Raw genomic sequence first — 116,784 nt, 5'->3', positions numbered from 1 at the left:
TCATCCTTCATTGTTTGGGTGATGCGACGAAAAGATCTATATCTCTTCGTCACACTGTGCAACAAGAAGATAGAGATCTCTTCATCGCACCAAGAGAAAGAGAAGATTGGAGACAACGCTGGAAGATGAAGTTGAAAGTAGGGATGAAATTGCTATTTTTGAAAGTTATGGGAGGCGACTGAATTTGAAAAATTATGAAAGCTCTATATTTTGAGGTGAAAATGTTACTTTTTAAAGTTTAAAAACTTTAAATAAAGGTAAAATTTCATTTCTAAAACCTGGAGGGGGGAAGTGATAAATTTTTTAACTTTTTTATATAAATAGTAAAATAATTATTTTATCTCTTCTTTTAATGGAAAAAATTAACAAAAGTTTGACTATAAGTGAGAATTTAGATTTTTCATCTCTTGTGGGTATGAATTTGAGATTAGACTAAAATTTGGGTGGGAAATATTTCTTTTCCCTAAAAAAAGGGTCAATCATGCGCTATTGCTATCCTCTTAAAAGAGCATTTTAAAATATTGAAGGGAGGGAATAGGAAAAGTGTATTTTTATCAAATTAAAAAGATTAGTGAGGTTACTATAAGTATTTCACCTTTTTAAAATTATTTTCACTTAATATTAATTTTTTATTTTATTTGTTTAAATTACATTTTTACCCTTCCACAATTAAAGTTGATTAAAGTAATTAAAAAATGGATAAATAAACTTTTCAAAATGAAAGAACGAAAGAGTTAGGCCTTATCATAAAATACATGACAAAAAAACAATATTATAAAAACCTAAATATACATATCAAATTATATATATATATATATATATATATATATATATATATATATATATATATATTAATTATTAAGCATTATTATGAATATTTATTTTAAGAATATAAATAAATATATATTTATATGTGTTATCATGTAATTAGTAATATTTTATTTTTAATTTAAAATCATATAATAATATATATCAAATATGTATCTATTTGTGTATTCAAAATAAATATATGTAGTTTAATAATATATTATTTTATTTTAAACCAAAATCACTTACCTATATAATGATGAAAAGTAACATTATATGTATATATTTTTATATATAATTTAGATATATAATAATGTGTCATAATATAAATAAATATTATTTTATTTATAATTTAAAATTATCTAATTATATGATAATATATTATTTATATATTTAAATTATATATAAAAAATTAAATATATGATTTTATTGAGTGACGTGTTATCTTAATGTTTAATTTCATCCTATTTTTAGTTACACGTAATTTTATCTATAAATAAAAACATAACACGGTCTGTGCAGACATGCCCCTCAATTACTGATGTTAAAGCTCATTTAGGTTGCCACCGACACTAGGGGTAATTTTGGAATTTCATGTTTTAGAGAAGGCAAACGGTGGTACTGCCGTTAAGCCTGTTATGATCATGGCTTGTCCATTTTACCCATCGGACGCACCGTATTCTATGTGCTGGAGTAGTTGTACATTAACAAACTCTCGTAATGAAAATTTTTGGTTGTCGTCACGTGAATCATGATCAACTACACTAGTTTCAAAATTCAAAAACTTAAACCAGGGGCACAGTTTCTGAAAAGGATAAGGGACAAATTTGGAAATCGACTTCGACTGACATTATATAGTATATACTTCTGGATTCCTCGTCGGTGTCAGATAGACCGTCGATCTGAACGACGTGTAGTGATTGGTGAAGATCAAAACCCGCACGTGATAAATAGAAACTGAAAGTAATAATAAAAAGGAAGAGAATAACACGTGGCAACGCGGAGGTCCACGGTCAAGTAAGGACATACAGGCTGGCCAGGACCCACCTTTCGCCGGCGGTGCATGTCGTGCCTCCAGGTATTTTTGCGCAATCCCCGCAACTCTGCCACCTCATGACTCTTTTTACGCTTTCTGGGACCCCATTAATATAATAAGAAATAATAATCCTTCGCATTGAGAGGTCAAAATCAAATTAACAAAAAAATCAAATGTGAACACAAATATCACCAAAAAGTCCACTGGATACGTCCCACAACAAACCATTTGAAAAGGAAGCCGAGTGGAGTAGCTTAGGAATTTTTTTAAGGGAGAAGGACTATTTCTCACCTGATGCATTTTTAAAATATCATCTATGATAGATAAAAATTTATTTTTTTCACTCATGAGTCATTAATATGGATAATATCTATTTGTATAAAGATTAACAAAATCTTAAAATTTATAATATAAAGTTACAAAAATATTTAAGACCTTACCCCATTAGATATGCCTAAACGACATTGGTCTAAAAACTACCAAGTGAACGGCTTCATTGATTATTTGTACAATGATTAGGGATCGTGTTTGGGTGAGCTCAATGACGATGCCACAATTACTAGTGTTTATTAATGTGAATCCGTTGGTCTTGCTTTTTAATTCTATGTTCATTAGTTGGGTTTTTTATTATGAGCCACTGATAAATGGAAAACGTGCCCATGTTTACTATTCTCTTAAGACTTTGTTGAATGTCCAAGTTCAATCGTAGTGCACACACGGTTTACTTCTTCACCAAACCTATATAAAAAACGGAGACATTTTTTAAGTGTGTTTATTTATTTGTTTGGATCCCAACTTAACCAGCTAAGACTGGCAACCTTAATTTGAGGCAAATAGCATCTCTGTGTATTCATTCTCTCATCCATTAAATTTAAAACATTATATTTACATCCAAAAAAATTTATTTTTTTTTTTTTTATGATTGTTCTTTCAGGTTATTCACTCTATTGTATTGACAACCCTTTATCAGTTCTTTCTCTTTCTCTAATGATTTTTCGATACAGAGAAATATTTAAAATTTTAAAATTAATAAAAAAAATTGAAAATACGTTAAATCTTATGTCGGAATAAGTTTTTTGGCCTAGATTTAAATACTAGTACACCACGAAAGTCAATTAAATTGGACAGACTAATTAATGAGGTCAAATTATAAAACATTGACAAATTGATGTTTGTTATGCGCTGGGATTGCTCAAATATTGTTGTACTTGGAGATGCGAATTTTGACAAGCTCCATTTGGCTCCAAGTTGAAAAATAATATATTCGATCAGCACTTGAATGGTGGAAATGATAAATAATTATTAAAACTTAAGATATACGACATAGTTTGGCCTCAAAATTTGTTATTCATGTGTGTTTTCAGTTGTGAGACTTCTCCGCAAAAAAAATGCAGGAGAACATAAAAAAAAAAAAAAATTAGTTGTTTGAGTAGTATACAATAACTAGACATTATTTATACACAAAATTTGAACAATCCAATGAATGAATTTTCATAGAAATCTAGATTCTATGTACATGAATTTCCATATATTTGTTAATATTTGGTTTACACAATTGTCTCTTCTTTTGGTACTGTATATACCATATATACAGAAGGAAAGAGATGATGTATTTGTATATTATATCATTACTTTTATCAAAATTTTCATAGAATAGGTTAATAATATAACAATAAATGATATAAGCTTATGATTTATAAGTTGAATCACTTTAAACATTCTAATATATTTATCATTGCGTGCATAAGATCAAATATATAATTTTACGCACGTTTTGTTAATATAATTTTTACTGTCAGTATTTTAATGCAAGAAGTGCCCTCAAAATGCTCTTTTCAATTTTCAATAATCACTTATCTTTTTTCAATCTTTAATGAAACACTTTTCCCATGGCTCATCGTGAAATAAACTCAAAAAAAATTCTAAATAATAGGGTTATTTAAGTAAATGATAATGTTCTTTTTTAAGAACATCTCATCTTCATTATTAGTAACTAACTTATTGTATCGATTAAGTTATACTTAATAGTGTTTAGTAAAAATATATGATTGAATGATATCATTGGAGGTCTAACCAATTTCATCAACGTCTTGATCCAATGAATGGACAATGTTGCCCCAACAACACCAGCAAGGTTCCAAGTTCCCACCCAACGACCAACTACTACACGGCTGCAAGGTTCCAAAGTTGCTGCCTCTCGTCTCCACTTGCAAAGACACTATTGCCTGGACAACACTATTAGAAACCTAGGTCTTCACCCAGTGGCTAGTTGCTACGAGGTTTGCAAGATCCTAACGCTACTACCTTCCATCTCTGCCAACAGGAACACAATTCTACCCCAACAACACTATCCAGGACTCAAGTTCCCACACAGTGGCCAGCCATTACAAGGTGGGTCTAGAATTGCTTGGCCAACCCCATTTGGTTCTCGGCTTGCTTTTTTCCACATTCAATAAGCTTGCCAACCTTTATTGCCTTGAGCTCCAACTTGCCAACTCCCTCCTCCACAATCTATATTCTCTTTCAAAGAAAGCTCGAGTTGCAGAGCCTTGATTTTCGGCTTATAGCTCTACTCTCTTGTCGCAAACCTCTCCTTGGTCACCTCCAGTTCTTTCCTAAGCAGTTTGCATTCTAGCTTCCGCTTATCGTCGTTCATGATGACAAGATAAGCCTTGTTGTATAAAAGTAACAGCATGCTCAAAAGTTGGAAGCAACCAAAAACAAAACATGTTATTTGATCAACAACACTTGGGAGAAAATCTGAAGAAATTAAAGATTGAAGGAAAAGTGAACTACCTGGGCATTGCACTCAATAAATTTCTCTCTCTCTCTTCCACAAAATCTTCTTTTTGGCAGCTTCTTCAAATCGTTCATTTGCCGCCCCACTCAGAAACAGAGCATCTGCAATGCTTGATGCTACAATCTTCCCTATGTTCTTAGATACCTCTCGGGCCTCTCCCCTCTCTTTTCTTAACAATGTTAATCAACACAGTAAAACGCCAACTTCACACAATCAAAGTCCACAATTAAACTCTTAATCTCACACACCTCCACAATTAACTCGTTGCACCACAATGTACAACACAACAATCTTACAATCAGAACACCTTCACTCAATGCAAATTCCCAAACTCAATTACAAAGAGTGCAAACCCACACACTCCCAATTCCACAAACAAAGCAACTAGTTTACGAACACTTCCAAATTCACAACACGCAAACAATTCACTACTCAATACTATCCATTTCACACAACACACAACAATCGATTCAAACTCCAACTATATTCCCAATTCAAAGCATCAATCGATTCAATCAATAAAATACTTTGAATTTCAGTTATTTTCTAATTCTAATTTACTTCTATACACCAAATGCAATCGCTAATTCAATGGAAATTAGCCAACCATAGCTTAATTTATAAGTCTCCAATCTTCCTTAATTAATCGATTTGACCAATATTCTATGAAAATAATTAATTCAATATACCTAGGACGAGGAATTGCTTATTGGTAGGTTGTAATTTCTCCTTCAATTGAGAAATTTGGTTGCAATTGAAAAAATCCCCAACTGGAAACCATAGGATTTGATTGATGAACAGTATTGAATCTACTTTAAAATCCTAACAAAATTTGACTCAAATTGAATGTTTTAGTGCCTATTTTTACTTGGTCACTTAATTTGTGAGAGCTTTGAGAGAGATTGAAGTGGGTTTGAGATTTGAGAGAGATGTGTGTTTAGGGTATATTCATAAATGTTGCTGCATGAAACGGCTTTCTTTATGTGGTTCAATAACGCATCATCATTCAAAAATCCTAAAATTTTTCATCTAATTTCAAATTGTGTTGCATTACTAAAATTTTAATGTCCCGACATTGAGTTTTTAGACACAATTTTATTTTTAAGGTTCATAATGATATTGCAAGTTTTTGTTACATCAAAATGTTACTATCATAAGATTAACTTTTTGTAATTTTTTGACATTTTCGGGTCTCAACTAAAGTCATGACATTAACTTTTTGGCACAACCTAAATCAAGCAATGTTTGCATTGCCATTGTACATAAAGTGAAACGAAAACAAGAATAGAAAAATAAACAAACATAAAAGAAAGTCATGGGTTCATGTCTTGTATTTTTGGTGGGTTGGTTAGGTGCCGAAAAATCTTGTAGATAGGTTGAGTGTGAGATGTTTTTGTCTAAACTTATCGGTAGTCGATCACATGTTGAACTCTTATTTAAATTGATTTTTGCCTTTTTTTTTTTTTGCCTGGGATGCCAACTAGTTTAACTAGCGGCGAAGTCCATAATTGCCCTATTAGCTTAGCTTGGAGCTAACAAACACGGAGGCTACCACCACGGGTACCCTACTAATACTAACGACTTTAGTGAATTAGACTACCCTGCCTGCCCCGCCCTGGAACATAGAAATAGTAAAATAGGGGTGCAGAGAGACAGACTGCTATAGGAACTTTCTCTTCTGCTGAGTTGGCACATTCAATTGCTCTTACATCAGAAGTCCTACACGTGGAGAATGGTCAACACTCAGCACTTTGATGGAGTAGAACACAACTGTAAATTGTGGGGAAAGACAGAAGCAAAGTAGGAATTGAGTTCAAGTAATTTCGAGGTCTAGCACCCCACTTGTCAGCCTCTTTGTCACTTTTCCTATTCTGATGCCAGCCTCGCTTTCCTTTTCTGATTTCCATTTGCGGTTATTGCTACCTGCATTCTCTAATAAATCTGTGAACAATGTTGAGTTGAGAATTGGATTAATAAAAGCATTTTGCAATGCTAAGATTCTTCTCCATTTTCTTTGGGAAATTAAATTAAATACCTAAAATGTAAATATGTCCAATTTTATCAATATTAAGCGAAAATGCCCTTTCAATGTGAAAAGACCAAACTATCCCTTTAGTAAAAATGAAATGAAATTTGGAAATTTCTCCAAATCCACGCAAACCCAAATGCAACCCACGGAAGTCACACAAACCTAGCACCTGTTGACTTGCCGCGGTAATTTTTGATAGATTTCGCTCATTTTTAGCCCACCAAAATGGTCCAAAAGGTTATTTAATCAATCCTTATCATATTTTATACATTTTAGTACGAAGATTTAAGTAATCGGATGTGATTTTTGAGTGTTTTGGGGCTAGAGTTTTTAATTGAAAGATTTGATGAAATGGTTTGATTCAGTGTTATTTTGGATTAATTTTTTAGGTTTTTGTCTTAAAATAGGTATAAAGTTGATTTATGATGAAATCAAATTAAAAAAATAAAGTTTGGACAGTGAAATTCACCTTGTGTAATCAGCAGGTGTCACCATGCGAAATCACTATTCACCTGGTGAATTTGCATAATGAAGCTGTGGAGATGGTGAGGTGTTTCAAAATTTTCAAAGTTTTCCCACCATGCAAATTCATAAAGTGGGGGGCAAACTGTTGTTTTTAAAAGTTTCCCACCACAGAATTTTGCATGGTGGAGATTGGGGGCAGAGTGATATATTCTATTTTTGGGTCAATTTTTTTTTTAATTTTAGGGTTTTTGAACACATATATTTCAAAATTGAAATCCATTTTAGAATTTTTGAATATATAGATTTCAAATTTTATGTCCATTTTTCTAAATAATACACTTATCTTGAAAATTGTCCTCGTTTTTATTATGTAAGTGATATAATTATAATTTTTTTCTTATCATAAATTAATTTTTTTCAATTTGAATTTAGAAATATGAATTTTCTTCCTTTTGAATGAACCCACAATTTCAAATATTAAGTGAAACTGAAAATTTAAATAGTGTGAAAAACGTATGAAGGTTAGAGTTTATATAAAAGTAGTAAGACAGTATTTTTGATAGTTTAAAAAAATGGGGCATTTTCAGTTCAGTCTTTGAAATAATCATATTTTTGTTGAAGTCCTTGATATGGCGCATTTTCCTTTAAACATATGTATTTAGGGAAATTAATTTAATTTTCCATTTCTTTTTGCCTATTTGTGTGGTGTTTGGGAAGTTGCTTGCTAGAACAATCAGTTTGCTATCACAGGCTTGCAATCCCTATGGCATAACTCCTAAGAAACTTTTCAACATCTGATGGTGTGAGGAGTTCCTTCATAAACTAATTCCTGAAACAAAATTGATATTCCACACTATAATTCATATGGGAAACTACTAAAACCTTCAACTAGTTGTACCATTCCTTGGCCACAGCCAAAAGCAATAATCGCAAGTTCTTTAACCATATGGCCGACACAATATAAATTTCCAATCATCAATCATCTGAGTCCATTAATATAGGATATGGACTAACATGGAGGGCATGATTACCAAGTGAATTCTGAGCTGCTAAACCCTGCAAAAGTTTTAGCAGAATTATAGGAGATATAACCTCCCAAGGATATATCAATTCATTCAGTTGGGCATATTACTGATTTTCAGCAGCATTACCCCTCCAAAATGACACAATTACATCACAGAATGACATGCAAACCACCTCTTATAAACAAACTGGATTCACAACCCAAACACCCCAGAGAGAAGTTAGATGAAAACCCTATCAATTCATTAGCTTATGTTGCAGACCTTTAGAATAGAAAATTCAGACTTGTAGAACAGAGAATTCCAGCAGAAGAATGCCTCTAGATAGATTTCCAGAGTACTCAAGATAGCAGATCTCTCACAAGAAAAGAGTCAAAATAAGATCCACAACTTTCAAAATGTAAATTCAACAAACCAATTGTAATTCAATACTTAATGTCTGATTATAGAAATTAAATCAACCAATGCAAGAACAATCCAATGGATCAAAACAACAGAACAACAACAAATAAAAGGACATAGCAACATAACACTAAAGCAATTAAGTTACAAAGAACTCCTAGGAATTTAATCAACTCTGGAAAGTCTTCTTCACCTCGTCTCTTCTCTTCATACTTGTATTTATAGGTAGCCTTTCTATTCCACTTTCCTCATGGCTGCCTAATTTCTTGCTCAATCTTCTGCACACGTTGGCCTCTTTCCCACTAACCCATTTCCTTCCAAATGACCAGGGACACTTCCAGCCACTTGTTGCACTTTCTCCACTGCCAGCATTTCATCTGAATTTTCCAGAATATCCTCATCAGCCTTGCATCTCATGATACTTCCAGCTGGATCATCTTGTGGGCTGCCCTTCTGGATTTTTGTTTTGGGCCTGCGAAAATAAACTCTGGAAATGAGGCTTCCATCAGCTTAACACTTCAATTCATATTCCTTGATGTCCTCAAGCGAAAGCCATTAATGACAATTTGTTTCTATACATAATTGGACTTAAAACCTTGTCATCAATGCAATCTTTTATGCGCTAAGTTATAAAAATATTCATAGCAGATTGTGTGTCTGGAAACCCAAAAAATGAAACAAATTAAATTGCTGGGCTTTGTTCTTAAGCTGAAGATAGTGAAAACAATGTAAGTAACAGAATTAGAGAATTGTTACCTTCTGATCAACTGGTAACAAGATAACAAGTGAATGCATTTCAATATCTGATATATTCTCAGATGTTATCTACCAGAAACCATATTATAAAAATCAATTGCCTACATTGTATCATCTCATACGCTTTCTTTTACAGGTAAAACACTGATTTAGAACATGCCATCTGACACATTGTTTATATCTTCTATTCGGAAGAATCTCATAGATTCACCCAGCCCATTTGTTAATTTAGGCAATCAGAACCAAGTAAAGCAATCAAGCATGGCCATAAGAATATCACAGGTTTTCATCACCTTATTCAACACAAATATAAATACCCCCGACCTTATTAATACAGAACAGAGTGTCCAGTGTCTGTCCCATTTACAAAGACAATTAAGAGATTTGGCTCAAAGCTAAAGATTTTGACATGGTATAAAGTAAAGATGCCTGAACACATTTGACAAAACATATCAAATTAAGCATCTGTTATACATAAAATGCTAGTGGATAAGACACTCGGGAATTCACTGTTGGATCTTTTTTAAATGATACTGGATTTTATAAGATAGCCCATCAAGTTCAAACAAAAGTGTTCACAGAAGAAAAAAGGCAAACTAACCCAATTACAAGTAACACTTTATATATATTCTCTTACCAACATATATAAACAAGTTGACGTATTCTCATGTGATTGGAAGAATTAATTATATATTTTATCTATAGTTTATAATCACTTAATCATATAATGATACATCATTTTATTTGTATATATTAGTAAAAAAGTGTTTGTACACAAAGTATTACTCATCTGAATAAGCTCACAAATTACAATCAAAGATTTAAGTTTAGATACAAAAATTTTGCATCAGAAAGTCACCCTAACATGGGCAATATTAGTGGCCTTTTATAGGGATTTGCCCAATGTTCATCACATTTTTTTCCCTACAAATTGGATTATTCCTACAAGAGCAAAGGCATAATTAAGGGTTCATGTAATGTCAAACACCATAGACACTACTGTTCCTTCACAATTCAACCAAATAATATTCCATCATATTTTAACAAAAAGGAAATTTCTTGGCTTGGTTGCTTTGAATAACCATGAAAGCTACAATTTTGAAAATTCTAAATATGATGGAACACACAACCCAATCAGACAAATGAGATGAAATGAAGTCACTTGTAGATATCCCTACAGCGCCTTCACCCCAATTGCTTTCAAACAACGTTAGGTGAGCAATTATGGCACGATGCGAAAGAAAGTCCAAAAATGTCATTGACCATATCTTTTGCCTGTAATTTAGGCAGAAGAACTATTTCCCACCCAATTTTTAATGTCAACACAACATACCCTAAGTTTTAAAAACTAATAATTTTATCATACTTAAAGTTTTTTAATTTTAAAAAGTCACATTTTCTCTACACCAAACCTAAGATATTTTTTTCACCTCTCTGACCACCATTTTCTACACCAATGACTTTTCTTCTCCACCTTAAACTATTGTTGGCTCTGTCTCTTTAACTCTCCAGTCGAATCCACTCCTCGACATCACAAGATTTCATCAAACCCAGATGAATCATCATCTAGACGATTCGTCTAGATGCATCAACAGCGCCAGACAATTCATCTAGAGCTATCGACTCATCCAGATTTAACAAAATCTAATACAATTGATGAGTGGTTCCAAAATGGTGGTCGGAGGGGTAAAGAATAAAACTCTAGGTTTTGGGTAGGAGAAGAATATGACTTTTCAAAATTAAAAAACTTTAAGTAAGGTTAAAGTAGTTAGTTTTTTAAATTTTGAAGTGAAAATATAATAAATTTTATATATTTTTTAATATTATTAATAAAATAACCATTTTATCCAAACCTCAACTAAAAAATTTTAATTACAATTGATTTATGAGTAAGATTTGGAGTTTTTTAAATTCTGTAAGTTTAATTTAGAAAACACATTCAAACTTGAGTGGGAAATACTCCTTTGGCCTGCAATTTATCAGCAAACAACAAGTACCGCTTCAGTGAATAGTTTTTTGCAGTTGCCAAGATATGCCTCCATAGCTTTTCTAATAATTGAGCAAGAAAACAAACTAACCATATATTATTTTTTTTTTCTTTTAAAAATAAATGAAAACAATAAAATATACCTCATCAGACATAAACGGCGCCATAACAGGCACATAAGCAGCCCAAATGGCGGAAGCGGTGGCCGGACACGCTCGCCTCTCAAAACAGTTAGCTCAAAAACTGCTTTGGCTTAATCAGGAAGTGATTTGAATGCCCTTTGAGAAGCAGATTTCACTAAGACTCGTCCAAGAAGACCTGAAATTCAACAAACGCGGCCTCAAATTCAAATTTCACGTACATCAATAACACACGAACTTATTTATTATAAGGATTTGAGGGGAGTTTGGCTCAATTCATAACTTGATTCTAATAAATTCGAAATAATCATGATTCAAGCTTGAATTCAAAATTATTATGATTAGAGTTGGGGCAAAAAATTAACTTTGAATTTTTTTTTAAATTTATACTCTCCAACAATAAATTAAAGGAAATATAAAAAACTAAAAAAAAAAACTTATTTATAAGTAACCCTCATTATTATGATGTCAAATCTGTATGTATATGTATTTATATACAAAAAAATATATATATATAATATTGTTCTTAACAATTACCCTGATTAAAAATGACAATGGGTCTATCAAGCAGTATTGAGTTGATTTTGATGCAGTTTAATAAGTCCATGTGTTAATGAGTTAGTCAGATTGAGACTCACCACTTGATGAGTCTTCATATCATATTGATCGTATAAAAACTCATAACTTGGGGTATGACTCAAAACTCTAAGGGAAAACTCTCATAAACCCTTAGCGAGATGACCTATGTGTTTTTTTGGATGATTTATTAAATTATAATTTTTTAATTTTTATTAATATTTAATTAAAATTTTAATATATCTCATGGCTCGCTAAACTTGTAAACCAGATACAACCCTTTTTCCTTGTACCGAGCCAACATGTGCTTGGGCTAAAAATTTAGGGGTTGAGTTGAGGCAAGTCATAAGTCGACTTGACTTCTTTAACACTTCTAACTCTACCTCATTATTTTTAAATTAATGATTAATAAATTTAAAATTAATAAATCTTACAATATTATATCAAGCGTAAGTTTAACGTTTGAGTTTGACTCATTCTAAACTTATCAGATTTAAAATTTATTTTTCTAAATTAAACCGAATTCAAATAAAAGCTTGTACGCAATTAAGTTTGAATTTGTTATCGATAAATTCTAGGGATATTATTAAAATAATTTACTTTTGGCCCTAAAACAATAATTAACAATTCTAACATTACACCAATATAATCAACAACTCTAAATAAAAAGATTTTTGTTCACATCCGTATCCTTCCAAATCTTAAACTAAACCTAACCCCCATCTACCTTATGCTTTATTGGCAATATCTCAACATCATTACCCAATTTTAAATTCGGTAAACAGATTATCTTTATTGTATTGATTTATGAACAATTATTTTAGTAATTAGAGGGTTTAAACTTTAAATGGGGCAAGATATGTTATCAGCTTTTTTTAGCCAAAGGACTTATTCCCACCTAACTTTTGATGCGTTGTTGAAGTTATATTCATAGAGTTTAAAAAAATTTAAAATTTCACTCATCGGCCAACCATTGTTAAAATTTTATATTAGAAGTTGAGATAAATTTGTCGTTTTATTAATAATATTAAAAAAATATAAAATTTATTATATTTATCCATTAAGTTTTAAAAACTAACAATTTTATATTTGTTTAAAAGTCATAATTCTCTCCTCCAAACCTAAGGTTTTTTTTCCTTTATTTCTCTCGTCATCATCTCCAATGTCGACAATCTCTTCTCTTCATCCTAAAACGTTGACCGGCGTACGATAAGACACTAAGATCTTCTCTCTTTAGATCTCTTTGTCGAAGAAGAAAAGATCTAAAGTAAATCGCTTCATCTCCAATGAAGAGATCTAGAGAAGGGAGACGCATGTCAATGTTTTAGAGCAGAGAAAGGAGGTTATCGACTCCAAAGATGATGGTCAGAAGGGAGAAAAAAAACCGTAGGTTTAGAGGGGGAGGGGGGAGGAAATATGAGTTTTCAAAGTTTAAAAACATTAGCTAAAAATGAAATTATTAGTTTTTAAAACTTAAAATAGAAAATGTAATAAATTTTATATTTTTTTAATATAATTAATAAAATAGTAATTTTATCCTTACGTATAACAGAAAATTTTAACCTCAATTGGTTCATAGGTGACATTTTGAGTTTTTTAAATCTCGTGGATGTTGGATGGGAAATAGTCGAATTAGAAAAAAAAAAACATAAATTGTTGAATTTCAAATCGATAGCTTGAACAAAAAGAAAATTACGACAATTCCATGCATTTGCATCTTAGGCAACCAAAAACACTTATATTTTCTTAATAGTAAACAAATTGGCAAATTAATCACTAAAAACTTCACAAATTTCATACAAACCACCAATTAACCTACAACTTTTTTTTTGTTAAATTTTGTTCCAAAAACGTTAAAATTTTTCTTTCAAAATGTATTTGTTAACAAATTAACACATCATAAAATGATATACCAAACATTCAATTTTGCTTCAATCTTTAGAATCAACATTTTTAGATCGGGTGTTCCTTTGACATGAACTATAATTTTTAGATCATATTTTTAAGTTAAAAATCAAAATTAAAAAATATGAACCAAAACTGAAACCCGTGAACAAAGTAATTAATTTTCATCCATTTCAATTGGGTTTCTCAGTTTTTTTTATTAATTTTATCACCCCTAATATAAATATAAAAACAAGAACTTTAGTTATTTGTATATTACGTATCATGTAGGACCCCTTATATTAATATGCATCAGTCTCCTGCCACCTATATTGGGTGGTTGGAGATATTAGAGAATTGACAAGTCCCTCGCGGGAATGTTAACTAACTTACTCGAAGACTTTGTCAAGAATATGAAGGTTTGGAATTTCCTTCACGAAACAAAACCAACCCCACTCAAGCAACCATGAAAAGCTGGTGAAAACATTAAAGAAAGGAGGTCACTTTCGTTACGTTGGGGAATTGGCATGATGGCAAATCAACCAACACCATTTACTTTTTCTTATTGGGAGCAATTTTTATTGCCATGTCAAATCAGGCCCATCATCAGCTGACTTTTGTATCGATAGTCCATTAATTTAATGAAAAAATTATGTTTATTTATTTTTAATATATAAATATATTTTTTATTAAATAATTTTAAATTAAAAATAAAATAATATAAATAATTATATATTAAAAATATATAATATTATTTTTAAATTAATATTTTTAAAATCAAATTAGATATTAATATAAAAAAAAGAAATTTGATTCAATCGGTGGTTATTAGTTGATTGATGGACAAATCGATTAATTTGATAGTATATATAATTCAAGTTCTTATAATGAATATTTGAAGAAAAAACAATTTTTATGTTGACTAGCCAGCCCCCCATTTTATATTTGATCCTATGAAGCAATTTGAACGAATTAATCATGTGCAGAACGATTTAATTATAAAAAATGATTTTTAAATAAATCAGAATTGAACCTAACTAGTAATTGATATATAAAAAAATTTATTTCTATTATCTATATATTGGTTTCTATTTTCCATACAAAGCCATGGTTGTCAATATCATCATTTATGAAAGCATCCTAGCTGCCGCCTAAACAATAATAATTACAATTCGATGAATATATGGAAATAGGCGAAGGGTGGCTAATTTAACCGAGTGGCAGCTCAAAGTTCAAAATTACACGAAGAGCAGTGAGCTGGGATGACTGGTAAGTTGTGGACCCCAGCCAATATGCGTTTAAAAAAGCTTCTCTTGCCACATCCTTCTCGTGCTCTGCAAAAACAAAAAAAACAAAGCATTAACCAGTGAAGCTGACGACGAAACTAATTTCACAAGCCAAGACTAGATACACTCATCCTCCTCCTTTTGGCTGTCTCTGTTACTCTCATCTGTCCTTGAGGATTTTTCATTCTCTGTGAAATGGCGGATCAGTACACGTGGGGACTCATCTTCGGGTCGGCGCTGGGCCTGATCGCCTTTTATAACTTGGGGCTCTTCGCTTTATACCATTTTGTTATGAAAAATAGGAGAGACGCGTTGGATACCAGTAATCATTGCATAAAGAGCACCTCTACCGTTAACGAAGAATGCCGATCCGATCATTTTACCGATGTTGACGTCATCATAGTCGGTGCCGGCGTTGCTGGCGGCGCCCTGGCTAGTACTCTTGGCAAGGTTATTTATCATTCTTTATCTAACCTATCTTCCTCCATTTTCTCATCAATCAAATGGTGGATTTTTCTCTTTTCGTTTTTTTTTTTTTCGGAACTTCAGAATTTTCTGGCGGATCATGAAAAAACCATGCGCGCTTAAATTGTTTTAAACTCTAAAAACTTTATCTAACTCGGAATAGAACAAATTTTTTTTATTTATAATTGAATTATAATTTTAATTCATGAAGCTTATCGAGTATGTAATCATCATCATGTCATAGAAAACATACAAAACTGACATGGCCCTAAGATGATGGTTTATTTTATTTAGATTTCATGACGGATTATGTCATATATAGTAAATATTACATGCGTGACATCCTACTCGTTTATCACATCTTAGAGTGACATATATATATATATATATATATATACACACACGCACACACGTGTGTGTGTATATATGTATGTATGTATGTAAAATTTATGTATGTATATATATGCATGTATGTTTATGTATGTATCGACAACCTTTGCGGTTTTACTTTTTTTTTTTTTTTCTCTTTCCAAGTAGTTCATTTTAAACATGTCTAACATAGACGTAAGCTTAAAATTTTTATGATTTTACATCTTATGCTTTTTTTCTAAATCACAAACAATGCTCGCGTAGGACTTAAGCTTGTGACATTTTCTGAGTGTAAGATCTCTCTCTTTTTTAAAACCTTTAATCTTAGACATTTTGGTCATCGGTGATAATGAAGAGAATCTGCTGTCTATCGCTGAAAACAGTTAGGATTTCTTGTGATACACAACCTTCTATGTTCATGGGATTTTTTTATTTGCTTGCTTTTTCGTTGTTTATGAGATGAGGCCTAACTTCCTCGTATCCTTTTGTATCACCCTTTTAATTGTAATGAAGTGCTAACGCATATGGACTCAACAACCACAATATTCCCTCACTTCTCTAAAATGGGGGTATGGGCAAAATTGACCTGTTTTATGTTCAGCAGTGACTTCTTTCTTTGATGCAAGTCATTGTATGCGTGATGATTAAATTTTGTTTATATTGTGAATTGATGCACACTTATTTAAAGCAGCAATACCACTGCTAACAACTGTTCTATCACCTTGATTACATCATATTCATTTGTTAAGGGCACACTTAATTATCATGCATGACCACTTGTATCACATCTTATGGTCAATTGTTTAGGGATTAAATTGTCTTCATGCTTTCTGATGGATCCAATACATAATATTATCTAATAGCTAGTCATTTGTCCAGTAATTTCGATTGATTATGGAAGATCTGCTGTATTTGTGTATTATCATGTTTTATAGTCTTTTTTTTTTTAAAAAAAAAAACGCAGGATGGACGAAGAGTGCATGTGATTGAAAGAGATTTTTCGGAACCTGACCGAATTGTTGGTGAATTGCTACAACCAGGGGGCTACCTCAAATTAATTGAATTAGGACTTCAAGGCGAGTGACATTGAAACTTTTCCTTAATGCGGGAAAAGTATTTCTGATACTAGTTTGTGTTTAACAGCAGTAATTGACATTACAGAAATGATATATTTTATCATTTTACTTAACCTTCAAATATAGTACAAATTGCTTGTTAATGAACTATGCATATTTTCTGGCACAGATTGTTTGGAGGAAATTGATGCTCAACGAATTTTTGGTTATGCTATTTTCAAGGATGGAAGAAATACTCAAATATCATATCCATTAGAAAAGTTTCACTCAGATGTTGCAGGTAGAAGCTTTCACAATGGACGTTTCATACAGAGGTTGAGGGAGAAAGCTGCATCCTTTCCAAAGTATGTTCTATCTTTGATTTAGATGTTCATTGAATGTTGGTTCATTAGGTTATCTATATCCACAATTTGTTGCTGTTCTGAGAATGACCACTGTTCTCTGACAGTTTAATTACATCTGAAAATGCTTTGCATGTTTCTCAGGAAATAATTGTATTAACTGTCTGCCCAACTGGACAGCTCATTTAGTGCTGCACTTTAGTTTGAAACCATTGCCACTCTCGCACTCACACTCACAAATAGCAGATCTTTTATCATGACAGTACTAACCATACAGTGATAGATCTTTAGTGAATGCAGCCATTCCATGTGTATTCTCTGATTGCATAAACACTTAAGAAAATGGATAACTGATGTAACAATTTGTTAAGTGGGTGATCATGTCAAAGTATGTCTTATACCTCTTTTACATGTATTTTCATTGAGATTTATACTTTTTTAACAGTGTGCGAATGGAGCAAGGAACAGTAACTTCACTGGTTGAAGAAAAAGGGACTGTTAAAGGCGTGCGGTACAAGACTAAAGATAGCCAAGAATTGACAGCTTATGCTCCTCTAACAATTGTCTGCGATGGCTGCTTTTCGAACTTGCGTCGCTCCCTTTGCAACCCTAAGGTGAGATTGCCTTTGATCACTCCCTTAACTGTCACTAACAATGAACTAAATAATTACTATATATATTCCTTCTTGTTTGCAATACTGAAAACTCTCATCTATCTCTTTTTGAGAAAACCAAATAATGTCTAGAATCTTTTATTAAAAAAAATTTCAGATCGATGTGCCATCATGTTTTGTCGGTTTGGTCCTAGAAGATTGCAAACTTCCATATGCAAACCATGGGCATGTTATATTGGCGGACCCTTCCCCCATTTTGTTCTATCCTATCAGTAGCAACGAAGTTCGTTGTCTGGTTGATATACCTGGGCAGAAGGTTCCTTCCATTTCAAGTGGTGAAATGGCAAACTATTTGAAAACGGTGGTGGCTCCTCAGGTATAATATTTTGTTACATTTTTTTATTCACTTCTTGTGGATCTTTATTTTCCACAGCATGTTTTCTTCACCTTTCACTTAAACTTTGTATTTCACATCTGTTATATGATTAATGGGCCTTGAGTAACTGTGTTGTCTGTTGCAGGTTCCCCCTGAGATCTACAAATCCTTTGTGGCAGCTGTGGACAAAGGAAACATCAAGACAATGCCAAATAGGAGCATGCCAGCTGCCCCCCACCCTACTCCCGGGGCCCTTTTGATGGGGGATGCATTCAACATGCGCCATCCCTTAACAGGGGGAGGAATGACTGTTGCTCTGTCTGATATTGTTGTCCTGTGTGATCTTCTCAAGCCTTTACGTGATCTGAATGATGGATCAGCACTTTGCAATTACCTTGAATCCTTTTACACCTTGCGTAAGGTATGTTGTCTTTCTGTTATTCCAGTTTTCTTATATGCTTTTCCATCTTATACTAGCATTCTCGCTGGTTATCAAACTGAGGAAAATTATTCTGATGAAATTTCTGTTATCTTTGATAATTATTAAATACAGGTAGGCAAACTTCTCTGTTCATTCTTTGGCACAACCATAACATTCTGTGTGAAATTTAAACTTAGGTATCTGTTATGTTTGAATTTACAGCCAGTTGCATCAACTATCAATACATTGGCTGGTGCCTTGTACAAGGTGTTTTGTGCTTCCCCTGATGAAGCAAGGAAGGAAATGCGTGAGGCTTGCTTTAACTATCTAAGTCTTGGAGGTATATACTCATCAGGACCAGTCTCTCTGCTCTCCGGTCTAAATCCTCGTCCACTGAGCTTGGTTTTTCATTTTTTCGCGGTTGCAATTTATGCTGTTGGTCGCTTGTTACTGCCATTTCCTTCCCCACATCGCATTTGGATCGGAGCCAGAATAATTTCAGTGTGTAGTTTTAGTCTTCCTTTTTTTTATTAAAATTTATTGTCGCCTTTTTTTTGGTAATTTATTTCTGATTATTTCAAATTCTAAATATCTCTTTCCAGGGTGCATCTGGAATTATCTTTCCTATTATAAGAGCAGAAGGTGTAAGGCAAATGTTCTTCCCTGCCACTGTTCCTGCATATTACAGAAGCTCCTCTGGTCCACAAAAAATGAAAACACACTTCGACAATTAACTTGTGCTGGAAATACAAGAGATATACCGTAATTTGCCTGACTTTTTTCTTTTCCAAGTTGAGGGGGTTGGGGCGGGGGTTGTGTAAAATTCTGCCATCTTTAGGTTGTTGGTATAACCTTTAGATGAAAATTAAATTACATACATGTTAAAAATTGCGAAATCGATCTCTGCATCTTAGTTCAATATTTACTTGTCCGTTGGTTGTATGCTAGTTTGTACCTAGTCTTATTTATTTGCCGCTGTAATTTTTGGGTCGGTTTTACTTTTACTGCCAAGCCTAAAGGCACTGGTGAGTAAAGTTTAATTTAAATAAATATTTCCGTATACAGCAAAGTTTGCTTTATATTTGGTGTTAGACATTATCCAATCTAATTTGAGTGAGACTTTTTTTTCAATATATTAGATAAATTAAAATCTTATAAACATGATAAAGGTTTATAGTGACATTTTTCTTTGAAAATTTTAATACTTTATTAATTTTGTTATTATTAGGGACAACAAACCCATTTAATTCTTAAACTATCTTCCTCTTTATTAATGACTGATGAAGCTTTGGCCAACCAGTCTGCTTTCAAGTTCATTAATCAGCTTCAGCTAACATTAATCAGTAATCACCCTAATCAATGGAACGTCGAAAAGACTTTACGTCCTAAGATGAAAATTTTAACAGAGCTTTCAATTTTTAGAAACTGATTATAGAAGTGCAAATCAACAATTTTACTGCAGTAAAATGGAACTAATCTTTGCCTAGGAATATATGCAGATAAACTGAAACATCATTTCAATCATACAAATTTCCACTTCAATCTGCAAGACATCTTTTTTCTTTTTTAAGAATAGTTTGCGACAAACAATCATGATAAGGGAAGGAACTTCACACACACTACCTTCCTCAAATCTACAAGACCAAATGAAAACATTTTGTTGTCTTTCTGATTCTACCAAGTTGTTTTCTTCTGCTAAAAGTTCGAAGTGCAAACAGTAAGGAGCTGAGAACCTATACAACTGTTTCTTTCTTTTTCTATATCTTTTCTCTTTTCTAAACGAGTTAAAATGTGCAGTCAACTTCAAACTTTTGGATTCTCTGTTAGCAGGACCTTAAGCCCCTCCATACTTCCAATTTATCAGAGCTCTGATTTCAACCGCCCTGCTCAAAACAAAGACTTTCAAGATATGAGAATGGTAACAAAAAATTAAACATCAACTTTGTTAGTTACTTGCCCCATTACCATGTGGGCCCAAGCCATCAGCAGCTGAACCAGAATCGAACCCCATTTGGAAAAGACTCTGGAGCTCAGGGTCTAACATAGTCTGTATGTATAAAAGAATATACTGTGTTAATATTCTGATACATAGGAGGAAATTGTGAATTTGAAATATGAGCCAACTTTGATATAAAAATTAAAAACCCATTTATTTACCTGATGTAAGGGAGGAAATTGAGGATTAGCAGTAGGGATACTTGGCATGGTTCCTTGGAAAATTCCATGTGAGTTAGGTTGAGAGGAGTTCATTCCAGAACTAAATCCGAGACTAGCTGCTCCCCTGCTATGTGAATGGAGAATCTATACAGAAGATAACTTAGAATTCATCTAGTAACTAAACAATTCAAAGATTATTAACAGAAATCAGATCAATTTCACATTTTGAGCAAAATTAGGACCTTTTTACTTACATCTTTGGATAGAATCCTTTCTATATCAATGTTTAATTCAGGGTTGACAGTGGCAAGTTTCATTGACAGAAACTGTAACAGAAAAGCAAGTATAAACTTTGTCAATTACTTAGGACAAGCAAAACTTGAACAATTACAGCAGGAACACTCAGTTAATACAATGAAGCAATAAATGCATGAAAATATCATTTTTTAGTCCCGGAGTTTCATCTACTTTGCTATCATAGTAAAGTAGCGTCCCTAAAGACGAGCTCATGTTAATTCCACCCATTTAGCAAGAGCACCATGAACAGGTTACTGTTGTCAGCAAGTCAGAGTCCCATAAGGATCTGACATGGAAAGATAAACATCAAAGAGATCCAACAACAATTTAGAAACTATAAATGGCCGATGTGGCAACTATTTCTTCTAAATATATTCCTTATCTTTGGTGTGAAGAGATATGATTTATTCAACTCAAAATCTTAAGCCAACAGTTCAAGCACAATCACAAGCATTCCAAGAAACAATGAACACAGTTTATTCTGATTTAATTAATAGAAGAAATATTGACTAAATAAACATACCTCAACCTGCTGTTGCAGTGACTGCACATAATTAATAATTTCATCAAGCATGACTGCCTTGCCAGTGATCTAAAACAAGACAGAAGAATAGAAAATCCAATTGGTTGATGAAATAAAAATTAGGGAAATGACTGTTGAAGTTGATTAACAATCATGGCTTTATACCTTATTGCATCCAGGAACAAGTTCTTGAAGCAATCTCATCCGCTCACTAATCTTTTCCCTTCTCACCTGCAAGCATGTCAATTGGTTCAGCCTAGAGATAAACCAAAACGTTTGATTAAATCTGAGTTTGTTAATACTAGAATTTACCCTCTCTGCAAGGCTGTGACTATTAGTAGCCTGGCCCCTTTTGGCTCTCACATGAATGTATTCTTTCGGAGCCTCTACACTATTAGAACTGTCTTTAGCTTGTTTAGCAGCTTGTTTATCACGTGAATTTGCACCTGTGTTTTGTTCAATTTTTGGTTTCTTCTCATCTTGTTCTTTCACAATACCATAACTCTCTCCAGAGGGATCCTTTAGACACTTTTCATTGGCATTCTACAAAGAATACCAAAGCAGTTAAAGGATTACAAAATAAAATCATCAGAATCCAAATCTTCAACTTTTACTGATAAGACAATTAGGTAAGCCAGGGTACCTTATTGGGATTGGAAGGAGAACTTGACTCAGATGCTCGTTTTCTTGTCTTTCCATCGGTTGAAGGTCTTATGGCTACCTCTTCTAAGATTTGACAGTCCTGAAAAGATTGTGCCACATTTGTCGAAGTTCTTTCATTGCCATTCTCCTTATTTGGAGTATAATTTGCTGGACACCCAGTATTAGCAATACGTGCAGTCTCATGTAAGCCAAAGGAATTAGCCATTTCTGAGAAGTTGCCACTTCCAATGCTCGGAATCTTTGGCACAACCTCAACAAAACTTGGATCAGATGGGTACTGAGCTAAGTTGGAAGTGCTACTAAGTCCCTGGTTTTCCAATCCAACAGGGTAAGGAGAAGTAGCAAATTCACAATGAGAAACCAGTGAAGAAACTCCAAAGTTTTCACCCTGACTCAATGAAACATATGGATCCCAACCAGAACCAAAGAAATGGTCTGCTCCACTTGAAGACTTATACATGGACACTGAGTTCATTGACATTCCCGAAACCTTCAGAGGCAATGAGTTTGTATTCATCCCTGAAGGTAGACAATTCATGACACTCCCATTTCTATTATGAAATCCCGAATCATCATTATCACCACCATCCATATTTTCGCCTCAAAACTTATTCCCAAAGGAAGAGAATTATCTATTACTGAAACAAAACCCCTACTAAAAGCTCTCCCAGAAGAGGACTGAAATTTAGATATCAAACAGAAGCAAGCAGCTGATATATGAAACTAAAGGCAAAGTGGGGTTTGGCCAAAATTAGATGGTGATATCTTGCACGACTAGACAAGCAACAAATAACCTTGGCAGCTTTATAGGACTGATAGGATGTTAAAGTTAAAGAAACCCCTTATAGCAGCTTCCGACAGACACAATGTAAAAGAGAAATCAAATCTGTCAGGCATAATATCTAGCGAGTACCAGCTTACTTCATCTTTCAAAAACTCTAGATCAAGTCCACTCTGATATGAATGTTAAAAAGGAAATGCTTCACACAGACAAGAAAGTGAACCTTTCAGAGCATAAAGTAGACATAGACAAACTATAGCTTAACTGATTAACAGCTCACTAGGCTAACCAAAAAAGCAGATTCCCTTTTTCTCTTTTGCATATATGACAGATAATTTTTCACATTCTCCACTTAGTTAAACACCCAATGTATTTGATTGATAAATGTAGGCTTCGAATCTCTTCAGCTGAAACTCAATTGAGGAGGATTAACTCTAGATTTGAGCAATTGATATCAAAATGAAGGAAGTGATTTGAGCAGTCTAATGAGGAAAAAGGAAAGGATAGTTTTTCAAGTTTTGAATCAAGTCCCAACAACTTCCAAGAACCATAAAAAAGAGTTCGAGAAACCCTTTGAGGTATTCTCACATAGGTACCTAAAAAAGGCTAAAAAGTGTTAAATTCTACTTAAATAATGCAAATACTGAAATGGAAAGAGTTTCATTTCACAGGCCCTGAAGTGGGTGGTTCGACAGAACCTCAAATAGTGTCAATTTTTTGCTTAAATTAGACAGAAAAACGAAATTCAGTAATGGAGAACTCGGAAAACAACAAAGACAGCATCAAATTCCAAATTTTACAGATCACATGAAAACATTAAGAGCTCAAAGAGAAAGCACATAAAACAAACTCAAATGAGAGTAAGAGTGAGAAAGAGAGTCTTTGCTTACCTGCCCAAGCTAAGAGATGACATGTATGATTTTAAAAGACAAAACTAACTACTACCAACTGCCCTTGTTTGTTAAATTATTACAGAACCTAATCTCTTTTCTTATATTACTTTACTCCTAGTAATTTTTTGATTATCATATACATCTCTCTCTCTCTTTTTATCCTTTTTTTTAATAGTTTAACTTACAAGAACTTGGAGAGGTTCTTCTCTTGAACCCCAAGCTTGCTTGCTCCTTTAACATAACACTTTATTTATTAATTTTTTTTACTGACACATTTGCCAACTATTCTAACAGACCTCTCTTTGCTGTTACACACTCATTTTTCTCAGTGACAATGAACCCACCCTTCATTTCTTTTGAGAATAATATTCATTATGCTGTACCTAAGCTCCATCACTCTCTATGAGCACCCACTACTCATCTCTTTTGCCCTACCAAATCTCCCATCTACACTCAATCTGTGGGTTATATTTGTCCCCACCAAACAAAGATGCCCCATGTTATGTTCAATGCTTTCTTTTCTTCATTTTGACAAGTGTAGTTGTACAACTCATCAAAGCTACTGTAATTGTGAAGCATAGTACATTTTCATCATTTGTTTAACCAGCGTTTCTCTTTTTTAATTACTTAATCCCTGCAGCAATCTTTTTCTTTTTTACTTTGGCTTATGAGGAACACAACGAATAATGGAATCTAACATCAATTTACCTTCTTGTCCTGGTACAGTTTCCAGCTGTCATGGTCAAACCATATTATGTAGTCAGCTTCAAGTTTAGTTTTAGTCGAGATATTAGCTACATAGATTAATCTAATCATTGCGGAATTAACGCCTAATTGGCTCCTTCACTCACCATCTACAATTTTGTCTTTGTCTTATACGGATAGAGATAGCCACGGCCAGACAGGAGTCACCTTAATTCTCATCCCCACGGAAAAATGCCCCCACAATTTCCTCACTTATCTTTGCTAAAATATACATATATATATATATAATAGATATCAAAATATATTTGTAATAATTTAAAATTTAAAAAATAATCCATATACAAAAGAGTAGATAAATAAAAAAAAAAGTGAATCAAAAATATATTTATTCTCATTTTTACTGTATATTATCGTTTTTATCAAAAAAATATTTTCTCCTTAAAAAATAGATAGACTAAAAACCCAATTCCATGAGTTGAATTGTCATATCTATAACCTATTTTTTATCCTGATCAAAAACATTACATACAATTTAGAGGTTGCATTGCACCTAACTTATTAATCTTGCCAAAAGAAGTAGGGATTGAAGAATGAAGATGTCCCTATTGCATGAATTTTGATTTTTCAGTTCAAGTTAATGTAACATAGCAGGAATCTTCTATCCAAATAACACGACATTGGAAATTAAAAGCAAAAACATGTGCCCCAATACTTGAAAACGTCAAACGGATGAAAAGAACCAAACTTGTTAGAGCTTGATTAAACCATGATTAAATCAATAATTCAAAGATTAGTGAGGGATGCATCTGAAAAAAATTATAATTAATTTTAATAAACCTATCACGCGTGAGGCATTCTTTCCTAATTAGCAATGATGAAATGAAAGGAATCTTCATTCATTAAGATTATGTTAACTGCATTTATACTTTTGAAGCAACTTTTGCTTCTCTGCTTTACCACAAACTTCAAATCAATCAGTTGGTGTAAAAATTTTAGAAATTTAATGCTTCTTCTAAAGCAGAAAGGTAGCTGTTGAGAAAGCTCACCTCAAGCCAATGATGCTTCAAACTTATCCAACCCAGGACGCCTCAGACTATACAATCATTCCAAGCCATTGATGTTTCCACATAAACAAGTTTCAGCATTGCATTTCTCTGTGTGAAAATGCTTCAAACACCTACACCATATATATATATATATTCTCATAATTGTCACGCAACCCAACTCAACTTTATTTACATAATTTTGTCTGTATGTAAAAGTAAAACCACTGGGATTAACCTGAGCATGAAGATCCTGCTAAAGACATTGATAGGAGTTAGGTTAGCTTTCTGCTGTTGTTTTGCCTCCTCAATGTGTTAACAGAATTAAACAAACTCAACCGCAAGTAACGGGTTTCACAAATTTAGGGACTAAGGTCATTTGATCATTGATAATATACTCTAGAAAGGAAGTAATTATTTGAACTGCTTCATGGTATATGTTTTTTTATGTGCATTCTGTAATATGCTCCACCTAGAATCACGTAGAGATATTGCCATGTCTCCCGCCAGGACTTGAGGTGCTGTTCATTTTGTTAAAACAGGACAGCTCTCAGAAGTCAAAATAACCGTACAAGTTGGAAATCAATCTTGCATGATTTACAACTCACCAGTGAAGTGCCTGTAGAGTGAACTCAAAGGGGTATCTACTGGGCCAATGTTATTAATTAGCTGGCTCAAAGTGCTGAATGGGCCAAAATCGGAGGATAGAGTTTATACTTTCCAGGATGGGCAACATGATCGACTTGACAAAATTCGGGGAGATGAAGATACTACGCCCAGTGCAATTATGCTGTAAAAACACGGAAAAAAATCACAACAACAGCTCTCACTTCAGATTTTGCACAATGGACTCTCTAAAATGAACACATTTTAGGTATATGACTAAAGGAGAAACAATTGAAGAACTCATATGAAATCCGTATTTTCAGATTGGCAATAGCTAGACAGCCGCGTGCATCTTCACCTATCAAAAGAGGCCCAACAAGAACTCGGTTTAGGGCTTAGGGCTAATAAAAAACAAGTTAGACAGACGGCCCATTTTGTAAATCTAACTGCACGAAGGCCCAATTCTAAAGGGCACGGAGCAAATGTTAAGAGGGTATTCGTGTCATATTGAGGTTAAAGGAAGGGCAGTTCTGTGAAGATAAAAATTGGAGAAGTGTTATGTGACTGCAGATTGCAGTAGACTGGATGCTGCGAATCTAGTGTCAGATTCTGAGTCCTTACACCAGGCCGCGGTAGTTTTCAGCATAAATACAAAGGGTCAAAGCAAAAGACAAAAGACAATGTTACAGCCATACACGGCGGTTACGGCGAAGCAGTGACACAGACGGCGTACTGCGCCCAGGCAAAACAAACAAGCGATTAGGTTTCCGGAGGGAGCCAAAAGATTCACACATAGATTTTGGACGTTGACAGCTCTTAATTAATTTATTGACACAGCCTCCCCCCTCTCTCTGTCGAGTCACAATTGGTTAATCTCAACAAAAACTGTACGGTAGACCTATATTTCAAATCAAACTATTTTCATAACTTCAAAAGAAGTTGAGGCAGGCAAATCTCCTTATCTTGATTTGCCCAACTTAGTAGCCTCATCCTCATGAACGGATTCACACAGAGTGTATTGTCAACTTCACGCAGTTCATGCGTTGAATTTCTGGATCATATCAGGATCCTCACTAAGGACAGGAGACTCACGATTCAAAGCCTCGTTTAAATTCACAGCAAGAAGCAATGAGATGTTACCCTACACTACTTACAAGTAATTTGTTGTGTCATTACGTTTGGCAAGCAGAGTGATAGGTTACGTTACACAAATAATATTTTAATTTTAATTTAAAATTATTTAATTATATAATTTATACATAATTTTATTAATTATCAAAAACAAAAGTAGTTAATATTTTCTCATCTAAGATTTGATTTTAAAATACCGTTTTATTCTTTAATATAAATAACATTTCTTTCGTCTAAAATCAAAATTCATTTAAAAAAATTAATGATATAAAAGTAAAATAATAAATTTATCATGTATTAATTTTAAAAAAAATGAAAACTATTAAATTGTAATTATTATTTTTAAAACTATTAAAGATAAATTAATATTTTTAAAAATTATAGTTTACTATGTTAAAAACACTTTTATTTTTAAGAAAGGAAGAAGGAGGGGCAAGTGTAAAAGGTAAGGAAAATAAAATTTTCTTATATAATTTAGATATTTAAAATATTATTCTTAATTTCTCTTAATTTGAGATTAAATGATAATTTTAAAAAATAATTTTAATATTTTAATATTATTATTTTATTAATAAAATTTAATATTGGATGAAAAAAATATTATTTATACTTAGGTTCGGTTTAAATAAAAAAGAATTATTAATATTAGGACAGGATGAAAAAGTACTATCAGGTGAAACCAATAGTGGGAAAAGCAATTCACTGAGAGAACAAACAAAATAAAAATTCAAACGGCAAACGAGATCCAAGTGAGAGTAATAAATGAACCCTAATAGCAGAAACATACAAGCCAACGACGTACACGGTTCATCAACTATTAATTATATATTTACTGCATTCATGCAGTTATTATTTCTGTTTCGTGAGATACAAAATGAGTCTGTATATTTATAGCACTACGTACAAATATATATATATATATTAACTCTTTATGATCACCACCCATCTGTTTTACGTGTTTTCTGCGCTAGTTTGCTTGTAACAGTACGAGCTCGGCCTGGCATCTGAAGACGGTTCATCAATGGCTTCCAACTACTCTCTTACACACTTTCAATCTGATTAAGAAGTTACCTGATAATGTCATATTCATATATATATATATATGCATGCCCACATGAACCAATATTGAATTAACCAAAGGTCCAAATCAAAGCCAGGCAAATCTGGAGGTCTCCTAGGAAGAAACAAGACTCCTACACTCAGAACAGCAGAAAATACATATTTTTTCCTGTCTTTAGTGATAAAATGCTGGATACAAATACAACACCTGAATGTATTTCATTATTCTAGCAAGCTTATCTTCACGTGCTATCAATTTCAGATGAGAATGAAATTGTCCTCACTCTTATAGGACCATAATGGATTAATTTTAATTCTCTGCACTAAGATTCAGTTTTGTTTTTAATGATCGACCCAGTGAACGATATTCAACTACTGATTAGTGAATGACCCCGTCTTTAATTATGGGCTTTAGAAGAAATGAAGTACCTTTTGGCAGGACAGCTTCCCCAAACACAACAATATTTTCCTTAATGCAACATTGTTTACTCACATATTCTTGGTCTTGGCCATAATGAGTGCATTGGAACATTATATATATATATATGTTAAGCTCAGAAACCTAGATTAATAAAAAGGTAATTCACAATATTACATGTATAAATAAATCTTATTAATTTATTCATATAATTTAATGTAATAATATGTTATTTGAGTTTTTTTGAAATAAGAAAAAAAATAAAAATCACTTCACTCAATCACATAATATAATTTCATATTATATAGATAAATCAATAAAATTTGTTTGCACAAATTAATTTTATTGGAACTAGATATCCCAATATCATAGCCGACTTAACTCGATGAATTTACGGAAGCTTTTGAAGTTTTTTTTGGTAATCCAAGCTGTCAACAAGAAGCAATGCAATCATAATTGTTGACTAAAACCAGAGAGGTTTGAAGAATTAAGATGATTGTTGTTACTTTATTGTTTAAAGATGAGAAGTATCTATTTCCTTTGCAATCTTTTTCCACAAGAGCTACAATCTTTTTGACCATCAATCCATCTGCTGTGACACCTTTTCCTCGTCATGTTATGGTTGTGGTTGATATTATGTTCCCCTTTAGATATGATCTTTCGTTTTCTTTGTCTAATCAAGGTTGATTTTTTGCCTTCATATTTCAACCTTTTTCATGAAAAGCATGGGCTCTCCGTGATCACGATCTGTATGGCATCTCAACTAAAGACAAACTACAAAACATCAATTCTAAAGCTTGTTTGACATGAATCATTCATGTCGTACCACATTATTTCTATTAATAGCTTATTATCGTTCCAATTCAAACAGTACCATCCACTTCTTCTATTTTTACACCAACGTAATTTACAACAAAATTTTGAGTTAAACCATTTATTTAAGACAAATTTAATCGTATTAAACAAGTGAAATTTTAATTCTAATAATTCATCTTATAACAATTATATAAAAAAAATTAAAAATTTAATTTTAAAATATCAATAAAAGAGGTTTAAATTCTTATTCTTTATACTTGAAATCCTTTGCGTGACTCAAATTCAGTTCATGTGTTAAGCATGAACGACATAAAAGTAAGGGTCAGAGATTTACAGACCCGTAGTCATAGAATAAATATATAGACATGGGCAAAGATTGATCCTTCAGATCATATAGATGATGAAGCATTAAATGCGGTCTGTTCTATATTCAAGTACAATAATATAGAAAATCCAAAAGTTTGACTTGGGGCAAGTGATGAAAATCTACAAAGAAGAACAATATTGTGGTAAAGCCTTTGGCTTTTGTGTATAAAGACTGGTTTTGATGGGTTAATATGTGATTTTGCTGTCACATTGGACTTATTAGCAGGATAAAAGATGATGAATCCAACTGGAATTGCATAATAGATCACTTTCCAGGATTTCCGGCATATAATCCTCGCGGTCCTGTCGTCTGTATAATCAAGTCCAAAGATTGCGATCGAGCTTGCATACATGCATGTAACCATGCTAAGTTTACACACTAGATAAGGTTGAATTCGAATTAAATTGAATTTTACTTGAGTAAACTAGAGTCGAGCTCAAACTTGAGCGAAACTTTGAGTTAGGCTTGTGTTGTGGCTTAAAAAAAATAACTAAAATGATAATGTTTTGATACATATATATCAAAATGATATTATTTTAATTGATTCATATAAAAAAATTTTAAGTTTACGAGTTTAATAAAACATATTTAACTCTCAGACTCAAACTCAAACTCAAGTTCAAATTTACTTTAATCGAATTCGTTTTAAACTAATTCAAATTGAATTTACTTTTAAACTTAAAAAAAAATTCAATTCGAATCTAACCCAATATCAAGAATTATCTCAGTTATGCTATTGATGATTTATATAAATATTTTTCTCGTTCAGCGCCCACACCAGGACATGGAATCACTTTTTAGATGCAATATCCCTGTGGGTTTACATCAAGTTGAATTAGAAAAGGATAAAGAAATTTTTAACCATAACTACTTTAATGAAAAATTAACCATTAAATATTCAAGGATCTGAACAGCACCTTTTAAAAAATGATGAAGTCGAATATATGATAAGCTGTAAGGACAGATGAGATAAGAAAGTGGGATTTGTTATGATGGTGTAATGCAGATTGAGAATGAGATATGATCAAAGTAATTGGCTTTTGCATTATTGGTAGACATTGAGCTGATTTTATACTTGGTTGCTACAAAAGCAGAAAAGCAGAATCAATAATACAAAGGCCACTTCTATTTTGTCAACATCATTACACAGAATTTAATCATTATGACTTCACTAATGGCTTCCCTCCATTTTGCCAAATCTTTCAATTTCATGCATGAGCCAAAATGTTAAGTCTGACAAAAGTTTCTTACACTTGCTTACAGACAAAAGGGTCCCCATCTTTGTCTTTCATTAAGCCCCAATTACCTCCACTGATACCTAAAAAAGTAATGAATAGGCCATAATTGAAATCTTAGGCAGTGGTGATTTATACTTTTCTCCTAACATCACCAACTCCTTCCATTGTTCATGCAAAACTTTGGATCTTCCCTGGATATAATAAACAAAGGGTTCAGTTCAGGTATCGTTCCAGGCAGCGAAAACTGGCAAGTGAGCAACGGAGATTGCAGCAGGCCTTAACTGGGCTGCTGATGGAAACCATGTATTAATACCGTTTGTTGGACTGATGAACTTTGATGCTACTGGTGGTCGGGCGAAAAGCATAGATGGACCAGCTTTATCAGGGCTACCCTCTCTTGAACTGCTTAAACTAGTCACCAATGAGGATGGATTTGAAAAGTGACTTCCTCCTACCTTAACTGATTCATCCACCATTGCCTGGCTAGAGTTCACTGAATCAATGCCTATCAAATCTTGAAGAGCTACTGAGATGGAGGAAGTATTTGGTTGTTGCAGTGGGGTCTGATACAAGGCCTTTTTCCAATCTGATCCATTTCCATTGTCATTTTGTAGTTGAGTAGTTCCCCCATTGTTCTGTGTTGATGTATTGTATTCCGTGGCTTCTTGGCTTGATTTGGTCTCCTTGTTTCGCCTAGCAAACTCGCCGGCAAGTAGAGTATTGCTGGACATGATTCTTTCCACATCATATCTTGTTATGTCGAAGTTGGTCACAGCATTTACCCCACGGAACTTGATTGCTGCAATGTCATAAGCCTCAGCTGCTTCCTCTTGAGTGCCTACAATCAAGTTTAATATTAATTCATCATCACATAATCTCGATTACTACGGCTTAGAAAGCATGTCATAAAAGATTTAGCTTATAATTAGGCAGACGAAACTTTGTTGTTTCTATTTTATCATTGCCTCAGGGGCAACAGCTTTAAAAAAGTACAGACCCTCAAAGTAAGTCATCATCAGCCTTAAAAAAGCACCACTGTTCTTTAGTGAAAATATGAGAAACAAGCCCTTCAAAAGTTCTTTTTGAGTAACAAGAACCCGGAAGAATTTGAACAAATTACAATTACGAGGAGTCTGGGAAGTTCATATTTCTTAGAAATTTAAACAATTTAATAACTTACTAAATGTCCCAAGATAAAGGTCCTTGTTTCCCGCAACTCTACCAATGCGAGCTTGCCATCTTCCATGCTGGTGATGCCTATAGAAAGAAAGACATTTTATAGCAGAACCGAAAAAATGGAATATACCAAAAATTATGTGAAAATAACAACCTTGTCACTCCTCTATACATTGAAGCCCCTCTTGAAAAACCGCTGCTTTTCCTGTAAATCAAATGAAGAGACAAATATAACCTCTAAAAGTTGGAGTAGTCAGCACATTGTAAAGTTAAAATATATATTATTTACCTTCTTAGATGCGCAACATATTCCTGACGGCTCATGTTCTTCATCCCTTCCAGTTCTTCCCCGTAGTTCTCTAACTGGATGAAAAGCAATAAATTTGCATTTTGAGCAACCAATATTACTGGGTGATTATTAAACTATCAAAGGCTTGAACTTTATACCGAAAAATTGATATGAGTTGAAGGCCCCCAGTACTTGAGAGCTGCAAGATCATAAGCCCTCGCAGCTTTCTCTTCCATATCATAACCCCCTGAAATCCATGTGTCGACTTAATTTAGTGGCCAAATAAGGTCCTCTATAAAATATTGTAAGTAATCCTGTTTGAGAAATCTTACCCAGATAAACTGAAGAATCAATCATTTGATTGAAATGGCATCCGCAAGAAGCATGTACAAGACAAGGAAAAAAATCAATGCCCAGTTAGATCATGAAGATAAAGGGCCCAAAAATTGCAGTCAAAAGAAGGAATAATTCCAAACATGCTATTAAGTGTGTTTTGTTTTGCTTCACTGACCTTGCCTCCCTTTCCTGGTCTGCCCTTCTTTCTTGCAACTGTTATCCCACAAATGAGCTTCGTATCTACCTGTCCACCTGTGTCTGGTAGAGGCAACTTGAGAAGGTTATTTGAACATTCAATGGAAAACAGAAAACATTTCAATCAACATAATTCAAAGGGAAAAAAATCATCTTAACAGCTAAGCAAATTCCAAAGCTGAAATTGTATTAGTTTACAAAAACAGTAGAACTAACCTTGTCACGCCTCTATACTGAGATGTTCTCTGTCCAAATGTGTCAATGGACTTCCTATGTATGGGCTGCTTTAGACCCACTTTTCCAGGTCCTCGCTTCTTTGTTTCCATGGCCACACAGTCGGCAGCGGCAGGTGAGATCTGCCTTGCAGCTGTGACACAACTAGACTGAGAACCAGGACTCATGGATAAGCTGAGAGCCTGTAAGTCACCACAACCAATTGCACCAACAGAAACAGAAGCTCCATCATCATCAACCATGGCACTACTTATCTGCTGCTCCAGTGAACTGTTAGTGTAGTGCCTGGATACCCAGTTTTTTAATGCATCATCGCCCATTTCAGGGATCTGGGATTCACAGCCAGCAAGGTGGGAATTCTTGGTCTCTTCATCCAATGGTGCCTGATACATACCATGACACGGCAGTCCCAAGTAATACGGGTGGTTTTGAACAGGAAAGTGTTGGGCTTGCTGCCGTAACTGTTCTTGAAGAAGGTCAAAAGAATGCTGCCGGTTGGTTTCTGAGGCTGCATTCTGGTGGTAGTAGATGCTATCTAAGCTGAGAGCCATTGTCTCTCTTTCTTGGCTTCCATACTGATGACTTTCCATTGTCGCACCACCTAAGAAGTCTTCAAGTTTCGGTGATGAGCTTGGCACGATACCTTTACGCACAAAAAAATAAAAACATAAGAATTAAACGAAATAAAGGCTCTGAAGCAAGTAACAGAAACCGAGACTGAAGCAAACCTTCTGCTTGTGATCTACCAAGAGCCTCCATGATACAAAGAGAGCCATCCGACTTGAGTGGCATCATGGTCAATGGAGAATGGAAAACACCATTTTCTCCGACACCATAACAGATACCAGTGGGATTAAGGCTTGAAGAAGACAAATAAAAGCTTGTAGGAACAACATTAGAAACAGGTGTAGGAGGGAGAGTTTGATGGTGGTACTGACGATGAGGTTCAATATTAACCTCCATTTTCATGTGGGGTGAAAGAGAGAAGCCCAACCAGTTATTATTGCTGTTGCCGTTGTTATCATCATTCAAAGACTTCATCGTCCGTCTACTTTTCTTACCAACAGAGTTTTCTCAGAAGTATCTCTTAGTGCAACGCGACTCAATCATTGGCAACCAAATAAACTAATCATATACCAAAATATCTTGCCTCCCTTCATAAAATTTTGCTATTTTTGTTGCCCTTTAACAGGAGAAGTCATTGCCAAGAAAATTTTCTATTGACAAACGTAAAAACTCTACAATCTATGAAAATCCCCACCAAACCAAAGTCTCTGACTGAGAATCAGGAGAGAACAAAACGAGTCTCTTTAAACTAAAAAAAGAGAATGAATTCCAGGCGAGCAATGCTGGGTTGCACCCCTGCATTCCCATGGGGATCTGTGTTTCCAAAAATGACCACGTCTTTTGCTTTTTCTACCTTCTCTCCACCTGTGTCTCTTTATCAACCCTCTTTAAAACCCAAAAAAAAACAGATCTCTTTGATTTTTCAAATGAACCCACCTATCTCCTTTAAAACATTCATTAACCACCAAAGCCCAGGAACTTGTGAGCCGGTAAATCTAATGGATGGTGTAGAGCCAATACGGTTGGTTAGCTTTATTTATATTTTATTAAATTTGTCGACACTGCACAGTGGCTTAGATAGATTTGACGGGCAGGACGTCTGTCCATCCAGTCATTTCATACAGTGCAGCTTCTGTGCCCACTCTGCATTTAACCATTTTAGTCTTTCTAAAGCAAGTATTTTTTTCTTTTTCAAACTAATTAATTACCGCTCCAATCCAATTTGCTTCACAGCTTTCAATTCAAAAACTGTAATACGACAAGAAACCTTTAAATTTCTACTGTGATAACAGAATGGCCACGGCCTGTTGCCGTCGTTGATCTAGAATTCTAGATAAATAGAGGTGCCTCCTGTGGAGTCATCTGATGTGACCTCTACTGTGCTGTGGCTTTATTCATCTATGAAATTAATATACACTGCTAATATTTGTTTTCCACCAGCCCCAGCTGCATAAAAAATCTATAGGGTGAAACAATCTAGAAAAACAGCCAAATATGCTCTTCACATCACAGTATCCCATTTAAGGAAATAGAGGTTAATATTGCTGAACGACCGAATGACTGGGGCATCAGAAATCTCTCTTTTATATTAAAAAATAGGGTCAAAAGACTATGTTCCCACCCAAAATATATTTAAAATTTTAAAAATTTAAATACTTAAATATAAAGTAAAGATAAATTTATTATTTAATAAAAAATTTAACACATTTTTTTAAATATTAAAAATTAATTTATTGAACGAAAACGAAATATTTTTGTCTCTTTCATCAGATGAAGAAGAATGATCTTATAGTCAACGACTCATTGTCCAAACAATTTTTATCTAGATGTGTTGTTGTTCAAATGATTCATCTAAACAACAATTAAGGGTAGAGAATGAACCAACCAGAGTCAACGATAGTTTATAGTGAAAAGAGGATGTTGTCAGCTTCAGAGGTAAAAAAAAAAAACCTAGCTTTTGAGAGAGAAAAATGTGATTTTTTAAACTTGAAAAAGTTACTGGAAGGAGTGAACTTATGAATTTTTAAAATCTGAGAAAGAAATTTAATAAATTATATATTTTTTATAATATTATTAAAATAATAATTTTATTTATAACTCTAATTAAAATTTTTAGTTTATAAATGTGTGTTTTGAGTTTTTAAGAATGGGAAGATTGGCACTTTTGGATTTCAATATTCCTTGGGTGGGAACAACTCTTTTTGGCCTAAAAAATGTAATATGTAGTCTAAATGGATACAATAAAGATTAAATGGAAATGGGGAAAAGCACAGGAAATCCAGTAGCTTTATTGTAAGGGGATGGTTGTAGTAGTCAACACCTGCTTCCAGACAAAAAGTGGCAAGTGGGTCTGGGTTAAGCTTTAAATATTCCAGGAATATTGATGGACAAAGGGCCCTCAAAAAACAAGCTTTTAAGGAAATTGTATTATATTGCCTGTCTTGCATTACTCTTCTCTTTGCATACAACATGGGTCAATTATTTAACGAGTCGGTTTAATTACAGGTGAGTAGGTCTTATGATAAGCGATTAATTACACAAGTTAGCTGGAGTGCAGGCAAATAATTATAAATTGTAGTTGCATGGAGATTGTGCATGAAGATGATTATTAGTCATGGAGACAGAAATTCAAATGAGAATGATTTCGTTGAAAACACGAGTGAACAAGTTTGAAAGGGAGAAGCAATCATTGTGTGTGCATAGAGGCATTGCTCAAAATGCAACTTTACGCCGATGGGCAGCAACGTTGGCTGTTGGTTTTGTTGTGATATTAAGGGTGGGGGAGTTGCTCCAAGACTGGGAGTTGAGGAGTGGAACTATGCGCAACATTGTATAAGGGATTAATTAAGTCGTTTATATACGAACTAATCAAAAGTTTGAGTTGTTATCTTGATGAGTTCAGGACGGGATAAAATTAAAGCGATCATAAGCCTATGTGGGTGTGCTCAATGTGTCGCACGGATAGTTCTACGATATATTAAACCTTTGAACTCATGTTAAAGTGGCATGAAAAACCAATTAAGATATTAAACATACATGAAAGTGTGTTATTTTTGACTATCCAAATTGTCAAGAAGTCTCACGTGCTAAGAGTGTTTGCAAATGTCATTGTGAAGCACATTTGTCTCGTTAAAACAAGGAACGGAAAAATATTCCATAAGGGTAGGTAAAGTGAGACATTGTTTCATAAACGCAAGATAAAGTATGTTAAATTGTGTTTATGCATGTGAAAGGTGGAAGCATGAATCTTCTAGAGTATTGTAAAGAATCAAAACGATAAGATAGTTGCATTTAAAGTATAAGCATTATTTTAATTAAGTATAGTATAACAAATCAGACTATTTAATATATTTTTTCGTCTTATTTTATTTAGTTTTTTATCGTTAAAAAAGTTTAAAAGAGAGTTGACAAATCTAAAAATAATAACTTTTAAATTATAAAAATGTATTTCATTAAAATGATATGATAAGATATGAGATTTTTGTTCGAGTGTCGACATTCAATATTATTAGCTTTGGTGGTGGTGGTGCAAATGTGGGTGTGTGCTAATAACGGTGGAGGATTCCAATAAGGATTCTTAATTGTAGTCATTTTCTGAATATTAACCAAATGAGCATTCTCCAGCCAATACATATTTGCTACGGAGTCCTTATCCCTCAGTCAAAACTTCTCTTGTTCCCGTGAGCTGCCTTCCCTACCATGTGTTTAAACAAATTTAGGCCCGAGGGTTAAAATGCAAGAGTTCCCAAATACTATTTCTTTCACTTCTAATATCTTCAACATGTTTACGTCCGCTATGTTATACCTCTCTTTCCATCGCCTATAACTCAAGTTCTTTGTCCTTTCTTTCTTCTTCCTCTTCTCATGACTAGTAATAAACATGTGGATCACATCCTTTCTCCCTCGATTCTCCTTCATCTCCTCACATGATCGATCTAACTTCACAAAGTCTTCAACATCTGATTTCTTCACATATCTTCGCTCATGGCAACGAGTGGTGGTGGTCGGTATTTTTGTTTGTGTTTTGAAAAACAAAGAAAACAAAACCAAATGTTTATAGGTAATTGAGTTTTAAGGGAATTTGGTTGTCCAACGGAAAAATTGATTGTAGTAGTATCGGATAAAAATTTTCTTATGTAGGTTAATATTAATTATATTTTTAATTTAATAAAATCAAGTAAGTGAATAGTATAATATCAATTTACAGATAAATTTAAATAATTAATAAAGAGAAGTTTAATACATTTAAAAGTTATGATTTGAATAGACAAAATTAGTATAAATTTTGAGGTTCATTAGACTTTAATGAAGGATCAATTAATTTATCATATATTAATTAGGTTTTCATTCCAAAACTTAATGTAGTATAACTATAATATATTTTACTCCATTGAAAGACACATCAAAAGATAATCGTAATAGATAATCTCGATAATTTTACAAATTTAAATTATAAAATGATCCAAATATTTATATAACTCTAAAAAATTTAATTCAATATTTTATAATTTATACATAGATCTGGTGAATTTAGAATTCAATGAATTTATTAAGTTTACATACAATAAAATCTAACAGTGTCGAGCTTTCTTGGGCAACCAAGATGGAAAAGGGAAAGGAAAGAAAATGAAATAGAGTATTTATATAATTTCAATATAAATAAAACCATACAATTAGCATTTACCTCAAATAGTCATTGGGACTTTATTAATTTAGGGTAAATGGTCAGTAGTTCCGTCTCCATTAGCGTATAAAGAAAGCAATAAAATTGTGCATAATTATTTTAAATATATAAACGAGTATATATTTGATAAGTATCATTAAGTGATTAAATAATTTAAAATTAAAAATAAAATAATACTTAATATATATATATATATAAATTGAAAATGCATAACATTTCAAAAAAGAAAGTGACACTTGGGGCAAAGTAAATTTGGTAAGAAACGTGGACCTCACAATTCATATGGACAAAGAGTGAAAGAAAGAACACATACTGCTTGGGACAGAAAGACAGTGGGAAAACGGTGGCATGCCCAACTTTACTCCTTTATGTTTTTTCAAAAGCAGTAGTGGAATTTTAAACTCTTCATGATGAAAAATTAAATTTGTAAGTATATTCATTACTTTTCTTTTTCAAATCACCCTCCACAAAATTTCAAGAAAGCTAAGTCATAAAGCTGTTCAAGAGAAATTCAAATATGGAACATGGGTTATGGGTGGTCTTTAAAATAAAGTGACTATAGTATAAGATAATTCAAGGCTGAAAGCTGAATCGCGAAGAAAATTTACTGGCAGAGTTGCCATCGCAAATGGCCACGTTTAAACAACAAAGAATTCTCCCCGCGAAAGAAAAAATAATATTATGTATATATATTTTAGATATACAAATATATATAATTATATATGTCTTTATATAATTAAGTATAATTTTATTTTTAATTTAAAATTATCTATTCATATGATGATACATATAAATATATATATATATATATATATATATATATATATATATATATATTTATATATCTAAAATAAATATACATAATTTTATTAAAAAATGATTATTGTGTTATCTTAAACGGGAAGATGAAAGATGAAAGAAAATTTAGATGGCTTATGGAGGGATCAAATGTTACACTCGAGGTTTGATCTTAAAACACATTTTTTTTTTTAATTTTCCAAATATATAAAATATACATTCTCATATAAAATTTAATTTTATTAAAAACACTAACGATAAAATAGTAAAATATTTGTTTCATCATCCAAATTTTTGAACAAAAAAATAATAATTTTTTTATAGATTTCATCTTAAAGTTAATTTAAGTATTTACGTTTTTACTAGAATCTCACCTCTCATGGTCATCTCAAAATCTATAATAACTTCTTATTCTTTTATTTAGTAAGAAACACTTTATGATCTTTTCTAATATTGCAATGCCCTGAATAATGTCAACCGTAATTGTTGCATTGTCTATATTGTTAGTCAACATAACATCATTTGTGACCATTGTTGTGATAACATGTTACATTTGATGAGTTGTTTCATAAAGTATAATATTACATCCTTTTCATAGGTGAAGGCAATATTATTGTGATAAAATAAATCGATTACATATGATTTGAACAATAAGCTAAAGAGATAACAACAATGGTCAATCGAGGAGTGAAGGTCATTGGTCGAGATGGTGAAATGATGGATTAGATGAAACTATATATGACAAAATTGTAAGAGATAACAGTAAAAGAAAAAAATATTGATTTAAATTTATATATAAAAATATATTTTTAAAATTTAAAATGATATAATAATATAATAATTTCACATTTTAATAATAAGAAACAGGAAAATGCAGATGAGCCTTGCTTATAGGAGCCAACATGTAGTTTCGAGAAGAGAGCAAACTACCAACCAAAAAACATATATTAGGTAGAGACTGCCTCCAGCTTGCGCTGGCAGAAACGCAAAACAGAAGATTAGATCAGTACTTGATTTGATTGGATTTAGATTTGACATAAATGGTAGTACGAGTATATTTCATTTTTTAATTATATATTTTTATGTACACTTGGACAATTACCCTCCAAAACTAATTTACTGCTTATTTTTTATTTTTTTATTTTTTTCCTTACTTAGGTTTATAAATGAAGGCCCAGCCCAAAGAAAGAGAAATATATATAAGGGAATGGAGATTCACGTGAGAACGCCGAGTCCAGGGAAAGATCACAAACATAAGGCAATGGCACAAGTCACTTGTTATTTATTTTTTTCTTTTCTCTTTGATATCAAATTTATGATGTATTTGATATGAATTTCATATATTTTTACCTTTTTTAAAATAAAATAAACTCATATTCACTCTAAAATTAAATAATTTATTATGTTAAAGATAAATTTAATCAATATGATCACTATAAACAATTTGGTATGGATATTTATTCCATATTAAAAGCCAAAATCCTTCAAATTTATAAAAAAATATTTTTATAATTTGAATTGAAATTTTATTTTTTCACAAAATTCTTAAATATTTGAAAACAAATTATTAGAAATTATAAAATAAATATATTAAAATGATAAAAATAAAAAATTAATATTACCAATTAATTTTTGAATCAATTTGTGCCTGTATAACTAGATACAAATTTTAAAAATTAATTTCCATATATCTCAATTTATTTTTAATTTATATCCATATCAGTTTGATGTATGCCCAAACCGACACGCTTGTTTACCAAGTCTGCGTATAAGAGGGGCCGACCCCAAGAAAGTCGATTATAGAGAGTGGCCAGCTCAGACGTGAAGGACACTAACACCAGCTGCTATGTGGGCTGGGGCTAAGGCTGCACTGATCTGTTAAATCCGGCAAATTCCTCTTCATTTCGTGTTGTCCCTTCATGCATTGCTTCGGTCACGAAAGAGAGAGAGAGAGAGAGACCTAGGACTCCATCTCCAATTAGGCTCCCTTCCATGGATAAGCCAAGATAGACTTCACATTTTGTAACTCCAACGTCACCATTTTGACTTGGTTATCCATATCTTCTTATTCTCTCTCTCTCTCTCTCTGTCTATCACTCGTCAAAATTGAAGTCCCATTTTGTCATGTCACAGTCACCTTTGATTCTCTTCGTTGTTTTCTCTTCGAGGGCTTCAAAATAGAAGGGTCGACAGCTTGCGAATGAGTAGCTGTGATGCATGCATCATCCACATTTACAGTGGGAAATGCGAGGCTAACCCATCCCCATCTATATTTAAAAAAAAAAAATCATCCTAAAGGGAACCTATGTGGGCATTAAAAGAGACCACCATCGACTAAACAACCAACATCCCACCAACTTATGTTGATTAATGGGCTAATTCCAAAATGAGTGAGAGCGACACTAAATAAAATCAGGGTAATTAAGTAAATTAATCTCGTTTGAAAATGGTCTTAATAAACACACTAATGGAAAATATAAATATAACCATAAAAATTGGGTTGGACAATTATACCTGATATATAAGTTTTTTTATAAAATTGAATTATATAAAAAAATTCTGATAAAAAATATACAATTTAATTTTGCCAGACATGAATCTACTGAAATATGAAAATTTAATTAATTTTACCGAAATATTATTAATTAAATAATAATTTTATGATTAAAATTAATTACTTTTATTAATTTGAGTAATATGAAAAATAGTATATAATTTTTTAGAAGGCCAAACGACTATTTCCCACCCAAGGTTTGACGTTTTCTCAAATACCCACCCGTTAACTATGAAAACACCAAAAGCCCACCCATCAGTGGTTAACTTTGACAGTTTCCGTCAGAAAAAAGGGTAATATGGTAAATCTGGCTCTCCATTTTAAAATCAATATAAGCGTTTTTAAAAAAAAAAATTCCTGCAACATTTAATGCTGCACGGGACGCGTGCACACGCAACGCACGGATAGCTGACGCGTGGCGTTGTCATCTGAAAAGCAGAACGATTTTTCGACGATTTTTGGCGATTCAGGGTTTGCAAATCTTTGGTGGTTGACGTGGCAGTACGAAAAGAAGACACCTGGCGAAAAAGCAAATAATCGGGCGCACAAAATTTGAATCAGCCGCCGAATACTGTGCGCTCGAAGGACGTGCCGCAGTCTGTATTAAATGCAGAATGATTATATTGAAATCAACGGTGGCAATTTTTGGGGCACAAATCGACGACTAGGGATTAGTCTAGGGAAAGTGAGCGAATGAACATGCGACACGTGAGGGGTCTTTGTGTCATTTCACACCAATTTGAAAAATGATTTTTCTCTTTCACCAACGAACGAGCGACACTTGTCCAGCCGACGTCAGATTTCAAATTTGAACAAAACCTTTGGCCTTCATTCTTTCGTTCAACATTCCATTCGCGTTAAGTCTTTCGTTTACCTTGTTTCATTGTGCTCCAGTGTGATCAACGGTGAACCTTTAACGGCGACGACAAAGACGACCACGACAAGACATCGTTCGACGTTACCAAGGGTGGACGAAGTAGTTTAGTACCAAAGAAGACGAGAAAGTACAACCTGTTTGCTGTTTTCGGCTACTGTGATCACCAACAGTTCCGACGACAAGTGTAGTGGCTTTTCGTGGTGAGTTAAACTGCAACGACGACGAAGTCTGCTCCAACTGAGGCCTTCAGAAAATATTTCCTGCCGTCCAGGTTTATTCTTTCGGATACCTTGTTTATCCTTGTTGTCGAGTACTGTAATAGTCTGTGTAATGTTAGGGTTAGCCTTATATGTATATTTTGGGTACTATTATAGTCTGTGTTATATTAGGGTTAGCATTATATGTATATTTTAGGGCAAGGCAAAAAAAAAAAATTAACGTGGGGGTTTTGCATGTCCACTGTTGACGTAAGTTTCTGTGTATGACTTCTATTTTCGTGAGTTTTCAGTTCTATGTGAGTATTAGGAAGTTGAAGTTTGAAACAGGTTTTGGTTTTTCAGGGTATTGGGGTGCTGTAATGGTCTTTGTAATGTTAGGGTTATGCATTATACGTATATTTGAGTGGAAAAAAAAATTAACGTAGGGGTTTTGCATGTGTACTGTTAACATATTATTTAGGGTTGGGTTATATTTTGGTGAGCATTCAGTTATGTGTATGAGTATTAACTGCTTTTGTTGGGCTTGTGTATGAGCACTTTCGGTGGCGTTGAGTTCTGTGTATGGGTTATATGTTCAGTTTCTGTGTGTGAGTTAGGGGATGATCAGTTTCTATGAGGGAGTTAGGGCATGATCAGTTTCTGTTTTAAGTATTATGTATCAGTTTCTGTTTCATAATGATTAAACAATAAGGTAGGATACTTTCTGTCAAGTGCACACCCATTTGCATGCTGTTTTGAGTGATTCTGCATGAGTGATAGTCTTCTGTTTCTTTGCATACATGCTGATCAACAACAATGTTGCATACTGCCTTGTTTATGTGCATGAGGAGTGTTGTTGTTGTGTCATTGGGTAAGTTGCATCATTGTTACATACGCTGGGAAACCCGAGAGTGCAGTGCTACTGGCGCGAAAGAGAAGGTTGCAAAAAACCTTAATTCTCTCTGGTCTAACAAGGCTGTGTAACAGTGTTGCAAGTTGCAACAATGATTAAACAATAAGGTAGGATACTTTCTGTCAAGTGCACACCCATTTGCATGCTGTTTTGAGTGATTCTGCATGAGTGATAGTCTTCTGTTTCTTTGCATACATGCTGATCAACAACAATGTTGCATACTGCCTTGTTTCTGTGCATGAGGAGTGTTGTTGTTGTGTCATTGGGTAAGTTGCATCATTATTACATACGCTGGGATACTGTGTTTTTCTGTGCCTTCAGTCTCAAATTAATTGTTATTCTTTTAACTAATTCTGTGTTTTGTTAGGATGAGTTCTACAAAGTTGTTCACTATTAAATTTGAAGCTTGTGGCATACCATCTGAAATAAGAAATATTGATCCAGAAGAGTATAGCTTAATTGTGTTCATCAAGGATGTTAAGCAATGTATTGCAAATGAAAATGAGGAGGTGCAACTTTATCCAGGTGAGCAGATAAAAGTTGAAGCAAGATCAGCTAATGGAGAGGGTAATTACATCATTGCCAGTGATGAGGACATGATGTTTGTCTTTGAAGAGTATAGAAAAGTAGGTCAGCAAATTATTCAGATGTATGTTGAATTTATTCCAGTACAGAGCAGATCTCCTCGGCCTCTACTACCTTCACACAGTCAACCCAACACCGAACCAACAGAACGTAACTCACCCAACACCCAACCAACAGAGCCTAACTCACCCAACACCCAACCAATAGAAAGTTCTGATGAGGGAGAAGAATTTACCCAGCATGATGATGACTTTCATTGGAGTGATGCATCACATGAAGATGAGACTATTAGTCATGCCGAAGTTGAAATCAGGTCTGAATCTGTTGAGGATGATGATGAGACACGAGGACTTAATTATAAATCTGACAATAGTGATGGGGAAAGTGATGAGGGAGAAGATGATGGTGCTACCAGATTAGCTAGACATATGAAGGGAAAGGCTTTTAAGAAAGGTGCAGATGGGAAGATTTATTTTGAGGTTGGACATGTTTTTGACAGTGTTGAACATTTCAGGGGTGTGCTGAAAGATTACACGGTTGATCGTGGGTTTGCTACAAAAAAGATATACAATGAGAAGAGAAGAATAAAGGTTGTGTGTAGATCAGAAGGCTGCCCATTCCATCTCTATGCAGCTCTGATGGTAGATGGTCAATCCTACCAAATACGTCAGTACGAGCATATGCACACATGCCTCAGGGTTAATGATAACCCAGCTGCGAGTGCATCATGGGTAGCTGAGAAATTTGGTAGGTTTATAAGGTCACAAGAAGGCAGTAGCATTAAGCCTCTAGCTTCTCAGTTGGAGCAGGAGCATTTTTTAAAGATAAATCATAGAAAATTGTATAGGGCTAAGAAAATTGCCACTGGTTTGACAGCAAAGGAGCATGCAGAGTCGTATAACTGGCTGTTTAAATATTGTCATATTGTGTTGATGACCAATGCAGGATCAAAAGCTGCCCTAAAGGTAATTAGGGATGAAATTCCCTCGACACCGCGTTTTCATCGCTTTTTTCTAAGTTTTGCTGCACAGAAAAAAGGCTTTTTAGAGGGTTGTCGTCGTTTTATAGAGGTTGATGGATGCCATCTGAAGGGGCATTTTGGGGGAGTCCTGCTGTCTGCTGTAGCGATTGATGCAAACAGTGGGATATTCCCATTGGCAATCTGTGTTTGTGAAGTAGAAAACAATGATAGTTGGGGTTACTTTCTGGGGATGTTGAAAGAATTCATGGGTGATGTCTTGCCTATCACTTTCATGAGTGATAGGCAAAAGGGAATAATACATGCCTTGCAAACTCAGTGGCCTAATGCAAAGAGTAGATTTTGTGCAAGACATGTATATGCGAATTTCAGGAAAACTTTCCCTGGGGTACATCTTCGAAATCTGTTTTGGGCTATTTCTAGAGCATCAAATAAAGTGGATTTTCATGAGGCATTAAATAAAATGAAGGCAGTGGATGAAACTGCTTACAAGTGGGTAATTGACAATGAGCCAGATCAATGGTCTAGATTTGGCTTTGACACTGAAGCCAAATCTGACCATATCACAAATAATATGTCTGAAACATTTAATAGTTGGCTTGGAGAAGGTCGGGAGCTGCCTATTCTCAGTTTGTTGGAGTTGTATCGAAGAAGAATAATGAAGAGACTTTATAGTAGGCTGAAGGCAGGGACTGAATGGGTCACTCCATTGCCCCCACTTGTTGTTAAAAAATTGAACAAAAGTATTGAGACAGCTCGAAATGTCTCTATTTCATATGCTGGACTGCAAGAGTTCGAGGTGATTGATATGAATGGTATTCCAAGCAGAACATACACCTTGAATTTGGACAAAAGAATCTGTGATTGTGGGATGTGGCAGCTGTCTGGGATTCCCTGCCAACATGCAATCTGCTCAATATTGCACATGAACTTCCCTACCATTGATAAGTTTGTAGATGACAGGTTGCAAATTTCAGCATATATGAGAACATATGCTGAAATTATTCATCCTATTCCAGACAAGAGAACCTGGCCAGAGGAATGTGAAGATAAGCTGCAGCCACCTGTTAGGCATGGCAAAGCTGGCAGGCCCAGAAAGGCTAGGAGGAAAGACCCCACTGAAGAGAGAAAGAGAAAACCTGTGTCTACACTTAGGTGTAGTCACTGCCATGAATTGGGGCACAACAAAAGGTCCTGCCAATACAATCCAAACAATGCAGGAAGACCCAGAAAAAAGGTATTGCTTCTGTTTATATGTTAGCATTCTGTTTGCTACTGTTTTTTCTGTTTTATTAAACCTACTCATTTTTTTTTCCCCTTATATCAGAGAAGAACAATCCCAACCATGGAAAGCCAGTCAGCTAAAAGTCAGTTTGGTTCATCTTCTTCCTCACAGCATCCAGAGTCACAGATACAATGAAACTGGGGATTTTCCTTATGTAAATTTTTTGGATAATTGCTCAATTGCTCAGTTATAAATTTTTTGGATAATTTTTTGGTTCATCTTCTTCCTCACAGCATGTAAATTTTTTCTATAGCTCAGTGAAATGTTCTCTGCATGTAAATTCTTTGGATAGCTCAGTGAAATGTTCACTGTAAGTATTCTGTGTATTCTGTGTTAATTTATAAATTAGTGCATATGAGGAGTATTCTGTGTGTGTGTTGACAGTGTTGAGAGTGTTAATTTATGAATTAGTGCTTATGAGAAGTGTTCTATGTGTTGACAGTGTTGATATGAGGAGTGTGTTGACAGTGTTGATATGAGGAGTATTCTGGGTTGACAGTGTTGATTTATGAATCAAAATGGTCTGTTATTGCATGCATTCCAGTACACAGCTATTTGCATTTCCAGGTTTCCAAGCAGGCCAGTATTAAGCAATGTATTACACAACTCTTTGAAGTATATTTATGAATCAAAATGGTTTGCATTTTCAGGTTTCCAAGCAGGCCAGTATTAAACAATGTATTACACAACTCTTTGCATTTCATCACTTTCATAATCAAAGGCAGTTCCAACCGAAAATCTGTAATTCAAACTGAAATGATGCATTGTTTTCAGGCCATGGAGGTTGCTGGTTAAATTATGGAATATGAAAAATTGGTTAATTAATTGAGAGGGCATTTTGGTCTTTTTATTTAAGGGTTTTTAGGTCATTTTAGTGAAAAGGGTAATTACGTCATTTGGCATGCAGGACATTTTTGTCATTTCAATTGAAAAGGGTAAAACAGTCATTTACCCTTTTTTCTGACGGAAACTGTCAAAGTTAACCACTGATGGGTGGGCTTTTGGTGTTTTCATAGTTAACGGGTGGGTATTTGAGAAAACGTCAAACCTTGGGTGGGAAATAGTCGTTTGGCCTTTTTAGAATTTAATGAATGAAATTAAACAGCGGGTGGGTGAGAATAAGTCTTATGGCCTATTTTTTCCGAGGTGTGGTCAAGTCATGGATGAAATGATGATTAGAAAGAAATTCAAAGTTTTTCTATTTTTTTAATGTTTTTTTTTTAATTTAAGTTAGAAATTGTTGAATTTTGATGATCTGACCTTGATGTTGGCTAGTTGGTGCTACCTAAGTGTAGGTGAACTGTGATGAAAATCAAATTTCTGTCGTCTCTGGGGGTTAACGCAAGATCACTTGGAAGCATTTTATTTGATTTTTATAAATTATATAATTATATATATATATATAATTTAATGTAATATTATCTAATTAAATAATTTTAAAATTAAAAAATAAATAATTATACCACTAATCACAACTTTTCATCCCACATTATACAAATTATTTAATTACATTATTTTATTTTATTTTTCTTGCATGCCAATGTCAGTTGTTATAAAAGCCAAAGGTGGTTTGTTTTTGACTTGGTGAGGCAAGCCAATGAATTCAATACAAATTCAAGTGATGGGTCATACCTTTGACTAATGGTAATGACGCAGCTACCCACTACTGGACTGCTCTGCTCTGCTTTTCTCTGCCACCGTCTTCAAAGTTTACTTCAACATGACTCATTCCAAACCTAGAAGTAAATATGGAATTTGAAGTTAGCTGCATTGACTGCAGAATTCTGATATTTGATTATTTTTCAAATAGTCAAATTTTCTTACTGAAGAGAAGATTGAGTCCATGTATCCTAATCAGAATGGTTGATTTTCTTTTGTATTCTATAGGCGTAGCGTAGCAAATTCAGAGCGATGGGACAACTGAGGCTGAGGCTTAGGCTGAAAAGAAGGCTACAAATTGCAATGGCCAATCCCAGTTAGATGCGACGGCTACTGGTTGTAGCGCAATGACTGACCCTAGCTGGCCCCTTTAACAACCAGCCACCCAGAACTTGCGGTCACAACTTGTGTGCATGTCAAATCAATCTGCGGCTTACCAGCAAAATGCAAATTATTTACATTAATACTTTTTGCGCCTTATTAAAGTAATTAATTATATTATATTTTTAATTTACTGATTTAAAAAAGAAAATTAAATTAAATATCCATGTGACATCCACACAATTTTCCCGAAAATTTCGCTCAAAGGCGGTGGAATGTGAAAATTTTTCTCACGAGCATCCATCCTCGAGAATTTTTCTTTTCTTTTTTTTAAATTAAAATTTCGTTTCCCAAATACCATTTGAACCCAAAAAAAAAAAAAAAAGGAATTTATATCTACCCTAATATCAAGTCATTAACCAATTCATTTAAAATAAATAAAAATCTATTTATAAAAATCAAATATTTAAAATAGAAAACCTTAATTAAAAATACTTAAAATTTTCATCCAACTAGTAAAATTTCTATATTAAAATGATTAAAATATCAAATAATTATCAATTTCTTGCATCTTGTGAAAAACCTCGTGAGAGAACGAATTTACCACCAAAATATACAGGCATGTCGGTCCATTCACATCATGTAAGTATTTTTGCTTTGTATTGATAAATATGAGTATTTTTGTTTTGTATGAATATATTTTGGGTATTTAATTTAATTTCTCATTTAGAAAAAAAAAAAAAAAAAAGGAAATTTTGAAAAAAAAATCAAAAACCCAAATCCATCAACTGCTGCGCCAATCAAACCTCCCTCTCCAAACAGTACCGCTAGCAATAACTCTATACCAACTGCAAAACATCTAACACAACCGTATTTTTATTGTTTGGATATGGGTTTGGGTTTTGATGGCCCATATTTGAGTTGTAGGTCTTTTGCTAGATTGCGGATTTGATGGTGCAGATTTGGGCAATAGAAATGTAATAGATTTATATATTATGTTTAAAAAAAACTTTATATTACTACTATTATTATTATTTATTATTAAGTAATATATTTTGCAAATTAATATACTTCAAATAATTTTTGATAAATTAACTTTTAGAAACAAAAACAAATGAATTTAAAAATATATATATTAGATGCTGCAGAGCTGTGCATAACTGACTAAGAAGAGCAGTGCTCAGATAAGTTCCACGGTTTTACATAATTTTCCATTACTCAGAAGCTAAATGCCATAGGAAGACAATATACACAGAAGAATATCAAATTTTCTATAAGATTAGTATCTACCCAGTATTTTTCTTACTCACCTGTTTACAATTATAGCCCACAAGAACATAACATATGCATGAGAAACAGTGAAAACCTGTGTATTGTGAGGGACCATGGCTATGGTACAAGCACACATGAAATGGCTATTATTTTCACCACCTTCGTACCAATGATGTTAGCAACTGCAACAACAAAAGCAATTCTGAGCTGTTAGAAAATTATCGTCTTCCATGTATTGGGAAATTTCGGTCCCAAGCCATAAGTAAAAACAATGAATAATTAAAAATTTTGACATATAAATATGGCACCTGTGGCAAAATTAAGGAAAAGAAACAAGGATGATTTGGAGTTGAAGAAAAAGGTTGACACAAGATTTTTTTTTTCCCAAAGAGAAGAATTGGGCCGGTGAATCATTAAGTAGTCAATACGAGAGATACAAAGTGTTAATCTCCCAAGTTAATTGTAATACCTGACGCAGTTAAATGAAAAAATACATTCTAAAATCAAAACCAAAGCAGGAAACTGCATTCTAGATCCAGATACCTTTCAGGCAAGTTAAAACTACAAGAAACTCCACGATAGACTATCATGATGATGGTGATAACGTAGTATATCACAAGAAGGAAACATTGGAACTTCATGTTTTGTTATGCAAGCTAATCACTACATTTTTAAAATAGATTGGGCAGTTAAGTGGGAAAAGTTCTATACCTCAAATAATTCAAATGGGTTGCCGTGACGGTACACATCATTTTTCTTGCTGTTATCACTGGGAAGAAAGCTGAACAACAGCGCTTTCCATCCAATAAGTAGAACAGCAGTACTCCCCATTGCCACTAAGATGAAGGTATATGGTGGAGTATGGCCTGATGTTACTGCCCTTATAATTAATCCCAACTGCCAAGAAAGTAGAACGAAGAACAGATTTTCATCAAGTATGTGTGCTTCATGATGTTTCAAACACAGATGTAAAGAAAAATGCAAACTATGAAAGTCCTGTGATTCATTATTTGCTGTGAAACAGCATTTTCACCCTACAAAACTCAACTAGAATTTGAACGGTTTTAACATTATGAATCATGAGACAAGAATGGATCAAATCAATACTGAAACCTCTTGGTAGGTAAGGTGCAACCTAGAATTGAATATTGAAACAAAGACTTGTTAGAGATAGTTTTTATAATGTGCAGCATGAACACTGGCAATAGAAATGTTTTAAGACAATGAAAGGCTGCATCTTTTGAAATTCTGGAAGAAAAGTAGAACTTAAAAAACACATGCACACACAATGCTAGGACAAGATACAAAATTTAAAGCTTCAAATGTCTCTTACAGTAACCAGAAGTATACTATTAGGTTAAGTACCAAAGGAATTTTTTAAAAAGATGCAAGCCATATTATTTTTTCAGAATTCAAAAAGATTAGCGCATCTCTATAAACAGTAAGAGGACCCATTGTGCAATTTACACGTCTAAGGGAGCATCTATTATACAGATTATATCCTTTAAGACACTCATACTTTTGGAGGATTCTTGAGAATTCAGAGCATCTCAAGATCTGAGGTATCTTCAAAACTCAAAAATAGGATAAAACAGATTAAAAGGGCCTATGTTCTGTGATGATTTGCCATTTTGAAATTTTAAGAATGATTAAATGTTCTTTCCCATCTGAAGATGGAAGAGAATAGACTCCACTGAAGTTCATTTGATATGGATAATGGCCCCATAATTTTCCCCTATGCAATGCCTCAACCACTGAGTAACATTATAATCATCCAACAACTTTCGCAATTGAGACAAAACTCCACAGGATGAACCAGTTGGTAGAATAAAATCTTCACTCCCTTTGAGCATGAAGAGGCAACTTCCTAGAATTCTTATTTCCTTTCAATTTGTATGTAGCTCAAATCAAGTACCAACATGAGTCTATGCTATGAGTTTTGATTATGTCATATTACCAGATGAAGGATCCTCAGAAGTTAATGGAATAAGTGAACAAATTTTCATACAATGCAGATGGCTGCTCAACTGCTCCTTTTGCAATTACACCATTTAATATTATAAGTTTTAACATGGAATCCTATTTGAAACAAAATTTGGAACTTCATATATGATAGCGCATAAAATGGGGAGAAGCATATTCTGATTAGGGCTGGATTCGAGCCGAGCCGAGCTCGGCTCGCAGCCAGCTCGAGCTCGGCTCGCTTTATTTAGGGGCGGCTCGAGCTCGACTCGAGCTGAATTCGGCTCGGCTCTAGTTCGGCTCGTTTTTCATATCAAAACGACATCATTTTGTGTATATATATGGATCAAAACGACGTCGTTTTGTATAAAAAAAATTTTAAAAAAATTTGCCCTGCCAAGCCGAGTCAGCTCGACCTCGATCGAGCCGAGCCGAGCCCGAGCTCGAGCTGGCTCGGCTCGAATCCAGCCCTAATTCTGATACAGCCAAAGGGAAAAAAAATCTAAACTATTATACAATTATCAACATTTGTAAGAATGATTTCTTTTGAAAAACAAAAATTACCTGAGCAGACTATATTCAATACTGGCAGTCAAGATGACCGAAAAAGGCCAAAAGAGAGACCGACAATTAATTAAATAAAATTCAAACTTACTGGAATCCCCAAAGCCCAGGACTTAACAGCAGCTGAAACAGCCTTAGACAGACCATTCATTCCACGACCGTCCTCTGAGTAACCCCCAAGAAAGTAGGCACTCAAGAACCAGCCTATAAATTCACAGTCACATTCATGGGGAAAAAAAAAAGCAATATATAAACCATTAAAATGCACGTAGATATGTGCATATTCCTGCTATAACCTAAGGCAGAATGAAGATAACAAACTTACCGGCAATAAAAGGATCAGCTGTACGCAGTGTTTCAATGTCAAAAACTGAGAACCCATGGTCAAATCTTCCAATGGCAGAAAAGAGCAGCAAAGCCAGGACATCCCCACCAGCAAGCAGTGCCACACGACTGCAATACAATAACAAGATTGAATTTTATTTATTCCTTATTAAGAACGTGAATAGCCGTTAAAATTAAAAAAAAAGGTGAATTATTATACCCCCATTTGTTTATACGCGAAGAGATATCGGGTTTCTCGAATTGGATAACGCCTTCTAAAGGAAGATTCTCTTGAGTGACAAAAACTGTTTCTTGGTTGTTAAAAGGAGAAGAAGTTGAAGTAGGTTGTTCGGCGGCACTAGAATCAACACTTCCCTCGGCTTTTGCAAGGGCGAGACTGAGAGGTCTAGAATTTGAAGCGTTTTTTCTAGTTCCAGTTCCAACGATGAATTTGGATTTTGATGTAGAGAAGGGAGGTGAATTGGGGCTTGTTAGTTTAAGATAAAAGGAGAATTGTCGGGTTGATAGAGGAGGTTGGCTTAGGAGCATCATATCTCCCTGTTTGTTTGCGTTGAGTTTAGAACACCAGTCCAACTGCTGCTTTTTACCATATCAACTCGTGACCTGTAGACCATTAGAAGTAGAATAAAACTGATTTGTATGGTCATGATGGAGATGGAGCTGGACCATCCATACGTGCAAAGGATGGCTAACAACTAACAAAAAGCCAGTCTTTGTGTAGTCTATAACTTCACGACTAAATACTTCTGAGAAAGGAAATGGGTGATCCACCATTGAGGTTTCAATGAGTGACTGACATTTCACCACCCAAGGCCTGACCTTTCTTTTACCACTCAAAGATTTAGCTTTATTTAATGGAAGATAAATGCTTAAGATAAAAAGTATACGTCATTATTTTGAATACACAAATAAAACACTTAATATATGTCATTATATAATTAAAATATTTTAAGTTAAAATACATCTATTTATATATTCAAAATAAAAATACATACTATTACTCAAATATTAATGTTTAGAGAATTAGAGCAAAAAAATAATCCGATTGTTCCCTAAAGCATCATTAGAAGAGAGACCACTACTCTTTGTCGTTTCCCATGATGGTATAACCTACATAACCATTAGAAAAGTTCTTCCCAAACATTTACGATACCAAATTGTGCAATTAAAATTAATTTGTTCCTCTCAACTGGCATCAGAAACGACAGAACCATACATGTGGCTGTTAAAGTCTTACATCTAAATCCATACTAATTCATTAAAAGAGCAAAACCAAAACCAGGTTAGCCATGGTCTTGTATGAGGCCAGAGCTTTGTTGATGATGCTGAATTTTCATTTGAGATTCAAAGATGCTTAGGAACTCTGCCTTTTATTTTGGAATTTCAGGATACTGTATTTGAACAGCAGTGTAACAACCGGGCATAAACATCATTGGGAAAGGAATGTTTTTCAGTTATATTAGTACTAAAAGGTACCAAAACACCGTCTAATTTCTTAATTGGCATGAGCTTTTAGATATTCATAAGCTTAGTCAATATAAGATCAAGGATCCTGAATTCCTAGTCCAAATGACCGCTGGAACATGGCAATTGGCATGGCAAAACAATCAATTTGTCCAAATTCTACTTCAACATAATGCAGTCAACATTCGCTACAAAAGCATGCGCATTGATGCCAAAAGTCGTTTCAACTCTTGGGGGAAGACTCCTTTTGAACCAACTCCATGGTGCATCAAAATCTCACTTGTGTTTCTGAAAAGTTAATAAAAAATAAAAACGCTTGTAAAAGACTTGAAGACCCCAGTCCATGTTGAATTGTTGATGTACGGGTTACATGGGTACAAGCAAAATTACCATCCACTTGCCCATCAAAAGGCTATATAGATATCTCTCACCAACAATTACTTTTTTCTGTGTGTAACCATCTCACACACCTCAAATCATCAAATTCTCATCTACTTTGTATGCTTATATATAAGAATTAAGCACTCTTTGTTTTTAAAATTTTCAACAATTGCAGCAAAATCTCATTTCCAGCCAATCTATATATCTGACAGAGAACCTCTTTACTCATTGATTAGTTGACAATAAAAGAATGATCACAAACAACAAAAATTCTAAGTCTATAGAGTATGGCACTAATGATATTTCTCATTACATTAACATTCATATGAACTAGGTGAAACAGAAAGAGAGGGAGAGAGAGTTTAAAGCAATTATATTACAGAAGACAAAATCCTGTACTGACAAATTATTGAACACTAGTGATGACACATGAAGCAACATGCTTATAGCACACATAAAGAACATCTAAAAAGACAATGAACATAATAACAATGAAAGTTACATAGCCTACCCAACCAGTGAAAGAATTTACTACCTTTCAATCCTCACCTGAAAACTATGCATGGTCATCTAGAAAAACCTACAGGCAAAGGTTTAAATCGCCCATCTAGACCTTTCTGATTCTGTTCACTTGAAGCACCATCATTATTTCCTTTCAAACCCGTACACTCGACATCTGATTTTACCCCTTCAATATGAGATGGTGCTGCATTAGCTAGCAGATGTCCACTGCCACCCAGAACCTGACCTAATTTCCCGTCAACTCCAGCACCAACAGTTTCATTCCAACCACCAGCTGTCGTTCCCATCACGCCAACCCTGCCATTCAAGTAAGTAGGAAAAATGGAAGCATTGCCATAAGGAGCAGGGCATGCAAAAGATCTAATCATCACAGGGGCAAACCAGGGGCTCCTAGGAATAATTGGAGGAACCCCATAATCATACTTGCCATACACAACCATAGGGTATCCACCCCCCAATATGCCTCCTCCAGGAAATCCTCCAACACCACAATGCCCAGGAATAGGAGCACAAGGGGGAACTCCATATCCAGGAGAATAAGGAGGTTGATTGCCAGCTTGAAAACTTCGATAAGAAGACCCTTTTCCGATGCCAACTCTTGCATTAAAGTTACCTGTGCAACCATTTATTTCCTCTTTAGGCACAGCTCTCTTAACTTCCACAAGCCTACCATTCAACTCATGAAAAGTCTTCTGCACCACATTCTCAACAGATTCCTCTGAATCATAGGTGACGAAACCAAATCCCCTAGGCCGGTTTGTCATGTTGTCATGCATAACTACTACATCTATTATCCTACCAAACTTCTCAAAGTAATTCTTAAACTCCTCCTCGGTTAGATTAGCTGATAAACCCCCTACAAAAATCTTTTTTGTCCTAATACTATGATTATCGATCTCACCATTATTAGTATTCTTAATCAAGAGACTATTCTGTTGTTCATTAGGATAATGTTGCAGCTGTTGTTGGTTTTGGTGTTGTTCACTTCTGGGTATTGCTCTTTTCACATCTACCTAATAAACGAAATGACAAAAATTAAACAAAATATATATTCTTTCACAACTACCCAAGAAACGAAATGACAAAATAAAACAAGATATATACTCTAAGCTAGGTCTGGTCTCTGTATAAGGTAAAAGAAAAAAGAACCTGTAAATATATTTCCATTGGGCACCAAAGACTAAAAATCACCAACCTAATGAAGCTAGGCCTTTTTTTCTTTTGGTAAAGAAAATATAATTTGTATTTCAGAAAGTTTACCAGATGGCTTCTTTGGCAACAAAGAATTATCAATTACGCTATTTAATCAAAGCTTTCTAGCTATTATAACCGAGAAAAATAAAAATTCAAGACTCTCCTTTTCTTCCTTTCTGTCACCTTTCTCAACAACCAAACAGAGTAACGAAAAATTGCAAGAAGTTCCTTAAAGCATAGTAGCTAATAAAATAATTAACAAGGCCACACTCACCGTTCTTCCCAGTATAGCGTGACTATCTTTGAGTGCTTCCTCGGCTGAAGAAGGGTCGCAGAACCAAACAAAGCCAAACCCTCTAGGATTTTTGGTAATTCGTTCCCTAGCTATCAGTGAACCCAGAACGGTACCGTACTTGCTGAAGTGACATCTTAGAGTCTCTTCATTGGTCTCACGAGAAATTCCCCCAACGAATAGCTTCGCCAGATCAGAGTCCATTGTACAAGAAAGCCCTAATTGCACCAACTACAAAGAGAAAACAAAACCCTAGAAATAATTATGGCATTAAAAACCCTAAAATTTTCGGGAAAAACAGAAACCCTCGACTATACGCTCCTAAGTAAACCCAGAGAGTAAATTTACGGAATTGAAACAGTAGTTTCTCAGTTTTAACACTTTTACTTACTTCGGATTTAAACACGACACAGAACCGGCCCAGTTGGCAATTATATTCCTAAGACACCATTTAGATAATCTAGAGTTGGGCTTGGACATCATTCAGAATAAGTTCCAGCCCAACTTTTTTTTATTCAGGTGATTGGACTTTTGCGAATGCGGCATTGACAAATTGAACAGGGTAAAATAACAAGACTTGATAATTCGGTTTGCGAAATCGAAGCTTCATATAAAATCTCCGATAAAGATGGGAATGAGGATGAGAGCGACAAAAACTCCCACAATCGAGGACAAGATAGAAATAAAGATAAATCATTTTTCAGTTTATTCTTTTTTACATATGTTTCATAAGTTTTTATATATTGAATTATTTTTAAAAATTTTGAATTATCCTAAAATATTTTAAAATATAATTAATATTTTGTTATTTCTCGAGCAAAGAATAGAAAGGAAAAGTATTGGCAAGGATAGAAAAAGGTTTTCAGATAGATGAGGGCAGAGATAGGGATTAAGGTATTTAATCCCTATCCCCCTGTTGCATTTAAATTCCTGAGTCTTCCCAAACAACTTGAATAACCTCTATACTTTGCTTGCAGCTTGTAGGATTATAATTTATTTCTCTTTCATGTGTCCAAATTATGAGTGCGTAATTAAGCAAACTGCTACATATTATCCATATTCATGCCGGTGCAATTGAAGGCAAAACAAGATATTCTGCCATTGTTTTGTTCAATGTAAACTAAACTGACTTTGATTGAGACATTGGAACTGTCCGAGGCATGCATATTCTTCGGGTACAAGAGTTTTTAGTTATGAAAATTGTCGTGGGTTGGTAAGATCGAATCAGGGAAGAAGAAAAATAGCTTGTTGCCAAGCTTGTGCAGAGGGACTCAATCCCGAGATTTCCCCACATGCTGGGTTGCAGCTCAAGAAGGCAATCCATTTCTATAATCAACCGGTCTTATGCGTGCGAATATTAGAAATTTGCGCCTTATATTATAATTGTTATAGAATTTCAAGGATTTGTAAACATTAGAATCCTCATTAATCATTTATCTAATCAATCTTTTTTCCATATTTTGATTCTTTGCATGTGACATAAGCTTTGAACAAGTCATTTTGTTGGGCTGAAACATTATTATATGACTATTTTTTCACGTAGAATCATGTGGTGATAACCTTACTATTACAATAATGCCCTTACTTAACATTGCTTAAGCTGTATTAACAAAAGACTGTTCTGGGATTTCTCAGCTAAAAGTCCAAGCACCCATGTAGTAGCCACAAGAGCTTTGGGCACTCTTCTAAGCCTTGTATTATACTATAGAAAATTATGATGTAAGAAGCATCTCTAGGTGTTATTAGGGTTTAACAAACTCTCACTTGAAATAACCTATCTTTGTCATCTTCTCGTTGCCAAAACATTAAGATTTTATTTATAAAAGCATATATTTTTTCTGGGGTTTTGGGCATTTGGTAGGTATAGCTGATGGATGCCATGATGGGAGTCCAAGAACCAATAAATTAATATTTGGAGTTAAATCTAAGTTAGATGATTCTCTTGCCCCAAGGTTAGACAGGTGAATAATATTAAAAAGGGTTTTCCTATATGCTGTCACTCACAACTAGGTCTCGCTTAAGTAAACTAATAAACTAATTACACTCTCTCTCTCTTAAAGATAATTTAAATGATAAAGTATTTGAAAATTTAAGTAGGAAGATATGGGTTTAATCTCTTTTGATCGATTCAGAATTTTATTTATTTAAGATAACTGATTTAATTTTAAATAAAAATATTTTTTTTTGGGTTGAAAAAGAAGTGTCAATACTAAGCAGTAGTATTGATGATCGTAGTGATCGGTTCTCAATGAAAAACAAGCATTGAAAGCAACAAAAACCAATGAGACGGGGAAGACCTTTAGAGAAAGGCAGAATATAACCTCGAGGTGCAGGCATTTTGCGAGGAGTAGAGACATTCGAGTGGGTGCACCTATAGAGCAGGACAGGCATGGTGGTTCTTTGAAGATTTAAACTGTTGTTTATTTTGACCGAGAGGAAAAAAGGCTATAAGACATGCCTTGGGGATTATACACTCTTTCAACTCACAACTCAATAACTAAAGGTTCTTGATTTCTACATGCCTCGATACTCGTTCATCTTTTACTTGAATTTAATGACATTTGTGACCCACCATCCTGTCGACAAACCCTAGCGAACCAATCTTTTAAGCCCTCAAAAGCCAGAAAAAAAAATTAAATAAATAAAGTCTAAATGTAATTCCCAATGCTCTCTGCCTTGGAAACTCAGAGAGAGAAAGAGAGAGAGAGAAAATGTAATTATTCCTCATCCTTGTTATGTTTTTAGTCAGCTTAAAATTAACTATAAAACAAAGTCTAGTCACGTGACTATCATGAATTCCAATTCCCTATTTCATTATTATGTTTCCTTTACCTTTTCTAGAATACCACAATTTATTTATTTTTAAGGAACTGAAAAGGTTCGGAATGAGTTTGAGTACTTAGATTTCATATTTCAGTTTATTTAATGTGATTAATTTAATTTAAAAAAATCTAATATGATTTTTTATAAGAAAAATAAAAAGGGAAAAATAAGGTGTTTGAGGGAAGAGGAGAAAGGGGAGGGAGGGGACGTAAATCAGTAAAGGAATGGGAGGAGGGCCCAGCCCAAAGCTGTCGGCAAAGGGGAGGCGAACCTCTTTTATATCTCTTCCAGCCCAACATTCATACATACATGCACCCTTACACTGCCACTTTCAATTTTCATTTCATGGTCAATCAATCAATCAATCTTTCTTTGTTTTGTGAAGATTAGATACATTGAAATCTAGCCCCATCTTGTGGTCCCACGTGGCAGTATAATCACCACTCCCTCTGTTGACACGTCAATGTCAATGTGCCCACTCCTTCAAGGCTTCACCTCCATTTTTCTCATTTTTATTATTTATTTTTTTATGGGGATTCCGATACGATATTATGGCGAGTAGAGACATTGGGTTGGGTTGGACTGATCGCTTGCTTTTTTAAACTTGCCCTTTTTTTGTTTGTTTGTTTTCTTTCTCTTGCCTCATTTATTACCGTCCTCGAATTGGATAGCTTACGCTCAACTCGCGTACTTTCTTTTTCCACGCCACGCGCCTTCTACCTCTCTCTAACCTTACAAACAGCTTATTACCTACTTGGTAACAACTGTGATTAATCAATTAATCGCCCCGTGATAAGTTGAGGGGTGATAAAGAACGATCACCTTTTAAAAATAGTTGGAGTGAAAAATATATATATATATAATATAAATCTAAATATTCTTTTAATTATATATTAAATTGAAAATTTTAATTTATTTAATTTAATAAATAAAAAATTGGTTATTCAATTTGAGATTTATTTTCTTAATATAATTAATTCAGTCTCATAAAAATAATCATTCAATTTAGAGAGAATTCCTAGTTATAAAAAAATATATTCTATATATAAAAGCATATAGATACAAATTTTCTCTTATAATATCTTAATATTAAAATCTTAATTTACTTTGTTTAATAGTCATAAAATTGATCATTAAATTAAAATTTTAATATATTTGATATGATTAGTTATATTTCAAAAGAGCGATATAACTTGATATGATTAATTTTATCGAAAAAAATAGTTTAACTTAAATAAAATTTCTTAATATAAAAAAGAATTAATTGATTAATCATACATTTTTAAATGCATAATTTGTCTTCCTTTTTAGTTAGAAGAGAAGAAGTAAAATGTGTTTGAGTTTAGATTTTTTTTTCGGTTTAATCGATTATATCAAGTAGATAAATTTTCATATTTAGAATCTCATTTATTTATCGTTTATTCTATCTCTTAAGGGTAAGTTTGTAAATTTAATATAAGAAGACAGGTGAAAAGGAGGGAAGGGTTTGACTTTACTTGTAGAGGGTGTTCGATTTAGGAAATTTTTATTATCAAAATTTGATTACTATATATAAATTATTATTATATTTGATATATCTATATAAGTATAAATAATTATTGTGTTTGATTTTGGATAATAAAATAATATTAGTATATTATTTTACTTAAATACCCTTAGATGTAATTATTCTAAAATATTTTTTATGTTATTTGTTATATTAATTGAAAGTGAGATTGTTTTTATCATAAATAAATATATAATTATAATAAAATGAAGATTATTTTGATAATATTTTAATATTTAAAGTATAGATAATAATCAAATTACCTTATATATTATTTATCATATCACTATCAATAATAAAATAAAATAAAAAATTAGAATAATCTTCAATGTTTGGTAACCAAACACTGTGTGTAAATGTGGGTTTGTATATGTTGGTCATTCAAATAGGTAGGCAGATGGGTTAATCAGATGACAATCCACGGCTAAAGTTGTCTCCGCGGCGTGAAGCTTGAAAAGGATGCATCGAGCATGCTATGCGCAATTACAAACCCATCCTTTTCTCCTTTTCATATACACATTCTTCTATCTGCTTCTTTCTAACTTGTCCCACTTGTCCCAATTCAAATCACTCATTCTTTCTTTCTTAATTCAACAATACCTTCCTCTAAGACTGAGAAATATATTATTTATTTCAAAAATAATAATGAATGTGACAGTAGATATTGAAGGATATTGGAAAGCGATGAGCATTATACGAGTAGTTGAATAATGAAAGATTTAAAATTTTTAAAATAAAGAATTTAAATTTAAAATTAAATAATATTATCTTAAAATCAGATTTTTAATTTTATTTGATATAATGATTATTGATTTAATTCATTATTAAAGTTAAGATTTTATTTATAATTATTTTAAAATTAATTATTAAAATTATGATTTTATCTATTAAAACGGAGTTTTTCATCCCAAAAGAAATGGTAGACATAATAATAATAAAGTCTTTTGAAGTATAGGTATAGAGTTATTACATTATGTTTCGAGTAATATTATATAAATTTATTTTAAATATAATTATATATATTATCATATAATTAAATATTATTTTATTTTTAATTTAAAATTTTTTTATTAAATATATAAATATATATATTTATTTATATATTAAAAATAAATATATAATTTTATTATTATGTTTTTGCCCAACTTAAGTGGAGCATCAGGTAGGATTTGCCTTTGAATATAGGGTCATAGTGGTTTCTAGCTGTATGCTGCTGTACACAAACCATTAATGTCAATCCAAAACAAAATACGGCCTTAAAGGGTGAACCCTGTTGGGACTACACAATAAATAGAAATTAAACGATGTCGCATGCAATTTTTGTTCGCGGCGGTGGCCTATGAATTAATGCTAGCTTGGACCTGTTTCAACTTCCCAGACCTTTTAATGAATCATACATTTGCAAACACCTTCTTCACTTCTATTTCTATGTTTCAATATTCATGTTCATTTTTTCTGGTACATCCAAACATTAATGTGAATAAATGTAATATTTAAAGGAATTTCCAAGTGCTTTTTAAAATATAAATATTAAAATAAAAAAAGGAAAAGGAGGAAAGGGAATTGGTAGATAAGCAATTTAGCAAATTGCACAAGGGAGGCCATGTGATTTGAAATTCACGTAGGTGATAGATACAGGGCACACAAAAAAATTAACCTTTTCTTAAATTAATAAAACTCCGCATATTTAATTTAAATATATACACACTTATACATATTAATATGTAATTAAATAATTTTAAATTAAAAATAAAATAATACTTAATTATGTGAGTACACATATAAATATATATATATATATATATTTAAAATAAATATATATAATATTACTCTTTTTAAAAAATTGTCTACATTAATAAATGATGACATCAACTTCATTTTCTTTGACTAATTCAAGGAAAATCATATTTAGATCTCTCGTTATTCATATGCGACATCACGGAGGGCCTATAAATTAATTTATAATTTAATTTAATTTATATATAAATATTAAGTTATTTAAAATTTAATAAAACTGAATAAATTTATTGAATTAAAAAAATATTTAAAATCAATAATTTATAATTAATTATTATTTTTTATCTATATAATAAAGTTTCAATTATTTAATTAATATATGTAAAATTATATTTATATTTTAAAAATATGATAGATATTTAATATTATTTAAAAAATATATAATAAATTAACCAATTAAATCATAAATTAATAATATGAACCAACCTAATTTTAAAATCATTCATAAAACTGTCCATTGCACCCGTAAAAGGTAGAGGTACAAACTATTAAATTTGGTGGGTAAGAGAGATTACTTCCCACTAAGCTTTGATTAAGGGATACTCTTTAGGTTCGAAAAATCTATTTTTCATCCCTCTTTTGTCTTTTTCCTCCCTCTTTTCTTCTTCTCTGCCTCCTAAATTTTCTTAGTTTCCTCTGCATCTTAAATTTAAATTTATTAATAAAAAATAAATATTTACTGCTAAATGGTTTGGAACAGTGAAATTAATTACAACTTAAAACGAATTAATCCCTCTATGAGCTGTTATCATATAAGTCAATTTCGATCAGATTTGATATAATAATTATAAATTTGATTATTATATCTTAAAATTTATCGGTTCAATAAATTAGATTGGACTGTTTAATTTAAAAAAAAAAAAAAACCCCTTACCAGGTTCTACCAATTGAATAGCTTCAAGAGTCAAGCTCTCCACTTTTTCCTTTCATTGTCATCACGAGATCATTCTTGTGAATCTTGTCCTCATTGTTTCCACGTTGATGGTGGCTTCAATTTTCTGTCCCAGCGGCCCATAACTAAATAGAATTTGAGAAGAGATAAATTGTACATGGAATTGAAGGGCGACTCATGATTCCTGTTACATACCTTGGTGGCGTGGCAGAGCTGACACGCCCTTACTTACAGTGGCCAAATGACTCTATATTTTTTAGGCCAAAAGACTTATTCTCACTCATGGTTTAATATATTTTTAAACTTTTACAAATAAAATTTTCAAAATTTAAATATATATATATATATATATATCTTTTGGTTAAATTTTTAATTAAATTAAAGGTACAAAATTATTTAAAAAATTAAAATTTATTAATTTTTTTCTTTTAATTTAAAAATATAGTTTAAAAAATTATCTTTTTTCCTGTCTACTCTCTCTCTCCCCTCATCTCCGTCGGCCTCCGCCGTGAGTTTGATTTATATTACATTTGGTTCTCATTGGCTTCATGGTTCCTTCCATGCAGAACCCAGAAGTGGTTAGTTAACCCTTGTACAATTAGGTGAGTCTGAACATAGATAACAACACCACACAGTGAGAGTACCTCTATTTTCAACGAAAGCGGATGAGTACATTAATGAAGATCATTTATTGAAAAATACAGGACAAATTAAAGGGATTTAGAAATTTGTAGTGGCGACTGTCACGTGGCATTGCATCTTTCTACAATGACTTCATGCACCCCACCACTCCTTTGGATGAAACCTCTACCCAACTTTTCAACACAGAAAACTAACCCTAAACCAAAGGCCGAAGGACATTTTCCCACCCAAGGTTTATTACAAATCCAAATTTTTATCTTTAAAAGGTTAAAATTAATAAAAAATAGTTAATATAACAACAAAATTATTATTTAACTAGTAATTTATTTAAAATAATAAAGTATTATTTATATTTTTTTAAATTTAAAAAACTAATAATTTTTCTCATAAAATTAAATTTTGAAAAATTATAATTATTTCTTACTAGATTTTACATTTTTTGACTCTCTCTCTTCGACAACTTTATTTCTGTTCAATGACGATCCTTTCTTCTCCTCTTTTAACATCTTCATCTTTGATAAAGACATATTGTTTTTTTTAAAGATAAAAATATCATTTTCATCATTGATGTTATCTTTATTCTTGAGGATAAATATGATATCTTGGTCAAAGACGAAAATATTGAAGAAAGTGAAAAAGGAAGGACCATCGTTAGAGAGAGATAAGATTGTCAAAGAGTTGGAAAATGTAAAACCTAATAAAAAGAAAATGTGATTTTTCAAAATTTAATTTTTGAAGAGAAATTATTAATTTTTTAATTTTAAACAAGAAATAAATAATATTATATTATTTTTAATATATTATTAATTAAATAATAATTTTTTTCTATAAAACTAACTATATTGATTAATTTTAACAGTTTACCGGTAAGAATTTACATTTTCAATAATTAACTATACCATTTAGGTTTACAATAAACCTTGGAGGGGAATGTCTTTTGGCCTAAACCAAAACCCAAAACCCCCCCTTTAAGTCTTAAATCAAATTGTTAGACACGAAACTGAAATGACAGACATACCCACCTTCACTCTTCGACATTATGTCACTGTCAGGGTGTTTTTCGTAAAATACGCTTTATTTATTCGGTCTAGTTTGGTTTGTCTGAGATTATATAAATAGTATTTAGTACTACAGACTTTCTACGGTCAGTCTCCTTCCCATCTCATCTCTCGCTCTCTAATTATTTTATCATTTCTACAACAATTTACACTCTTTTAAGCAAAAACCAGCCTGGTTGTCAGTTTCTGCTTAAGCTTGCTCTTAAAATATCCCTCCTTTAAAATGACTCTCACTTTACCCCATCAAGTTGGTGTGTCTTTTTCCAGTTAAGTAATGCTCTCACTTTCTTTGGTGTAGATATTCTTGTGGGTTTCGGTGTAGTTCTTTATATGAATTTTGGGATGGTTGGGTTTGACGGGTTGATGGGTTCAGAGACAACCGGTGGGTTTGCTTCTTTTGTTTCAGATCCTGTAAACAAGCACAAGTGTTACGGATCTACTGGGTTCCTTAAGCAAGAGAGATCTGGTACCAATGAGGATGACTGGAGGAGTTCAAAAGTGGCAAAAAGTGATGATTTTTCATTCTCCAAGGCAACGTTGCTTCAGCAGAGAAACAACTCCTTACTGAGATCTAATACCACTCTTTTCGATGGTCAACAACAACAGCAGATGTTGAGTTTCTCTTCTCCCAAATCGGATTCTCTTTCACTAGATAGAAGCTCTGAAAATGCTTCGTTGCCTTACTATCAATTTGCATCGTCTGCTTACAGTAGAAACACAGGTACTTATTTCATGTAACAAGCAGCATGATGGGCAACCATGTTGATTTCAGGAAATGATAGTGTTCAAACTTTTGTAAATCTCCTGTTGGAGAGCAAATGGTTCTTTGGGTTTAGGTTTAAATATTGCATGGAAGCATTGATTTTTAGCTAATGGTTCACTGTAACCAGTTTGTTGAGAAGATTAGAGGCATATTTTTTTACCTAAAAACTGCGTTATATGTTATTCGTCTGATTCTTGGTACTGATGGATGGTCTTTTCATGGCCTTGGATTTGAAGTCTTGTCAAGAAAAAGCGAGAATTTCTTTCCTGAAAATCTTGTATTCCTGTTTTTGGGAGATGAGTTTTAATAATAACCAAACACAGTTACCTAGTATTAAAAAAACGGAAAAATAAAAAAGAAATTATTGCACGCAGGAAGATAATGCAAGAACACTAACCTGCCCAATCTTTGATTGATGATTCTTCTGTTTTTCTTTCCCTTCTTTCTCTTTGTTATTTTATGCTGTATCAAAGAGAAAAAATTTGTGACTGTTTTAGCGTCCTTAAATATCGCAGACAAGTTTTGATCTGTTAAGTTATCTGTCGGGCTGCCGGGCATCTTTCTGTACTTTTTATTTTTCTTATTTATCTTCCGCTTCGGAGAAGATAAATGAAGATCCTTAAATATCACGTTTTGCTTTGAAATGCCATGCCTGAAAATTTTTAGGCTTTTAAGCTACTTTTTGACGCTATTTTGGGGATTTTTCTTTCAGGTTACAATTGCGGAAACTTCAACGGTGCAAATATGCACGGGGTTTTGGCTGGTGCCAAAGGACCATTCACTTCATCACAGTGGATGGAACTAGAACACCAGGCCTTGATCTACAAATACATCACTGCAAATATGCCAATACCCTCTAACCTTCTCTTCCCCATCCGAAAAGCTCTTGATTCTACTGGCTTTTCTAGCTATTCAGGCGGCCTTTTCCGGCCCAATACATGTAAGTTTTCCTCGCTTCATTAGAGATATAGGAAAGCAAGTCCTCCCGACATTTTCTTTGAAAATTTTACTTACGCATCTTTCAAAATGTTCATTATTGCTTCTGATTTCTGTCTGAATTCTTATCCTGAGTTTGTGCTTTGATTTTCAGTTGTGATAAGCGACAAAGAATTTTTTTTTTTTTGGGTTTGAGTGCACTAATTACTTTATTTCTAAAAGGTATTCTGTTCGAGTTAGTCATCTTGTAAGCGTTCATAGATATTACTACAATAATTATTGGCAGTTCCAGTGCACACTTCTTTACTCCATATTGATAACAGAAAATAAATTTAGGTCTTTTCCTTTCGAAATTAAAAAAAAATTGTGTTTAGACTTGCTATTATTTTTTAAAGTATGTTCTCTATCTTTCAACGTCTATAGTGGGATGGGGTACATTCCATTTGGGATTCTCCAACAACACCGATCCTGAACCTGGAAGGTGTCGTAGAACTGATGGGAAGAAATGGCGGTGCTCAAGAGATGCAGTTGCTGATCAGAAGTATTGCGAGCGCCATATGAATAGGGGGCGCCATCGTTCAAGAAAGCCTGTGGAAGGCCAATCAGGCCATTCCGCCGCTGCCACTACCACCTCCAACTCTCCCAAGTTGATTCCCACCACCTCTTCTGCGGTGATGGGCTCCACTAGCAGCGGCGGTGCATCCAGCAGTCTTGCCATTGAGCACCAACAACAGCACAAAACCTTGCAGCCTGGTGGTGCATCTAGTCTCTCTGTAGCTGCATCCATGAATAGGTAAAATTAAACTATGGTCGGGTTTTATCTGTTGTTCTGGCAACTTAAAAAGCATGGCATTTAGATAGTTGTGATATGGTGCGCATTACACACGCATAATGTAGTACGTTACTAAATGTTCCTTATCCTCTTAGCATTATTTTTTTCTGTTCCATTCTTGATATTCGCAGAATGGTATGGCGGTGTGGTACCATTAGCAGATATATTTCTTTTCTCTGGTGTTTTTCTTAATACTAGAATCTGGTAGATTAGCTTTGTGGCAGTGAAAGTGACTGGTCTAATGAGATGGATTTCTTCGCATAGAAGATTAATTTGTATATATAAAATGTTTATTTTACTCCGTTAACTGAATTTCTTATTAAGAAGGGGTTTTTGTTATGCCCATATATTCATATTTTTAGAAATCAACTGATTTTTTGGTGATTTATCATTGCACAGGATTTTTCTGAACAAGGACAATGTGGTTGAAAGGAAGCAAGATACGCCAGGGCTGTCAACGCTATCTCCTGCTATTGACTTGAAATTTAAGGAGAACTCTTTCCTCATGTCAAAACAGCAAATCCCGTTTCAAGAATCTTCACGGTCTGAGTTTGGACTTGTTTCCTCTGACTCCCTACTAAACCCTTCACATAGAAGTCCATTGATGAGTTGCAGTAACTTTGGTTCTTCTCAGGACCTGACTGACCAAGAAACTGAAACCCAGCATTCCCTTCGCCAATTTATGGATGAATGGCCTAAAAATCAGCCCAATCAATCAGCCATTTCCTGGCCTGAAATTGATATGCAGTCAGACAGAACCCAACTCTCTATTTCTATCCCTATGACTTCCTCCGATTTCGTGTCTTCCACCTCGTCTCCCAACAATGATAAAGTCACACTCTCTCCACTCAGATTGTCGCGGGAGATTAATCCCATTCAGATGGGACTGGGAGTGGGCAGTGTCCTGAATGAACAAAGCCAAAGGCAAGCAAATTGGATCCCAATCAGTTGGGAATCTACTATGGGTGGTCCTCTTGGCGAGGTTTTGCACAATACAAATAACAATAACGCTACAACCAACGGTAAAAATTCATCTGCGCTAAACCTCATGGGCGAGGACTGGGACAATAGTCCTCGGCTATCTCCAACGGGAGTTTTACAGAAGACTGCATTCGGTTCACTTTCTAATAGCAGTGCAGGAAGCAGCCCAAGAGCAGAGAACAACAAGGCTCGCGAAGGTGCTAGCTTGTGCAATGACCTCCTTGGCTAAACTCTTTTTGAATTCTTCCTCCTTGCTGGCCTGTAATGACTTAACCAATGGAGATGATGGAAGAAGAATTAATTGTCATTTTGCTGACAATTTTGAACAATTAGTTTTGGATGTTTGTCAAATAGTTTGTTAAGTTTCTTTAGTTGTGTAATTTGTATTGATTGTCTTGGTTTGCTTATTAAAAGTAGAGACTTTTGACTAACCATGGTTGACTTAGCAAAGCAAAGGCAGTTGGATTCTCAAAATGGGACTGATTTAGATTATAAGCTGAAATTTTGATTTCAGACCTCCTATGCAATGTTTGGTGAGATATGTTTTTTTAATTTTTTGTGAGAAAGAAATTTTACTGAAGTTAGAACCTTTTTTCGGGATTGAATCGTTTCACATAGATGAAACTTCGGTTTTAGTAATTAATTTTATATCAATTATATTAAGAAAATTAAAATTTTAATTTTGATATATTATAAATGAATTTTGAATTTATGTTTTTAAGTTTGGGTATTTTTGCTTTTACTCTTTTAAGTCAGTGAGAAGTTTATGCGTTAGAGCATTGAGAGGACCGGGAAAGGATGCACCTTTGGTATACCAATTATCGTGCCCACGGTAAACGCTGGGTAGAGAAGTATTTTAACAGCTAACGATTTTCTGTGGATGGCAGAAAAAATCGACATTGGCTGGTGCATGCTGAAGTAGAGACGGCAAAGACGGTTCTACCACCGCCTACCAAATTTCAAGCCTAAACCTTAATAGTTGAAAAAGAAATCAAAGAAAGAACTGGGGTTGATAATTGGGGAATCTGTCTGGATTAATTGAACGGAAAATCTCTGTGATACAACGACGGGACTAGAATCCAGATTCTCTCTGAAAATTCTATTACCCCACCAATTTTACTAGCCGTGGATCACATCTCACTCTCTTTCCACATGCAAACGTAAATTAAATGGATTCCTTACCAGACATTCAGTCATTCCATTGGGGACAAATTATTACTGTACCGTCTTGTAAGACAAAATAAACGACGGTTTGCTCTGTACATTGATTTTCAACGGCATCTTTGGAATTCATATCAAACAGACATGCAACAGCGAAAATTTGTGTTTGTGCTCCCCAGATGTGGGCGTTCTACTTCATCTGTGAATATTATAGTTCTATCAATATTTGCGGGAAGGGCCCGCCTCAGCTATCATTCGTCTCCGTCTATTCAGCCTCATTGCCGTCCCATGGATTGAGCCTATAAGCCATGGGCTCACAGATGGTTATTTAAACAAGTTCATTAAACATTTGGAGGCATTATGATAAACTTCTCACGTATATATTAAATGGGCCAGGCCATGAAGTGAAAATTCACAAATTCCTATCCACAAATTTTGCATAAAGCTTAACTTCTCATCATAAACATGATAGTTAATCATAAATCACAGTCCCACCCCCAAATTTTAAAGCAATTTTTTTAACAGAATCCTTCACCAACGCCATAATCATTACACCAGTTGCCAGTGGGTGAAACACTACCTTTTACAACTAAGTTAAAAAATATATCTTATATCAAAAGAGGGCAACTCGTTATTTATGAAGGTCATAAACATTAACATAGATCAATCGAAAATCACAATTCTCCAGGCACTCCAAATGAAGTACAGGCCTACAGAAAGTCAAAAAAGCAAAAGAAGGGAAGCATTCAGTACGCTGCTAAAATTTTGAACCACAATATTGTATTCCTGCCGCAGCCACTGCAACAGTAGATTTAGATGCGTCTAACCCTGCATGAAACATTAGATTCACAATCTCTATTGTTTTATGTTTAACTCCAATGCATTAAAATTTACATAAACTGAATACAAGTGAAAAGGATCTAGTGGTAATCTCAATGAAAGAGTCTTTCATCCAAAATATTGCAGGTTTGAAAGTAGTATGGAGGTGTGCGTAACCCAAACCTCTAGAGTTATTCATTCTGTCAAGTCTGGGCTTTAAACACCACCAATATCATTTTAAGGAGTTGGCTAGGCACCATGGCAATTGAAGTAAGATGCGTGGTGAATTTGAGAGCCAACTCCATTATCCTCAAACTTATATTCTTAAGTAGATTCATTGCAAATCTTAATAGAAAGAAACAAAAAAATGGATAGTTTGCAGATAAAATGGAACATGATATCGATCTTAAGAACTAAATTTCAAATTTTGATATGAGAAACATTCAATTAATTGCAGCTATTCATGCCATTATTTATGAAAATTCCATCATAAAGCATAACATTACAGATCGAAAAACAGTAACAGATAAGATGCAAGCGAATTAAAAGAAATTAAAGGAAGAGGATGGCGCTCATATTCTATGGGTGTAAGCCAGCCTATCATGCCATCGCCATCGCCATAACTTATTCAACACAAGGAATTTTCTTTCAATCATCACAACCACACCTCTTTTAAATACAAATCATTCAATTAGTCGGAAAAACTAAAAAACAAATCAAAGTGACCTCCAATAATCTCTTTGAAGGATGCCACATTGAGTTTTTAAAATTGAAGCCTCCTTGGAGCTCGCCGATTATATAGAGATTACGACACTATCAAAACTTTTACCGCTCAAAACCCTAACCCTAACTGCATTATTTTTAAAGTAATCAAGATTTTACCAAGACGATGTCATATAAGTCACCACTCCGCACTAACATTTTTTTAAAGTTACATTTACGAGATTTAAAAAACCCGAAGCCCCACCCATGCCCAAAGTTCCACTAATGAACTAACTTCTGTTAAAAAGTAAGGATAAAATCGTTATTTCATTAATTATATTAAAATAATATAAAATTTATTAAATTTTCCCCCATAATTTTAAAAACTAACAACTTGACATCTACCTAAAATTTTTTAACTTTCAAAAGTAATATTCCCCCCCTCCCCCCCAAAAAAAACCTAAGGATTATTTTTCAGACATTCTTTAGCCACCATCTTCGGTAACCGACGACAAAACTTCAATCCACTACTCGTCGGCCACAAAATCTTCACTCTCCGGTGGAAGAAGAGGCGACGAAGAAGCGTCTTCATCGATTTCAGATAAATCAATGAAGAAGCATCAATTCGTTTGAATCGACGAAATCTTCATCGATTCTTCTTGAATCAACAAAGATGAGTCTCCGATGGATCATTTGGAAGCTTCGAAGGTGGCTGGTGAGATGGTGGGTTGAAGCTCTTTCTCCAGTGGGCGGAGAACCTCTGAAAAATAAACCCTAGGTTTTGGGGGGGAGAATGTTACTTTTGAAAGTTAGAAAACTTTAGACATAGGTAAATTTGTTAGTTTTTAAAATTGTAGGGCGAAAACATAATAAATTTTATATTATTTTAATATAATTAATGAAATGATGATTTTAAACTTACTTTTTTTTACAGAAGTTAGTCCATAGGTGAGACTTCAAATTTTTGAAACCCCATAAGTGTGACTTTAAGAATGCACTAAAATTTGAGGGTGAAATAGTCCTTTTTTGACCTTTTTTAAAAGGCCAAAGGACTATTTCCCACCCAAACTATGCTGAATTCTTAAAGTTCCCTCTATTAATTATGAAAATATCGTTTACCCACTCATGAACAGTTAAAATTAACGGTAGTAAGGGTAAAATCATCATTTTATATTTAATGTTAAAAATAAACTTAAATATGATTTAATTCCCCCCCCCCCTAAATTTAAAAAACTAACTTTTATCCCCTAAGCCAAGTTTGAAAAGATCACATTTTCCCCTCTAGGGTTTAGTTTCCAAACCCCTTCACTTTCTCCAGTGCCATCGCCGACCGTCTCTTCCTCTCAACGGTTTCTCTTCCATTGATGACTCGCCTCAACTCCACTTTAACCCATCCAACGTAGAGAGACGTCGTCTGAGAAGAGAAATAGTCTTCCCATATGAGATCGATCAATCTCGTCTTCGTCGTCTAGGAAGACTAATTCTCTTCCCAGACGACGTCTCTCGACATCGGATGCGTTGAGGTGGAGTTGAGGAGGGCCGTCGGTGGAGGAGAAACCGTCGGGAGGGAAAGATAACCGACGATGGCGTCAGCGAAAGTGAAGGGTTTAGAAACTAAACCCTATGGGGGAAAATACGATATTTTCAAACTTAGCTTAGGGAAAAAATGTTAGTTTTTAAAATTTTAGGGGGGAAAATGAGATTAAATTTTTAGGGGTTAAGATTTTGTTAAATTTAACCAGTCATGAGTGGATAAACGGTATTTTCATAGTTAATAAGGAAAACTTTGAGAATTCAGCATAGTTTGGACGGGAAATAGTCCTTTGGCCTTTTTAAAATCATCGTTTGAAAGACATTATGCAGCCCAGCCCATACAACCCCAGACTGCCGTTTAATTGCCATCACAACAGCCTGACCATAATTCTCTCGCACGTAAATCGTCACCCAGGTCGAAGGCGGCTTTCTTCCCTGGATAAATTTGAATTAACATTAAAATAAAGGCCAAAGGACTATTTCCCACCCAAAGTATGCGCATTTAACAAGTTTCCTCTGTTAACTTTGAAACTCTCATTTACCCACCCATAAGATATTAAAATTAACTGAGTCTATTAGTTATATCATTTTTTTAAAAAACTAATAATTTCACTTCAACCCAAGTTTAAAAAATAGTATTTTGACCCATAGACTTTCCAATTTTCAGATTCAATTTTCCGATACTATTTCTTTCTCTCCAGTGATCTCCAGGGGACAACTCTTCCTCTCTAGTATGATCTTCTTCTGACGGCTCTTCTGGGAGTTGACATGAACGAAGAGTTTTCGTCGTCGACAAAGACCTCATCTTCATCTCGACGAAGATGACTCGCCTGGAGAGAGACTGTGTTGAAGAGGAGGAGGTATTGCCCGAAGATCACTAGGTTTAAGGGGGGAAAATTAAATCAAATTTAAGTTTATTTTTTATAATGTAGATAAAATGACGATTTTATCTCTTGAAATCGTTAGTTTTAACTGTCTACGGATAAGTAAATAAGATTTTTAAAGTTAACGAGGAGAATATTAGAAAAACAGTATACCTTTGGGTGGGAAATAGTCCTTTGGCCTAAAATAAAATCATGAATCAATCATTAAATGCCAAGCTGATGGTCAACAGCAGAATGGAAAATCAAACTGTTGAAAACTAGACGTCGCTGTAAAGGATACAATAACAATGACAACGTACCTATTGAGAATGAGTTGAATGACATAGCTTAGAATTGATTTGGATCGGTAATGGTAATCACACAAAATAATAATAAAATTAATATATTTTTTAAAATATAATTAAATAATTTTAAATTAAAGATAAAATATCTAATTATATGATAATATATTATTTATATATTTAATTATATACTCAAAAATATATATGCATAATATTATCTATTAAACAATAAAACTACATATACATATTTTTTATATATAATAAAATTTAAATTAAAAATAAAATAATACCTAATCATATAATGACACATTATTTGTATATACAAATTATATATAAAAAATGGTTACTATTAATCCCTTAACCAAGTGGATTCCTTTGATAGTCCTATTATGTCGGAGTATGTATTGACTTATAAATATAAAAATCAAAACTCATATTATATAAAATTAATTAACTTATATTAAAATCTAATATATTACATTTATATATCACTCAATTTATTCACTTTTATTATATATGGAATTCTGTTATTTTAATCTTCGTTATATTATAACTCATTTTCTTACTCATCTCTTCGACATTTGGGTCTGTCATGTTTTATAATTAACGTGGGAAGAGATTTCCACAGTTAATCTTGGCTTATTTCAAACTTTGAATTCAGTTCAAGAATTTTGTTGATTAATATTCTACGTAATTACACATCACATTAAAAATGATGACAAAGAAATGAAAACATATTGTTGAAGGAGTTGAGAAGTATAAGCATGGAAAACCAACATTTGCACGGCATTTACTCGATGTTCAATTGACCAAAGAAGGTATCAAAAGGGCAGACAGAGATGGCAGTTCACCCATCCCTTTTCTCAACAACTATCATAAAATAAAACTACCCCAGTGAAGGCGTGAAATTAGACATGTGCCTTAATTACACTTCTGGTTATTTCTTTATAGGCCAAACTACTATTTCCCTCCCAAGCTATGCTGTAATGACAGTTTCTACCCTTTAACTATGGAAACACCAAATACCCACCCATAACCGGTTAAATTTAATAGAATCCTAACGCCTGAAAATTTTATCTCTTTTTGCCCCCCTAAACTTTAAAAACTAAAATTTTCTCTTAGCCTAAGTTTTAAAAAATGGCAATTTCACCTTAGGGTTTGGTTTTGAAATCTTCAGCGACATCTCCGGCTCTATTGTTGATAGTCTCTCTCTCCCGATTATCTTCTCCGATGAAGTTTTTTGTCTCTCAAAATGTCTCCGACGTCGATCAGCCCTCCAAATAAGAGGAAAGAGATCGCCGGAAGAAGAGGATGTCTCGGGAGGGAGAGGCCGTCGGCAATGGAGTCGAAAATGTCGTCGGAGATTTCAAAACCAAACCCTAAGGTGAAACTGCCACTTTTTAAAATTTAGGCTGGGGAAAAATTTTAGTTTTCAAAGTTTAGGGGGGTAAAAATACATTATATTTTAGTTTATTTTTTAATATTATAGAGAAAATGATGATTTTACCTTTATTACCGTTATTTTTAACTGGTCATAGGTGAGTATTTAGTGTTTCTATAGTTAAAGGATGGAAACTTATCATTACAGCATATTTTGGGTGGGAAATAGTAGTTTGGCCTTCTTTATATATAAAATTAACTAGAAGTCAGGCGCATTAAACCTTTCTTCGTTTTCAATTACAAGAAGAAAGGCTTAATGTGTTAAAGTTAATTAGGAATCGACTGTAATTTTGAACACCATGCTCTTATTTTTTTTTTAATTATTTTCTTTGATTAAAGGTTGCTTCGACTTTATATATACAACTTGCAGAAAAAAAATGATAAAATTAATTAAGGCCAAAATGTTTATTCCCATTTAAAGTTTACTCTATTCTCAAACTTTCATCAACAAAGTTTTAGAAACACAAATATTCATTTATCATTCAGCTTCTGTTAAAATTCTCTATTATGAATAAAGATAAAAATATTATTTAATCAGTAATATTAAAAATATAAAAATTATATCATTTTTTCTTTTTAGTTTGAAAAACTAACTATTCCTATTAAAATTAAGTTTTGAAGAGTTATATTTTCTCTTTTAGGGTTTCAAATTTATCTGATGAATGACGGTCGCTCTTTCTCTAGCCAACACTATCTCTCAATGGACGATGACCAAGGATTCATCGAATCAGACAAAACCTTCGTCTGGAATATATTCATCAAAAAAATTTAAAATCTTAGAGAGAAAAATATAACTTTTTAAAACTTAATCATATAAAAAATTATTAATTTTTCAAATCAAAAGAAAAAAATGATATAAACTATTATATTTTTTTAATATTATTGATTAAATAATGTTTTTTTATACTTAATAAAAAATTTTAACATAAATTAGATGATAGGTGAAAATTTGAATTTTTAAAATTTCACGAATAAAATTTAAAAATGCACTAATCCTTAGGTGGGATTAAGTCTTTTGGCCAAAAATTAATATTTGCAAGAAAATTATGTATTTGAAGTCTGCAGACAGACAATTCAATTAACATACGTGTTTTAGTCATATAAGCAATTGCATTTAAATTGAATATTAGTTTGTTTTTTCTTTTAATCCCAACATTCAAAATCGTCATTATTCCTTTCCCAAAGTATCCATAAATTGGCTTGAGTCAATATTTCTAAATTTGTCACTTTCTCTTGCACTCTTTTTCTAATTTCTCAACTCCAGTTCTCTGATTCATATTATATAACGTCGTTGACTTGGTCTTTTTTTGCCTCCCCTGTCTTCTCTTGATTTTTGTTTTTGTTTGTAATATACAACCTTTATATATCTATCCTAACCTCAGCTTCTGAGTTTCCAATTTGGTTATTAAAAGAAAAAAAAAAAATCGAATGAATAAGGTTTACTCGCAAAGGAGCAGTGTACCCTTTTCTTGGGAGGACGAGCCTGGAGTTGCCAAAGGGACGACAAATGAAGAGCAAGAGTGGCCAAGTCTTTCATTAAGGCTACTGCCTCCACCGCCTTGTCCCAAGGACGGCGCCAGGGTTTCACTTCATCCTATACAAATCCCTCTTCCGCCATGTGCGTTTCAGCCAGCTCCTTCGAGAAGTTCTTTTAAAAAGGGGCTTCAACAAGACCCCTTTTTTGTAGCTTTCAAGGAGTGCACCAAGACCACTACCACTACAAAATCCAAGCTATTGCCCAAAAGTTCAAGCTCAAATAATAAAAAGGGTACTTTTAATTTCTCTTGTAGGCATTCCTGTAGTGTTGTAGATGATAACTTAGTTAAGATTTCTCGGCTTCCTAGTAAGAAAGATGAAGAGAGGTGATTTCAAAATCATGGTCTGTCTTTTAAGATTTGATGTTCCATATATAATTTACTCTGATAATCCATTTCTTAATTGTTGATGTTGTTAAATTTACCCGTTTTGATGAGCAAACTGCAATGTATATGTTTACGAAGGATATGTTCTGAGAGAAAAAGATGCAAGGCTTTTTGGCAAATAAATGGAGATGAGTCACTTTTCACACTTTGTGGAGGTGGGCTAGACTCAGAACCGAAAAACCTCCAAACTCTCCGTTCTCTCACGGTTCTGTCTACCCGGAAACGTTCAAAAAGTCAATAATAACCTTAATCAAGCACTATCAATGTATATTTTACAGCGTTGCTTAATCACTTATATTATTCTTAGTGAATATGTTGTACTGATCACAAAGGCCAATGGGCTATTTCCCATCCAAGTTTTAATTTAGAGACAAATATATATTTGTGACATCAAAAAAATTCACTTAGTTTCACTTTCATCTCTTCGGTTAAATGAAGATGATTTATCATCACTGGCCGATGGATTGACATCAAAATGAAGAAAAAATTTAAACGGAAAAGTGAATTTTTCTATTGTTAACAACAAAGAGAACTTTCTTTTATCCTCGGAGAAAGAAGAAAAAACTTAGAGAGAAAAGTGAAATTTTCAAAACTTAAACCTAAAAGGAAATTATTATTTTCAAACTAAGGAAAGGAATAATATAAATTTTTAGGGTTTTTAGAGTTTTGTAATAAAATGACAATTTTACCCTTATTTCTAATAAAAAATTCTAACAAAAGTTAATTCATGAGTAAATGTTTAGGTTTTTGATATCTCATTGATGTGTATTTATCTTTTTATTAAATTTGGGTAGAAAATAGTTATTTGACTAATCACAAATTACTTGTACTTCGTAGTTGCACAGTAATTTCGACTAATGTATGATAATAGTTTCAAATCAAAATTTCAACATCTCATTCAACAAAGGGCAAATACCTTATTTTTTGATCTGAACTTTGATCAACTAGTATTAAATTTGTTAATAAAGTGTGTTAAAAATTTTATAAAGTTTGCCCCACAAAAATTTATAAAATTTTCATCCTACATCTGATTAATAATCCCATATGAAGAGTCATTCTTATTGGTTGTAGTTCATATTCATAGTAAGACTAAAACTAATCACATATATTAATTGCTTTAGTATTAATGTGAATGCAAGACTGAGCCATATCCATATTAAATTTTATTAATGATTTTTTTTGGGTCGAGCTTTTTTGGAGATTTATTCATCATTTTTTTTAACAAATGAAACCACAACAAATTGAAGTAGTCCCCACAACAAATGATTTGTTCTTTGTAGGCTTGTAATTGTCTAAATAAAAATGTCAAATGTGTTAGTGTTGCCCTCCTCCGAATCCCCACAACACTAGACTTTTGTTGATTTGACTAAATCTATTCGATCTCATCAAATTGAGATGCTTGAAGCTTACCACCATGAGAGATTGTAGAAGAAAAATGTTGTAACTGGCTTGTTTTCATTGATTTCGTCATTATGAACCACCTAGATCTCGCTGGTGTATGAAATTGATTAGAGATGTTTGGTCTCACCTTTAAATTACATTCATGCCTTTAAATTTAACTGACAAAATCAAATGGTAAGTGAGAATATAGATTTTGTAAACTTAGAGGACGGAAACGATGGCTCATCAAAGTTTGGGTGCGAATAGGAGTTTACAAAAAGAGGGCCAATTTCGGTTCACCCAAGTTTAATTCAAGCCCCCAGTATACCGGATCGATCAAGCTGGTTATCAATAACGAAATTTTGACGTCCGAATAAGGCTATAATTGGAAAAGCGAAATAGTAAACAAGAACGATAAAATTTTTCCCTGGCTCTTTCCAGCGAAAAATCCCCATTTCCGTTTTTCCTTTCTTAAACCCTAAGACCTGACCCGAGCTACTATATTACGGTGACACATCTCAGCCTCAAGGACTGCATAATATTTATCACAACTCATTGTTCTCCGTATTTCCCCCTCCTTATTTTCGGTAATTGTTAGTTTATATTTTTATTTTCCTCCAGTGAAAGAAAGATGTTTTTTCTTTTTTTATGTTGCAATTTACTTGAACACTACTGGGTTGCCGGGAGAAGATACATGTGTAAATGCGGGGAATTGAATTATAGGTTGCTTGATATCTCAAAAATTTCAGGACTTGTGAACAATATAACGTAGTATTACATTCTTTGGTATCTTGGTGAGAAGAATTGTAATGCAATATAGTGATACTATGGGTGCGTATTTTCTTAGTTGATTTTTGGTGTCTGATATGTTATAGTTTATCTGCTACGTAATTTAGGTAGAAGAACTCTGAATTCATTCGACTGTCAAAAAATTCTTTTGATATGGTTACCTACCTTTGTTAAAATGTTGATACCATGCTTTTTGCACAATGGCACTTGTTAACCGATTAGATTTAATGGATATTTTTATTGTTAAGAGACAGTTGCGAATCATTTATTATGGTGACTTAATTATTTTTACTCTGCATTTTTTTCCTTTTACTGGTGGCTCTATAACAGAGCATTATTTTGTAGAGATTTCTTGATAAGAGGATTTTGATGATAACTTTTTGTCATCTGCAGCTCCACGGGGAGGCTTGCCTATGTGCTGGAGTAATGGCCAATAATCCTCAATCCTCTGGAGCACAGGTAGTTCTAAGCTCTGAAGAAGTTTCAGCTTGAGAAAAACTTATTTAAGTTTATGTGTACCTATTGACACTTGGTCAGTGTAATAGTGACTGATTGAGGACTGGCCGTTGTTCCATATAATATGTCAAAATTTCTCATTCTTGCTTAGTTTTTGGGCTTTTTAATGAGTTTATTCTAAATTGATTCAGTTATTATGCATCTCTCAGGGGATCAATCCTGATCACTGTGTTTAATATGCTTGAAACCTTTTCTTTTTGGACAAAAGTGTGTGATTTTTATTTGATTATTAACTTTGGCCAGCTCAAATCTGATTTCTAGAGACGAGTTTGACTGCCATTTCTTGGTATTCCCAATATTAAACCCTTCTACACGCATAAAGCTGATTATTTCTCTAGCTAGTGTGTGTGCATGCCTGTGTTTCTGTTCTTGTGGACTCTTCTACCTCCCGCTTTTGGATAGTGTTGGCTGATACTTATCCATGCAAGTAATTCTTTTGCCATGTTGTGTTTATGGTTAATGCTTTATCCTTTATGTGCCTTTCATTATAGTTTCGACCAGTTCTTCCAACACAGCAAGGTCAATCATTTATTCCAGCAGCTTCACAACAGTTTCGGCCCGTTGGACAAGGTATTTCCTCTTCAAATATTGGGATGCCAAGCATACCTAGTCAGCAGGTGCAGTTTTCACAACCAATGCAGCAGTTTCCTCCAAGGCCGAATCAGCCTGTTCATGCATTGCCTTCATCACAAGCTTTACAAGGATCATATGTCCAAACTAATAGGCCTCTGACAGCTGGCACACCTCAGTCACAGCACCCAGCCCCTACAATGAATAATCAGATGCCTGGTTTAGGTGTCCCTGGAATGCCTCTCTCTTCATCTTATACTGTAAGATCTCACAGTCTAATCTGTTTGTTTTTCTGGATTATGATTTGCATTTCTTTTGATGGTTTTGCATTGTTTCAGTTTGTGCCATCTTCTTATGGCCAATCGCAGAATAATGCAAGTGGATCATCCCAGTTCCAACCAATGCCTCAAATGCATGCACCTGGCGCACCTGTAGCTGGTCAATCATGGGTGGCGTCTGTGAATCACAGTGCGCCAGTACAACAGACTGGTCAACAAACATCAACTGTTTCTTCCACAGATACAGTTAGTATACTAAGTTATTAAAATGTCTGTTGTTTGGACAGAATTGTTATTTGGGGTAGATAATGTCCAAGGGGGTTCATGATGTCATAGTAAGATATGCAAATTCAGTCTCATTTCAGGTGTAGATGATCCAACTGGGGGCTGCTCATATTTTTTAAATTTATGTTAGATTCAGTCATATTCTTAAATTTATATTTTATTTTTCTTTTGAGCATTGTGCTTGTCAATTTGTTTTTATATTCCCTGTGGAATCTGTATATGGTTTAATTGTACAATTTCGTTGAATATCAGGTAACACATGTTCCTAGTGTTACTCAGGCTTCTACCTGTGATTGGCAAGAGCATACTGCAAGTGATGGAAGAAGGTAATTTTCACTGTATATACTGGTAACGCACATTGTCTTTTCTTTTCTTTGCTTTCTTAATACATGATGCACATATTTTTCCAGATATTATTATAACAAGAGGACTAAACAATCTAGCTGGGAGAAGCCTTTGGAACTGATGACACCAATTGAGGTGAGTTGTAGTTGCCTGTATAAAATTTTTGGAACTCATTTAAGCCGCCTTCTCGTGCTAGTCATACATACCATTCATATACTTAAGTATTCCACATCTTGGTAGTTGTGTAAACCATGTTCCTTTTAGTGGATGTTGACAATTGAAGTGATGGTTGAATTGAGCAAAAATGTTTTATTTGAGTTTTTCATTTTCCTTGCATGTTTTTCCACTGGTTTGTAGACATCATGGCAAGTCTGGAGAAATTTAATGACTGCTCTATATGCTCATTATGAAGGTGGGCTTTCACTTTCTCAAGGCAGGCAACATTCTGCTATGTGGAATTGGTGTATGGTTTTGCCTAATGAATGCTGAGTAGTAATGCTTGCTTTTTTCTGCTTTATTACTTTTAAAGTTTTGGGAGGAGGATACTATTTTTTTACTTCCATCATGGAAGTTTTCTGCTTCTATGAGGATTTGCCTCATACACATATTATTGTTATCTTTCTTTTGTTGCTTATTTGATGGTCACTTCCCGCTTGAATTATGTACCCAATAAATGCGGTAGTTCCATACTGCCTTTAGAGATTGATAAGAAGAAATACCTATTTTGTGAACATTTGTGTTTTTTCATTTGTATTTGGGATCTTTGTGTTTAATTTTTACCCGTTACATGGTCTTTGTGAACGTTTTGATATGTTTCATGTCAGTCTGTAAAGATTTCCCCAAGTACACAATGCTACTGATTTAAGGTATGAATGCTAAGTCAAGGCTGCTTGTCATTTCAAGTGTTGTTTAAGCAAATTATGATTGCCATTCCTGTTTCAATCCTTTTTATTGTCTTTTTCTTTAACAAATTGTCAGTATTCTCTGCCATAATTTTACCATCTTCTGATGATTTCTTTAATTCATCAATCAAATGTATCCTCCAGTTACTGGGTTTTGTATGAGATATATAAAGTTCAAAATCTAAGTGAAACAGGAAGAATATAATTTTTAGAGAACACAGGTTGATGTTACTTGATGATGCTGCCACATGTTACTTAAAACTTTGATATGGTTCTCTGCATTATTGAAGGGATATTAGATGAACTCTTGTTTAAGTTTACATGAGAATACTGCTATATGTTTAAACATTTAATGCAGTTTTATAGTTTGAAGAAGACTGCCTCAAGGAATATCATTTGCGTTTATTGGGATTGTATAGTTACATGCCTTTTGTGTAGTAGATCGAGGGCCCAGAGCACTAGAAAGATCATATATTGGATAATTATTTTGTTATCTTCTGCTAGTTTTGATCATGTTTCTGCTATTACCAGTTGTTATACTTGTTTTGATGGGCTGTGGAGTTATCCTGTTGGAAGATTATTTTCCTTAAATAAAGCTGTAAATTTGAGGTCCCTAATATTTGATAGAAATCATGAGTTTTTGCAAACAATTTTAAATTTTCATATACACATTTTTTTCTTTTATTAACATTTTCACATAGGATTGCTGGCTGTCTGTAGACATTGGCAGTAGTGTTAAAATCACTTTGTTGTAACAGATACGCTTATTTTTTCCATCTCTTCCAATTTTCTAAACTCCTTTTAACGGACCTTTTCATGTACTTATGTTTCCTTCCCGACAGTGTACTTGTTATCATTGTGACATGATATTTATTATTCATGTAATTATTTTCTCATATTACTTTAATATTTTCACTTGATAATTTTGTATTATAACAGAGGGCAGACGCTTCAACTGTTTGGAAAGAATTCACAACTCCAGAGGGAAAAAAGTGTGTTACTCCTTATACACTATCTTCTAGTTAATATCTTTTCCATTTAGACACTATCTGTACATAACCTCAGGATTTGTTTTGTAGGTATTATTACAACAAAGTTACAAAGCAGTCTAAGTGGTCAATACCTGAGGAACTGAAGGTTTTAATTTATTTTTAGTGGTCTTTTACCTATTATTTCTTTTCCCTCACCTTTTGCATGTCTGACCTATTTTAAAAATATTTGTTTCCAGCTAGCCAGGGAACAGGCCCAGGTGGCAGCTAGCGAGGTAACCCAATCAGAATTGGGAGTGAATTCTAATGGTTCTGCTGCTGCTGCTGTTGCTGTTTCCTCAGCTGAAACACCCAGTGCAGCCATTTCAGTTAGCTCAAGTACTTCATTGGCCTTATCTGCTGTGGCTTCTAGTCCGGTTCCAGTAACACCTGTTGTTGCTGTGACTAATCTTCCTCCCGTGATAGTTTCTGGGTCGTCACACATTCCTGTTGCACAGTCTGCTGAAGCAATTGCCACTGCCATTCAACCTTCAATAGTGACTCCATTAAATGTTGTTGGTTCAGGATGTACTAACGTGCCTCCTGGTTCGGTCAATGCCAAAACAAGTGTAACGTATGCCATTTTACTTCTGTAATTTCTAATGATTACATATGGTTCACGTATAATCATGGATGGGATGCTATCTTATGCATTCTGATGATTACAGTGGTGGCTTTGGAAATTTCATGCCCCAAGATGCTGTAAATTCTGTAGATGGAGCTTCTATTCAGGATATTGAGGTTTGGGCCATTTTTATTGAAGCTGTTGAATTGTGGACTTTTTGAATAGCATGTTGCAGACAGAAACAAATAAAACTGGCTTACAAGCTTTTTGCTGTGCAGATCATGAAGCAAAACAAGTTTTCTTTAGTTGACTGTTTTTCAAATTGTTATTGGCAGGAAGCGAAAAAAGGAATGGCAGTTGCTGGAAAAGTCAATGTGACTCCTGCAGAGGAGAAAACACCCGATGATGAACCTTTAGTTTTTGCCAATAAGCTGGTACTTTAGATACCTAGAAATTTGTTTGTTATCGAACATATTTTTCAAGAATGGGCGGACTCTGATATTCTGACATTGTCAGCTTTCGTTCCCTTCTTATTTGGTAAGTTTTTAAACTATTTTCTTTGCGTAGGAGGCAAAAAATGCTTTCAAAGCTCTTCTTGAATCTGCAAATGTGCAGTCTGATTGGACTTGGGAACAGGTTATTTAACTTTATCTTTTTCCTATTCCCTCTATGTTTTTTCTTTTGTAAACACTTTTTATTGATATAGAAATTTAGTATAGGCAATGAAAGAGATAATTAATGACCAAAGATATGGAGCTCTGAAAACACTTGGTGAGCGTAAGCAAGCATTTAATGAGGTAAACTTTGCTTACTGCAACAGCTTGTAATGAGTTCTTCTCTTCTTTTGGTATAAATAGACAGGTTATATTAAGTTAAAATCAGAGTTGAATGACCAATGTCTACCTGCTTTTTAAGAATTAAATTTCCTGTATCAACAAAATTACCATTTTTATTCTGATTCAAAACTGCTTTATCTATTATTATTCTTTTTAGTACTTGGGTCAAAGGAAGAAGCTGGAGGCTGAGGAGAGGCGAATGAGGCAGAAAAAAGCTAAGGAGGAATTCACAAAGATGCTTGAAGTATGTTGCGTGCAGTTCAGACTGACCTTGTTTCTCTTCCCTAATTTATTTGTTTGCTTGATGTGATGCTCTTTTTGGTGGCTTGATCTCTGCAGGAGTCCAAGGAGCTTACATCTTCTACAAAATGGGGGTACAAGTCTTCCCTTTGCCATACGAACTTTTATATTCCTGTGGTCTTTATATGCTAAGTAACACTAAAGCTTTTTACCTCTGCAGCAAGGCTGTAGCCATGTTTGAGAATGATGAACGGTTCAAAGCTGTTGAACGAGTTAGAGACCGGGAGGATCTTTTTGACAACTACATGGTGGAACTTGAGAGGAAGGTATGAGTTATCTGCTTCTATAGAATTTTTTTTATTAGTAAATGTGCATATGGATCCCAAATATGGGGTGTGTAGTCGTCTGAATGGGTAGCTGTGATTGGTAATCTGTATGTTGCTTAGAACGCTAATCTTTACAGTTTGGCATTGATAATAATCCAGGAGAAGGAAAAGGCTGCAGAGGACCACAGAAGGAATATAGCAGAGTACAGGAAATTTCTTCAATCGTGTGATTTTATTAAGGTACAATTTTGAAAATAAGGATTATAATCTGCTTTGTTTTAAGAAAAATTTTCCATGATTGATATTCTTGGATACCATCATGATTTGTTTTTCATTTGCAGGTGAACAGCCAGTGGCGAAAAGTTCAGGATCGCTTAGAAGATGATGAGAGATGCTCGTGTCTTGAAAAAATTGATCGCTTGCTGATTTTCCAGGACTACATTCGTGATTTGGAGAAGGATGAAGAGGAACAAAAGAAGTTACAGAAGGTAGTGATCTTCCTGGATGATGTATTTAATTCTCATATGGTTTATGTCCTATCTTTTAAATTTTGGACCAAACATAAGGAACAAGTGAGGCGAACTGAGCGGAAAAACCGTGATGCATATCGGAAGATGATGGATGAACATGTTGCTGGAGGCATTCTTACAGCCAAAACTCAGTGGCGTGATTATTGTTTAAAGGTACTCTGTTATTAAGAGCTCCTTAATATATTAGTTGGGTGGCAAGGTACTGCAATACCCTGCCAAAAATATAGAGAAATAATTAAAAGAATTTAAGGAGTTTTTTCATTCGTTTTGTAATTTATATTTTTAATTTAGGTTAAAGATTTTCCCCAATATCATGCTGTTGCATCAAATACCTCTGGCTCAACCCCTAAAGATCTGTTTGAGGGTGTTGCCGAAGAATTGGAGAAGCAGGTAACCTTTTTGATATGTGTAGAAATACCTGATAAAGTAATGTATTAACTCTTGCTCCCTATGAAGGCAAACTTCTCTATTGAAACTAAATTAATAATCTCTAATGACTCTGATGGTTGAAGGATAGGTGTATGCTCTGGGTTTTTGGTTCTTTGCACCCTTCTTTTTTTTTCTTTTTGATCTAGAGATGCTGGGTTCAGTTCCCAAATTATGTGCTTTGACCTATTGACTTAGATTGCTTTTGGTTGCTTTTAGTTCCCAAGCGCTTTTTTGGGGTGGTGATGTGCGGTTGCATTAAGTTCTAGGTCTAATCTTGTAAGTTGTGCACTAGTTAAGTTCAGCTTGAATTAAAGATTCAAGGATTTGTCAGTGTGTTTTTCTGAAACCAGCTACCAAGCAACCATGTTTAACATACAGCTTTTCTTGAGCCATCCCTTGGTCTACAATGTTTCAAGTCAGATGAAGGTTATTTAGTTTCCTAGAAATTTGGTGCTTCTGTGGAAGTGTTATGTTGCACCAGGTTAAACCAGTGCTGTTTTCTCTTTCTAAAGCTAGCTTAGAAGCATTTTATTTTGCTAATTAGCTGACTGATCAAAGCCAAACTAGCATACAAATGAACTGGACTTATTGGAGCCTAACCTCTAATTTTCTGTCCTGATTCAAAGAAAAGTCATGGTTTCAATGGTTTATATCCATTTGTCTGAATTCCTTGACCTAGATGATCTCTTAAATGTTTACTGTTTTGCTCATATATGTTGCATATGCACATTGATTATTGGAATTCAAGCTTCATTTTCTCTATAAAAGAAAAATAAATTGTATGAATTCTCATGTGGTTCACAATTTTTATCCCAATTCTAGAATATAAAATCTCCTTAATCAGTGTTCCCAGCAACTCTACTGACGTGACTTGTATTGGAATACTAATTTATAATTTGTTTTAATTCTTGCATTATCTTTTTGTGTGGAGTTATCTGAATTTGCAAGTTTTCATGTTTGGATGTGGTTTAATTTCTTTTATTTTCCACGTTGTCAGTATCATGAAGACAAAGCTCGTATAAAAGATGCAATGAAATCAGAGAAGGTAACAGCTATAAATCGAGTGTTTTGTTGTCTTCTTTCAATACAACCTTAATGTCAATCATGCTTTTCTTAGGTTGCCATTGCCACAACATGGACGTTTGAAGACTTTAAGGCTGCTGTTTCAATAGATTTGGGTTCTCCAAAGATTTCAGATATCAACTTTAAGGTATTTCTTTCTGGTGTGGCTGTGTAATATTTAAGTGCTTTCCGTCTTCCGATTTATTATAATATAAAACAGCATTGCAATGGTATTATTTGAAGTTTACCTGCTTTTTATGACTGATTTATGCACATGTAACTTCTACAGTTTTCTTGGTTTCATATTTGATTATCCACTATTTATCCTTATAGAGTATGATATTCTTTTTTGTTAAAGCTTGTTTACAAGGAGTTACTTGACAGAGCAAAGGAGAAGGAGGAAAAAGAGGCTAAAAAGCGCTTGCGACTTGCTGATGACTTTACTAAACTATTGTATACTTACAAGGTATGGCAAAACTGCTTTTTAATATCAGAGCAGCTTATATCATAAGAATACTTAACTCAAGTTGATTCCCAGGTTTTTTTATCCCTATTTGTGTATTAAAAAAATTTGGCACACCCCAAAGCTTAAAGTTTCTCATAAAAGAAAAAAAACCTGATGTGGCACTGCCATATCACTTATGACATCATCATATCATCTATGTGGCAGTTCTAAAACAGTTTGTTTATCAATAGGGGTGGAAAATTCAAGATTGAACAGAATAGTTTCCAATTTTTAATACTTGGACTTGGCAAGTCCTGCCATGCTAATTTTTTTATTATTGTGCTGCCTTGTAGGAAATAACGGCATCTTCTAATTGGGAAGAATCCAAATCACTTTTTGAAGACAGTGAAGAGTACAAGTATTGCATTTTCTTATATGATGGTTTTTACATGCTGAATTTTGGGATTCAATAAATTTAATGCGAACTATCCTTTTTTTTTTTTGTTATTGTTTTTTCTGTGCATGTGCCTCTTAGATTGATTGTGGAAGAGAGCTTTAAGAGACAGATCTTTGAGGAATACATTTCTCACTTGCAGGAAAAGGCTAAAGAAAAGGAACGCAGGCGTGAAGAAGAAAAGGTACCTGAATTTTTGTTAAATGTCTTTAAAATAGTTGGCTGAATCCTTTATGTTCATTTGATGTGGCTATTATATTCTTTTGTATTATTGATTAATCTATTGGGGATGTTGTAATGACATCCTGTTCTTATAAAAATAGATAGGACATCTGATTCAATGGTGGATGACCTGTCAGTTGAGTCACTTTGATTAATCTTCTTTGCAAATTAATTAAAGACCTTTATTTTAAGGGATTTGTCATATTAAGTGGTGTCTAAGAATCTCAAACACCCAGTCGCAGATTTTATTGCTGGATAGGATTACACGAGTGTTTGGAAAGATTGGTTTCCTGTTTAGATTGGAAAGATTGATTACACGATGTTAATTTCACTTCCCCCTCTTTGCTTCTTTGTGATCTTTTTGATGAATTAAAAGAATTGATGGTTATGCAGGCTAAAAAGGAGAAAGAGAGAGAGGAGAAAGAGAAACGAAAGGAGAAAGAGAAAAAAGAGAAGGATAGAGAACGTGATAGAGAAAAGTGGAAGGAACGAACAAACAAAGATGAAACAGATAGTGAAAACGTAGATCCAACTGATGGCTACAGCCACAAAGAGGAGAAGAAAAAGGAAAAAGACAAAGATAGGAAACATCGGAAACGGCATCATAGTGCTGCTGATGATGTGAGCTCGGATAGGGATGAAAGAGAAGATTCTAAAAAGTCTCGCAGACATGGTAGTGACCGTAAAAAATCTAGAAAGGTATATATAATTGCTTATGATTGTATGGCTAACTTGTGCAAAATGTATTGATTTTCTTCTGAATCTTGGCAGCATGCTTATACACCTGAGTCAGACACTGAAAGCCGGCATAAAAGACACAAAAGAGAGCATCGGGATGGTTCTCGTAGAAATAGTGGTTATGAGGAGCTTGAGGATGGGGAGCTTGGTGAAGACAGTGAGATCTAGTTCACTATTTCCCCATTTACCTAAAGCACTAACACCAATGCATCAGCAAGATATATGCATCTTTTATAATGATATTTCTGGATATAGTTTTCTACCTTATTTTTCATGCGTTGAATTCCAGCTGACAATTTTCTTTTATGCATAAATTTTGCTTAAAATTATATTTTTGTTGAATGATGTAGGGGTTCACCTAAAGAACTGCTTCGTTAATAGGATGTACAAAAAATTGCTTTATTGTTTTTGTGTTAGGAACATTGTTCAGGTGCAAAATAGGTCACAAGTTAAATGTTGTGTTGCTCAGAATAATCCCATGAAAGGAGCATCATGGCATTTTGAGAAGGGATGTCGAAATTGAGCTGAATTTTGTTTTCTTTTGGAGGGTATAGATGGAAATGATTATTTTATTGTAATTCTGAAACCCAGTTGTTTCTATTGTTGTAATTTTAAGCAGCAGCTTTAGTTTCAACCATGAAGGAAATCTCAGATATGCTGGAGGGTACAATTTTGCTATTGCCTATATTGTGTTATGTTTGAACGGATAGATTAGATCATGTTCTTTGAGCAAATTAGCGGATAAAAAGCAGAGAAGCTGAAAAAGGAAGTTGGAGATAGGCTAAAATGGCGTTATCAGTGTGGTCATTAGTTTTCAAATCAATGTTGGTCCCAGGAGCATGTGTGGGAGAGACAATGTTACTTTCGCACTAAATGGATAGCATGCACACCATCAAATTGTCGACTTCTTTAATCGAAGTTTTATTTTCTGTTGTTTAAACATCACCATCTCCCATCAATCATGCCAAAAATAAACGTAATTGTAATCTGCCTCTGTCAATTGATCTGATGAACCAGAAGTCGCCATGTTAAGTATGCCAATTCCATAAGGCCAAAGGACTTATTCCCGCCCAAAGTTTGTTGCATTTGCAAATCAGTATCTTGTAAAGTATTAAAAATTCTAACATTCATTTATGGGTGGTTAAAACTAACAGAAATAGTTAAGTTTCAATGGGTAAAATCATCTTGTTGGGTGGAAATATATTAAAATAATAAAGTATTATCTATTTTTTCTTAGGTTTAACCTTTAAACTAAATTTTAAAATGTTATATTTTTCTTTCTTTTTTCTACATCGTTACTGGCTGATTTTCCTCTCTCTCCTTGTTGACGCTAGAAACCATAACAAATCAAACCACTTCATTATGGTTTCTAGCGCTAGCAAAGGGGAGAGAGAGGGAAGCCAATCGATGACAGTGTTGGGAAATGAAAGGAAGAAAAAGAAAGAAAATCTAGGTAAGAAAATATAACATTTGAAAGTTTCATCCTGAGAAAAATTATTAATTTTTTAAATTTTGAGGAAAAAATAAATAATGTTAACTGATTCCGTTAGCTTTAACCATCTAATGTTTAGGATTTTAATATTTAATGAATATTGATTTAAGAATGTAACATACTTTAAGTGGGAATAATTCCTTTGGCCATTCATTACGGCAACTCTTGTGACAGTAGTAGTCATTTATGCTACCACTTATTCAACATGTTTATAAGCTATTTCTATTCTCATTTCATCGACTGTTGTATCTTTCAAAGTAATTTTTTTTTTTTTACAGTACCCTCGTTATGCAGCAAAGGTAATAAGAATTCTCAATATCAATGTAAATAGTTATGCTATTATATCTAATCAGGGTTAGACCCAAATTGAGTCAATTTAGTTTTATTTAAATTCGTTTAATTTGAATTCAAACCAAATTTTTATTTTTCAAATTAAGTTAAATTTGAAGTGAAGAAAGTTTAGTTTGGTCTAACTCAAGAGATACGTAGATAACTCAATTCGGTTTGAACTTGACTCATGACTTGATTCAAATTATATTAAATAATTGTTAAATCGACATCGTTTTATCATTATTAGATAAAATGATATCGTTTTGCTAATGAATTACAAATTTGAATTATGAATTTGTCACATATTTAAATCATAAATTTAAGTTAAACTCAAACTGAATCATTTGCATTCCAACCGAACTCATATCACTTTTAATTTTAGCTCGATGAATTCAAATTAAACTTTTTTCATTGAAATCAAACTCAAACTATAGAGTGTTGGAGCTTCGTTTGGTTCATATCCACCCCAACTTGTGATTCACCATTGACTTTTGTGCAGTATCCTGGCAAGCCATTAAAAAACTTGAAAGAACATACCATACCATATTGAGAATATTAATGCCGAAAATTAATGGACTGGAAAGGAGCATATGCAAGTTTAAAATTTTGAAAAATAAATTATTTCTGTAACAATTTGATCTTTGATCTCTTCCATTATAGCATCTCCAATCTCCAACGCAATGTCCCTCACCTCTGCCTCAATATCATTCCATTCTTGTACTGAATCATGGATATCTGCATTCAGTAGTCGTGTTAAGTTGAATCCATCAACTGAGTGTTTTCCCCATTCCTTAATTTTCCCACATACGAGATTTCCAAGCAATTCAGACCCCAAAAATTCTTTCTTGTCTTGCTGCCCTGTCTCTTTTCCACGGCTCTCCAAAACTTCTCTCACGCAATCAAATAGAAGTTGCTTTGTTTGTTGTACCACCTTTTTGGATTTGAGGAATTGTGAGGTGGGTTTAGAGTGGACAAGTTCCAGTGTTTCTGCTGCACCTGCACAATTTGGCTTTTCAACAGCTGAGTGAAAAAGTAGTCTCCAGAAAGAAGCCGATAGAATGGACTCCTCTGTTATTTTCTTAGCGAGTGTGATGCAAGTTCTTGATGGATTCTGTTCTTGAATTTTGCCTAAACCGTGTCTTGCTGTTTTAACTTCAATAAACAAAGTGAATATAAGATCACAGAATTGAAGATTATAAGCTGAAAAAATCTGGTAACACTTACCGGATGAAGAACCCCTAGAAGAACGTAATTCTTGCGGCACGGATACAGGGCTTATCTGTTTACTCTCTTGTACGCATCTCCATCGAAGCTTTCCTTCTGCAACAGCCTGTTAGCTTTGTCAGTAATTTAATTGATTTGATTGTTCTTAGAAAAGGGTTCTAACAAAATTAAATTTTATACGAAATGATCCAAGAAAACTTAAGAAGAAACATAGATTTTTTTTTTCTACCTCTTTATCTCCTGGATTCCAGAGTTCGAAAGACTGAGAAGTATTTTCAACAAATGAAAAATCATTTTTCTGCACTGAAGTTGATGTTTCTTCTACCTCGCTGTCTGAGCATGAATTGAAAACCGTTGCGCTACTGGCAGTGGAAAATCCATCTGGCTCTGCAACTTCTTGGCCATCCCCGGCCATCTCAGTAACACTAAATTTACTATTTCTTTTATCATTATTCTTAATTCTTTGCCTGTTGTTAATGGATGTAAACTTGTTATATGCAGCTCTCAATACCTTGAAAAACTGTGGAGTACCCTTTCTGCTTTTATTTGGACTAGTATTACCTGAACCCTTCAAAGACTTGAGTAAATTTCCCTGGCTGAAGCTGGTACTTCTTCCAGAACTCAAGTTCTTTTCCTGATACCCTCTTTCTGATAAGTAAATCTCTAGTATGAAAGGTTCTTGTTGCTCTTGAAGGAATTGCCCGAGTTGCTTAACTACTTTAGGTTTTGTGGTGGCCATTATAGCAGTGGTATGCTCAGATTGAAAATGAAGATGTGGGGTGCAAATTAACTGTTTGAGTACAGGAGAAAAAAAATAAAGATGAGACGATGCAGTTGCAGGTGTAGTAAATGCTAAAGACAAAACATATCTGTCAGTTTGGTACTGAAGAAGAACAAAAGCAGAAGGGAAATTAGGTATTTAAGGCTTTCAGAGAGTGGGAAGAGGGAGTCCAAACACTTGTTTCAGAAGTATTAGCTATAAGATTTGTCTCTTGTGCAGGTTGTCCAGAGCCAGTAACTATTTCTGAAGAATTCGTAACAAATTGAGTGCTATTCATTTGTGTTCCGTAGATTGGTTTCCATGGTAAAACAAAGTCACTCTCAAATAATTGGATAAACATTCCAAAATATTTTTCCAGTAATTTTTATGAAAAAGCTCACAGGACCAGAGCCTTAGAACAGAGATATAGGCTTACTTTATGCACAAAAGCGAAAATGGGTGAGTAGAAAAGTTGTTTTCTTTTGTTGTTTTATGGAACTTTTATCTTAGTCAAGACACAGAGCTGATACGCCATTGGAATGTGATCAAGCAGGTGGGTTCCTTCAGGAGCATAATTTCTAAAAGTGGGATTGTTAGACCTACAAAATCCAAACATTAATTGTGAGAGAATGAACGGTCAAAAAGCTACTAAGGATCCCTCTGCATAATTTACAATGTCTAAATGGCTTGGTTGACCCGCCTTTATGTGTAGATTTTCTGGCTCTTATGTTTAACATTGTATGCCATTGAATCATATGATAAAATCAATCATTTTTCAGTCTCAAAATCCTTGTCTTTGTCGTTAAAAATTCTTTCACTGTGTTTTTTGTTTTGTTTAATCCTGCCGATAAGAGAGCTAACTTGTAGCAATTCTTCAATAGGAACAGAAATAAAAAAAATCGAAATAATTAACAAGTTAAAAATACAACTTAAAATTGGTCTCAGCAATGAAGGAACCGGGAGCTGGTAAGTACCTAACACAACTCTTTTAACTGTGTACATTACATAGAAGATAGGCAAATTAACCCCCTAGAGTTTTGGGTACTTGAACTGGATTTTGGGCTCTCAATTTCTCAATATTGGATTTCAATTCATTGTGGAAAGAAACAAGTGATTTCTGGCGACACCCAAAAGCAACACTGAATTGTTTAATCTCTTCTTCAAGATCTTTCCTTCTCTGAACTTGAGAGTTCAGATCCTTCAAAACATTTTCCTTTTGGTCAGTGATCAGTGCAAGTTTTTGAGATGATTCAGCTACTTCTTTAAGCAAAGAATCCCGTTCTTCTTTCAATAATTGAAACTCTCTTTCCAAGCTACAATATCTTTCTTTAGTAGCCTCCATAAGCTCATTGCCGAGATCAAACTCTTTCTTCAAGCAATGGTACTCTCTGTTGATTTTGTCAAGATCATTTCTCAATGTCTCCTTCCAATCTGGAGCTTCTTCTTCCTGACAGCATCCCTTAATCACATATAAAACTAACTCTTAAAACAAAATGCAAAAGCAGCCTACAATTCTTCAGTTTCAAGCTAAAGTAGTTCCTATGTCTCCTTGATCATTGTGCAAGTTAGCATGCAGAGATGCAGACAGGTATCAATATTTGAGTTATTCTGAATATTCAAGTCTGAAGCCCCATATTATATCATAACTTAGTCAGCAACTATGCTAAATATATATATAAAAAAACGGTGAACATATCTTACACAAAAATGTAGTTTTACTTGTATAACAGAAAAAATTTGAAGAGTATTAAAACCTTGAAAAAGGGAACGAATATCCAAACATCAGGGTACAGAACAAAAGCATTATTACCATGTGATATCTTAATAATTTTGATGAGTCAGCTACCTTGTGATTGCAGCGACATTGAAGATCCTTCTCTTGTTTAGTGTCCACGGCTGATGTTTCTGACAGAACCGCAGCTGTAATTGTGCTTTTCAACCTCTCAAAAAGCAACTTGCAATTTTCTTGAACTAGAGAATCATTCTCTTGGATGTATTTCTGATCATCCGTTGCCGTTGAGAAATGGGATTCCAGTGTTGCAAAGAGGCTTGACCAAATCTCACAGGTGCTAGAGAGCACCTTGGTAGTTGAAGATTTCTCATCAAATTCAAAACTCTATTTGAAATGCATTAGAAAGTAAATATCACTTGAATGTCTGAAGATAAAATTTGAAAGAGACAATAAATAATACACAGGTTTTACCTGCATTGTGGACAGTACATCTTCGTAAAAGTCTTTGCAACTTGCCACAGATTCACCCAGCCTTCGAGGGATTTCTTGGATTTGTAGTACTTCTTGTCTAAGTTCTGATATCTCTCCAGTTAATTGGTCATTCAATTGTACCTGTTCTGTGTATTTTTGCTGCAAAAATATGCACCCAAACATTAGCTACAAATCATGGTAGTATTGATCAAGGAAAAATTAAAAGTTATAAGCAATAGAAATGATGTCAAATCACTTCCATGTATAGTAGATTATGCATGCAAAGAATGATGATTTGATATAACAAAATTGTGGAACTAATTAGCGATATTCTTCACCATTGATAAATATAAAAAATCTGGAGGGGAACAACAAAACATATGTTCCCATTCGATTCTCTGAAAAGAAAATTTTATGTTCTATAATAATAGTTAATCTTTACCAAGTCCCTTTTTAACAAAAATTTATATTCTATAATAATAGGTTCCCATTGAATTCTCTGATAAGAAAATTATATGTTCTATAATAATAATTAACTTCTATCAAATCTTTTTTTCAGATTCAGATAAAGAATTATGCCAACCTGAAATTCATTCTTCTCCTCAGTGACAAGTTCTAATTGTCTTTTGAGCTTCTGCACCTCTTGCTGGTAACTCTGCTTTGAACAACCCTAACAATAATATTTGTGTCCAGATTAAGAAATATATGAAATTATACACATGCTATAATTATTAAGCCACAAAAAGATTGCAACAATTATGATCATCTATCATTGAAAAAGGCTAAACTATGAGTTTAAAGCATTAAAAGATGTATTTAGAATACATAACAGTTAGTGACATGAAGCAAACGATTCTGTATATAGTCTTTAGGAATGAGAAGAAAGTTGTACTTATTTTAGAAATATGACAAACAACGAGGTCAATCATCTTACAAATTTGTGTTTTCCACTCTAACATTGAGACTGGGTAGAAAAAATGGAAAAGCAAATACCATAGGTAAACAAACAATCTGATTAGTGTATTATTGTTAAAAGCAGTATAGATCAGGACGAACAGGAACAATACAATCATTAATAACTACTCTAGAACTGTCCACTCACAGGAGTTGCATCAACTGACGAAAGGGATTGAACTTTTCTTGCAGGAGTAATCAGCAATGAATCCAGATCAGTAATGTGACCTTTGTTCAGTTTCAACCATGTGTCTTCGTCAGCTACATTGCTAAAAGAATCTGGAAGAGGGCTACAATCTGGTAGCCTAGAATAATTTGATCGCTTTGCAACAAACGCATTGGGAGCAGCCTTAAAAGTGGGGGTTCTAAAAACATCTCCGTGGCATAAACTATCGTGGACATTTTCCTCGGGGCTTTGCCTTCTGGAATCCTGCTCCAGCCGGTAAATATTGAATTAATAGAGCCTAGATAGTCTAGAAATATAATAGAAATTTCTAACAGATAAATAAAACAAGAACACATGATAATAGCACAACTAGAATTTGATAAACGCTTCTAATTAAATAGGTGTTATCTTAATGCATAATTTGAGTATGTAAAAGACATTTTCATGGAGACTAGCTAAAACAAAATGAAACAACACCTACATTCAGTACAATCAATTTGGCACCAAGCTGAGTTTATTTAATCTATGTTCTTTTGGTTCTATATGACATCATGCTAGGAAACCTCAGTAATTTTCTGTAAATACAGCAGAATAACTTGAAAACAGCACCAACGACCCAAATAATCCAAGCAAGGAAGATGTGCCAATTCCGACTAATGCTCACGGAGTACTCTACGGAAGTGCAATCAGGTAGTGATCACTTTTGACAAACCACAAACAAGCAGAAAAAGGTAACATTGATAACCACCCAAAAAAAAAAAAAATTGTCTAGGCACTGCTCTCTAGGGCTGGATTCGAGCCGAGCCAGCTCGAGCTCGAGCTCGGCTCGGCTCGGTTCGAGCCCGAAACGAGCCGGGCTCAGCTCGGCTCGATCGAGCCCGACTTGGCTCGGGTTGACTCGGTATATTTTTTAAAAAATTTTTTTATACAGAACGGCGTCGTTTTGATCCATATATATATACAAAACGGTGTCGCTTTGATATAATAAACGAGCCGAGCCGAGCCGTTACCGAGCCGAGCTGAAAACTAGCCGAACTCGAGCCGAGCCGAATTCTGCTCGAGTCGAACTCGAGCCGAACTCGAGCCGACCCTTAAAAAGCCGAGCCGAGCCCGAGATGGCTGCGAGCCGAGCTCGGCTCAGCTCGAATCCAGCCCTACTGCTCTCCATCAGTATACCTGAGATGAGCTCCTACTCTCTGAGGAAGTGACGAGATTACTGAGACTTTGAATTCTCATCTGTTGCTCCATGATGTGCTGCTCACGCTCTTTGTGCGATCTCCTCTCCTCTTCTAATTCCAATTCTAGCTTCTCACGTTCTAGTTCATACTGTAATTTCAAGATGACCCGATTTAGTTTATTTAATATGTAAATCGTGCTTCAAGGTCGAAAGAAGGGCCAGGCTTCGTTTCTAAAAAGGAGAATTTACCTTAAGCATGTCATTCCTCAATTTCAAAATCTCTTGCTCTAACACCTCGGCATGAGATCCCTATATAATACTTTGAGCAAGTTAGTTTGTTTTGTATTCTCATCTGCTGTTCATAACGGATACTACATGATCATCACCTGAAGTTTGCTACGTAACTCCTCTATTTCTAACTTCTGTCGCTTCAGTAAAGCTGCATCTGTCAGAATCTGTAACAAATTTATCCATGGTTACACTTCATATCAAAGTCCACTAGATGAAATACTGTAATAAAGATGAAAATAAAACAATCAATAAATTGAAAATAACCCCATAAGACTGCACAGCTAAGACCGAGTATTTTTAGTGGTTAAAGGGTTTAGTATCAAGTCCATCAAAATTCTACATCCTCCGGCCAATTATAAAAACACAGAGATGCATATTTGACCAGTGTGAACTAACCTCATTCACTTGAGCACAGTTGGTTATGCGCTTAGCTCTGCTAGCAAACTGGAGAGTTCCCTTTGTTTCCTCAATATGAATCTGAATGTATCACAATGCACCACATTAAACGTACATGTTGAACATATAATGCCCACCCTTTTCTCACCCCTTGCTCCTCGCCTCAGAATTAAACGGTGGTAAATGAAGATAACACAAAATCCGTACTATAAATTAATTGTACCTCTTCTGGTGCTATGGTGCAAATAATTGAAGTTTTGGCATTACCACCCAATGCCGGTTGAAGTATTCGAGTTAACTTACTATCTCTATAAGGAATATGCCCCCTGCATTAGCAAAATTTTCTAATAAATATCTTTGTTTAGCATATGAGATGATTTACATCAGGAGAATCAAATACCTCTGCTTTGCTCCATCACTAAGTTTGTTAATCACATTACCAAGAGTCATTAAGCTCTTGTTTATGTGCTTTCCTTCCTTTAAACGTACTCCATCAGCTCCAGTTTTAGCAATCCTCTCTGAACCAGCTAAATCCACCAAATTCTAGATGCAAAGAAAAAAAATATTTGTGGGACAAAATTTTGATTTGTATACTATCTAATACAAAAGGCAACTATCATATACTTCTTTTTTTTCATAAATAGACACAATGATGGGGAATGAAAAACAAACCAGGACTGAGACACGGATGGCATCAGTACTTGAATCATGGGTGTCCCTCCCCTTGCTTTCAATAACCTGGTATATAAATGAAACAATGAAGAATTATAAATAATTTTGTGAAATAAAATGAACAAACAAATGACGCCTTTTCCTCAAATAATACATCAGAAACCTACCATTCTGAATATAGTGTGAGATCTGCTACTTCGAACATTCATGTTGGTCTCACCAAAGTGCCTATTAACTACAATAAACCAAATAAATATGAGCTGGGTTTTATTCATATTCAACGGAAAGAACAGACCCGAATTCATGTATTCTTTCAACCTTCTCCTGACTCAATAAACTTAAGCACTTGATCAGCATTATTGACAATCTCCTCCCTGAGGCCTGAAACAAATATCCCACGCTAGAAAACAAGAAAATCAGTTGTTTTACATATTCTAAAGAAACTACTGGGAAAAAATTTTAGAGTTTTGATAGTACTAAAAACCTCCAAACTCTCATGTATTTGCAATTTCTGATTCTCTACAGCAAAAAGATCATTAATTTCTTCATTGTAAATCTCCATGTAGGAAACTCGAATCAGAAATTCCCTGTCTGAAATCTGAGAATATGAAATATAAGAAAGTTTAATTAAGTTATTTTTGCTGCTTTTGTAATTGCGAGCACGTATTATACTTCAAATTTAATAACATCCATAGCTGGTGGTTACCATTTGTATTTTCTCAAATATATCTTTAACAGCCAAGGGAATGACACCTGGGTTAGTTGGGGAGCCATTCATGGTGAATGTCTTGCCACTGCTGGTCTGCCCATATGCAAATACAGTTCCTGTATATATCCAAAATAGTTATTTAAGTAATCATTTGATTGAAGGCTAGAAGTGTCTCAACTTTAAGCAATACTTTTAGGCAAGGACCTAAGATTTATGACTAACTAGCGACCAGAATCTTAATCAGAATCTTCTCCATTGCGGAACTAATAAGCAGTATTCTTTATCGGAATCTAATTCAAATTTCTCAACCGAATCGTCATTAAAGGGCCAAAACAGTAACCTCATAGTCGATCTGAAGAAGATTAAAAAACAAAAAAGAAGAAGATTACCGTTGAAACCCTGGATAGTAGCGTGAATGATGTCCTTGGTAAGGAGATCGTAAACTCTATCGTTTGAGCAAGTTTCATCGAAAACATGATCTTCATGCACAGAGTCAACAAATTAAAACTGGTAACAAAGAAAATGAGTGAACAAAATGGAGAAATTCAGGTAACCATTACCAAAAGCGTAGGAGAGGCCGGATATAGGGGTTCCGTCTTGCCTATGAAGAGATACACGATTATCTTCGACCTTCCATAAGGTTCCATGGAAGGCTTCTTCTGAGACAGATGGTCTTACTCTCACTGCGACACAGATCTTCTCCATTTCAGTTTTACTGTGCGCCTTATCCACTCTGTGATTTAAAATTCCAGGTTGGGCGGGCTTTCTATCGCTACCAGGCAAATTTGATTTCAAAGTTTTGATTGACGGGAATGCCCTTGACGGCGTATTTTATATTACACCCTATTAGCACATTTGGGCCGTAGAACTTGCGGAGATGGACTGGACGTTAATTGGGCTGATTTAAGTGAAATATCAAACTCATCTTCAAAATAATATATTTTAGTGCCTCCCTTGCCACCCATCCCCCTCATATTAGGCCAATAAAGAAAAAAACCATAAAAATCGATTCGCTGTAGGTTTGGATATGATTCAAGCTAGTTTGATCTCAAAAGTCAGTTCGATTTAATTTAATTTGACTCAAATTTATTTAATTTAGATTTAAACTAAACTTGAACAACAAAATTGATTTGTTTTTTAAATTGAGACAAACATTAGCTAAAAGATGTTTGACTTAGTTTTATTTGAATTGTTAGCTTAAATTGTCGGTGAAATGTTGGTGACTTGATTTGATTTGAATTCATAATTTGAATTAGAAGTTCAAATTTGTGGTTTTGTTTGTTTCAAATCAAAAATTTCGAATATTATTTAGATAAAACAATGTCATTTTTTCAATAAATCATGAATCTAAATCATATATTCGAATTATTAATTTAGGTTGAATTGAATTATAAATTCAAACTATTGATTCAAGCTATTAAATCGAGACAAACTTGAACTGAATCGAGCTGAGTCCTTTTTACTTGAGTTGAATTCGAATCGAATTTAAATATAATTATTTTTTATTCAAACTGAAGTCAAACTCGATCTGTAGGGGCATAGTCCACAAAATTACGAACTGTGTTAGGCACACTAACCATACGAGGTCTATCGGGATTCTTAGGATAAGTCTGTGAGCCAACCTGTTACGATTCATTAAAAAATAATAAAAATTATTAATAATTAAAAATTAATTAAATATAAAAAAAAATTGAAAATATAATCTAACGGAGCTAAACCATGCTTGCAGACCGTGGCCCATAAGGCCTGTCAATTGATGGCCATTAAAACAGCACGGTCTATTGGTGTGGCCCGGCAAAGCCCGTCTAGTGTGGGCCTTGGCTTTTTAATTTAGGCCAAAGAACTATTTCCCACCCAAGGTATGCGCATTTCTCAAATTTTCTCTTGATAACTTTGAAAATCTCATTTACCTACTCATACATAGTTAAAACTAACGATTTTAAGGATAAAATTATTATTTTGTCTGTATTATAAAAAATAAATTTAAATTTGATTTATTTTCCCTCTCAAAACCCTAAAAACTAATAATTTCTTCAAACTCAAGTTTTAAAAAACAACATTTTTCCCCCTAGGGTTTCCAATTTTCAGATCCAATTTTTCGATACCATTTCTCTCTCTAGAAACCTCTCGGCGATGACGCTTCCTCTCCGACAAGATTTTCTTCTGACGGCTCTCCTGGGAGTAGTCATCAATGAAGACGAGGTCTTCGTCGACGAGGAGTTTTCGTTGTCAATGAGGAGTCTTTGTCGATAATCGCTCTCAGGAGAGCCACTGAAAGAAGACCATACCGGAGAGAAAGAGCCTTTGCCTGGAGATTGTCGAAGAGAAAGAAACGACACCGAAAAATTAGATCTGAAAATTGGAAACCTTAGCGGAAAAAATGTTGTTTTTTAAAATTTAGGTTATAGTGAAATTATTAATTATTAATTTTTAGGATTTATGAAAGAAAATGATATAATTGATGAACTCAATTAATTTTAATAGTTTATAAATAAATAAATAAGATTTTCAAAATTAATAGAGAGTAACTTAGGAAATGCGCATACTTTGGGTGGGAAATAGTCCTTTGGCCTTTAATTTATGCATGCCCGATATATGAAATTAGTGCTCTCTTTTCATTCCTATATTTTCTCGGGAAACTTCCCGAGAAGCTTCCCAGAAAAGAAAAAGAGACACACTGGCAATTAGTACATCATACATTGGAGCCAACCATTGAATGACATTTACGTCAATGATTCGAATGACAAGAAAATTTATGTGGTAGAAAATAATTGGATGTCTATCTTTCTTTTCTTTAGTGGTTGATGATCAAATCCCTTTCCTTTCCTTCCCTTTTCTTTTCTTTTCTTTTCTTTTCTTTTCTCTAAAATGATACTTTGTTGATTTGATGGGGGTTACGTGTCTCATTATCTGAATCCATTCCTTGCACCTGGAAAACTGGAAATAACTTGTAAGGCCCCAACCCTTGGGACATAAACACCATGCGTCAACTTCAGATTTAAAATATAGGCCGAAGAGGTTATATTCCACCCAAAATTTACTCTTTCAAATTTTTACCTTTTATTTTTCAAAATCATTTTACTCACCCATAGATGGATAAATTTAACTAAATCTATTAGTTTTAAAATTTTATTTTATTTTTTCTTATAAACCCTAAAAACTAATAATTTTTTTTTAGATCAAATTTTAAAAAATAACATTTTTTCTTCTAGGATTTATTTTGTATTCTTCGATAGCTTCTCCCTTTTAAGGCTTTTTCTCCTTTCAATGGTTTCTTTATTTCCAACTCTCCCTTTGGCTGGACGTCTAAGGTGGAAGGCGATGTTTTGTCTTTCACCTTGGATGACTGGCTAAAAGAAAAGATGGGAAGAGAGAGACTATTGAAGAAAGAGAAAGTCTCGAGAGAGAAAAGCCATTGGAGATGGTGTCTGAGAATGAAAGTAAACTTGGAGAGAAGTGGGGAGAAGAGGAATGTTACTTTTTTAAAATGAGATAAAATTTAAATTTATTTTTAATATTATTGATAAAATGACAATTTTATCTTTAAAAATAACCGATTGAATAGTTTATAGGTAAGTAAAAGGGTTTTTGAAAAATAAAACGAGAGAATTTGGGGGAAGAGTAAACTTCAGGTGGAAATATGTCCTTTGGCCTAAAATATAAGTTAATTGTATAGATCAATTTTCAGAAACAAATTGTTAACCACTCCAACAAAATTTATATAATTTTATTGTACCATGATTGACTAGAGCACAGCACCTAAATGAAAGAAATATATATAAAAAAATGTCTTGGAAGGAGACTATATTCTTGCTTTTTGACCTGCGTGCGGATAATCTAGAATTGGTTCATTGAAACTTCCAGATTCTGAAAGTAGCACACCATTTTTTGCATTCCTTTTCTTCCATATTCGTCGGAGGAGCTTAAAGCTATATACATTACAGGTGTGCTTAAAATCAATACAGTCTGCAACAGTCAACAAAGTTGCCATTACCGGGTAGAGATAATTCAAACTCCTCGTTGTAATGATAATCAAAAGGGAATCTTGAATCTTCCACATATTCTAGGGAAGGCAATTTACAAGGGATTTTCAAATCTGAAAAGAACTTAAGCCAAACCTTTTCAGCCTTATGACAAAAGCTGAACTGATCAAGTTTCAGTGGTTAAATGCCATCATTCACAACAACCAAAGATGCACGTGTTAAGTAGATTAACTTTAAAGATTCCTACTGCTACAGTGCCCCGAGCATTCAATTTAGGCCAGTTGGGATGGGATGCAGAACTCTGAAGAAATAGAAGATATTGATTTTACAACCTCTGAATATTATAAGTTCCAGTTAAATTTTACCTAAAAGGAATAACTTTAAATATTTAATCGCATGGCACATGAATCTCAGTATGATTTCTGGGGCCAAGACTTGAAAAACATGGCAAAGCAGAAGACCCCACGTGCTTTGAAGTTTTGTTGTTCCTTCTTTGGACAGGAAAAAAGATGTTAACAGTAGTATCTTGACTCTTAATTATGAAAGAACATCGCATTTACTGGTTGGCAATAGAAAGATGATTATAATTACTAAATTAATTTACATGGGATGATCAATCATTAGCTGCTGCTCAACTACCATTAATATTGTCCTCATAATTCCACCACATTTTTCTTCCGAAAAAACAATTTTATTTTTTGATGGACCCACGAGACTATTTGGTCCAACATGCATGCATACAGAGAGAGAGAGCTCTAAGTTTTTTTAGGTTTATTGTGAGTGCATGGCAGCTGAAATTTGGTTTAACTGGGAGAGTTTTCCCCACAGAGCTACAAACTCAGATGTTAACTGCTCATTCTCTCGCCATACTAGTTGACTCTTACTCAAAGCCCAGCTTAATTTGGTTTTCAGCTCTCGGTTCTGTACTTTCAACTGGTTCAACTCCTCCGTCAGGTTCTCTAAATGCCTCTTCTTTCGCCAGCGGGACCGCCTTGCTGACTCCCGGTTTGATATCATGCGCCTTCGCTTTTTCTCGTCAACTGTGTAGGCCTCTCGGTTTGACCCCTCCGAGCCGGAGTTTGGGGTACCCGAATCTTCTGATGATAAGAGAGACAATAGTTCTTCAACCTCATCACAGGTGAACCCGGTTTCAAGAACCGGTAATTGAAAGGACACATCTTCCACAGAAAGTAACATCTATAAATAATGAAAAAGCTAGCAAATTAATCGAGAAAAGAGAAAGAAAGATTGAACAGGAGAGAGGAAGGGAGGAGGAAAGGGAAGGAACAAGTGTGAGGGAGGAGGATTTATAGGGAGAACAAAGGAGTGGTGGGGGCCCTGTGATGAAGGAAGGTTAGGTTGGGCTAACTTACTCACGAAGAATCAAACAAAAACCAGCATAAAAGCAAACTTGGATTGTAATGTTGATCAGAGTCTCATGACTCATGAGGCATGCAGATGGTAATAAAGCTCTTCAATAAACTAAATAAATATTTTGAGACTGCAAATAAACTTAGTTTACGTGTACTTTTGTCGGTGAAATGTTGGTGTCTAATTCTATGTAATCTGGCCCCAACAGCATAATAGAATCAGCTACCGTCCGTCGACACATAAGAAAATATTGAATGAAAGATTCTGTAGCAGTTTTGGGGGCATGAATTGTTATTCGTAAGTTTTGATGGTTGTTTTTTTGTGGACGAAACCATGCAAATGTTCTACAGTTGATTGATGACAAAAATTAGGCCAAAGGACTTATTGCCTCCACCACAAAACAAAACCCAACAACACACCACACCGCCCTCCCCCTCCCACCTCCCCCACCCCCCCACCGCAAAATTGTTATTTTCTCACTTTTTTTTCTGTTAATTTTAAAATTTTCATTTACTCACATAAACGATTAAAATTAATTGAGTCAATTAATTTTATTATTTCCTCCTCCCCTCTAAACCCTAAAAACTAATAATATTCTCCTAATTCAAGTTTTCAAAAATAGTGTTTTTTATGATATCCTTATATAAATCTCACATCGACAAAATACAAAAAAGATATTGAGTTTGTTTGTACTCTGTCTATAAATTTCACATCGATTAGGGGTGAAAGAATTTGACTAGTTAAATACTCTATGAGATCTTTAAACTATTAAAACATATTTTAAGTTATAAATCCCAGAAGTAAAACCATGATGAACTATGAATCCAAAGTGGTCAATATATTGATAGTAAGTAAATGAGATTTTCAAAGTTAATAAAGAAAAATTTAGGAAAACAACATACTTTAAGTGGGAATAAGTCCTTTGGCCCAAAAATTAAGAGTAATACTATGTAGACAAATAATAACATGTTGATTAGATAATTAAAAATTAAAAATAAACTAATATTCAATTATATAATTACACGTTATTATTTATATATATATAATTTTATTGAAAAATTAAAGTGAATCTTCTCCTAATGGCCTACAACTTTCTGTACGGGTTGGGTTCATGTGCAACGCACTAAACTTGACCAATTCAAGTATATATAGTTTGAGATTCCTGGCTTTACCATCCACATCGACTGATCTTGCATTATATATGTTAATTATCTTTTCATTTCAAGTAAATTAAGTTTTTCGATTTAATTTTTGGAATTTTCTTTGAAGCACTACGATAACGATTTTAGAATAATTACAATTCCCTTTTTTTTTTCTTTTGGTTCCAATTACAATTCTCACTTTTTAATTGAAAAATGACATTTTTTTCATTATTTTCCGTTGAAATCTAACTTTAGTTTTAACTATCAAAAAACTATTTTTGTCAGTTTACATAATATATAAATATAATTTACACTACTAAAGTACAACCAAATTAAATTTCTTTCACAATCTTGATAATTTATCACTCACATTTCTATTTTCAATTGAATAAAATCAAACCTGAGCCTTAACTCTCATCAGCCCTGAATCCGCAATTGCACTAACTAGAATTGAAATCCTTAATACATAATTTCACTGAAATTGTGTGATTCAATCGAAACTGAACGATAAAAGTGCAATTCCAATTGAAATGTTATCATTAGGATGCAATTTTAGCTATAATAAATGACACAATTCTGGTTGAATTATATCATACAAATGTAGCTAAAATCCCATCATTTTGGTATAATTCTTCTTAGAATCACATCATTTTGATACAATTTCAGTTAAAAGTATCATTGACATGGCATGACTGATGAGGACAGGTGTGAGAACGCCAACTTCTATTTTGGTATCACGTGGTTTGGCTTTGCTACTTTGTGAATGCAACTTTTTCGCCTTTCTTTCCTTTTTATTTTTATTTTTTTCCTTCTATGGCACGGAATTTTATGGAATTCGTGTGCTAAATTCGAGATATTACCTTCTTCCATTTTTACGTTACTCTGAAGTTCGACATTCCGATTACTAATGCTTAGGCGATAATGAGCATCGGCAATTACAATTGGCACTGCTACATTTCACTACAGTAATTACAATATAAATACCCACCAACAACAGCGCAAAGACACGCTTGACCAAACACCAAAACTAGATAGAGAATTTCCATATACAATTTAGGTTAAAAAACTAATCCCTCACTTACTGGAGGAGAGTGCACCATTTTTACGATTTCCAGGGGTGGCTATTTACGTCAATCACAACGTCACAGGAGGATTTCCCTGAATTTGGCAATCATAGTGAAGAAAGATTATTACTCCACAGAGAATGCATGAAAAAAATGGCACTACAAAAAACCATATCCAGATAGTTAAACACCACATTAACTACAAAGTGTGAAATGATGATCTCACCTTGAACAGAAGATCATAAGCAATGTTTTCCCAGGGCAACGATATAGACATCAGGCAACATTTGAGGGGTATCATCTCGTCCTCGGAAGTTGCAGAGGCAGCTGCATACGCATGCTTTGCTGCCACAGATGCAACAGATGCTGCTTTACGAAAAATTGAGCCAATTCCAAATCCTCTCTTTGATATAACTGGTGAAAAGGGGCCTGAATCCTGCTGGCTTTGATCTGATGTAGTAGTAGCTATAGTTAGCCTTTACTACAAGCTTTAAATATACCAGTCATATATAATCGACCAATGTCACATATATTTTGCATAAACAATTCCTGAATCCTGGGCCTGTAACCAGGAGTCCAGAACCAACAAAATGGGAAAAAGGGTGAAAGAAGGGGAAAGGGGCGGAGGGTTGGTTGTTCAAGTAGAAGTTCAGAAAATACCTAGACAAATAGTTTGTTTGTTTGGATAATTGTACAAAATAGTTCGGTGTTACTATTGTTGTTTGGACAACCCACTTATATCATCAACCAAAAAAAAAACAGTTTGGTATTAACTGGTTAATCCGGAACTATTGGGTTCATAATAGATCTATATACAGTGCAACACTGTCAACAGCATTAAAGCATAACACCGATAAATTTAGAGGCAATGAATTGTTTTAATTACCTGCTACACCAGAAACAGCAACTTCAACTTCCCCACGTCCTCCAGGGCCTTTCATGTACAGTCTGTCTGTTTTGCTGGGGGATTGACCAAGTGAAAGGAGGCTCCCAAATCTAGATTTTCCAGCTAAAATAACACAGAGAGGGGGGCGGGGGATGACAACTAATAAGGAAATGCTGTTTAAAAAGTTCATTTGGTAAATGCAAACTCCTTAAATCTACAAGCATAATCACTTGATTCTCAATTTGCTGCTCGTGAAATGGGCTAGCAAATTGTAATTATAAAGCCCATTGAATCTATGAGAATATAAGGCTTATCAATATAGACTATATTTATAACCATACATTTGCTACTTTTATAACCCACAGATAGCATAATTCAACGTAGGAAAAGAGCAAAAAGAAAAGCAATCAAATTCAATAGGGAATATATATGGATTACAAAGAAGCTAATCCACCCATCTTTACCATCATATGCATCTCGAACCATTTGATAGCTGACAAATCCAGAGAAAAGGGTAAGCTGCAATCACAACTACAGACAAGTCAATTTGAATGTCTCAAGTATTTAAGAAGTGTTATAAAAAATCTACAACGAAAACAACTGACAAACACCTTTGTATTTCCCATCTTTCCAGAGTTAGTATCAATTCTCAGAGGTGCATTATTACTAGAACTGCTATCGTGTGACTCTTTTTCAGTAGGAAATGCTGCTCCATCATGTGCATTCAGAAGCACACAGTAGCAGTGGTCCGTGTCTGACAAGACCTGAATAGATCAGCGGGAAATTATTTCCGAAAAAGGTAACAATAATCACGTTAACAACAATATTTACGTTCCACTCTGTTAATTAATCTCACCACAAGCATACAAAAATGATAATTGAGAAAGTCAAGTACTTTAAATTATGGGAGCAACTTTGTAAGAAAATATTATAAGTAGATAAGTAATAGAATTTATATCTTGTTCTGTTTATCCATATCTTATATATAGCATCTTGGTTGTATGCATATTGATAACAAGGCAGTGTAGTTTTAGATTGTGATACGAACCTTAGGAGAACCACACCTCAAAAGCTAGCTATTGAGATGGGAGAGCCCAAGGCCATATAAACCCCACATTAGTTGTCCATACTTTCCAATGTGGGATCCAAGTCCCATACCTTGCATTTAGGATCGTAACATACCACCACGCTCCGCAGCCCCGGCGCCCACGCGGGCTGGCTGTGCGCTAGCTCCCTACTAGCCCCGGGCGAACACTGCAATGCCGGCGTCACCACCCGCGCCGCACGATTGCAACTGGGAGACATGGTGATGGCTCTGATACCAAATGATACGAACCTTAGGAGAACCACACCTCAAAAGCTAGCTATTGAGATGGGAGAGCCCAAGGCCATATAAACCCCACATTAGTTGCCCATACTTTCCAATGTGGGATCCAAGTCCCATACCTTGCATTTAGGATCGTAACAGATTGACTATCGTTAGGCCTCTGATTATAGCAATGTATCATAAAAAACAGTGGAAGGATAAAAAATTGAAGGTCTACAGAAGGAGCACAAAAGATATGAAGTAGCAAATGAGAAGGACAACATCTAAGGCAAGAGAGAAGAGTTAAATAAGGCAAGAGTGGCCTTCAAATTAGTAATTTAGGGATAATAAACAAAATTACGTATTGAAACTAAGATTTAGGAAACATGGATTATTTCTGAACATTGATGATGGAGTAACTTTGATACGATACATAGAGCACCTTTGTGTCGATCTTAGCGTAGCATTTGGGTTATTATTTTATATTATTTTACTTTTTGGTTGTATTTGCTTACTTTATTCAATAGAAAGGGCATTTCGTGGACATGGCAACATGGGAAGACCAGGGAATTCTTTAAACACAAATTTCATCATTCAACCTTGTGGACAAAGTTGTTACTAAGAGGGAAGAGAATGCTAAACCCTTGATTGTAGCAACGTATCACAAAAGACAATGGAAGTATAAAGTAATGAAGGTCTACAAGAGAAGGACAAAAGAATAGAAGTAGTAGATAAGTATAAGGTAGGGTTGGATTCGAATCGAGCTTGGACTGGTATTGTAGCCGAGCAAAAATGACTAAAACAACGACATTTTGATGCATATTGGTTAAAACAACATCGTTTCACTCATTTTATATAGAAATTTTTCACGCTCACGAGCTTAGCGAGCTGATCACCCCAAAAAGCTCGAATTGAAAAATATTCAACTCTCAGACTCGAACTAAGCTCATTTCGAACTCCAACAAACTCGATTCAAATCCAGCTCTAGTATAAGACAAGAAGAGAAGAGTTAGATAAGGCAGAAGTAGTTTTCAAATTAGTAACGTAGGATTGAATAATACACAAGATTACCTATTTAAACTAGGAGTTAGGATTGGATAAGGGAAGAGATTGACCAATTTAAGCAAGCCAATGTTGGTAAAGGAAATAATGGATTATTTCTCAACATTGTTGACAGAGTAACTCTACTACAGTAGGTGGAACACCTCCGGTCCGATCTAGGCATAGTGTCTAAGTTATTTATTTTATATTATATTATCTTTTGGTTGTATTTGCTAATTATATAATCAAATTTCTTCCTGTTATTTGTTTATCACAATTTAGGTCCTATCAACTACATATTTTTCCATTCTATTTCTCAACAAAGCACCAGAAATAACATAGAACACATCTTACTACAAAACCTTGACCTTTTGGGGTGATGTAACTGAAAGAATATAAAGAATCAATTAATATGAAACATAGGTAGAATGGCTTCAAAAGAAACAGGCACACCATATCCAACTACCTCTCCAGGAACCTGCTTACCACTGCATCGAAAGTGGAGTCAAAATCATCGACTGCAAAACAGATATCTGGATACGCAGGTGTAGTCTCTACTTCCTGCATAGTCAGATATGGTTACCAGAAATTCAAGATAAAGTTTAATAGATCACATTTTATTGAAAATAATGAAACTTGCCTTCTTTGAGTCCAAATGAAAATTTACACGACTTGGAGATGCATAAACAGTTTTTACAACCTGCAGATGCCACAGGCCATAACAGAAAATTAAATTACTGGGCACGAAACATGGAAGCTTGCAAGAGAAAAGTTAGGTTTGCATGATCAATTTTTTACACAAAATTTATACAGTACCAAATTTACACCCTTCATAGATAAGCACATCATACAAACTTTTAAGAGGATTATAAATTCAAGTCATGTGAGCCAAACCATCTCCAACCCATTCAAAACTTGTCCTAACAGAAAGAGATCACTGGAATGATCATGCCCACAGAAATAAATGTTAGTAATGATACTCCTCTTCCAGAAAGAACTGAATTGGCCCAGCTTACCATACAAAAGTCAAAATACACAACACTTCTTAATTGAAAAACTATTTTCAATTCTCCCACAAAAGTCAATTCTTCTAGAGGTTAATCAGAATAGATTCCCCTTTTCAAAACATGGATGAACACAAAACTGTACAAATGTAATGACAAGTGAAGAAAATATATCCTCTACATTATTTTACACATTATTTGTACTAAATAGGCACCTTGTATATGGGAGACAACGGTGCATTTTGCCCAGCTTGATAGTTCTGAAGGACCCTGTGACTGGAAAAAAAAAAAAAAGAATAACAAGAAGTAATTCAAATTTTCTCAAAAGATCACAAAGAGGAAAAATAGCAAGAAAGAATCCTAAATCAAAAGTTTGAAAAACATGGCTAGAAAATGTTATCTCTTCTGGAAGGAAAGAATTAAACAACAGCAGTGAATCAAATACTTATTTAACCCATATAACAGTACAGAAGTTTTTGATGAACACTAACACAAACTCATCAAAATTGTAAAGAAACATTTGCAACAAATTGAAGCATGTCATCAGCAAACTGTATCTCTAACGTTTGACAGTACCTATTGTCATGCATGTGAAACAACATGAAAGTGCCATTTCATACAAGTTTCAAAGAAACAAAGATTGATCTCTTCCCGGGACAAATAATTTTGAATCGAGATAAAATCAAAGCAACCAAAGTCATGACATCTAGACATCCCACAGAAGGAATAAAGAGTCAAATAAACATAATAAAATAATACAGTGGATTCCCAAAAATATCCTCACTAGTCTTTATTCACATTTGTAACTAAATTACCACTTAGATGACATTCAGACATTTCACATCGCATAACACTCCAAAAGTTTAAACCTAATTATCAATATTAAATGCTGACAACTGACATACAAGTGAACTGCTTACCAAAGTCTTAAAGTGCAAACTTCAGAGACATACAGATGCTGGAAGCAAAAGATTATTGATGAAACTTACTGGAAGAAGACAGCATGCAATTCAAAAAACAAGAAAAAGAAGTTACCTGCAAATTGCCACTGTTACCGAGAATGAAGTATGGGCTATCATGTTCAAATAAAATGAGCGCCTCCAATCAACCTCAATCGAGTTCTTGCCAAGCAAGTTATCCAACTATTTGATTAAAAAAATAAACAACATTATTTATGTAAGGCAACTGAATGATCAATATTGATGATAAGCAGAAGACCCATGTTCAGAAAAGTTTTTTGCCTTAAAACAATGCATACCACAAAACTAATATAGTTATGCCCAAGGATAGACCAAATAATCTGTAGAAATGATAAGACATATCCAAAATTTTGCAACAATAGAGACAAGTAATATTTTCCCATAGCAAACATTCCAAGAAGATAAAAAAGAAACTCAAGGAGTCAAATCTAAAGAATTAGTTTTAACTAATAAAAATGAAAACACAACCCAGAGGCGATCAAGTATCCAAAAAAAAAAAAGTTATCTACGTTTTTTTTTCTCTTTTACCTTGGATGCCCACCTGCGTACAAAGTATGGAGGGACCTCTTCCGCATTATCATTGAAACCATATCCGTGCAAACCCTTTATCAGCATAATTTAACAATATTAGTGAAATGGAGTTAAAGCCCCACGTGAGTTCATCCAAATCAATGGCCTACCCTTTTCCGAACGAAAAATAAGAGATCATCATCCTGTCGTCCTCTAGCTTCCTTACTACAAATAAAGTACAAATTAAAAAGATCGTGCCAAAATCCAGAATCCATTTCAATGTCTTCGGAATCTTGCTCATCTACTATGGTTTTGCCGATCAAATTCGAATGCTTCTTCACCATACTCAATAACTCTTGCCTAACAATGCAAAAATTAAACATTTCAAATCGTAAAACAGTTATTTTCTTAACAACCAATACCATAACAAAATTTATACAAAATTCAAACATTCAAATCAACTTCACTAACAATGATAATACAGTAGGTAGTTACGTAGACTGAAACTAACAAGTTTCACCGAATGCAACATTCAATTCAAATTTGACAACACTAAGAGAAAAAAAAAAAAAAGAATTACTTCTGAAATTGAAATGAATAAACCCTACTTGACGTGCTAATGAAAATTTTCATACCTGGAAGGAGTTTCTTCTTGATCAGCAAGCATGTTTGATTGACCGTTGATTCGATTCTTTGCGTGAGTTTAATGATAAATGTAGACTAGGGTTTTAGCTGTAAAATGTTTTCTTCTTGTGTAAAAACTGGCGCGAGAGTTGCGTGTTGAGATCTGATGCAGGGAAGCAGTAACTTCTCCTTTAAATTGTCAAACGGGCCTTGATTCAAAGAGGCGCTCGTTTTGACTTTCTTGGAAATTATCCCATGCAACCTGTAGCGTGAGAATGTAATAAGCTGAAGCGTCTGATTGATGACAGGTATCGGTTTAAAGAAATTGTGATGAGACGAATCGTGCGGTGATGACCGCAAAAACATTTCTCTGCAGTTGATGCCAACAAGGCAGAGCTGCCATGTGGATATGGCTCTATTGTGCTTGTGGGCTATCCGATGAGAGTGACAACTAACAACCATTTTGTCGCTCACACCAGTTTGCCTTGCAAGTATTCGGCCCAATATTAATCTTCAAAATATAAGCCCAACAGATTTTGAGCACAATTATATTTAAATCCAATGGACACGGGACACCAAAATTAGAGGTGAACAAAATAATTGTTTAGTTGCCCGCAAGGGTGGTTTGGATGATAAAAACTCTACAATAGCATTCTTGAATCTTGATTGACATGGTTAATAATTACGAGACTAGTCACTTAAACCAAAGGTTTTACTATTGAATGTAGTTAATTCAATCTCGAATAGACAATATAACTTTGATAGAGTTTCTCATTATAAAAAATAATAATAATAATTGTGTAATATCAAAGTCGGTGTCAATCTCCAACGCTTTGGTTATGGTTTCTTTATAGAATTGATTTAATATTATCAATTTTGGTCAAAAAAATGATAGAACCAACATTCTATAGGCGAGTTTTGATTCATGACTTTAAATAACTGAAATCAATACGATAATCAAATCCAAAATAAAAATTGGGGTATCTAATCAGATATCATTTCTTTAAACTAATATAACAAAATAAAGTTGTTGTGTTATAACACATAAAACACCACAAAACATATCATTCCACTTAGCCCTACTCATGATGTGCTCGACTTTTCCATAAACCCTACAATTGGTTTTTTGATTTTTCCTTAAATTTGATCTCTTGAATTTTCTGTAAACCCTAAAATCAATTTCTCAAATTTTTTTCCCTTAACTTGATTTCTTGACTTTTTTTTTTTGTAAACCTTACCCTCTCATTTACTTTTTCCCATTGACCACTCCAATCTTTCATGTTTACATTATTCTTAACTTTCTTCCCAACTTTCATTCGTTATAGATGAAAATAGAGAAATTATCTTAATTAATTTATTTTAAAATGGTACAAAAACCTTGAAGGAATTAATCAGAGACATCCTTGAAGCATATCAAGACTATAAAGGTATGCTTGTAAAAAATGCAATAGGAAATTAGCTAAAATTTATGTTTTCGAAAAAGAAAGTATAAAAAAAATAATAATAAGTTTTAAATACCTAATTAGATATTTATATTATATACATATACACACACACACACACACACACACACACACACATATATATATATATATATATATATATATATATATATATACCAAATTACATAATAAACATTATCTGATTATATTAATTAAGTACGTAAAATTGGACTTGGAAATAAGTGATTGGATAAAATTAAATTATTATAATCCATGTCTAAATTTCATTAGTATATCTATTTGGCTATAAGAAAATTTAAAAGGCATAGCATGAGGCATGCATGTGGGATCAATTATTTTTGGTGTCTTTACTTTTCTTTTCTTTCTTTAATAAGATTTGTCTGTTGTTGTAAAAGAAAGAATAATAAGTTTTAAGGTAACAAAATACAAAATATTATGCTCAAAATGTATCAACTAAAGTTGAAGTTTTATTCCAAATTGACCAAATTCAAGTTAAAAAAAAAAAAAAAAAACTTTAACAAGAAATAAAAAACACATCTAGTTTATTAAGGGGCACTAGAAATAAAAAATCTTTCGTGGGTCATCTAGGAATATAATAAGCTCAAAGGACTTTGAGGAAAATCAATCATAACAAGAAACATTTCTTATTATATATATATATATAAGGTCACTTCATGGAAAATAGGAAAGTTTGAAGGAAATCATCGATTACTTCACAGAAAAAATAAAGGCTTGCTCGCTCTTTGATTTGTGTTTAAAGCGCCACATTCTCCTAGTGAAGTTTTCTGGTCTTCTATCATATATATTCGACCAAATGTATCACTGAAAAGGAAAATTAATTATTTCTACATAGGGCAATTATATATTTAATTAAAATTATTGCCCACGCT

The 116,784-nt window shown here is 33.9% G+C and overlaps 11 protein-coding genes, 1 long non-coding RNA gene and 1 other non-coding gene across 18 annotated transcripts; 4 read left to right on the top strand and 9 right to left on the bottom strand.

Annotated features, from left to right (window-relative positions):
- Positions 1-15,114: 15,114 nt before the first annotated feature.
- On the top strand, positions 15,115-19,931 carry LOC123228678 (squalene monooxygenase SE2-like). Of its 3 annotated transcripts, none has more exons than XM_044654139.1 (8): positions 15,115-15,640; positions 16,989-17,100; positions 17,270-17,444; positions 17,887-18,055; positions 18,213-18,431; positions 18,577-18,852; positions 19,075-19,353; positions 19,455-19,931. In XM_044654139.1, exons 1-8 carry the CDS (start codon positions 15,386-15,388, stop codon positions 19,584-19,586), a joined length of 1,617 nt encoding a protein of 538 aa, XP_044510074.1. In that variant the 5' UTR covers positions 15,115-15,385; the 3' UTR covers positions 19,587-19,931. The 3 variants fall into 3 exon arrangements, with proteins under 3 accessions (XP_044510074.1, XP_044510076.1, XP_044510075.1); XM_044654141.1 differs by lacking the exon at positions 15,115-15,640 and adding an exon at positions 16,359-16,406; XM_044654140.1 differs by lacking the exon at positions 15,115-15,640 and adding an exon at positions 16,573-16,593.
- A 451-nt stretch (positions 19,932-20,382) lies between these two features.
- On the bottom strand, positions 20,383-24,568 carry LOC123228688 (transcription factor bHLH74-like). The gene is made up of 8 exons (XM_044654161.1): positions 22,473-24,568; positions 22,142-22,372; positions 21,995-22,060; positions 21,830-21,898; positions 21,264-21,335; positions 21,010-21,153; positions 20,818-20,899; positions 20,383-20,735 (listed from the first exon to the last, which is right to left on the bottom strand). The coding sequence occupies exons 1-8, from the start codon at positions 23,082-23,084 to the stop codon at positions 20,713-20,715; spliced, it is 1,299 nt and encodes a 432-aa protein (XP_044510096.1). The 5' UTR covers positions 23,085-24,568; the 3' UTR covers positions 20,383-20,712.
- A 6,762-nt stretch (positions 24,569-31,330) lies between these two features.
- Positions 31,331-35,312, bottom strand: LOC123229272 (AP2-like ethylene-responsive transcription factor ANT). The gene is made up of 9 exons (XM_044654941.1): positions 34,508-35,312; positions 33,762-34,422; positions 33,526-33,608; positions 33,347-33,355; positions 33,173-33,261; positions 33,015-33,088; positions 32,880-32,930; positions 32,730-32,806; positions 31,331-32,387 (listed from the first exon to the last, which is right to left on the bottom strand). Exons 1-9 carry the CDS (start codon positions 34,818-34,820, stop codon positions 31,768-31,770), a joined length of 1,977 nt encoding a protein of 658 aa, XP_044510876.1. The 5' UTR covers positions 34,821-35,312; the 3' UTR covers positions 31,331-31,767.
- A 15,001-nt stretch (positions 35,313-50,313) lies between these two features.
- LOC123229271 lies at positions 50,314-57,313 on the bottom strand. The gene is made up of 6 exons (XM_044654940.1): positions 57,177-57,313; positions 53,541-53,944; positions 53,322-53,449; positions 53,088-53,200; positions 51,182-51,367; positions 50,314-50,652 (listed from the first exon to the last, which is right to left on the bottom strand). The coding sequence occupies exons 2-6, from the start codon at positions 53,870-53,872 to the stop codon at positions 50,623-50,625; spliced, it is 789 nt and encodes a 262-aa protein (XP_044510875.1). The 5' UTR covers positions 53,873-53,944; positions 57,177-57,313; the 3' UTR covers positions 50,314-50,622.
- LOC123229270 (RNA-binding protein 1-like) lies at positions 55,545-57,552 on the bottom strand. Its single transcript, XM_044654939.1, has 2 exons — positions 57,177-57,552; positions 55,545-56,721 (listed from the first exon to the last, which is right to left on the bottom strand). The coding sequence occupies exons 1-2, from the start codon at positions 57,396-57,398 to the stop codon at positions 55,753-55,755; spliced, it is 1,191 nt and encodes a 396-aa protein (XP_044510874.1). The 5' UTR covers positions 57,399-57,552; the 3' UTR covers positions 55,545-55,752.
- Positions 57,553-66,037: 8,485 nt separating this feature from the next.
- LOC123228614 (growth-regulating factor 1-like) lies at positions 66,038-69,895 on the top strand. The gene is made up of 4 exons (XM_044654044.1): positions 66,038-66,673; positions 67,428-67,655; positions 68,075-68,444; positions 68,883-69,895. The coding sequence occupies exons 1-4, from the start codon at positions 66,283-66,285 to the stop codon at positions 69,691-69,693; spliced, it is 1,800 nt and encodes a 599-aa protein (XP_044509979.1). The 5' UTR covers positions 66,038-66,282; the 3' UTR covers positions 69,694-69,895.
- A 2,116-nt stretch (positions 69,896-72,011) lies between these two features.
- LOC123230244 lies at positions 72,012-72,109 on the bottom strand. Its single transcript, XR_006505057.1, has one exon. It is a non-coding gene; the product is annotated as a small nucleolar RNA snoR8a (small nucleolar RNA).
- A 7,872-nt stretch (positions 72,110-79,981) lies between these two features.
- On the top strand, positions 79,982-90,787 carry LOC123229011 (pre-mRNA-processing protein 40A-like). Of its 2 annotated transcripts, none has more exons than XM_044654562.1 (27): positions 79,982-80,173; positions 80,769-80,834; positions 81,383-81,721; positions 81,800-81,985; positions 82,277-82,350; positions 82,435-82,504; positions 84,211-84,263; positions 84,351-84,408; positions 84,500-84,873; positions 84,968-85,040; positions 85,200-85,298; positions 85,432-85,500; positions 85,584-85,661; positions 85,858-85,944; positions 86,040-86,074; positions 86,161-86,266; positions 86,426-86,506; positions 86,608-86,754; positions 86,833-86,949; positions 87,088-87,186; positions 88,223-88,270; positions 88,343-88,435; positions 88,646-88,753; positions 89,086-89,150; positions 89,268-89,370; positions 89,802-90,107; positions 90,180-90,787. In XM_044654562.1, exons 2-27 carry the CDS (start codon positions 80,802-80,804, stop codon positions 90,312-90,314), a joined length of 3,036 nt encoding a protein of 1,011 aa, XP_044510497.1. In that variant the 5' UTR covers positions 79,982-80,173; positions 80,769-80,801; the 3' UTR covers positions 90,315-90,787. The 2 variants fall into 2 exon arrangements, 1 of the variants encoding a protein (XP_044510497.1); XR_006504784.1 differs by having other exon boundaries at positions 89,329-89,370.
- A 1,568-nt stretch (positions 90,788-92,355) lies between these two features.
- Positions 92,356-94,136, bottom strand: LOC123229009. Its single transcript, XM_044654561.1, has 3 exons — positions 93,422-94,136; positions 93,193-93,298; positions 92,356-93,120 (listed from the first exon to the last, which is right to left on the bottom strand). The coding sequence occupies exons 1-3, from the start codon at positions 93,929-93,931 to the stop codon at positions 92,567-92,569; spliced, it is 1,170 nt and encodes a 389-aa protein (XP_044510496.1). The 5' UTR covers positions 93,932-94,136; the 3' UTR covers positions 92,356-92,566.
- Positions 94,137-94,181: 45 nt separating this feature from the next.
- Positions 94,182-94,739, top strand: LOC123229010. The gene is made up of 2 exons (XR_006504783.1): positions 94,182-94,411; positions 94,506-94,739. It is a non-coding gene; the product is annotated as an uncharacterized LOC123229010 (long non-coding RNA).
- Positions 94,740-94,842: 103 nt separating this feature from the next.
- Positions 94,843-101,279, bottom strand: LOC123229008 (kinesin-like protein KIN-7N). 2 transcript variants are annotated; one of them, XM_044654559.1, is made up of 18 exons: positions 101,081-101,279; positions 100,910-100,999; positions 100,518-100,636; positions 100,296-100,409; positions 100,130-100,211; positions 99,979-100,046; positions 99,812-99,877; positions 99,540-99,682; positions 99,363-99,465; positions 99,140-99,220; positions 98,839-98,907; positions 98,702-98,761; positions 98,452-98,601; positions 97,258-97,539; positions 96,739-96,825; positions 96,156-96,314; positions 95,799-96,068; positions 94,843-95,411 (listed from the first exon to the last, which is right to left on the bottom strand). In XM_044654559.1, exons 1-18 carry the CDS (start codon positions 101,223-101,225, stop codon positions 94,974-94,976), a joined length of 2,526 nt encoding a protein of 841 aa, XP_044510494.1. In that variant the 5' UTR covers positions 101,226-101,279; the 3' UTR covers positions 94,843-94,973. The 2 variants fall into 2 exon arrangements, with proteins under 2 accessions (XP_044510494.1, XP_044510495.1); XM_044654560.1 differs by having other exon boundaries at positions 94,843-95,399.
- Positions 101,280-105,058: 3,779 nt separating this feature from the next.
- LOC123230034 (basic leucine zipper 4-like) lies at positions 105,059-105,890 on the bottom strand. The gene has a single exon (XM_044656129.1). It carries the CDS (start codon positions 105,698-105,700, stop codon positions 105,275-105,277), a length of 426 nt encoding a protein of 141 aa, XP_044512064.1. The 5' UTR covers positions 105,701-105,890; the 3' UTR covers positions 105,059-105,274.
- Positions 105,891-107,938: 2,048 nt separating this feature from the next.
- On the bottom strand, positions 107,939-114,619 carry LOC123228989 (uncharacterized protein KIAA0930 homolog). 2 transcript variants are annotated; one of them, XM_044654531.1, is made up of 12 exons: positions 114,443-114,619; positions 113,978-114,167; positions 113,826-113,900; positions 113,353-113,459; positions 112,533-112,593; positions 111,954-112,013; positions 111,800-111,874; positions 109,578-109,730; positions 109,431-109,485; positions 108,967-109,089; positions 108,307-108,530; positions 107,939-108,174 (listed from the first exon to the last, which is right to left on the bottom strand). In XM_044654531.1, the coding sequence occupies exons 1-12, from the start codon at positions 114,472-114,474 to the stop codon at positions 108,151-108,153; spliced, it is 1,179 nt and encodes a 392-aa protein (XP_044510466.1). In that variant the 5' UTR covers positions 114,475-114,619; the 3' UTR covers positions 107,939-108,150. The 2 variants fall into 2 exon arrangements, with proteins under 2 accessions (XP_044510466.1, XP_044510467.1); XM_044654532.1 differs by lacking the exon at positions 114,443-114,619 and adding an exon at positions 114,279-114,386.
- Between the last annotated feature and the right edge of the window lie 2,165 nt (positions 114,620-116,784).

The sequence above is a fragment of the Mangifera indica genome, chromosome 11, assembly GCF_011075055.1.
Source record: "Mangifera indica cultivar Alphonso chromosome 11, CATAS_Mindica_2.1, whole genome shotgun sequence".
Lineage (NCBI taxonomy): Eukaryota > Viridiplantae > Streptophyta > Magnoliopsida > Sapindales > Anacardiaceae > Mangifera > Mangifera indica.
This window is presented reverse-complemented; position numbering and strand designations above follow the sequence as displayed.

Excerpts from the sequence above, each read along its gene's own strand:
- LOC123229270 (XM_044654939.1), bottom strand. The coding sequence starts at position 57,398 with ATGGACTCTGATCTGGCGAAGCTATTCGTTGGGGGAATTTCTCGTGAG. Across the intron at positions 56,722-57,176 it reads ACGCTATACTGGGAAGAACG|GTAGATGTGAAAAGAGCAAT; the intron begins GTGAGTGTGGCC and ends TTCGTTTATTAG.
- LOC123229008 (XM_044654559.1), bottom strand. The coding sequence starts at position 101,225 with ATGGAGAAGATCTGTGTCGCAGTGAGAGTAAGACCATCTGTCTCAGAA. Across the intron at positions 98,602-98,701 it reads TGAGGAATGACATGCTTAAG|TATGAACTAGAACGTGAGAA; the intron begins GTAAATTCTCCT and ends TTGAAATTACAG. Across the intron at positions 97,540-98,451 it reads AGAGTAGGAGCTCATCTCAG|GATTCCAGAAGGCAAAGCCC; the intron begins GTATACTGATGG and ends CGGCTGGAGCAG.
- LOC123229009 (XM_044654561.1), bottom strand. The coding sequence starts at position 93,931 with ATGGCCACCACAAAACCTAAAGTAGTTAAGCAACTCGGGCAATTCCTT. Across the intron at positions 93,299-93,421 it reads GGAATCCAGGAGATAAAGAG|GCTGTTGCAGAAGGAAAGCT; the intron begins GTAGAAAAAAAA and ends CAAAGCTAACAG. Across the intron at positions 93,121-93,192 it reads TTCTAGGGGTTCTTCATCCG|TTAAAACAGCAAGACACGGT; the intron begins GTAAGTGTTACC and ends TGTTTATTGAAG.
- LOC123229271 (XM_044654940.1), bottom strand. The coding sequence starts at position 53,872 with ATGATGCTCCTAAGCCAACCTCCTCTATCAACCCGACAATTCTCCTTT. Across the intron at positions 53,450-53,540 it reads TCGCGTATAAACAAATGGGG|TCGTGTGGCACTGCTTGCTG; the intron begins GTATAATAATTC and ends ATTGTATTGCAG. Across the intron at positions 53,201-53,321 it reads AGCTGATCCTTTTATTGCCG|GCTGGTTCTTGAGTGCCTAC; the intron begins GTAAGTTTGTTA and ends GTGAATTTATAG.
- LOC123229272 (XM_044654941.1), bottom strand. The coding sequence starts at position 34,820 with ATGAAGTCTTTGAATGATGATAACAACGGCAACAGCAATAATAACTGG. Across the intron at positions 33,609-33,761 it reads CAGTATAGAGGCGTGACAAG|ACACAGGTGGACAGGTAGAT; the intron begins GTTAGTTCTACT and ends TGCCTCTACCAG. Across the intron at positions 32,931-33,014 it reads TATGTTGCGCATCTAAGAAG|GAAAAGCAGCGGTTTTTCAA; the intron begins GTAAATAATATA and ends TTTGATTTACAG.
- LOC123228989 (XM_044654531.1), bottom strand. The coding sequence starts at position 114,474 with ATGCTTGCTGATCAAGAAGAAACTCCTTCCAG. Across the intron at positions 109,731-111,799 it reads ACTCCACTTTCGATGCAGTG|GTCTTGTCAGACACGGACCA; the intron begins GTAAGCAGGTTC and ends TGATCTATTCAG. Across the intron at positions 108,175-108,306 it reads CTTATGATCTTCTGTTCAAG|GGAAATCCTCCTGTGACGTT; the intron begins GTGAGATCATCA and ends TGCCAAATTCAG.
- LOC123228678 (XM_044654139.1), top strand. The coding sequence starts at position 15,386 with ATGGCGGATCAGTACACGTGGGGACTCATCTTCGGGTCGGCGCTGGGC. Across the intron at positions 18,432-18,576 it reads AAACGGTGGTGGCTCCTCAG|GTTCCCCCTGAGATCTACAA; the intron begins GTATAATATTTT and ends TGTCTGTTGCAG. Across the intron at positions 19,354-19,454 it reads TCGGAGCCAGAATAATTTCA|GGTGCATCTGGAATTATCTT; the intron begins GTGTGTAGTTTT and ends ATCTCTTTCCAG.
- LOC123228688 (XM_044654161.1), bottom strand. The coding sequence starts at position 23,084 with ATGGATGGTGGTGATAATGATGATTCGGGATTTCATAATAGAAATGGG. Across the intron at positions 21,899-21,994 it reads TTGTTCCTGGATGCAATAAG|ATCACTGGCAAGGCAGTCAT; the intron begins GTATAAAGCCAT and ends GTCTTGTTTTAG. Across the intron at positions 20,900-21,009 it reads AATTTCCTCCCTTACATCAG|ACTATGTTAGACCCTGAGCT; the intron begins GTAAATAAATGG and ends TTATACATACAG.
- LOC123228614 (XM_044654044.1), top strand. The coding sequence starts at position 66,283 with ATGAATTTTGGGATGGTTGGGTTTGACGGGTTGATGGGTTCAGAGACA. Across the intron at positions 67,656-68,074 it reads CCTTTTCCGGCCCAATACAT|TGGGATGGGGTACATTCCAT; the intron begins GTAAGTTTTCCT and ends CAACGTCTATAG. Across the intron at positions 68,445-68,882 it reads GTAGCTGCATCCATGAATAG|GATTTTTCTGAACAAGGACA; the intron begins GTAAAATTAAAC and ends ATCATTGCACAG.
- LOC123229011 (XM_044654562.1), top strand. The coding sequence starts at position 80,802 with ATGGCCAATAATCCTCAATCCTCTGGAGCACAG. Across the intron at positions 85,041-85,199 it reads CTTCTATTCAGGATATTGAG|GAAGCGAAAAAAGGAATGGC; the intron begins GTTTGGGCCATT and ends TGTTATTGGCAG. Across the intron at positions 85,501-85,583 it reads CTGATTGGACTTGGGAACAG|GCAATGAAAGAGATAATTAA; the intron begins GTTATTTAACTT and ends AATTTAGTATAG.
- LOC123230034 (XM_044656129.1), bottom strand. The coding sequence starts at position 105,700 with ATGTTACTTTCTGTGGAAGATGTGTCCTTTCAATTACCGGTTCTTGAA.